The sequence below is a fragment of the Hordeum vulgare genome, chromosome 7H (genome assembly GCF_904849725.1).
Source record: "Hordeum vulgare subsp. vulgare chromosome 7H, MorexV3_pseudomolecules_assembly, whole genome shotgun sequence".
NCBI lineage: Eukaryota > Viridiplantae > Streptophyta > Magnoliopsida > Poales > Poaceae > Hordeum > Hordeum vulgare.
The window spans coordinates 405,103,930-405,248,108 of NC_058524.1; positions in this window are offsets into that span (position 1 = coordinate 405,103,930).

The window sequence follows — 144,179 nt, forward strand, 5'->3', positions numbered from 1 at the left end:
ATTATAGCTAATTATTGTACTAATCGGTGTTTTCACGTTTGATTGCAGACCTTCTAGAGGTGTGAGGATGGATATGAGGAGGAGGCGGCCAAGGTTCTCGAGGCAGAATGTAGGCGGTTACGACAGAACTTACGCCACGAGGCTCGGCCGCAGGCTATTCGAGACTACTAAGCCACTCGTGGTATTCAGAAGCTGAAGAAGGATTGCCGCGGAAAGTTTCTGAAGAAGGAGCAATACATGAAGGTAATTACCTATTCTTAAGTCCTTCTACGTAGTTTTCTTGATTTCATTCATAGTCGTAGCGCTCAAAATTATTTCTAATAACTTACAGGTGCCCCCGAGATGGTGTGCGGATAAGATGGATTGTTGGGAGGCGATGGTTGATGAGTGGTGCACAGGAAGCTGGCGAGCCGTCCACGAGAATGCGAAGGATCGGTGTAGCCAAATGGTTGGTGTGCCACACCATCAACGCAGCGCCAACTTACTTCAATTCGGACAAAACGGGGTATGTGATTTGCTTCATGATTCATGCAATTCATGTTGGAAATATGCCCTAGAGGCAATAATAAAATGGTTATTATCATATTTTCTTGTTCATGATCATCGTCTATTGTTCATGCTATAATTGTATTACCAGGAAACAGTAAGACATGTGTGAATAAATAGATCACAATGTGTCCCTAGCAAGCCTCTAGTTGGCTAGCTCCTTAGTCAATAGATGATCATGGTTTCCTAGTCATGGGCATTAGATGTCATTGATAACGGGATCACATCATTGGGAGAATGATGTGATGGACAAGACCCAATCCTAAGCGTAGCACTAGATCGTATTGTTCGTATGCTAAAGCTTTTCTAATGTCAAGTGTCTTTTCCTTCCACCGTGAGATTGTGCAACTCCCGGATACCGTAGGAGTGCTTTGGGTGTATCAGACATCACAACGTAACTGGGTGACTATAAAGGTGCACTACGGGTACCTCTGAAAGTGTATGTTGGGTTAGTACGAATCGAGATCGGGATTTGTCACTCCGCGTGGCGGAGAGGTATCTCTGGGCCCACTCAGTAGAACATCATCATAAGCTCAATGTGACTAAGGAGTTAGTCACACGATGACGTGCTACAGAACGAGTAAAGAGACTTACCGGTAACGGGATTGAACAAGGTATAGGTATACCGACGATCGAATCTTGGGCAAGTTCTATACCGACAGACAAAGGGAATTGTATACGGGATTGATTGAATCCTTGACATCGTGGTTCATCCGATGAGATCATCGTGGAGCAAGTGGGAGCCAGCATGGGTATCCAGACCCCGCTGATGGTTATTGGCTGGAGAGGTGTCTCGGTCATGTCTTCCTGTCTCCCTAACCCGTAGGGTCTACACACTTAAGGTTCGATGACGCTAGGGTTATAGGGAATTGTTATACGAGGTTATCGAAAGTTTTTTGGATTCCCGGATGAGATCCCGGATGTCACGAGGAGATCCGGAATCGTCCGGAGGTAAAGATTGATATATAGGACGGATGGTTTCGGACACCGGAAGTGTTTCGGGCATCACCGGTAGCGTACCGGGACCACCGGAAAGGGTTTCGGAGGTCCACCGGGAGGGGCACCAGCCCCAAAAGGTGACATGGGCCAAAAGGTGGAAGGGAACCATCCCAGAGTGGTTGGAGCGCCTCCCACCAGGGGCCCAAGGCGCAGGGGAGAGGGAAGGGGGGGGGCAAACCCTAAGCCAGGTGGGCCTAAGGCCCACCAGGGGTGCGCCACACCCCTCCTCCCCTCCTGGCCGCCACCTCCTGGCGCAGATGGGGGCTGCCGCACCCCTTGGGGGTGGGAACCCTAAGGGTTGTGCCCCCTCCCTCTCCCCCTATATATAGTTGAGTTTTGGGGCTGTTTTGAGACACGGCTTTCCCTCTCCCTCGGCGGAGCGCTGCTCTTCTTTCTCCTCCTCTCTGCCGGTGCTTGGCGAAGCCCTGCCGCGAGACCTCGTCTCTCCATCGACACCACGCCGTCGTGCTGCTGGAGATCTTCCCCAATCTCACCCTCCTCCTTGCTGGATCAAGGTGCGGGAGACGTCACCGGGCTGCACGTGAGTTGAACGCGGAGGTGTCGTAGTTCGGCACTAGATCGGAATCACACCGCTATCTGAATCGCCGCGAGTACGACTCCATCAACCGCGTTCTAGCAACACTTCCGCTTAGCGATCTTCAAAGGTATGAAGATGCACTCACCCCTCTCTCGTTGCTGGTCTCTCCATAGGAAGATCTGAATATGGCGTAGGAAAATTTTGAATTTATGCTACGTTACCCAACAGTGGCATCCGAGCCAGGTTTTCTATGCGTAGATTCTATGCACGTGTAGAACACAAAAGGATGTGGGCGATGATTTGTCAATTGCTTGCCGCTACTAGACTTATTTTTCTCCGGCGATATTGTGGGATGAAGCGGCCCGGACCGACCTTACACGTACGCTTACGTGAGAGTGGTTCCACCGACAGAAATGCACACCGTGCATAAAGGTGGCTAGTGGGTGTCTATCTCTCCCACTCTAGTGGGATTGGATTTCATGAAAAGGGTCCTTACGAAGGGTAAATAGCTTTGGCATATCATCGTTGTGGTTGTCACGTAGGTAAGAAGGCGTTCTTGCTAGAAACCCCAATCAGCCACGTAAAACTTCCAACAACAATTAGAGGACGTCTAACTTGTTTTTGCAGGTTTTGACATGTGATGTGATATGGCCAAAGTTGTGATGTTGCATGTATGATGTATGAGATGATCATGTTATTGTAATAGGTTTCACGACTTGCATGTCGATGAGTATGACGACCGGCAGGAGCCATAGGAGTTGTCTTAATTTATTGTATGAGATGCAACGCCATGTGCTTACTACTTTTACTTCATTGCTAACGGTTAGCTATAGTAGTAGTGATAGTAGTAGTTTGCCTGACGACTTCACGGAGACACGATGATGGAGATCATGGTGTTACGCCGGTGACAATGGTGATCATGCGATGCCTGAAGATGGAGATCGAAAGAGCAAAGATGATAATGGCCATATGATGTCACTATATGATTGCATTGTGATGTTTATCATGTTTTTCATCTTATTTCTTAGAACGACGGTAGCATAATAAGATGATTCCTCTTCAAATTTTGAGAACGTATTCCCCTAAGTGTGCGCCGTTGCGAAGGATCGTTGTCTCGAAGCACCACGTGATGATCGGGTGTGATAGATTCTAACGTTCGCATACAACGGGTGTAAGCCAGATTTACACACGCGAAACACCTAGGTTGACTCGACGAGCTTAGCATGTACAGACATGACCTCGAATACAAGAGACCCAAAGGTCGAACATGAGTCGTATGGTTGAATACGATCAGCATGAAGTTGCTCACCATGGTGACTAGTCCGTCTCACGTGATGATCGGACACGGGTTAGTCAACATGGATCATGTATCACTTAGATGACTAGAGGGATGTCGATTTAAGTGGGAGTTCATACTTAATTTGATTAAATGAACTTAATTGTCATGAACTTAGTCTAAAAGTTGTCTTTATTAATATTGTAGATGGCCAACGTCAACCTCAATTTCAACGCATTCCTAGAGAAAAACAAGCTGAAAGATGATGGTAGAAACTATGCGGACTGGGTTCGCAACTTGAAGCTCATCCTTGAAGCAGCTAAAAAGGCCTATGTCCTTGATGCGCCGCTAGGTGACCCTCCCACTCCCGCAGCAGCCCAGGACATTCTAAACTTGTGGCAAACACGGAGTGATGACTACACTCTGGTTAGGTGTGGCATGCTATACAATTTAGAAACGGGGCTCCAAAGGCGTTTTGAGCAACACGGTGCATATGAGATGATCCAAGAGCTAAAGCTAGTTTTTCAAGCACATGCCCGTGTCGAGAGATATGAAGTCTCCGACAAGTTCTTTAGCTATAAGATGGAGGAGAACAGTTCTGTCAGTGAGCACATACTCAAAATGTCTTGGTTACACGGTCGTCTGACTTCACTTGGAGTCGAACTTCCGGATGATGCTATAATTGATAGAATCCTCCAGTCTCTCCCACCAAGCTACAAAGGTTTTGTGCTGAACCACAACATGCAAGGGATGGAGAAGACCATTCTCGAGTTGTACTCGATGCTCAAGTCTGCAGAAGTAGAAATCAAGAAAGAGCATCAAGTGTTGATGGTCAACAAGACCACTAGTTTCAAGAAGGGCAAGGGTAAGAAGAACTTCAAAAAAGATGGCAAAGCCGTTGCACCACGCCCGGTAAGCCAGATGCCGGGAAGAAGAAAAAGAATGGACCCAAGGCTGAGACTGAGTGCTTCTATTGCAAGGGAAAGGGTCACTGGAAGTGGAACTGCCCCAAATACTTAGCGGACAAGAAGGCCGGCAGCGTTAAAGGTATATGTGATATACATGTTATTGATGTGTACCTTACCAGCGCTCGTAGTAGCTCCTAGGTATTTGATACCGGTGTTGTTGCTCACATTGGCAACTCAAAGAAGGAAATACGGAATAAGCGAAGACTGGCCAAGGACGAGGTGACGATGCGCGTCGGGAATGGCTCCAAGGTCGATGAGATCGCCGTCGACACGCTACCTCTACATCTACCGTCGGGATTAGTTTTAAACCCTAATAATTGTTATTTAGTACCAGCTTTGAGCATGAATATTGTATCAGGGTCTTGCTTAATGCGAGATGGCTACTCATTTAAGTCAGAGAATAATGGTTGTTCTATTTATACTAGAACATTGATGGCGTGTGTTGCAGCGCCCATGCATTTTTTCAGTTGGATGATAGGAAAATATTGTAATGCATGGGCTTGTGAAAATAAAGTTAAGTTTGTGTACATAAAGAATATATGTTTGACAGTAAATGAAACAGTCGATAATCTACATCAATATTGTCTTAGAAAACATGTTCACACATCAACTATTTGCCAACACGGGAGAAGAATTATGAACCACCATAGCTAAAAGCTGCAACCTGCACGAATACAACACCTTCAACGGGTAATATTTCACTAGAAGGGGAACAAAAGTCTGCCATCATCTCCCTCACCTACAAGCCGCACCCTCGGGTGACATCCCATAGAAGTCCACTTGGACGCCGCTGTAGGGGCAGAGCAAACAATATGTTGTCGCCATCAGGTTCATGTTGTAGAGACTTATTTGTAACACAATCCACTACAAATAAAATATATAAATATGAAGTTTAGTTTGCATTGCTAAGCCTCACGCTGAACTATCCATGTATACCTACAAATATAATAAACCTAGTCAACATGTCTCATCATAAAAAGGAAAATATTAGCAAATAATTTTTTAGGAAGTATTAATAAGTGAAAATCCAGATAAGAGCAGACTTTGAGAAAAATATTAGAGTAAGGATATGGTGCATCTTGAATTTTAATACAACAGATAGAGCATAAGTGGCACTGGCAAGAAGCATCTAATTTTTGACGGTATACTTAAATGTTCATTGAGTTATGTGCAGAGTAGTTACAACAAGTAGCAGACAGAGAATCAGCGAGGGAAGCTGATATTTACCTCTGTAATAGCGGATAAGGATCCTTCAGAAGTTTAAGTTTCCCATCGATCCAAAGTGAATACCATAAATTAGGAAAGAGTATATGAGGTCATCGTTTTGGAACCTGTTTGAGGAAAATATCAAAATGGATTCAGTTAAAAAATCATGACAAGGGAAATAAACAATTACAAAATAAATAAATCACTGGTGCTGATTCACATTAAGCACACCATCCTCCTCTCACCTTTCTACTTTACAATAGAAAAATCCTTGTGGAGACAATAAACAAATATGGATATTGTGCAATCCAAATTTTTACATACTCACACAATGCAGATTACAATGTAACCGTGTCTGTCTCAGATGGAACAGTAATCTAAATAAGAATGCATGTTGTTTTAAGCAGATTGTGTATAATCATCTTTGCATGTAACTTTTAGTTTACATTGCCCGCTAAGCTGAACTTTAACTTGTGCACGATCTCCATGCCACAAGTAATTAACACTAATTAGAGATGGAATAGGAAGAAAATATACTGATCGATTGGCCTTTAGGTAGAACATATGCAAAGATTGCTATCCTGCAACAAGAATAAAGTGAGTAAAAGAACATATGCAAAGATTTGTAGCATAGATCAACATTCAACAAAAAGTAAGGACTTCACGGTAGAAAGCAGTACAAAAGCAAAGTTGAGTGACGAGCATCCATGCATAGATTAACATGGATAATTTTGAGTAAAAGGGCACTGACGGTGGCCACTTCCGGATTGTCGTGGGATACTACTCGGCATGTGGAAAGTAGACAAATCTGAAGATTAGAACATCCAAGATAAAGAGAAGTGATATTTGCATAGACATGGGGATGTAGGTCCGGACCCTTTCCCCTTGCCAAGACGGCCTCTGCAGCAAAGTTCCTCCCTGTTGTACCGATCTAAAAGAAAAACCCTTCGTCGCCAGCGATTTGAGAGTGAAGCCCATACCTACTGCATGCACCTTCAGAACAAAGATTGTAGAAGGATAGCACAGCTGGCCACCGTCTCTCACGCCCGCTCGATCCCCTCGTCTGCTGGGTCCATTTCCCTCAAGTGCATCGGCTAAAGCGTGTCCCACTGGATCCCCTCGATCGCCTCCCCTCGCGCCGGTTTTTGCTCCCCATGCGCTGGATCGGCTTGCTTCTCTCGCGCTCGATACCCTCGCAAGTGTGGGTGCGGATCCAAGGGGATCCGATGCCCAATGGCATGCCCAATGGCGTCCCCACCAGGGAAGGCTCCGAGGAGCTTGGGAAGCTGTTGCGCCGCCATCGCTCAGTTGGAGACGAGCGAGACAAGGCAAGTCACGAGGAGGTGGGATGGGGCTAGGCCAGCCATAAGCGTATCAAGACCGTTCGTTCGTGATCGGACGTTAACTCGTATAGGCGAATGAGAGGGCTTCAAACTATCTTCGGGAGTAGCAGCCCCCAGGACAATCGGCCCGTTAGTAGCCCACGCGTGAGTAGAGGCGCATGAGACAGCCCAGTTCGCGACCTGATCATTGATTTGATGGTGATCTACATCCCACACGCGAAATCAACGGCTCACGAGCAAGGATGCGTGAGAGAGCTCGTAATAGGTCCGGTTTTACTGTTCTTAATACCCTCGCAAGTGTGGCTGCGGCTCCAAGGGGATCCGATGCCCAATGGCATGCCCAATGGCGTCCCCACCAGGGAAGGCTCCGAGGAGCTTGGGAAGCTGCTGCGTCGCCATCGCTCAGATGGAGACGAGCGAGACAAGGCAAGTCACGAGGAGGTGGGATGGGGTTAGGCCAACCATAAGCGTATCACGACCGTTCGTTTATGATCGGACGTTAACTCTTATAGGCGAATGAGAGGGCTTCAAACTGGCTTCGGGAGTAGCAGCCCCTAGGACAATCGGCCCGTTAGTAGCCCACGCGTGAGTAGAGGCGCATGAGACAGCCTAGTTCGCGACCTGCACATTGATTTGATGGTGATCTAAATCCCACACGCGAAATCAACGGCTCACGAGCAAGGATGCATGAGAGAGCTTGGAATAGGTCCGGTTTTACTGTCCTGAATACCGTCGCAAGTGTGGCTGTGGCTCCAAGGGGATCCGATGCCCAATGGCATGCCCAATGGCGTCCCCACCAGTGAAGGCTCCGAGGAGCTTGGAAAGCTGCTGCGCCGCCATCGCTCGGATGGAGAGGAGCGAGACAAGGCAAGTCGCGAGGAGATGGGATGGAGTTAGGCCAGCCATAAGCGTATCACGACCGTTCATTTGTGACCGGACATTAACTCGTATAGGCAAATGAGAGGGCTTCAAACTGGCTTCGGGAGTAGCAACCCCCAGGACAATCGGCCCGTTAGTAGCCCACGCGTGAGTAGAGGCGCATCAGAAAGCCTAGTTGCGACCTGATCATTGATTTGATAGTGATCTACATCCCACACGCGAAATCAACGGCTCACGAGCAAGGATGCGTGAGAATGCTCAGAATAGGTCCGGTTTTACTGTCCTTAATACCCTCGCAAGTGTGCCTGCGGCTCCAAGGGGATCCGATGCCCAATGTCATGCCCAATGGCGTCCCCACCAGGGAAGGCTCCGAGTAGCTTGGGAAGCTGCTGCACCGCCATCGCTCAGATGGAGACGAGCGAGACAAGGCAAGTCGTGAGGAGGTGGGATGGGGTTAGGCCAGCCATAAGCGTATCACGACCGTTCTTTCGTGATCGGACGTTAACTCGTATAGACGAATGAGAGGGCTTCAAACTGGCTTCGGGAGTAGCAGCCCCCAGGACAATCGGCCCGTTAGTAGCCCACGCGTCAGTAGAGGCGCATCAGACAGCCCAGTTCACGACCTGAACACTGATTTGATGGTGATCTACATCCCACACGCGAAATCAACGGCTCACGAGCAAGGATGCGTGAGAGATCTTGGAATAGGTCCGGTTTTACTGTCCTTAATCAGTGATATGTTTTATGGTCATGCTCCGCTGGTGAATGTTTTATTCTTGATGAATCTCGATCGTGATGTTACACATATTCATGGTGTGAATACCAAAAGATGTAAAGTTGATAATGATAGTCCCACATACTTGTGGCACTGCCGCCATGGTCATATCGGCGTTAATTGCATGAAGAAGCTCCATACTGATGGACTATTAGAGTCTCTTGACTTTGAATCATTTGACACATGCGAACCGTGCCTCATTGGCAAGATGACTAAGACTCCATTCTCAGGAATAATGGAGAGAGCAACCGACTTATTGCAAATCGTACATAATGATGTGTGTGGTCCAATGAACGTTGAAGCTCGCGGTGGCTATCGTTATGTTCTCACTCTCACCGATGATTTGAGTAGGTATGGGTATATCTACTTGATGAAGCACAAATTTGAGTTGTTTGAAAAGTTCAAGGAATTTCAGAGTGAGGTCAAGAATCAACATGACAGAAAAATTAAGTGTCTACGATCTGATCGTGGAGGAGAATATTTGAGTCACGAGTTTGGCACACACCTAAGGAAGTGTGGAATCGTTTCACAACTGACGCCGCCTGGCAGAACGCAATGCAACGGAGTGTCTGAACGTCGTAATCGCACTCTATTAGATATGGTACGATCTATGAGGTCTCTTACCGACTTGCCACAATCATTTTGGGGATACGCATTAGAAACTGCAGCATTCACTTTAAATAGGGCACCGTCTAAATCCGTTGAGACGACACCGTATGAACTATGGTTTGGCAAGAAACCTAAGTTGTCATTTCTTAAAGTTTGGGTCTGCGACTCTTATGTGAAGAAACTTCAACCAGAAAAGCTCGAACCCAAAGCGGAGAAATGTGTATTCGTAGGATACCCTAAGGAAACTATTGGGTATACCTTCTATTTTAGATCCGAAGGTAAAACCTTTGTTGCCAAGAACGGATCCTTTCTGGAGAAAGAGTTTCTCTCGAAAGAAGTAAGTGGGAGGAAGGTAGAACTTGATGAGGTAATTACACCCCCTCTCGAACAGGATAGTAGCGCAGCGCGGGAAGTTGTTCCTGTGGCGCCTACACCAACTGAAGAGGAAGTTAATGATAATGATCATGAAGCTTCGGATCAAGTTACTACTGAACCTCGAAGGTCCACAAGGGTACGCTCCGCACCAGAGTGGTACGGCAACCCTGTAATGGAAATCATGTTGTTAGACAACGGTGAACCTTCGAACTATGAAGAAGCGATGGCGGGCCCGGATTCCAACAAATGGCTTGAAGCTATGAAATCCGAGATAGGATCCATGTATGAGAACAAAGTATGGACTTTGGTGGACTTGCCCGATGTCCGGCGAGCCATAGAAAATAAATGGATCTTCAAGAATAAGACTGATGCAAATGGTAATGTAACCGTTTATAAAGCTCGACTTGTCGCAAAGGGTTTTCGACAAATTCAAGGGATTGACTACGAAGAGACTTTCTCTCCCGTAGCGAAGCTGAAATCAGTCCGAATCATGTTAGCAATTGCCGCCTTTTATGATTATGAAATTTGGCAAATGGACGTCAAAACAGCGTTCCTTAACGGGAAGCTTAAGGAAGAGTTGTATATGATGCAACCAGAAGGTTTTGTCGACCATAAGGGTGCTAACAAAGTGTGCAAGCTCCAGCGCTCCATCTATGGGCTGGTGCAACCATCTCGGAGTTGGAACATTCGCTTTAATGAGGTGATTAAAGCTTTTGGGTTCATGTAGGTTTTCGGAGAAGCCTGTCTATACAAGAAAGTGAGTGGGAGCTCTGTAGCTTTCCTCATACTATATGTGGATGACATATTATTGATGGGGAACAATACAGAAATGTTGGAGAGCATAAAGGCCTATTTGAACAAGAGTTTTTCAATGAAGGACTTTGGAGAAGCTGCATACATATTAGGCATCAAGATCTATAGAGATAGATCGAGACGCCTCATAGGTCTTTCACAAAGTACATACCTTGACAAGATATTGAAGAAGTTCAATATGGAAAACTCAAAGAAAGGGTTCTTGCCAGTTTTGCAAGGTATGAGATTGAGTAAGACTCAGTCGCCGACCATGGCAGCAGATAGAGAGAAGATGAGTTATGTCCCCTATGCTTCAGCCGTAGGTTCTCTTATGTATGCCATGCTGTGTACCAGACCTGATATAAACCTTGCCATAAGTTTGGTAGGGAGGTACCAAAGTGATCCCAGTATGGAACACTGGACAGTGGTCAAGAATATCCTTAAGTACCTAAAAAGGACTAAGGAAATGTTTCTCGTTTATGGAGGTGACGAAGAGCTCGTCGTAAAGGGTTACGTTGACGCTAGCTTCGACACAGATCCGGATCACTCTAAGTCACAGACCGGATACGTATATGTTTCGAATGGTGGGGCAGTGAGCTGGTGCAACAATAAGCAAGAAGTTGTGGCAGCATCTACATGTGAAGCAGAGTACATAGCTGCGTCAGAAGTGGCTCATGAAGGAATTTGGATGAAGGAGCTCATCACCGACCTTGGAGTGGTTCCAAGCGCGTCGGGTCCAATGACACTCTTCTGTGATAACACTAGGGCCATTGCCATAGCCAAGGAGCCCAGGTTTCACCGGAAGACGAAGCACATCAAACGCCGCTACAATTCCATCCAGGACCATGTCCAGAGTGGAGTGATAGAGATTTGTAAAGTACATACGGATCTGAATGTTGCAGACCCGTTGACTAAACCTCTTCCACGAGCAAAACATGATCAACACCATAATGCTATGGGTGTTTGATACATCACAATGTAACTGGATTATTGACTCTAGTGCAAGTGGGAGACTGTTGGAAATATGCCCTAGAGGCAATAATAAAATGGTTATTATCATATTTCCTTGTTCATGATAATCGTCTATTGTTCATGCTATAATTGTATTAACAGGAAACAATAATACATGTGTGAATAAATAGATCACAATGTGTCCCTAACAAGCCTCTAGTTGGCTAGCTCGTTAGTCAATAGATGATCATGGTTTCCTGGTCATGGCCATTAGATGTCATTGATAACGGGATCACATCATTGGGAGAATGATGTGATGGACAAGACCCAATCCTAAGCGTAGCACTAGATCCTATTGTTCGTATGCTAAAGCTTTTCTAATGTCAAGTGTCTTTTACTTCGACCGTGAGATTGTGCAACTCCCGGATACCGTAGGAGTGCTTTGGGTGTATCAAATGTCACAACGTAACTGGATGACTATAAAGGTGCACTACGGGTACCTCTGAAAGTGTCTGTTGGGTTGGTACGAATCGAGATCGGGATTTGTCACTCCGCGTGACGGAGAGGTATCTCTGGGCCCACTCGGTAGAACATCATCATGAGCTCAATGTGACTAAGGAGTTAGTCACACGATGACGTGCTACGGAACGAGTAAAGAGACTTACCGGTAACGAGATTGAACAAGGTATAGGTATACCGACGATCGAATCTCGGGCAAGTTCTATACCGACAGACAAAGGGAATTGTATACGGGATTGATTGAATCCTTGACATCGTGGTTCATCCGATGAGATCATCGTGGAGCAAGTGGGAGCCACCATGGGTATCCAGACCCCGCTGATGGTTATTGGCCGGAGAGGTGTCTGAGTCATGTCTGCCTGTCTCCCGAACCCGTAGGGTCTACACACTTAAGGTTCGATGACGCTGGGGTTATAGGGAATTGTTATACGAGTTTATCGAAAGTTGTTCGGATTCCCGGATGAGATCCCGGACATCACGAGGAGCTCCGGAATGGTCCGGAGGTAAAGATTGATATATAGGACGGATGGTTTCGGACACCGGAAGTGTTTCGAGCGTCACCGGTAGCATACCGGGACCACCGGAAAGGGTTCCGGAGGTCCACCGGTAGGGGCCACCAGCCCCAAAAGGTGACATGGGCCAAAAGGTGGAAGGGAACCAGCCCAAAGTGGGCTGGTGCGCCTCCCACCAGGGGCCCAAGGCGCGGGGGAGAGGGAAGGGGGGCAAACCCTACGCCAGGTGGGCCTAAGGCCCACCAGGGGTGCTCCACACCCCTCCTCCCTTCCTGGCCGCCACTTCCTTGCGCAAATGGGGGCTGCCGCACCCCTTGGGGGTGGGAACCCTAAGGGCTTCGCCCCCTCTCTCTCCCCCTATATATAGTTGAGGTTTGGGGCTGTTTTGAGACACGGTTTTCCCTCTCCCTCGGCGCAGTCGTGCTCTTCTTTCTCCTCCTCTCTTCAGGTGCTTGGCAAAGCCCTGCTGGGAGACCTCGTCTCTCCATCGACACCACGCTGTCGTGCTGCTGGAGTTCTTCCCCAATCTCTCCGTCCTCCTTGCTAGATCAACGTGCGGGAGATGTCACCGGGCTGCACTTGTGTTGAACGCGGAGGTGCCGTAGTTTGGCACTAGATTGGAATCACACCGCGATCTGAATCGCCGCGAGTACGACTCCATCAACCGCGTTCTAGCAACGCTTCCGCTTAGCGATCTTCAAAGGTATGAAGATGCACTCACCCCTCTCTTGTTGCTGGTCTCTCCATAGGAAGATCTGAATATGGCGTAGCAAAATTTTGAATTTATGCTACATTACCCAACAATTCATTCTTCATGCTAATATTTTGTTCCTCTCTTTTAGGCGCATCACAATAAGACGGAGATGCCACACTTGTACGACCTTTATGGCATGGCCCATAGTGCCTCGTACAAGAAGGCGAAGGCATTCTCTGAGTCTGACCTGGATGATCCAAATAACTTCACCAACATATCATCCCACCACAAGCTTGTGACATACAGGGACACGGGGAAGGCTATGAAAGGGGATGACTTTAACCCTAGCCAGGAACCTTTGGATCCAGAGCTGGTGATGATATCTGGTGGCGGGAGGCCCCATGGCTCGATAGCCATTGGAGATGGGATAATACATTGTCCACTCACTCTCCCGGAGATCAAGGCGCGCCAGTCAAGCAGCTGTCCTGAGATAACGCGTCGTCCATGGCCAGTCGATCTTGCCATTGAGGTTAGTTGTACGGACTAACAAAACTTTCATCCATTTCATTATGTGTGTCACCATAGATCAATACTGTGGTAACGAGGAATGGTGTTTCAGGCTGCTCTTCAGAAAGAGAGATTGGCAAACCAGGCTGCTCTTGAGAAAGAGAGATTGGCAAACCAGGCTGCTCTTGAGAAAGATAGATTGGCAAGCCAGGCTGCTCTTCAGGCTACTCTTGATGGGAGGGACCAGACCATGTCACGATTGATTGAGGAGGAGAGGGCCCGGAATGAGGCAGGTCAACGGGCCCTGTACGAGCTTTTTATGGTAAGCTTTTTTTCACATTAGCCAAATCCTGTGTATAATGTCTATTTCATTACTAACTAATACGACCCACTATTCAGGGTTTGTGCGAGAAGAGCGGTCAAGTCCCTACGCCGATGTCCGTCTTCTCTTCGATTGACACGGTGAGTTTCATTATAAACTAGTATTAATAATTGAGTGTCATCATGCTAACTGAGACATTGCAAAATATCTATTCTGCAGAATAACTCTCGAGCGGCATCGCACGACCCTTCTCCAGGTGTTTCTCCTCCTTGATGACCACTACGGTAAGTTTCTCTTCTCCTCTTTCATATTCTCCTTGCCTTAATTTCCCCAACAATGACATAATTAGCCCATTTAGCTCCAAAATGCCATAATAACCTCAAAATGGCATAAGAACCTTGGTTAGCTCATTAATATTATATACTTAGTTTGTTTTCCTCTAAAATGGGATAATTAGCCCATATAGCTCCAAAAAGACATAGTTAGCTAATTGAGCTCCAAGAAGAGGAGAAGAGGAGAAGAGGAGAAAAAATAGGAAAAATGAAAAGAAAGAAAGAAGAAGAAGAAGAAGAAGAGAAGAAGGAGGAGGAGGAGGAGGAGGAGGAGGAGAAAGAGGAGAAGGCCACGGACCTTCTAGTCCTTCTCCTCCTCCTCCTCCTCCTTCTCCTCCTTCTTCTTTATTTGTTCTTCTTCTTCTCCACCTCCTATTTCTTCTCCTCTTTCATATTCTTCTTGCCTTATTTCCCCAACAATGACATAATTAGCCCATTTAGCTCCAAAAAGACATTATAAGCTCAAAACGGCATAAGAACCTTGGTTAGCTCATTAATATTATATACTTTGCTTGTTTTCCTCTAAAATGGGATGATTATCCCATTTAGCTCCAAAAAGATAAAGTTAGCTAATTTAGCTCCAAGAAGAGGAGAAGAGGAGAAATGAAAAGGAAAAACAGAAAGAAGAGAAAGAGAAGATAAGGAGAACGAGAAGAAGGAGCAGGAGAAGAAGAAGAGAAGAAAGAGAAGGGGAAGGAGGAGAAGGCCAAGGACCTTCTAGTCCTTCTCCTCCTCCTCCTCCTTCTCCTCCTTCTTTATTTCTTCTTCTTCTCCTCCTCCTCCCCTTTCTTCTCCTATTTAATATTCTCCTTGCCTTAATTTCCCCAACAAAGACATTATTAGCCAATTTAGCTCCAAAATGCCATAATAACCAAAAATGGCATAAGAACCTTGGTTAGCTCATTAATATTATATACTTAGCTTGTTTTCCTCTAAAATGGGATAATTAGCCCATTTAGCTCCAAAAAGACATAGTTAGTGAATTTAGCTCCAAAAAGAGGAGAAGAGGAGAAGAAATAGGAAAATTGAAAAGAAAGAAGAAGAAGAAGAAGAGAAGAAGGAGAAGGAGGAGGAGGAGGAGGAGGAGGAGGAGAAGGTCAAGGACCTTCTAGTCCTTCTCCTCCTCCTCATCCTTCTCCTCGTTCTTTATTTCTTCTTCTTCTCCTCGTCCTCCTCTTTCTTCTCCTCTTTCATATTCTCCTTGCCTTAATTTCCCCAACAATGACATAATTAGCCCATTTAGCTCCAAAATCCCATAATAACCTCAAAACGGCATAAGAACTTTGGTTAGCTCATTAATATTATATACTTAGCTTGTTTTCCTCTAAAATGGGATAATTAGCCCATTTAGCTCCAAAAAGACATAGTTAGTTAATTTAGCTCCAAGAAGAGGAGAAGAGGAGAAGAAATAGGAAAAATGAAAAGAAAGAAGAAGAAGAAGAAGAGAAGAAGGAGAAGGAGGAGGAGGAGGAGGAGAAGGAGGAGAAGGCCAAGGACCTTCTAGTCCTTCTCCTCCTCCTCCTCCTTCTCCTCCTTCTTCTTTATTTCTTCTTCTTCTCCTCCTCCTCCTGTTTCTTCTCCTATTTCATATTCTCCTTGCCTTAATTTCCCCAACAATGAAATAATTAGCCAATTTAGCTCCAAAAAGACATTATATGCTCAAAATGGCATAAGAACCTTGGTTAGCTCATTAATATTATATACTTAGCTTGTTTTCCTCTATAATGACATAATGAGCCCATTTAGCTCCAAAAAGACATAGTTAGCTAATTTATCTCCATGAAGAGGAGAAGAGGAGAAATGAAAAGGAAGAACAAAAAGAAGAAGAGAAAGAGAAGAGAAGGAGAAGGAGAAGAAGGAGGAGGAGAAGAAGAAGAGAAGAAGGAGAAGGAGGAGAAGGATCCCTCCTTATTCTCCTTCTTCTTCCCTCCTTCTTCTCCTCTTCTTATTCAATTTAGCTTATTTTCCCCAACAAAGACATACTTAGCTAATTATCATCCAAAATGACATAATTAGCTTAGTTAGGTAAAAACATCATAACAACCTTGGTTAGCTCAATAAAATGACTAATTAAACTCCTAAAAGACATAATAAGCTCAAAATGGCAGAAGAACCTTGGTTAGCTCATTAATATTATATACTTAGCTTGTTTTCCTCTAGAATGACATAGTTAGCCCATTTAGCTGCAAAAAGACATAGTTAGCTAATTTAGCTCCAAGAAGAGGAGAAGAGGAGAAATGAAAAGAAGGAAGAAGAAGAAGAAGAAGAGAAGAAGAAGAGAAGGAGAAGGAGAAGGAGAAAAACAAGAAGGAGGAGGAGAAGAAGAGAAAAAGAAGGAGAAGGAGGAGAAGAAGGAGAAGGAGCCCTCCTTCTTCTCCTTCTTCTCTCCTCCTTCCTATCCTCCTTCTTCTCCTTCTTCTTCTCTTCTTCTTTTTTGTTCTTCTCCTCCTCCTTCTCCTTCTCCTTCCCCTCCTCCTCCTCCTCCTTCTTGTTTTTCTTCTCCTTGTTCTCTTCTTGCTTCTTCTCTTCCTTCTTCAATTTAGCTTATTTGTCATATATATGTTGTTGTTGTTCTTTTTCTGACTTTCTTATTCCCATTTTGCAGATTGGATGTACTACATGCATGGAAGCTGGCATTGATGGAGTGCTTTAGTTCTAGTTTTCATTTGAGTTGATGAACAATGTGGAATTATAAGTATATGTATATATATATGGATGAACAGTATATGTGGAACTATATGTATATGTGTTGTGACCTATATATGTGTTATGAATATGGATGAAGCTTTGTGCTATGAATATGTGTTGTGACCTGTATATGTGCTATGAATTATATGTGCTATGTATATGTATACCCACACCGCCCTCTAACCCATAACGGTCCACCTCTTTGCCGTCAGCCCGTTACCCCTTTGCCGTCGGGGGCAGACGGCAAAGCGCCCCCTAGACCTAACGTCGTCAACCCCCACCCCACCCCCTCTCTCCCCTCGTAACGGCTAACCACAGCCCCTGACTCTCTCCCTGCACCACCGCCGGAGCTCGTCCTCCCTCCTCCCTCCTGCCCGCGAACCGCCGCCGGAGCTCGCCCCTCCTCCTCCCTGCGACCCCCTCCTCCACCATCGTGCCCCTACTCCACCACCGCCCCATCCTCTCCATTCCCCTGTTCCACCATCTCCCCCGACTCTCTCCCTGCACCGCCGCCGAAGCTCGTCCTCCCTCCTCCCTCCTCCCTCCTCCCCGCGACCCGCAACCGGAGCTCGCCCCTCCTCCTCCCCGAGACCCCCTCCTCCACCATCGTGTCCTGCTCCACCACCGCCCCCTCCTCTCCGTTCCCCTGCTCCACCAGCGCCCCCTCTTCCCTGCGACCCCCTGCTCCACCGCCGCCGCCTCCTCTCCATGCCCCTGGTCCACCTTTCCGCTGACATTTCCCCCGAGCTCCACCTCGTCAATGACGTCTCCCCTAGCCCCTTGTAAGTCCTCCAGCCCTCCTTTCCTCTCTTTGCCTCTTTGCTAAGGGTAATTTAGTTAAGTTAAGTTACTTAGGTTAATTTAGTTAGGTTATTTTTATTAGGTTCTTACATTAAGTTGTTTAGGTTAATTTAGTTAATTTACTTAGGTTAATTTTTATTAGGTTCTTAGGTTAAATTACTTAGGTTAATTTTTATTAGGTTGCAAATTTTTCTTCAAGTTTCATATGGGCTATTTAAATAAAAAATACAGAATTGATTAACACTAGTTCAAAATATTTCGAAGAAAAAAGACTCTTGCATTTTGCTTCAAGTTCTATATTGTTCTTCCTATTATATGAGAATTTGAAGTGGACATGTCATATGTGGACATGTGATTTGGACACGTGATATTTGGAATTGGGACATGTCATGCCGAAATTTCCCGTGAAAGAAGAAGAAGAGGAGAGGAGGAGGAGAAAAGGAGAGGAGGAGGAGGAGGAGAAGAGGAGAGGAGGAGGAGGACGAGGAGAAGAAGAAGAAGAACAAGAACAAGAAAAATACCTTCTTCTTCTCCTCCTCCTCCTCCTTTTTCTTGATTTCTTCTTCTTCTTCCCCTCATCCTCTTTCTTCTCCTCTTTCTTCTCCTCTTTAATATTCTCCTTACCTTATTTTACCAAACAATGAGATACTTATCCCATTTAGCTATAAAATGACATAATTAGAATGTTTGTGTTGATCGGGTGGATTTACATGTGATAGTTGTCTCGTCGCTGTGAGGTCTGGTGTGCGAAGACCTGCCCGTGCGTTGTACGAGCTCTGCCCCTGCATTCGTGGGTCACTACAAATTTCATCTCCTCCTCGCCCCTTCATTTACTGTGGCTCGGTTTCCGGATGAAACTTTCAAGATTTAGGTAATTCAATTAATTTATCAGTATGCGTGACTAGTATGCGTCTCCCATTCGAAAGGGCGACATCTATAAATATGCATGTCTTTGCATATTTATAACCGCCATCCTTTCGAATTGTCCAACATTATCCATGGACAGCCCGAGTATGTGTAGATTGGGTTCGTTTTCCCATATGCTGTGCTCTGGATCCAATGCGGAATTTCGTCAGTGCCTCCCTGTTGTTCTCCGGATGCACATCCTCTCTGTTTATTGCGGAGAGGTGTATCAGGAGAACAACGGGGAGGTGCTGCCGAAATTTTGCGTTGGATCCGGAGCAGAGCATGGGAAAACGAACCCAATCTACACATACTCGGGTGGGATTAGGACCTATCTTTACCTATTAGCGTGTAGGTTGCCTGGACGTAATAAAAATGGCGAACCTGATTAACCGATGAATATAAATGCTAAATTATATATAAATATATTTCTTCTGTCTTTAGTAGCTACGCAAGATGAGTGATCGTGCGTGGATGTGTACTGGTCACCCTAGTTAGAAAGAGATGACGAAAGAATGGTTTGTAAAAACAAAGGAATTTGTGAAAGCCGCATTCGCAAATGGCCAGGAAAGAAACTATTGCCCCTGTCCTGGACGCGACAACTATAAAAAGACGACACAGGCTGTAATGATTAAACACCTGCAGAGGAGGGGTTTTAAGCCTAATTATATGGTGTGGACATTTCATGGTGAGTCTATACAACGCAAAAGAGCTGAGGTGGTCCATCATCGCACGGACGAGCATGGTACCGGGATCGAAGACATGGTGCAAGACTTTGATGATGCTCGGGATTCGGAAGATGAGATGGAGGAATCTGCAAAGGCCTTTTATGAAATGTGGGAGTCTTCAAAACGTCCTCTCCATGAGCACACTGAGCTCTGTCAGCTGGATGCAATTGCAGAAGTAATGGCTCTGAAGGCTCAGTTCAACTTGGGAAGAGAATGCTACGACGCGATGATGACACTATTTGGACGTTTCCTACCCAAAGGCCATGTCATGCCTGCAAACCTGTACCAGTCGGACAAAATACTTCGTGTACTTAAGATGCCCTATGAGAAGATATATGCATGTGAGAAAGGATGTTTCTTATTTAGGAAGGAGTATGCACACTTGGACTATTGTCCCAATTGCGAGTCTTGCAGGTATCTTGTGGTAGACAACGGTATGGGTGAGAAGAGGCAGACCAAAATCGCAGTTAGTGTTCTTCGGTATATGCCAATCGTACCAAGACTTCAACCTCTTTTCATGGTCGAAGAGACAGCCAGACAGATGACATGGCACAAATTGGGCAAAAGAACCGAACTAGATGCGGATGGGAATAAGATGATGGTACACACATCAGATGGGGAAGCGTGGAAACATTTCGATGGATTGCATCAGGATAAAGCGGCAGATCCAAGGAATCCTCGAGTCTGCGCCGCCATGGATGGTTTTAATCCCTTCGGCATGACGGCAACCCAATACAATTTTTGGCCTGTATTTGTCATTCCACTCAATCTCCCCCCCCCCCGGGCAGATTATGCAAAGAAAGAACATATTTCTGATGTTGATAATTCCCGGGCCTAATTATCCGGGGAAGAATATGAATGTGTACCTGCAACCGCTTAAGGATGAAATGGAAGAAGCTTGGGATAATGGGGTCAAGACATACGATGCCGCTAGAAAAGAAAACTTCAAAATGCATGTGTGGTACATGTACTCTATGCATGACTTGCTAGCATATGCGCTATTCTCTGGATGGTGTGTGCATGGAAGGTTCCCGTGCCCCCAATGCAAGGCAGCTCTTCAGTTTCATTGGTTGCAGGAGGGTCGGAAGTATTCTTGCTTTCACTTGCATAGACAGTTCGTGGACCCTGACCATCAGTTCAAAAAAGACAAGAAGAACTTTACGAAAGGTAAAGTTGTCAAAAACTTGGCACCACCTGTGTTCACAGGTCAACAGATCCTAGATCAGTTAAATGCCCTCGAGCCTGATCAAGAGCGTCCAGGGTATTTCAAGGGGTATAATTCAAAACACGCCTGGACTCACAAGCCATGCTTCTGGGATCTGCCTTACTTCAAAGACCTCCTTGTTCCACACAATATCGACATGATGCACACTGAAAAGAATATCGGAGAGGTTATTTTTGGTACGTCGTTCAACATAGATGGGAAGACAAAGGATAATATTAAGGCTAGAGTCGATGAAGAGACAGTATGTCAAAGACCTTTACAAAACATGCGAGAAGGCAAAGGAAAGCAGAAGTGGTCGAAGCCAAAGGCCTGGTTCAATCTTGGAAGGCCAGCTATGAGGGAAATTATCTTGTGGGTCAAAATGCACTTGATGTTCCCCGATGGGTATGCAGCGAATCTAAAGAGGGGAGCGAGTCTTGAATTAAAAATCTTTGGTCTCAAGAGTCATGATTGGCACATATGGATAGAGAGGGTAATGTCGGTGATGTTACGTGGATTTATTCCTGAGGATGAATGGCTAGTACTAGCGGAGCTGAGCTATTTCTTCTGTGTTCTTTGTGCGAAAGAATTGACGCCTGGCGTGGTAGAAGACATGGAGGAGTTTGCACCGGAGTTGTTGTGCAAGTTAGAGAAGATCTTTCCACCGGGCTTCTTTAATCCAATGCAGCATTTGATTTTACATCTACCGACCGAGGCAAGATTGGGTGGGCCCGTGTAAGATCGTTGGTGCTATGCAACTGAGAGGATGCAGAAGACCCTTCGAGCTCAATGTAAAAATAAGCGTAGAATTGAAGCATCGATGGCTGAGGCATTCATTACTAAGGAGGTGGCAAACTTTGTGACAGCACACTACGAAGCCAAAAACCATCTTTTGCATAATCCGAAGCCTCGGCACAATGATGCAGACCCTAAAAAAGGTGGGTCCAACGTCAGCCTATTCAAAGGGAAGCTCGCACCAGCCGGTGCTTCGAAACCAATAACGTTGGATGTAGAAGAATGGCGGAACATTTCGTTGTATATCTTCAACAACCTAACAGAAGTGCGGTCGTATATCGAGTGAGTTCTCGGCACATTTTCCCATAACTTCTAATTCATTTGAACTGCTCTTATTCCCGGATATTTCAAACAGTCATTACGTCGTCAAATTCTCGGATGGAGCGGTGATCGAAAATGATTCTGTCGAAGAGTATGAGCTTCTGTCAAAGACAGGAGGCGGCTATCCCGGTTTCATCTCTTGGTTCAAACAAACGGTAATTATCAATAATGGACCATTTCATTCGTGGTCTAACTTGCGGCTAATGCAACAACCGTTTCGTATTAAACTTGGAGGCTAATTCAGAGTCTATGGACGCCGAATTGAGACAAGTCGCTAATGGTTTTGGCTATAAGGTCCGTTCATTTGAGAAATACAACATCAACGTGTATCTCTTTCGTACCTTTGGCAAAGAGCTATCTATGCCCGACCAGAAATCTAGAAATTGTGGTGTCTCTGCTATCGGCGAAGGTGTTATCGAGTATTATGGAAGAGTTGAAGCAATGTATGAACTTCAATTCTATGGCGAAAACCCACCGAACGTCATAGTCTTCAAATGTTATTGGTTCCAACCGAAAAAGACTAGAAGGACTCATGAATATATAGGACTAGTCGAAATCAATCCAAACACCCATTTAGATGTTCCCGATGTCTATATTACGGCTCAATAGGCGACCCCAGTTTTCTATCTACCGTGGACATGCCAAACGGATAAGAATCTGGAAGGTTGGTATGTTGTTTATGAAGTGCCGCCACATGTCAGACCACCTGTCCCAAATGAATAGGATTATGAACCTCACATTAACCCAGACACATATGATGGAGAATTCTTCCAAGAAACACGTCTTTCCAAGAAACGTTTCGAGAACCGCCGAGCTTCACCCAAGAACATGGAAGTAGACAGCGATAATGAATCCGACTCCAGCCCTGAGCCGGAACCAGAAGACCTGGAACTCGTAGAGGTTACTGATGCGGATGACCTGTCAATGCTTCAACGATTAAAGGAAGGCCTTTCACAACTTCACGCCGTTGAACCCGACGAGCACGTCATTCATGAAGACATGCGTGATAGTGATGATGATGATGCATTTATTGATGATGATTATTAGTTTGTAAGATTCACAACTTAAATTATATATATTTTAATCTTTATTATTCATGTACATATTATTATTCATGTCAGTTATTCAATTTTTTTTATGTTGTACTAATTTCTTTTAATCTTTATCATGGCAGGTCACCAGGTGTGGAAAGATGGTGGGTGCTGGTCAAGATCGCTCGACGGGTTCTTCCCAGGCGCCCCGCACGAGGGGTGGTACTTCCCTTCCACCCCTATCTCTCCGTAGAGCCTTGGCAGACAGTCTGTCGACACCACCCGTGGGTTCTTCTTCGTCAGCGGCATTGGTTACTAGGAGAGGTGCTGGTCGGGTTGGGAAGAAGGGGAAGGGTACAGGGAGAGGTGGTGGCCGCGGAAGATCCAGGAGGACTGTTGAGCCGTCCTCGCCACCACCACCATCTCATTCACGCGAGCATAGGACTAGTCTGGTCGACCCGTTTGCGGAGGAGGCTACGGGGACGCCGTTCCAGGAGCCTGTTGTTGACGGGCATTCATCCCATGAGACTCCGGTCCAGTAGCAGCCTCGGGTCGAGGTGCATTCGGCCCAGGAGCTGCCGGAGGAGACTACGGTTCCGGAGGCTTCACCCGACGTGGAGAGGCCCGGATGGGAGACCTGATCGGATCGTACCGAGTTGCCGGATTGGACCGAGGGTCCATGTTGGAATTATGCCCTAGAGGCAATAATAAATATAGTTATTATTATAATTCCTGTATTAAGATAATCGTTTATTATCCATGCTATAATTGTATTGAATGAAGACTCATTTACATGTGTGGATACGTAGACAAAACACTGTCCCTAGCAAGACTCTAGTTGGCTAGCCAGTTGATCAAAGATTCTCAGTGTCTTTTGATTATGAACAAGGTGTTGTTGCTTGATAACTGGATCACGTCATTAGGAGAATCACGTGATGGACTAGACCCAAACTAATAGACGTAGCATGTTGATCGTGTCATTTTGTTGCTACTGTTTTCTGCGTGTCAAGTATTTGTTCCTATGACCATGAGATCATATAACTCACTAACACCGGAGGAATGCTTTGTGTGTATCAAACGTCGCAACGTAACTGGGTGACTATAAAGATGCTCTACAGGTATCTCCGAAGGTGTTCGTTGAGTTAGTATGGATCAAGGCTGGGATTTGTCACTCCGTGTGACGGAGAGGTATTTCGGGGCCCACTCGGTAATACAACATCACACACAAGCCTTGCAAGCAATGTGACTTAGTGTAAGTTGCGGGATCTTGTATTACGGAACGAGTAAAGAGACTTGCCGGTAAACGAGATTGAAATAGGTATGCGGATACTGACGATCGAATCTCGGGCAAGTAACATACCGAAGGACAAAGGGAATGACATACGGGATTATATGAATCCTTGACACTGAGGTTCAAATGATAAGTTCTTCGTATAATATGTAGGATCCAATATGGGCATCTAGGTCCCGCTATTGTATATTGCCCGAGGAGTCTCTCGGGTCATGTCTACATAGTTCTCGAACCCGCAGGGTCTGCACACTTAAGGTTCGACGTTGTTTTATGCGTATTTGAGTTATATGGTTGGTTACCGAATGTTGTTCGGAGTCCAGGATGAGATCATGGACGTCACGAGGGTCTCCGGAATGGTCCGGAAACGAAGATTGATATATAGGATGACCTCATTTGATTACCGGAAGGTTTTCGGAGTTACCGGGAATGTACCGGGAATGACGAATGGGTTCCGGAGTTCACCGGGGGGGCCACCCACCCCGGGGAAGCCCATAGGTGTTTGGGGTGCCGCACCAGCCCTTAGTGGGCTGGTGGGACAGCCCAAGAAAGGCCTATGCGCATTGGTAATAAAATCAAAGAGGAAAGGAAAAAAAAGGAGGAGGTGGGAAAGGGAAGAAGGACTCCACCTTCCAAACCAAGTAGGACTCGGTTTGGGAGGGGAATCCTTCCCCCCTTGGCTCGGCCGACCCCTTGGCGGTTCTTGGACCCCCAAGGCAAGGCTCCCCCTCCCTCTCCTATATATAGTGGGGTTTTAGGGCTGATTTGAGACAACTTTGCCACGACAGCCCGACCACATATCTCCACGGTTTTACCTCTAGATCGCGTTTCTGCGGAGCTCGGGCGGAGCCCTGCTGAGACAAGATCATCACCAACCTCCGGAGCGTCGTCATGCTGCCGGAGAACTCCTCTACCTCTCCATCTCTCTTGCTGGATCAAGAAGGCCGAGATCATTGTCAAGCTGTACGTGTGCTGAACGCGGAGGTGCCTCCCGTTCGGCACTAGATCGTGGGACTGATCGCGGGACGGTTCGCGGCGCGGATCAAGGGACGTGAGGACGTTTCACTACATCAACCACGTTCACTAACGCTTCTGCTGTACGGTCTACAAGGGTACGTAAATCACACATCCCCTCTCGTAGATGGACATCACCATGATAGGTCTTCGTGCGCGTAGGAAATTTTTTTGTTTCCCATGCGACGTTCCCCAACAGTGGCATCATGAGCTAGGTTCATGCGTAGATGTCTTCTCGAGTAGAACACAAAAGTTTTTGTGGGCGGTGATGTGCGTTTTGCTGCCCTCCTTAGTCTTTTCTTGATTCCGCGGTATTGTTGGATCGAAGCGGCTCGGACCGACATTACTCGTACGCTTACGAGAGACTGGTTTCATCGCTACGAGTAACTCCGTTGCTCAAAGATGACTGGCGGGTGTCAGTTTCTCCAACTTTAGTTGAATCGGATTTGACCGAGGAGTTCCTTGGATGAGGTTAATTAGCAACTCATATATCTCCGTTGTGGTGTTTGCGTAAGTAAGATGCGATCCTACTAGATACCCATGGTCACCACGTAAAACATGCAACAACAAAATTAGAGGACGTCTAACTTGTTTTTGCAGGGTATGCTTGTGATGTGATATGGCCAACGATGTGATGTGATATATTGGATGTATGAGATGATCATGTTGTAATAGAAAATATCGACTTGCACGTCGATGGTACGGCAACCGGCAGGAGCCATAGGGTTGTCTTTATAACTAACGTTTGTGCTTGCAGATGCGTTTCCTATTTTGCTAGGATGTAGCTTTAGTAGTAATAGCATGAGTAGCACGACAACCCCGATGGCGACACGTTGATGGAGATCATGGTGTGGCACCGATGACAAGAAGATCGTGCCGGTGCTTTGGTGATGGAGATCAAGGAGCACGTGATGATGGCCATATCATGTCACTTATGAATTGCATGTGATGTTAATCCTTTTATGCACCTTATTTTGCTTAGAACGACGGTAGCATTATGAGGTGATCTCTCACTAAAATTTCAAGACGAAATTGTGTTCTCCCCAACTGTGCACCGTTGCTACAGTTCGTCGTTTCGAGACACCACGTGATGATCGGGTGTGATAGACTCAACGTTCACATACAACGGGTGCAAAACAGTTGCGCACGCGGAACACTCGGGTTAAGCTTGACGAGCCTAGCATGTGCAGACATGGCCTCGGAACACATGAGACCGAAAGGTCGATCATGAATCATATAGATGATATGATTAGCATAGGGATGCTTACCACTGAAACTATACTCAACTCACGTGACGATCAGACTTGAGCTAGTGTAAGTGGATCATGAACCACTCAAATGACTAGAGAGATGTTCTTTTTGAGTGGGAGTTTAGTGAATAATTTGATTAAGTTAAACTCTAATTGTCTTGAACATAGTCTAAGTCCACTTTGAATATATTTGTGTTGTAGATCATGGCTCACGCGACAGTCATCCTGAATTTTAATACGTTCCTAGAGAAAGCTAAGTTGAAAGATGATGGAAGCAACTTTGTAGACTGGGCTCGTAATCTTAAGCTAATCTTACAAGTTGGGAAAAAGGATTATGTCCTTAATGCTGCGCTAGGAGATGAACCACCCGGTACGGCTGATCAGGATGTTAAGAACGCTTGGTTAGCACGTAAGGAGGACTACTCGGTAGTTCAATGTGCAGTCTTGTATGGCTTACAACCGGGACTTCAACGTCGCTTTGAGCGTCATGGAGCATTTGAGATGTTCCAGGAGTTGAAGTTTATCTTTCAGAAGAACGCCCGGATCGAGAGGTATGAGACCTCCGATAAATTCTATGCTTGCAAGATGGAGGAAAACTCGTCTGTCGGTGAACATGTGCTCAAAATGTCTGGTACTCAAACCGTCTAGCTGAGGTGGGGATTGAACTCCCGCAAGAAGCTATCACCGACAGAATCCTTCAATCACTGCCGCCAAGATATAAAGGCTTTGTGTTGAACTACAACATGCAAGGGATGAACAAGTCTCCCGGCGAGTTGTTTGCGATGCTGAAAGTCGCAGAGTCTGAACTCCGTAAAGAGCATCAAGTGTTGATGGTGAATAAGACCACTAGTTTCAAGAGAAACGGCAAAGGCAAGAAGGGCAATTCGAAGAAGAGCGGCAAGCCTGTTGCCAATCCGACGAAGAAACCCAAAGCTGGACCTAAGCCTGAAACAGAGTGTTACTATTTCAAGGGTATGGGTCACTGTAAGCGCAATTGCCCCAAGTATCTGGCTGATAAGAAGGCGGCCAAAGAAAAATCAGGTATATTTGATATACATGTTATTGATGTGTACTTAACTGGCTCTCGTAGTAGTGCCTGGGTATTCGATACCGGTTCTGTTGCTTATATTTGCAACTCGAAACAGGAACTGCGGAATAGACGAAGGCCGACGAAAGATGAAGTGACGATGCGCGTAGGAAATGGTTCCAAGGTTCATGCAATCGCCGTCGGCACAATTTCACTTCAGTTACCATCAGGATTAGTTATGAACTTAAATCATTGTCATTTAGTGCCTGCGTTGAGCATGAACATTATATCTGGATCTTGTTTATTGCGAGACGGTTACTCTTTTAAGTCAGAGAATAATGGTTGTTCTATTTCTATGAGTAACATCTTTGATGGTCATGCACCCAATGTGAGAGGATTGTTCATATTGAATCTTGATAGCGATACACACATACATAACATTGAGACCAAAAGAGTTAGAGTTAACAATTGTAGCGCCATATTTTTGTGGCACTGCCGCTTAGGTCATATTGGTGTAAAGCGCATGAAGAAACTCCATGCCGATGGACTTTTGGAGTCACTTGACTTTGATTCACTTGACACGTGCGAACCATGCCTCATGGGCAAGATGACTAAGACTCCGTTCTCCGGAACAATGGAGCGTGCAAGTGACTTGTTGGAAATCATACATACCAATGTGTGTGGTCCGATGAGCGTAGAGGCACGCGGCGGATATCGTTATTTTCTCACCTTCACTGACGATTTGAGTAGATATGGTTATGTCTACTTAATGAAGCACAAGTCTGAAACATTTGAAAAGTTAAAGCAATTTCAGAGTGAAGTTGAAAATCATCACAACAAGAAGATCAAGTTCCTACGGTCTGATCGTGGGGGTGAATATCTGAGTTTCGAGTTTGGTGCTCACGTAAGACAATGTGGAATTGTTTCACAGTTGACACTGCCTGGAACACCACAGCATAGTGGTGTGTCCGAACGTCGTAATCGTACTTTATTAGAGATGGTGCGATCTATGATGTCTCTTACCGATTTGCCGTTATCGTTTTGGGGTTATGCATTAGAAACAGCTGCATTCACTTTAAATAGGGCACCATCAAAATCCATTGAGACGACACCATATGAATTGTGGTATGGCAAAAGGCCAAAGTTGTCGTTTCTTAAAGTTTGGGGATGTGATGCTTATGTCAAAAAGCTTCAGCCTGAAAAGCTGGAACCCAAAGCGGAAAAGTGCATCTTCATAGGTTACCCAAAAGAGACAGTTGGGTACACCTTCTATCTCAAATCCGAGGGCAAAGTGTTTGTTGCTAAAAATGGAGCTTTTCTTGAGAAGGAGTTTCTCTCGAGAGAATTGAGTGGGAGGAATATAGAACTTGACGAGGTTGTCGAATCTCTCATCCCTCTGGATGGTGGCGCAGGGCAAACCTCTGTCGTTGCGACGCCGGTTGAGGAGGAAGTTAATGATGATGATCATGAAACTCCGGTTCAAGTTTCTGTCAAACCACGCAGGTCGATGAGACCACGTGCTGCTCCAGAGTGGTACGGTAATCCTGTCTTATCAATCATGTTGTTGGACAACAATTAACCTGCAAATTATGAAGAAGCAATGGTGGGCCCAGATTCCAACAAATGGCTAGAAGCCATGAAGTCCGAGATATGATCCATGTATGAGAACAATGTGTGGACTTTGGAGGTACTACCTGAGGGCCGCAAAGCTATTCAGAACAAATGGATATTTAAGAGGAAGACGGACCCTGACGGCAATGTGACCGTTTATAAAGCTTGACTTGTGGCAAAGGGTTTTCACAAGTTCAAGGAGTTGACTACGATGAGACATTCTCACCCGTAGCGATGCTTAAGTCCGTCAAAATCATGTTAGCAATAGCTGCATTTTTCGATTATGAAATCTGGCAGATGGATGTCAAAACGGCGTTCCTTAACGGTTTCCTTAAGGAAGAATTGTATATGATGCAACCCGAAGGTTTTGTCGATCCTAAGAATGCTAACAAGGTGTGCAAGCTCCAGCGATCCATTTATGGACTGGTGCAAGCATCTCGGAGTTGGAACAAACGCTTTGATGAGGCGATCAAAGCATTTGGGTTTATACAAGTGGTTGGAGAATCTTGTATTTACAAGAAAGTGAGTGGGAGCTCTGTGGCGTTTCTAATATTATATGTGGATGACATATTGCTGATTGGAAACAACGTAGAGTTTTTGGAGAGCATAAAGGATTACTTGAATAAAAGTTTCTCTATGAAGGACCTAGGAGAAGCTGCTTACATTCTAGGCATTAAGATCTATAGGGATAGATCAAAACGCCTGATAGGACTTTCACAAAGCACATACCTTGATAAAGTTTTGAAGAGGTTCAAAATGGAACAGTCCAAGAAAGGGTTCTTGCCAGTTTTACAAGGTACGAGATTGAGTAAGACTCAGTGCCCAGCAACTGATGAAGATAGAGAGCATATGCGCTCCGTCCCCTATGCTTCAGCCATAGGTTCTATCATGTATGCAATGTTGTGCACTAGACCGGATGTTAGCCTGGCCATAAGTATGACAGGTAGATTCCAGAGTAATCCAGGAGTGGATCACTTGACGGCGGTCAAGAATATCCTGAAGTACCTGAAAAGGACAAAGGAGATGTTTCTCATATATGGAGGTGACGAAAAGCTCGCCGTAAAAGGTTACGTCGATGCAAGCTTTGACACAGATTCGGACGACTCTAAGTCACAAACCGGATACGTATTTATTCTTAATGGGGGTGCGGTAAGATGGTGCAGTTCCAAGCAAAGCGTCGTAGCAGATTCTACATGTGAAGTGGAGTACATGGCTGCCTCGGAGGCGGCTAAGGAGGGTGTCTAGATGAAGCAGTTCATGGTGGATCTTGGAGTGGTGCCAAGCGCACTAAATCCAATAACCTCGTTCTGTGACAACACGGGTGCCATTGCCTTAGCAAAGGAACCACGGTTTCAGAAGAAGTCCAGACACATCAAACGACGCTTCAACCTCATGCGCGACTACGTCGAAGGAGAGGACATAAATATATGCAAAGTGCACACGGATCTGAATGTAGCAGACCAGCTGACTAAACCTCTTCCACGGCCAAAGCATGATCAACACCAGAACTGTATGGGTGTTAGATTTATTACAATGTAATTCGCATGATGATGTGAGGGCTAGATTATTGACTCTAGTGCAAGTGGGAGACTGTTGGAATTATTCCCTAGAGGCAATAATAAATATAGTTATTATTATAATTCCTGTATCAAGATAATCGTTTATTATCCATGCTATAATTGTATTGAATGAAGACTCATTTACATGTGTGGATACGTAGACAAAACACTGTCCCTAGCAAGCCTCTAGTTGGCTAGCCAGTTAATCAAAGATACTCAGTGTCTTCTGATTATGAACAAGGTGTTGTTGCTTGATAACTGGATCACGTCATTAGGAGAATCACGTGATGGACTAGACCCAAACTAATAGACGTAGCATGTTGATAGTGTCATTTTGTTGCTACTGTTTTCTGCGTGTCAAGTATTTGTTCCTATGACCATGAGATCATATAACTCACTAACACCGGAGGAATGCTTTGTGTGTATCAAACGTCGCAACGTAACTGGGTGACTATAAAGATGCTCTACAGGTATCTCCGAAGGTGTTCGTTGAGTTAGTAAGGGTCAAGACTGGGATCTGTCACTCCGTGTGACGGAGAGGTATCTCGGGGCCCACTCGGTAATACAACATCACACACAAGCCTTGCAAGCAATGTGACTTAGTGTAAGTTGCGGGATCTTGTATTACGGAACGAGTAAAGAGACTTGCCGGTAAACGAGATTGAAATAGGTATGCGGATACTAACGACCGAATCTCGGGCAAGTAACATACCGAAGGACAAAGGGAATGACATACGGGATTATATGAATCCTTGACACTGAGGTTCAAACGATAAGTTCTTCGTAGAATATGTAGGATCCAATATGGGCATCCAGGTCCCGCTATTGTATATTGACCGAGGAGTCTCTCGGGTCATGTCTACATAGTTCTCGAACCCGCAGGGTCTGCACACTTAAGGTTCGACGTTGTTTTATGCGTATTTGAGTTATATGGTTGGTTACCGAATGTTGTTCGGAGTCCCGGGTGAGATCACGGACGTCACGAGGGTTTCCGGAATGGTCCGGAAACGAAGATTGATATATAGGATGACCTCATTTGATTACCGGAAGGTTTTCAGAGTTACCGGGAATGTACCGGGAATGACGAATGGGTTCCGGGAGTTCACCGGGGGGGCCACCCACCCCGGGGAAGCCCATAGGTGTTTGGGGTGCGGCACCAGCCCTTAGTGGGCTGGTGGGACAGCCCAAGAAAGGCCTATGCGCATTGGGAAGAAAATCAAAGAGGAAAGGGAAAAAAAGGAGGGGGTGGGAAAGGGAAGAAGGACGCCACCTTCCAAACCAAGTAGGACTCGGTTTGGGAGGGGAATCCTTCCCCCCTTGGCTCGGCCGACCCCTTGGGGGTTCTTGGACCCCAAGGCAAGGTTCCCCCTCCCTCTCCTATATATAGTGGGGTTTTAGGGCTGATTTGAGACAACTTTGCCACGGCAGCCCGACCACATATCTCCACGGTTTTACCTCTAGATCACGTTTCTGCGGAGCTCGGGCGGAGCCCTGCTGAGACAAGATCATCACCAACCTCCGGAGCGCCGTCATGCTGCCGGAGAACTCTTCTACCTCTCCGTCTCTCTTGCTGGATCAAGAAGGCCGAGATCATCGTCGAGCTGTACGTGTGCTGAACGCGGAGGTGCCGTCCGTTCGGCACTAGATCGTGGGACTGATCGCGGGACGGTAAACTGCGCGGATCAAGGGACGTGAGGACGTTCCACTACATCAACCGCGTTCACTAACGCTTCTGCTGTACGGTCTACAAGGGTACGTAGATCACACATCCCCTCTCGTAGATGGACATCACCATGATAGGTCTTCGTGCGCGTAGGAATTTTTTTGTTTCCCATGCGATGTTCCCCAACATCCAGGTGGCTCAGGGGGCGGGGATGGTGGGGATGAGCTTACGGATAGTGAGGGCGATGTGCAGGTGGACGGGGCCACCGTGTACAAGCGTGGTAGTACACGTCTCTCGGTCGCGTCGGCTACCCGCGAGCAGAGGCCGGTGATTAAACCTGAAGGAGATAGGTAAGTACATTTACTCTTTTTTTAGCTTTTGCCTTCAAGTTTGTTCAAATATCTAATGCGTTGACCTTATCATACTAAAGGGGATGGGTACACCCTCTTGGAGTCCGCAGGCCGAACACCGTCCTTGGTGTGCTTTGCCGGACAAATTTCCCGGGGTTTTTCACGTTGCCTGGTGAGGGTCAGGTTCCTACACTAGGATTTTCCCGGGAGCACTACCAGCTTGCGCAGGCCCCGCCGGAGGAGATTATAGATGGTGTCTTGTGCCACACGAGGGCCGAGATGGTGATCAAGAGCTTTTGGGTAAATTATCCTTTTACATAATCTAAAATTAACAATATAGCTAATTATTGTACTAATCGGTGTTTTCACGTTTGATTGTAGACCTTCTATAGGTGTGAGGATGGATATGAGGAGGAGGCGGCCAGGGTTCTCGAGGCTGAGTGTAGGCGGTTAGTACAGAACTTGCGCCACGAGGCTCGGTCACAGGCTATTCGAGATTACTACGCCACGCGTGGTATTAAGAAGCAGAAGAAGGATTGCCGCAGAAAGTTTCTGAAGAAGGATCAATACATGAAGGTAATTACCTATTCTTAAGTCCTTCTACGTAGTTTTCTTGATTTCATTCATAGGCATAGCGCTGAAAATTCTTTCTAATAACTTATAGGTGCCCCCGAGATGGTGTGCGGATAAGATGGATTCTTGGGAGGCGTTGGTTGATGAGTGGTGCATAGGCAGCTGGCGAGCCGTCCACGAGAATGCGAAGGATCGGCGTAGCCAAATGGTTGGTGTGCCACATCATCAAGGCATCGCCAACTTACTTCAGTTTGGACGAAACTGGGTATGTGATTTGCTTCATGATTCATGCAATTCATTCTTCATGCTAATATTTTGTTCCTCTCTTTTAGGCGCATCACAATAAGACGGAGATGCCACACTTGTACGACCTTTATGGAATGGCCCATAGTGCCTCGTACAAGAAGGCGAAGGCATTCTCTGAGTCTGACCTGGATGATCCAAATAACTTCACCAACATATCATCCCACCACAAGCTTGTGACATACAGGGACACGGGGAAGGCTATGAAAGGGGATGACTTTAACCCTAGCCAGGAACCTTTGGATCCAGAGCTGGTGATGATATCTGGTGGCGGGAGGCCCCATGGCTCGATAGCCATTGGAGATGGGATAATACATTGTCCACTCACTCTCCCGGAGATCAAGGCGCGCCAGTCGAGCAGCTGTCCTGAGATAATGCGTCGTCCATGGCCAGTCGATCTTGCCATTGAGGTTAGTTGTACGGACTAACAAAACATTCATCCATTTCATTATGTGTGTCACCATAGATCAATACTGTGGTAACGAGGAATGGTGTTTCAGGCTGCTCTTCAGAAAGAGAGATTGGCAAACCAGGCTGCTCTTGAGAAAGAGAGATTGGCAAACGAGGCTGCTCTTGAGAAAGATAGTTTGGCAAGCCAGGCTGCTCTTCAGGCTGCTCTTGATGGGAGGGACCAGACCATGTCACGATTGATTGAGGAGGAGAGGGCCCGGAATGAGGCAGGTCAACGGGCCCTGTACGAGCTTTTTATGGTAAGCTTTTTTTCACATTAGCCAAATCCTGTGTATAATGTCTATTTCATTACTAACTAATACGACCCACTATTCAGGGTTTGTGCGAGAAGAGCGGTCAAGTCCCTACGCCGATGTCCGTCTTCTCTTCGATTGACATGGTGAGTTTCATTATAAACTAGTATCAATAATTGAGTGTCATCATGCTAACTGAGACATTGCAAAATATCTATTCTGCAGAATAACTCTCGAGCGGCATCGCACGACCCTTCTCCAGGTGTTTCTCCTCCTTGATGACCACTACGGTAAGTTTCTCTTCTCCTCTTTCATATTCTCCTTGCCTTAATTTCCCCAACAATGACATAATTAGCCCATTTAGCTCCAAAATGCCATAATAACCTCAAAATGGCATAAGAACCTTGGTTAGCTCATGAATATTATATACTTAGCTTGTTTTCCTCTAAAATGAGATAATTAGCCCATTTAGCTCCAAAAAGACATAATTAGGTAATTTAGCTCCAAGAAGAGGAGAAGAGGAGAATAAATAGGAAAAATGAAAAGAAAGGAGAAGAAGAAGAAGAAGAGAAGAAGGAGAAGGAGGAGGAGGAGGAGGAGGAGGAGGAGAAGGAGGAGAAGGCCAAGGACCTTCTAGTCCTTCTCCTCCTCCTCCTTCTCCTCCTTCTCCTCTTTCTTCTTGATTTCTTGTTCTTCTCCTCCTCTTCTCCTCTTTCATATTATCCTTGATTTAATTTCCCCAAAAAGACATAATTAGCCCATTTAGATCCAAAATGCCATAATGACCTCAAAATGGCATAAGAACCTTGGTTAGCTCATGAATATTATATACTTAGCTTGTTTTCCTCTAAAATGAGATAATTAGCCCATTTAGCTCCAAAAAGACATAATTAGGTAATTTAGCTCCAAGAAGAGGAGAAGAAATAGGAAAAATGAAAAGAAATAAGAAGAAGAAGAAGAAGAAGAGAAGAAGGAGAAGGAGGAGAAGGAGGAGGAGGAGGAGGAGGACAAGGAGGACAAGGCCAAGGACCTTCTAGTCCTTCTCCTCCTCCTCCTTCTGCTCCTTCTCCTCCTTCTCGATTTCTTCTTATTCTCCTACTCCTCCTCTTTCTTCTCCTCTTTCATATAATCCTTGCTTTAATTTCCCCAAAAATGACATAATTATCCCATTTAGCTCCAAAATGCCATAATAAGCTCAAAATGGCATAAGAACCTTGGTTAGCTCATGAATATTATATACTTAGCTTGTTTTCCTCTAAAATGGGATAATTAGCCCATTTAGCTCCAAAAAGACATGGTTAGGTAATTTAGCTCCAACAAGAGGAGAAGAGGAGAAGAAATAGGAAAAATGAAAAGAAAGTAGTACAGGAAGAAGAAGAAGAAGAGAAGAAGGAGAAGGAGAAGGAGGAGGAGGAGAAGGACAAGGACCTTCTAGTCCTTCTCCTCCTCCTTCTTCTCCTCATTCTCCTCCTTCCTGATTTCTTCTTATTATCCTCCTCCTCCTCTTTCTTCTCCTCTTTCACATTATCCTTGCTTTAATTTCCCCAACAATGACATAATTAGCCCATTTAGCTCCAAAATACCATAATAAGCTCAAAATGGCATAAGAACCTTGGTTAGCTCATGAATATTATATACTTAGCTTGTTTTCCTCTAAAATGGGATAATTAGCCCATTTAGCTCCAAAAAGACATAATTAGGTAATTTAGCTCCAACAAGAGGAGAAGAAATAGGAAAAATGAAAAGAAAGAACAAGAAGAAGAAGAAGGAGAAGAGAAGAAGGAGAAGGAGGAGGAGGAGGAGGAGAAGGAGAAGGCCAAGGACCTTCTAGTCCTTCTCCTCCTTCTTCTTGATTTCTTCTTCTTCTCCTCCTTCTCCTCTTTCTTCTCCTCTTTCATATTATCGTTGCTTTAATTTCCCCAACAATGACATAATTATCCCATTTAGCTCCTAAATACCATAATAAGCTCAAAATGTCATAAGAACCTTAGTTAGCTCATGAATATTATATACTTAGCTTATTTTCCTCTAAAATGAGATAATTAGCCCATTTAGCTCCAAAAAGACATAATTAGGTCATTTAGCTCCAAGAAGAGGACAAGAAATAGGAAAAATGAAAAGAAAGAAGAAGAAGAAGAAGAAGAAGAGAAGAAGGAGAAGGAGGAGAAGGAGGAGGAGGAGGAGGAGGACAAGGAGGACAAGGCCAAGGACCTTCTAGTCCTTCTCCTCCTCCTCCTTCTCCTCCATCTCCTCCTTCTTCTTGATTTCTTCTTCTTACCTACTCCTCCTCTTTCTTCTCCTCTTTCATATTATCCTTGCTTTAATTTCCCCAACAATGACATAATTATCCCATTTAGCTCCAAAATGCCATAATAAGCTCAAAATGGCATAAGAACCTTGGTTAGCTCATGAATATTATATACTTAGCTTGTTTTCCTCTAAAATGGGATAATTAGCCCATTTAGCTCCAAAAAGACATAGTTAGGTAATTTAGCTCCAACAAGAGGAGAAGAGGAGAAGAAATAGGAAAAATGAAAAGAAATAATAATAAGAAGAAGAAGAAGAAGAAGAAGGAGAAGGAGAAGGAGGAGGAGGAGGATAAGGCCAAGGACCTTCTAGTCCTTCTCCTCCTCCTCCTTCTCCTCATTCTCCTCCTTCTTGATTTCTTCTTCTTCTCCTCCTCCTCCTCTTTCTTCTCCTCTTTCATATTATCCTTGCTTTAATTTCCCCAACAATGACATAATTAGCCCATTTAGCTCCAAAATACCATAATAAGCTCAAAATGGCATAAGAACCTTGGTTAGCTCATGAATATTATATACTTAGCTTGTTTTCCTCTAAAATGGGATAATTAGACCATTTATATCCAAAAAGACATAATTAGGTAAATTAGCTCCAACAAGAGGAGAAGAGGAGAAGAAATAGGAAAATGAAAAGAAAGAAGAATAAGAAGAAGAAGAAGAAGAGAAGGAGAAGGAGGAGGAGGAGGAGGAGAAGGAGAAGGCCAAGGACCTTCTAGTCCTTCTCGTCCTCCTCCTTCTCCTCCTTCTTCTTGATTTCTTCTTCTTCTCCTCCTCATCCTTTTTCTTCTCCTCTTTCATATTATCCTTGCTTTAATTTCCCCAACAATGACATAATTAGCCCATTTAGCTCCAAAATACCATAATAAGCTCAAAATGGCATAATAAACTTGGTTAGCTCATGAATATTATATACTTAGCTTGTTTTCCTCTAAAATGGGCTAATTAGCCCATTTAGCTCCAAAAAGACATAATTAGGTAATTTAGCTCCAACAAGAGGAGAAGAAATAGGAAAAATTAAAAGAAGAAGAAGAAGAAGAAGAAGAAGGAGAAGAGAAGAAGGAGAAGGAGGAGGAGGAGGAGGAGAAGGAGAAGGCCAAGGACCTTCTAGTCCTTCTCCTCCTCCTCCTTCTCCTCCTTCTCCTCCTTCTTCTTGATTTCTTCTTCTTATCCTCCTTCTCCTCTTTCTTCTCCTCTTTCATATTATCATTGCTTTAATTTCCCCAACAATGACGTAATTAGCCCATTTACCTCCAAAATACCATAATAAGCTCAAAATGGCATAAGAACCTTGGTTAGCTCATGAATATTATATACTTAGCTTGTTTTCCTCTAAAACGGGATAATTAACCCATTTAGCTCCAAAATGACATAATTAGGGAATTTAGCTCCAACAAGAGGAGAAGAGGAGAAGAAATAGGCAAAATGAAAAGAAAGAATAAGAAGAAGAAGAAGAAGAAGGAGGAGGAGAAGGAGGAGGAGAAGGAGAAGGCCAAGGACCTTCTAGTCCTTCTCCTCCTCCTCCTTCTCCTCCTCCTCCTTCTCCTCCTTGTCCTTCTTCTTGATTTCTTCTTCTTCTCCTCCTCCTCCTCTTTCTTCTCCTCTTTCACATTATCCTTGCTTTAATTTCCCCAACAATGACATAATGAGCCCATTTAGCTCCAAATTACCATAATAAGCTCAAAATGGCATAAGGACCTTGGTTAGCTCATGAATATTATATACTTAGCTTGTTTTCCTCTAAAATGGGATAATTAACCCATTTAGCTCCAAAAAGACATAATTAGGTAATTTAGCTCCAACAAGAGGAGAAGAGGAGAAGATATAGGCAAAATGAAAAGAAAGAAGAAGAAGTAGAAGAAGAGGAGAAGGAGAAGGAGGAGGAAGAGGAGGAGGAGAAGGCCAAGGACCTTCTAGTCCTTCTCCTCATTCTCCTCCTTCTTCTTGATTTCTTCTTCTTCTCCTCCTCCTCCTCTTTCTTCTCCTCTTTCATATTATCGTTGCTTTAATTAACCCATTTAGCTCCAAAATGCCATAATAAGCTAAAAATGGCATAAGAACCTTGGTTAGCTCATGAATATTATATTCTTAGTTTGTTTTCCGCTAAAAATGACATAATTAGCTGAAAAACATCATATTTTGTTCTTCTTCTGACTTTCTTATTCACATTTTTGCAGATTGGATATACTATATGCATGGAAGCTGGCATTCATGGAGTTGAACAATGTCGATGGATGAACTTTATATGTATATCATCTAGTTTTCATTTGAGTTGATGAACAATGTCGAACTATATGTATATGTATATATGGATAAACAGTGCAATACCTTGTATGTTGGTTCTTTCGATATATGGGGATGTACATTGATTTATATGTATATCATATATGTGTGGTGAATTATATATATGTGTTGGCAAGTATATGTGTGGTGAACTATATATCATATATGTGTGGTGAATGTGATGTCAAATATATATATATATGTGTGTGTGCTGTGAAATAATATAAAACAAAAAAAACAGGTGCTATATGGGCTATTTGCCGTCTACCAGCGGATGGCAAAGACTTGTGCCATCAGCTGGCAGATCGCAAAGGTGCCACATGGCACCCAGCTGTGCATCCTGGGGTGTCTATATAGGCTCTTTGCCTTCTGCCTCCAGGGTGGGCAGACGACAAAGAAGAGGGCACAGAGGAGGGGGGAGGAGGAGGCAGATGGCAAAGAGTGGAGGGGGGGGAGGAGGCAGAGGGCAAAGAATAAGGGGGAGGCAGACGGCAAAGAGTGGAGGGGGGGAGGAGGAGGCAGACGACAAAGAATAAGGGTGAGGCAGACGGCAAAGAATAAGGGGGAGGCAGACGGCAAAGCCTCCGTTAACCCCTAACGGAGGCAACGCCTGTCGGCTGCGGTCTCGAGCACTTTGCCGACTGCTCCTAAGGAAAGCTGACGGCAAAGAGCTTTGCCGTCCGCTTTGGGGGGACAGACAACAAATAATGTCCTATGCCGTCGTAGGCTGACACAGAAATTTTTTCGGCCGTGAGATTCTTTGCCGTCTATTGTTTTGTCTTTGCCATCCGGGATTTATTCTTTGCCGTCTGTGATGGCAGACGACAAAGAAGCTGATTCCTGTAGTGACCCTAGTTTATGCATTGCTTCGTAAGGGGCTGATTTGGATCCACTAGTTTAATGCTATGGTTAGACTTTGTCTTACTTCTTCTTTCGTAGTTTTGGATGCTTGCAAGAGGGGCTAATTATAAGTGGGATCCTTGTCCAAGTAAGGGCAGTACCCAAGCGCCGGTCCACCCACATATCAAACTATCAAATTAACGAACGGGAATCATATGAACATGATGAAACTAGCATGACAGAAATTCCCGTGTGTCCTCGGGAGCGTTTTTCCTCCTATAAGACTTTGTCCAGGCTTGTCCCTTGCTACAAAAGGGCTTAGGCCACTTTGCTGCACTGCTTCTACTTTTGTTACTTGTTTCTTGCTATGAATCATCTCACCACACAATCACTTGTTACCAACAATTTCAGTGCCTCCAGATTTTACCTTGCTGAAAACCACTTGTCAGATCCTTCTGCTCCTCGTTGGGTTCGACACACTTACTTATTGAAAGGACTACATTTTATCCCCTATACTTGTGGGTCATCATCGAGCCATGTCATGGTTCTACTCTTTACCCATGGCGGACATGGCCGCAGAAGCAATGGCGCGAGCTAAGCTGTTGATAAACTTCCCACCAGCAGCTGACAACATGGACGAGTGGAGAGCCACCATCCAAAGTTTGATGAGATTTTCTGAAGCCGGTAAATCACAGCAGGAAGGGCCATCCCGTCATCGACGAACGGCAACGGCGACCCGAATAAATGATCGTGTTGGGCAGGCCACGATCACTGTGCAGTCTCGTCCTCGATAGCAAGCTCAAGGACAGCCGCGACGAGCTCCACGAACTGACGAGCCTGACGAGGCATCTATGGCCTCGACCGGCCCGCACGACCAGCGGCGTGTCCTGGAAGACTGGGGGAAGGAGGACGCGTGCACCACCATCGAGCAACACCGGGAAGCACATCATCAACCCGACAAACGCACGCTGGAAACCCCGCGCCCAGTGCTGGCGGAAACCTACCTTACAAGGTCGGGTGTCTCGTCTTAACTCGCGAGGTGCGACAGGTCCTCTCGCCATCGAGCTGGGCTTTCAAACCCGAGTTGACGGAAAGATCAACCGGACAGAGTTCTTGGGCATCTACACGATTGCTATCCAAGCCGCTGGAGGAAGAGTTGAGAAGATGCTCGCCAACTATTTCCCTTTGGCACTCAAGCCAAATGTGAGATCGTGGCTGATGCACCTGCCACATAATTCCATTGCATCATGGGCTGACGTGTGCAACAAGTTTATTGGTGCCTTCATGGGTGGCCACCAAGAACCAGGACAGCCTAGCGAGTTGCAGGTCCTCCCGCAGAAAGAGGGTGAAACCCTGCAGAAATACATTGAGAGATTCAACAGAGTGCACGGCAATATTTTGGGGATACACCCCACAGCCGTGATTGCCGCTTTCCACTCGAACATGCGCAACAGGAGAATGCGGGCCAAGATGAACGTCAAACTCCCAAAGAACGTCAACGATCTGTACATGTTGGCGAACAAGCGTGCTCACGCTAAAGAAGGAAGGCAACCCCCCGGAGAGGAAGCGGGCATTGAAGTCGACTCTAATGAGGACGACGATGCCCCTGGATCAAAGGGGAGGAACCATAAGCATAGTAAGAAGCGCAAGGGCAAGGTAGTCTTGGCCGTCGAAGGCTCTTGCAGCCTCAGTGCTGGCAACAAGCCGAAAGCCGAGACCCCCGACAAGGGAGCTGCTTCATGCACTGTTTGCCAGGAGGACGATGTGGCAGAGGAAGCCGGAAAGTATGACAGGCCATGCTGCAAGATCCATCGCACCAAGGGCCACGATCTCCATGAATGCTACCAAGTTGAGCAGCTTGCTGAGAAGCAGAAGGCTGAATACGACAATCGCGATAAGGAGAAGGGCCAAAATAATACTGTCGGGAAGGGTCGCGGTGGCAGATCAGGCCGTCGCGGTAAGGCCCCGCAACAAAAGGAAAAGCCTGCCAGAGGCCACGATAGGAAAGAAGATGACGACGCAAGTGACGACAAAGACGATGGAGAGGACTCCAGCATTGGGGAGTTCCAGAAGGCAACCAATGCCATGTGCGTTGATAGGGGTGCGTCCTGTCACTCCTTTCGCCGCCAGCTCAAATAGTGTGTGCGCGAGGTTAACGGCATGGAGCCAGCAGCAGAGTCTCGAAGACCTCTCGAATGGTCCCCCACTCCTATCATCTTCAATAGAGAGGATCACCCTAACAACGGTACCATGGTCGAGTGTTTGCCGCTGTTGGTTTCCCTGATAGTTCGCAACCTCAAGGTTAGCAACATGTTAGTTGACGGCAGGACAGGGATGAATATGATTTCTCCCGAGGTGGTCAAGAGATTGTAGATCCCCGACAGCGAGCTCAAGCCAACGAGTTCATTCCAAGGGATCAACCCCGACAGAGGACAGCCAAAGGGAAAGATAACCTTGCTGGTTACATTCGGTGGAGAGCTCAACTACGGGACCGAAAAGGTTGTATTTGATGCAGTAGAGCTCTCCCTGCCGTATAATGGAATGCTTAGGTGCTTGGCCTTGGCAAAGTTCATGGCAACATCCCACTATGCTTGCAATGTTCTGAAGATGCCAGGTCCCATGGGAGTAATCTCCATCCCGTCCGACAAGAAGGATGCCGTCATTTGCGTAGATCAGATGTACTGAGATGCGATGGAAGTTGAAGCCACAGGAGAGTCCGCTCCTGCCAGAAGCTATAAGAAGGAGAAGAAGTCCAGCGGAAGCACTGGCAAGGACACCAGGAAGCGCACCTCCACAGAGTGCATTGCACCCGTCGATGAACATCCGAAGAGTTCCGTTGGCAGGAAGTCCAAGGTCCCCTACCCTGTGACGAAGAAGGTCCTGGCAAGGGAGGATGGCTCTGATGGTACGTTCACCATCAGCACCACCCTTAGTGAAAAATAGGAAAGCACACTCATTGCCTTTCTGTGTGCGAATGTCAATGTGTTTGCCTGGGAAGCTTCTGACATCCTCGGTGTTCCCAGAGAGGTAATTGAGAACCACCTTGCGGTTTGCTGTCACGCGAGACCCGTCAAGCAGGAAGTTAGAAAGCAGGCCTTGGAGAGGCAACATTTTATCACCGAGGAAATCAAGATGGAAGCGACTTGTTTGGTCCGAGGAGCACTGCAATCGACATGGTTAGCTAACCCAGTAGTGGTACGCAAGGCGAATGGTAAATAGAGGCTTTGTATTGATTTCACAGACCTAAACAAAGCATGCCCAAAGGATCCATTTCCCTTACTATGTATCGATCAAATAGTTGACGCCACTTTCGGGTGCCACCGGATTTCCTTCCTGGACGCGTATTCCGGATATCACCAGATTTTCATGGCCAAAGAGGATGAGGAAAAGACATCGTTCATAACCCCACGCGGGACGTACTGTTTCCTACGAATGCCCGTTGCGTTAAAGGGCGCTAGTTCTACCTTTGCCAGGGCCGTGCAAATTGGATTTTGACCCCAGCTGCACAAAAATGTGGAAGCGTACATGGATGACACATTGGTCAAGCCCAGGGACGAAGATACCCTTGTGCAAGACCTAGAAGAGACTTTGTGAACCCGTGAAAGATCAACCTAAAGCTCAACCATGAGAAGTGTGTGTTTGGTGTCCCGTCCAACAAGCTACTTGGGTTCTTTCTGTCTCATCGAGGGATTGAAGACAACCCTGACAAGATCAAAGCCATCGAGTAGATACAAGCCCCCAAGAAAGTCAAGGACGTGAGACGCCTGCCAGTTGCGTTGCCGCGTTGAGTAGATTCATCTCCAAATCCGCCGAATGGGCCTTACCATATTTCAAGATCCTGAAGAAGGCCGTCCCGATGAAGTGGACTCCGGAAGTAGACGTGGCATTGCAGGATCTGAAAACACACCACTCTTTCTCTCCCACTTTGATCGCTCCCAAACCGTGAGATCCATTGCTTCTATACCTGGCGGCAACTAATCAAGTGGTTAGCGCGGCCTTGGTGGCGCAGCAGGAGATAGATGAGGATGCTGCCACCGCGGCAAATGCTACTGGGGATAAAGCCAAAATATCCATGGCAACACACAACACAGGCTTAGAAGAAACCCCACAGGCTAGCAATGAGGACTCCAAGGAATTGGCGAAGAAGAAGGTGGTGCAGTGGCCAGTCTACTTTGTCAGCTCCTTGTTACAGGGGGTTAGATCAAGGTACTTTGGAGTGCAAAAGCTAATCTTCGGCCTCATCATGGCCTCGAGGAAGCTGCGCCACTACCTCCAAGCCCAGGAGATCACGGTTGTCACCCATTTCCCACTATAACGCATCTTGAGGAACCCCGAAGCCACAGGCAGGATAGTCGAGTGGGCGATGGAGCTGTCAAGTTTTGGGCTGAAGTACGAAGGCACTTCCACCATCGAGAGCAAAGCACTAGCAGTTTTCATTGCCGAATGGATGCCCACGCTAGACGAAGTGGTCTAGGAAACCGTTCTACCCGACAGGGAAACACCTAAGGAATGGATCATGTACTTTGATGGTGCCTTCTTGCTCCAGGGTGCCGGGGCAGGTGTGCTCCTCATCGCCCCCACCGGAGAGCACCTCATGTACGTGGTCCAAATGCAACACCGGTGAGTATGAAGGGTCCTCGCGGGACTCACAATCGCGATAGAGTTGGGGATCAAGAAGCTGATCATTAGAGGGAACTCCCGACTTGTGGTGAAGCACGTCAATAAGGATTATCAAAGCCCGTTGATGGAGGCATACGTAGAGGTAGTGAGGAAGTTGGAGGAGCACTTCGACGGGCTACAGGCAGGACATGTGCCACGTGCAGAAAACAACATAGCCGATCACGTGTCGAAGTGTGTCGCGCAGAAGCTTCCTGTGGAACCAGGGGTTTTTGTCCTTCAACTCACTCAACCCTCCGTGCCCCCCTAGATGGTGATAAAGAAGAGAAGGAAACTGAACTCCAGCAAGCATTACCTGGCAGAGCTTCCTGAAGCCCCCGGTAGAGAGGCTGCCGGAGGCAGCTCCGTTTCGCCTGGTGAGCTACTCCCCGCGGAACCCCAGATTCTTGCGGTAAAGGTAAGCACTCCCGCGAACGCGGAAATGCCTTTAGTCCTTGTCGTCGAGCCACAGGCTCTGGCTTGGGCGGAGCACATCGTCCAATTCCTTCAGACATGAGAACTTCCCAAGAACTAGAACAGGCCGAAAGAGTAGCCCGACGGTCTAGTATGTACCCGTTTGTCGACGACACTCTGTACAGAAGAAGACCCAGCCGTGTGAAATTGAGGTGCATATGCCGGGAAGAAGGACTAAAGCTGTTGGCAGAGATTCATGGAGGCATGTGTGGGTCACACATAGGATCAAGGGCCCTTGTTGGGAAAGCTTTCCGCTAGGGTTTCTATTGGCCCACATCCCTCCAAGATGCGACTGAGCTGGTCACCAAGTGTGAAGCCTGACAGTTCCATGCGAAGAACATCCATCAGCCAACGCAAGCCCTCCAGACGATCCCTCTATCCTGGCCCTTCTTGGTCTAGGGGATCGATATCTTGGTCCCCTTCCCCAGCGCTACTAGGGATTTCGAGTTCTTGTACATAGCAATCGATAATTTCACGAAATGGCCCTAGGTAGAGCCAGTGAGAAAGGTGATTGTGCATTCAGCTATCAAGTTCATGAAGGGATTGGTGTGCCGCTTTGGAGTCCCCGATAGAATAATCACTGACAACGACACCCAATTCACGAGACAAGCATTCATGCAGTACATCCAAAGCCTTGGAAACAAGGTCTCCTTCGCCTCTATTGCACACCCAAGGAGCAACGGGCAAGTCGAGAGAATGAATGCGGAAGTGCTGCAAGGGCTTAGAAATAGAACTTTGATAGACTGCACAGATGCGGCAAGCACTGAATTGATGAGCTACCGGTGGTTCTTTGGTCCCTCACAACGACACCAAATCGAGCTACCAGCAAGACACCTTTCTCCCTAGTATATGTGGCACAAGAAGTTATCCCCACGGAACTCATATAAGGGTCACCTCGAGTGCTTGCCTACGATGAAGTGGAGCAACCGCAGGTGCGGCCTGACAATGCCATGCTCCTTGAGGAAGATCGTCTTCGGGTTGTTACGCGTGTTGCACGCTACCAGCAGGCCCTACGCCGCTACCATAACCATAGGGCCCACGCCCGTAGCTTTGAGGAAGGCGACCTGGTGCTTCAGCGTGCTCAGTTCGCAAAGGGTTCCAACAAGTTGACGCCGAAGTGGGAAGACCCTTACCAGGTAGTACGAGTCACCAGGCCTCGCGTAGTCCGTTTGGAGATCGAAGATGGCATCAAGGTGCTTAACTCATGGAATATTCAGCATCTTTGTAAGTTCTACCCGTAAGGCGTGGTTGCCGGGCCCAGTCCCCGGCAACCACCTTTTGTAGAAGCCTTGCCGAAGTTGCATGTAACCCTTTGCACAAAGCCAGGCGCAGAGCCCATGCATAAATCAAGCTAGGAATTGCATCATATCATCATCTGCAAACGCATAATGCATTACGCATTTACTTGTGTTATGATGTCACTAATGCCCTAGTTTACCAATTATTAAGAGTGCCTGATGGACTTGTGGTCCTTGTTACCGTGTCTCACCTCTTATCAAGAGGATGGAGCCCCTCCTTTGCCCTGTATGTTTTGCCTCTAGGTAAACGGGAGACAATGTAAAGACGAGGACGAAGAACCATTGCACCTTCAAGGGGGCTTCCCCCAAGGAGATAAGCAAAGTTGTCAGAATCGAGATTCTAAATCTGTTTGGAGCTCCGTTAGTAGGATCATGAATCAAAGAATCATAACTACCAGAATCGTAGGATCTTAGATTCTATGAGGAAAATCATAGAATCAGAGGGGCTAGTTTGGATCGTAAGGTCGTAAGAGTCTAAGACTTGAGTCGCGATTCTGACAACTTTGGAGATAAGTTTAAACTACCTTATCTCAAGTGTGGTTTCTTTCTTTCCTTCGAGGAATCCCTTGCCGCTCCTTTTTCGATTGTGTGCGATGGAACTATCTGTATGATAGGGACCCTTGTCGGGGTAGGCCGTCCTTTCGCCTCTCTTGCTCATTAGCCTCAAAGGAGGGGGAGGACCGCGCCGACATAGATGAGGGGCCCTGCCGGGGGATGATGTCGTCTGTCATCGGGGGCTCTCTCCCCCTTCGATACTTGTGCCTTGAGCCAACCTGGCAAGGAACCCCATGCGGTGGAAACATACAACACAATAGAAGGACGCAAGGGTAGTACTCAAGGAAAAAAGAAAGACGATCATTTTATTCATTTCTTCAGTACATAATGGATAAAATATATTACAATTACACTAGTAAAAGTTTAGCAAAAGTCTACAACCTTTTGCTTTATAAAAAGATAAGTGCTCCATAATGCCTTTCTTGTCCCTTTCCCCTTAGGGATTAGATGGGTGGGAAGAGGAAGGCATGGAGGGGCCCGAACAGAAGCCCAACTTGATCCCGCCAGGACTAGATGGACGAGGTTCGACGCACCTACCGATGGTGAAGACGAAGCCGAAGTCCACAAGGTCTGCCGGGGACGAGCTGGAATATGAGGCAGCGTCCGGGCCACAGAGCCCTCGTAAGACCATATCGCCAGGTGGGGGAGGGGCGTGAGCTGACGTTGATAGTGTGACCGATGGGCACCAGTGAGCTAGAGCCCAAGCCGTCGTACTACAAGTTGATGGCCGGAGACTCGTTATCGCCGTCCCCATCGACATTGTTCTCCTTGTCACTGTCACTCAAGGAGGAGCTTTCGGCATCACTCGAGCTTTCTTCGCAATAACCAAGACGAGCTCCCGAGTGCCCATAGATCTTGACGGAAACCATGTCTACCTCCACCAGCTTGAAGCGGAGAACATGCCCCGCCATGAAGTTATGGGCACGCGCGAAGGTCTTGCGCCCGCGCCTCAAGAGCATGACACGGGCAGCTGGATATTCAGCATCGATGTACATGACACTATTGCGGCAACCATGTACACGGAGCCACACTCCCTGCAGCTTGTCAACCTCCATCACCTTAGCAAAAGGGCGAGGGAGACGCAGATGGCCACGAGGAGGGCCATGCAACCCGACGATGAACTCCAGCACCGTGCCTTCGGTGTGCCCCGGCAGCGGCAGCACCGACATCGCCAAGGAAGGATCAGGCATAACGCCCCATCCCCGCCCGGCGTGAGCTCCTCGGTGGCCCCGGGCCCTTCTAGCACCCCCGCATCGAGCACTGGTGCCGTCCTCCGGCACTACGACTGAAGCGGCTATATGATTCGAATGGGAAGCCCTCGAGCTCCTCACGGAGGATGGGGGACGCCCTCGCTTCCTCCCCATGGCCAGAAACCGAAGCCACCTCGAAGAACCATAAGAGAAGAGCAAACCAGGAAACCCTAGGTTGGAGAGGAGGAGCATGGATGAGAATCGTCTACCACACCACTCCCGCTTTTATAGCGGGGCGAGGGGGGCTGGCTCTCCTACACTCCAAGGGTCACCAACCACCTCCACCTATGTCGTTGCCCACCATCATGGGCGAACATGTAACCTCTCCATCAATCCCATCCACAACGCAGCGGCTCCTGCCATGACCAGGCCATTAAGGCACGCGCACCCGCCACGATATTCGTGCAAGGCATGCGGTGCGTGTGGCGGAAAGGCCTGGGGAGGTGGGACGGTGTGGAACAGTGGGATGGCGGTTACCTATTTGCGAATTCCACGCCCGCGCATGAACTTTGGGCCTGGCCCAACAACGCTAGGCGAGCGAGTATGGGCCAGGCCCGGGGGCTCCTCTTGGTGCAGTAATGAAGGGGTCCCTAGTGCCCTGACTTGTGCACGGGCGTTGGGAGCATCACCTCTCAAGACCAACACCAACAACCCAAGACGCATCAAGATCCACTGGCGCCTGTCGGGGGCATAGGCGCAATCATCTTCACCAAGACCCGGCAAGGCGTGAGCCAGCCTACCACAACTCCACCTCATCTCTACACTAGTCACTTGTCGATGAGGTGTCAAGCCCCTAGATGGCTAGGTGGCTCTCGCTAGCTATGTGGCGCCACATCGGAAGACCTCAAGCCACGACCATCTCATAGTTGGCAGAGACATGCTGGGAACGCACCCCCGCTCGCCACCTAGGGCCGCATTTATGGCACTCTATCTTAAGTGCCAGACTTAGGTATGATAGCACCGTTAACTATCTGATCATGTGAGTTTCCACTCTAGACGCTGATACGTCTTCAACATATCTATAATTTTTTATGGTTCCATGCTATTATCTTGTCAACTCTGGATGTTTTATATGCATGAATATGCTATTTTATATCTTTTTTGGGACTAACCTATTAACTTAGTGCCAAGTGCCAGTTTCTATTTTTTTCGTGTTTTGACCCTTTTTCAGGCGGAGTCCAAATGCAATAAATCTTTCGCGATGATTTTTTACTGAAAATATCAAAAATACCGGAAGAAAAAGATACCGGAGAAGAGTCCCGAGGAAGCCACAAGCCTGGGGGCGCCCCCACCCCCCCTGGCCGCACCACAAGGGCTTGTGACTTCCTCGTGGGTCCCCCTGACTTGTTCTCGACGCCATCTGGTCTTATAAATACGAAAACCTCTAGAAAGAAACCTAGATCGGGAGTTCCACGGCCGCAAGCCTCTGTAGCCACCAAAAACCAATCTGGAGCCCGTTTCAGCACCCTGCCGGAGGGGGAATTCATCTCCGGTGGCCATCTTCGTCATCTCGGCGATCTCCATGACGAGGAGGGAGTAGTTCTCCCTCGGGGCTGAGAGTAGGTACCAGTAGCTATGTGTTTGATCTCTCTCTCTCTCTCGTGTTGTTGAGATGTCTTGATCTCGATGTACCGTGGGCTTTGCTACTATAGTTGGATCTTATGATGTTCTCCCCCTTTCCCTTCTTGTAGTGAATTGAGTTTCCCCTTTGAAGTTATCTTATCGGATTGAGTCTTTGAGAACACTTGATGTATGTCTTGCACGTGTCTATCTACTTTGATCAACTTGCGGGTTTGTGACAATTGGGAACCTATGCATATGGGTTGGCACACGTGGATTCATGTGAGTACTCCATGTATGTTTTGGTGATCAACTTGCGGGTTCGTGACATTGGGAACCTATGCATAGGGGTTGGCACACGTTTTGACTCTCCAGTAGAAACTTTGGGGCACTCTTTGAAGTTTTACGTGTTGGTTGAATAGATGATTCTGAGATTGTGTGATGCATATCGTATAATCATGCCCACAGATACTTTAGGTGACAATGGAGTATCTAGGTGACATTAGGGTCTTGGTTGATATGTATCTTAAGGTGTTATTCTAGTATGAACTCTTGAATAGATCAATCAGAAAGAATAACTTTGTGGTGGTTTCGTACCCGACAATAATCTCTTTGTTTGTTCTCCACTATTAGTGACTTTGGAGTGACTCTTTGTTGCATGTTGAGCGCTAGTTATATGATCCAATTATGTTATCATTGTTGAGAGAACTTCACTAGTGAAAGTATGAACCCTAGGCCTTGTTTCCACGCATTACAATACCATTCGTGCTCACTTTTGTTACTAGTTACCTTGCTGTTTTTGTAATTTCAGATTACAAAAACCTACATCTACCATCCATTTTGCACTTGTTTCACCATCTCTTCACTGAACTAGTGCACCTATACAACTTAACATTGTATTGGGTGTTGGGAACACAAGAGACTCTTTGTTATTTGGTTGCAGGGTTGCTTGAGAGAGACCATCTTCATCCTACGCCTCCTGCGGATTGATAAACCTTAGGTCACCCACTTGAGGGAAAATTGCTACTGTCCTACAAACCTCTGCACTTGAAGGCCCAACAATGTCTACAAGGAGAAGGTTGTGTAGTAGACATCAGACACCCCTTGAGCTATAAAAGGAGGCCCGAGGTAACCAAGCGAAGGATTCGGATCTTTGGGCATTTGAACGCTTAGAGATTCAACACTTGGTAGATACGTCGCCGTGTGATTAGAGCCAAGTGTAAGCGTGCGCACGTGCTAGCTTTCCTCGGCAATCTTTGCCGGGGTATAGCTCCGTGCAAACTTCGTGTGAATCCACCAAATGAATCCACCAAATGAATCCACCCAATGAATCCACCAAATGAATCCACCAAAGCACAAGTAGGGTTTTACGCTTCACCAGCGGCCCGAACCTGGGTAAAACCCCCGAATCTCATCACCATGCTATTTTGTAGTCTATCTCTTTGTGTGATACAACCTCCCCGTCGAACCACAATGGGCCCGAATGTCCCATAGGTGACCGTGAGCACACATGCACTAATGCATTTTTCAACAAGAACACTTCAATAACTATGCCAAGAATCAATTGAATAAGAATGCCATAATAAAACACTGTTTAAGTGACTTGGTTTTTAAAATTGCTAATGATGTGAATGGTCTAGGTAAACATTCCTCTATGATTCATACTCAACTACATCAAGTAGCTAAGTCACAAAATGATTTGCTTGTTGAGATGAATAATATTAGTGATCATGTTGTTAGAGTGATGACTAGAGGAGGTAGAATTACTCAGGGACCTCTCTATTCCGAAGGTCATCCTAAAATAATAGACCTGGATTCTCAGAGAGTTAATGATGATTATCCTAGTCCTACTAAGAATAAAAAGAAAAAGAAGAATGATAGGACTTTGCATGCCCCTAGTGAACCTGATATTGAAAAACCTGTTCAGAATCATAATGATGTTTCTATCTCTAATGCTGATACACAATCTGGTAGTGAACGTGAACATAATGATAACGGTAATGATAATGATGATTTTCATGTAGAAAATCCAACGGATAGTAAAAAGCTACCTGATAATAATGTTGAGATAGAACCTCATGAGGGTCTTGATAACCCACCTCCTAAAAATAAATGTTATGATATGAGAGACTTTGTTCCTAGAAAACATGGAAGGGAAAGAGAGCCATGGGTTTAAAAACCCATGCCATTCCCTCAAAAGTCTTCTAAAAGTAGGGACGATGAAGATTTTTAATGCTTTCTTGAAATGATAAGACCTGTCTTTTTGCGCGCTCGCTTGACTAATATATTAAAAATGTCTCCATATGCTAACTACATGAAGGATATTATTACCAATAAAAGAAAGATACCTGAAACTGAAATTGCTACTATGCTTGCTAATTTCTCTTTTGATGGCGGAATACCTAAGAAGTTGGGAGACATTGGTATACCCACAATACCTTGCTCTACTAAAAGAAATTATGTTAAAACTGCTTTATGTGATTTAGGAGCTAACGTTATTGTTATGCCTTTCTCCCTTTATAAAATACTTGAATTGGATAAGCTTACACCACTCAAATATCTTTGCAAATGGATGATAAATCAACTCCTTTATCTATTGGAATTTGCGAGGATGTCCACATTGTGTTTGCAAATGTTACTATCTTGACAGACTTTGTTATTCTTGATATCCTCGAGGATGACAATATGCCAATTATCCTTGGTAGACCTTTTCTAAATACTGCAGGGGCTATTATAAATTGCAACAAAAGCAAGGTTACTTTTCATGTTAATGGCAAGCAATATACGGTGCATTTTCCAAAGAAGCAAACTCGCGTTAACAATATTAATGTCATTGAGCCTATTCCCACGGTCATCATTGGAGATTTTACCATCCCTCTACCTACTACCAAGAAAAAGAAATACTATAATCTTATTGTGGGGGATATGCAAATCCCCATTGAGGTAACCTAGTGATATACAAAAAAATCGGTTTCATGTTTACCGAAAACGATTGTTAATAAGACTTGATCAACCTTATTAATGGATCCTTGTTGTAAGACATGTGATTGATGAATTGAGTATTCACAACTCTATGTATCTCAAGTTTATCCTCTGTTCTGTTACCTATAGAAAAATAAAATGCCATGATTACCCTATTTTTTGAGTTTCCCGTACCATGAAAAAATGACACAAAAATAAAAAGTCTCCGAATGCTGTAAAAATTTAACATGATCTTTTTCGGAAGAAATGAGAATTTTTGGCATAATTATAACATCGAGGAGACACATGTGTGGGCCATGACACATCTCCTTCGTATCTATAATTTTTGATTGTTTCATGCCAATATTCTACAACTTTCATATACTTTTGGCAACTTTTTATACTATTTTTGGGACTAACATATTGCTCCAGTGCCCAGTGTCAGTTCCTGTTTGTTGCATGTTTTTGTTTGTCAAATTATCCATACCAAACGAAGTCCAAATGCAATAAAAACCTATGGGGATTTTTTTGGAATATTTATGATTTTTGGGAAGAAGAATCAACGCGAAACGATGCCCGAGGGGGTCACAATGCCTGGGGTAGGGCCGCGCCTGGCAGGCTTGTGACCAATCCCTAAGGTGGTTGGGGCCCTTCCTTCGCTGCAATAGAATAATATCCGGAATAAAATCGTGTTAAAATTTCAGCCCAATCGAAGTTATGGATCTCCGGGAATTTAAGAAACGGTGAATGGCAAAATCTGGGAGCGCAGAAACAGAAGGACACAGAGAGAAAGATCCAATCTCGGAGGGGCTCCCGCCCCTCCGCCGCCATGGAGACCATGGACCAGAGGGGAAACCCTTCTCCCATCTAGGGAGGAGGTCAAGGAAGAAGAAGAAGAAGTGGGGCTCTCTCCGCCTCTATCCCGGCGGCGCCGGAACACCGCCCGGGACATCATCGTGTGACTGCGATCTACACCAACACCTCCGTCATCTTCACCAACACCTCCATCACCTTCCCCCATCTATATTCAGCAGTCCACTCTCCCGCAACCCGGTGTACCCTCTACTTGAACATGGTGCTTTATGCTTCATATTATTATCCAATGATGTGTTGCCATCCTATGATGTCTGAGTAGATTTTCGTTGTCCTATCGGTGATTGATGAATTGCTATGATTGGTTTAATTTGCTTGTGGTTATGTTGCTGTCCTTTCGTGCCCATCATATGAGCGCGCGCATGGATCACACCATAGGGTTAGTAGTATGTTTATAGGACTATGTATTGGAGGGCAAGGGTGACAGAAGCTTCAGCCTAGCTTAGAAATTGATGCATACGGGATTGAAAGGGGACCAATATATCTTATTGTTATGGTTGGGTTTTACCTTAATGAACGTTAGTAGTTGCGGATGCCTGCTAATAGTTCCAATCATAAGTTCATAGAATTCCATGTAAGGGATGACATGCTAGCAGTGGCCTCTCCCACATAAAACTTGTTATAGGTCTAGTAACGTAGTCAATTGCTTAGGGACAATTCCGCAACTCCTACCACCACTTTTCCACACTCGTTATACTAATGTAATTGTTTCTTTATCTAACCAGCCCCTAGTTTTATTCACGTGTTCTTTCTCTTCTTGCAAACCTATCCTATCACTCCTACAAATTACTTCTGGTTTCATACTTGTTCTAGGTAAAGCGAACGTAAAGTGTGCGTAGAGTTGTATCGGTGGTCGATATAACTTGAGGGAATATTTGTCCTACCTTTAGCTCCTCGTTGGGTTCGACACTCTTACTTATCGAGAAAGGCTACAATTGATCCCCTATACTGGGTTATCAGGCCACAGGCTAATAGGGCACGCCCCCTTGCTGTGCACTGGTAGCTTGCGGGACCCACAGGCCCACCTGCCTTATCCCTTTAGCTCACACCATCTCCTACCTCCAGAATTTTTTCCTAGATCTCTCTCTCCTGCGTTCTTCCAACAGAAACTAAATTTTTTGATCTCTTTGATCGGAAACCCTTTTCCGAAACTATTTGGAGGAAATTTCTCCTTGGTATGTGATTCCTCCATCTCTCCAATTAGTTTTTGCCTTAGTGTTTTATATTTGGCATAAATTGCTGCACTTGCAGCTATAGAAAATGAGCTTGCATGTTAAAATATTAAAGTTCCAAGTAGCCAGAATGCTTAATATAGCTTTTAAGTACCCATATGAGTAGTTTCTATCTTTCTCATAAAGTTTTATCCACATATTTTTGTGACTTGAAAATTTCAGAAATTATGCGTAGGAAAATGAACTCCTTATGGAGATGTTCCTCAAGGAAGGTTTCTTTGAGCCGGAGTCCCAAATGAGTTGCAGGGGGGACTTAGGATAGCGACATCAAAATCTCTCGCAACACTGAGGTTAGTCCTTGTGAATGGCCACATACACCCTTCATGAGTGAAGCCGTTTTTATGAAGAATTCATGCAATTTTTTGCAAATGCCGGGCTGACCAACTTCCTCACAGATAAGTGTGATCGGTATTATCTCCTTACTAATTCCTTTGTTCAACACTTTTATTTCATAAGAACTCCCGATGCTCCCACAATACGTTTTGACTTGTATGCCATAACCTATGAATTGCCTCTCGATACATTTTGTGGAATATGCTTGCTTCCCTCTGATGGGGAGATACGCGAGCCTAAGCGTGATGATTTTGAGGGTTTCCTCCTCACCTTAACCGCAGGGAAAACTAGGGGCGTATCAAACTCCAGAGCTACTAGTTTGCATTTTCCTTGTGTGCATTATTTCACTATCTTTATAGAAAAATGCATAACTCCAATGAAGGTGGGTGGTGGTCTCAGTGCCCCAGCTCTGGCTATTATGCGACGCACACTTTATGGTGATAACACCTACAACCTAGGAGCTATTGTCGCACGTCATTTGCATGTTAATCAATGAAAAGGCATGATCCATGGTGGTATTTACGCCACACGCCTGGCTAAGTATTTTGAAGTGACTATACACCCCTTTGATTATTTGTTGCCCTAGGTCTATCTCGACCACCAGTCTATGATAGAACATCATTTCACTCATGCAACTAATATACCCAAGGCATTAATTATAACTTAGTATACAACAAGATTACTCACGATATTATTGTGTTGCCTGCACCCTCTTTGTTCAACTTCCACGCGAGGAAAGGGTACACAATCATGCCAGAGGACATAATTGCATATCGTAATGAGTTAGATGTTGTGGAGGCTGAGGCTCAGGATTAGGACGCTCAGGTGCCACCGAAGGAGCACTTTTCTAGACCTGATGGTTACTACTAGTGGTGATTACCAAGCTAGGCAAAAGCCTAAGCCTAGGGGAGTACATATTTCCCACCGACATTACATTCATGCTCACACACTTCATATAAATTGTCGGTATTCATCCTCTTTCATTGTATATTCATGATTAGCTTAATTTTTCCGCTTTCTTCTTGTGTGTTTTAAAAACTTTAGAAAATCCAAAAATATCTGGCACTTCTTTTCGGTTTTTCTTTCCCGTTCAATTGGTCGTAGCATTAAAATTAAACCCAAAAAGATTTCCTTTTGCTTGTCGGGAGCTTTCCTATGTAAATAGTTTTTCTCGTTCTTGTTTTCCCTTAGTTTATTTTGCTTTCTTAAGGAAAACAAAAACTCCAAAAATATTTCAATGTGTTTTCTGAATTTTTTTCCTTTTGTTGAGTCATAAAAAGGGAATACCACGATTAAAATGATGAGTGGATCTCATATGCTTTGTTGTTGATCAAACAAAGAACCAACATTACCATGTATCCCCCTTTGTTTACAACTGCCCTGCAGATTCCAGCTTAGTCCATGACAGCACTGCACTTTTATCATTATCACATCATTCGGTCGTGCAAGTGAAAGGCAATAATGACGATATTTGATGAAGTGATCGTGGCAAAGGAAACGGGTATGAACTCTTCTTGTTTTTCGTTTTTGTAAATATGTTGGCTCATTCGATCTTGATTCAGTATATCATGAGTAAACATGTTTGTGATGACAATTAGAGATCATAGCTTTTCATGCCATGCTTAAATAGCTTGGAGTTGAAAATGATTTACCTTGTGTGCCAACATGCATTAAAATGATTATGATGTGATATAGTAGTATGGTATTTCCTCTGAGTAATTCGAGTGGTTCGATTTGGCCCATGTGCAAACATGTAGTTGATACACAACCAATGCAGCCTTCATGGTATCTAAATTTAGATTGTATATATCCTACTCATACTTTGTCCAAAGTTGATTATTTTCAATGCATGAACGTGATTGTTGTTTCTCTCTAGCTTGTCGCTTCCCAATCTTTTGCTAGCCTTCACCTGTACTAAGCGGGAATGCTGCGTGTGCATCCAATATCCTTAAAACAAAGTTATTCCACATGAGTCCAACATACCTACCTATATGTGGAATTACCCTGCCATTCCAAGTAAATTTTCATGTGCCATCTCTAAATAATAAAACAAGCATATGTTTTGTGCACTCGTACCACTCATGAAGTGACGGGGCAATCGATATCTTCCATGCTAAGTAAGTTACTCTCACGACGGGCGTTTATTCACCATCATTGCATGAGAGAAGTTGGTAACAAGGATGTCTAGTCCCACTTAATCAAAATTAAATATAAAAAACTCGTTTGTAAAGTTGACATGTTGGAGGGCACCGGTGAATTCGGATAGCGATGGTTGTGTATGGATGGTAAATGGGAGTAAAACTTTACAATTTTGTTTGGGAACCACCAATAATGAGTTTGGCATGGGAGATACTGAAAACCTTTGTCGTAACGTTGACAGTAAAGAACACCTCTCAAAATTACGTTTTCAATCCTACTTTAAAAAACTTGAGCTCTCGCACCTCTTTAAATCAATGCTTCCTTTATGTTGAGTCACCACACTCTTACTTAGAGCACCAGACTGGAGAGCCCTATTGTCCTTTTTACGCATTGAGTCTAGACAATGTAGGTTATGAGTATGACTAGGATCTTTTCTATTCTGAATTAGAATATTTATCCATTGCTTGAAACTCAAAGGTGATGTGCATTTATGTTTTGTGGTCTTAGAAAGGGCTAGCGAGATACCATGTCACCATATTATATCGTGATTGCATTGATAAACTGTTGGCATGTGAGATATCTTATTATTGCTTGCTAGTTGGTTATATATTGCCATGATTGGATATGACGCTTAAATTATTATCATGGACGTGTTTATTTATGATTTATGCTGAAAACCTAAACACTATCTAAGCATATGTGACGAGAATAAAAGAGTTTGTAAAAGTTTTGTTTATCACTTTCAGTTTATCAACTAAATTGCTTGAGGACAAGCAATGAGTTAATCTTGGGGATTTGACACGTCTCCAACATATCTACTTTTCCAAACACTTTTGCTCTAGTTTTGACCTCTAATTTACATGATTTGAATGAGACTAACCCGAAGTGGCGCTCTTTTCAAGAGAACTACCTTAGTATTATTTCTGTGCAGAAATAAAAGTTCTTGGAATCGTACGAAACTTTTTGTGAATTATTTTTCGCATTTATAAGGATTTATGGAGTGAAGACCTGCTGAAGAAGTGCTATCAGGGGGCCATAACCTAACAGGGCACGCCGGGTAGCGCCGTGATAGCTTGTGGGGACAAAGTGGCTCCTCCGACACTAATTCTAGTCCTATAAAATCACATCTTTGGAGAAAAAACAGAGAGAAGTTTTCATCGCGTTTCACAAGATGGAGCCACCGCCACCTCCTATTCTTCCTCCGGAAGGCTGATGTGGAGCCCATTTGGGGCTCCGGAGAGGGGTATTTGTTGTCGTCTTCATCACCAACCCTTCTTCATCAACACCGCCATGATGCTCACCATTAGGAGTGAGTAATTCCTTTCTAGGCTTGCTGGACATCACTAGGATTGGATGAGATTGACCATGTAATCAAGTTAAGTTTGATAGGGCTTGATCCCTAGTGTCCACTATGTTTTGAGATTGAAGTTATTATGACTTTGCTATGCTTAATGCTTGTCACTAGGGCCCAAGTGCCATGATTTAAGATCTGAACATATTATGTTTTCATGAATATGAGAGTTATTTGGATCCTATCTTGCAAGTTGTAGTTACCTATTACGTGTCTTGATCCGCATACTCCAAGGTGACAATAACTGGGATACTTTACGGTGATTGTCGTAGTTTGAGGAGTTCATGTATTCACCATGTTATAATGCTTTGTTCCGTCTCTACTAAAAGGAGGGCTTAATATCCCCTAGTTTCCAATAGGACCCCGCTGCCACGGGTGGGTAGGACAAAAGATGTCATGCAAGTTCTTATCGCAAGCACGTATGACTATATACGAAATACATCCCTGCGTTATATTGATGAATTGGAGCTGGTTCTGTGTCGCCCTAGTTTGTAACTGTTACATGATCAATGTCATCTAAATCATTATCCATCACTGATCCATGTGCCTAAGGTTTACATATATTGAATCTTGTTATGTTACTACTGTTGCAGCTACTGTCACACTTGCTACTCAATTGCTACTGTTACTACCGTTACTAGTGTTGCCAAAATTACTGTTGTCACTACTACTATTACTACTATCATTTGTTGTGCTATTAAATCCTTGCTGTAGAGAGATATATCCCAAGTGTGGTTGAATTGACAACTCAACTGTTACAACCAATAAATATTCTTTGGCTCCCCTTGTGTCGTATCAATAAATTGGGTGAAATACTACCCGTGAAGACCGTCGTGATCCCCTATACTTGTGGGTTATGAGTGAGCTAATAATGGATTGCAATAAGGAAATACATTCTACTAAAGAGCAATCATCATAATTTAAGTCCTTGTAATCCAAGATAGTGGGCACATCACTAGTTAAAGTTTTGACCTCTCCGAACCCACTTTTTCAATTTTAGCATCAAAATCGTCACCCACCAAGCAAATGGGATGCATCTTAACTAGAGTTGACTCATCTCTAGTCACTTTATCATTATTATTCAGAGAAGTAAACAAATATTCAATAGGATAAGTACCAATTGTTTTAAGGTCTTCATCATGATTCGTAATGGGGAGATTCCGGTTTAGCGACCGTCCTATTTACTAGAGTGGTTTGATTATCGAATATTTCTCCTAATAATTCTTCAGTGCGAGCAAATTGTGATTGGAGGTTAGCCACTTCTTTATTAACTTCGTCAAGTACTTTACTAATATCATCTAGCAACTTTATTTCAGTAGCAAATAATTTATTCTGCTAATATTGCAAAATCATGAAGGTTTTCGTAGAACCATCTATTTCTGACATTATTTGGTAGTGACAGGTAGCGCAGAATCTATCTTGAGAGATGGTGACTGAGCAAGCAAAGTAACAAGCATGACAAGTAAACTAGAGAGTAAAGCAAGCAGATAAGTAAGCTAGTGACAAGCAAATATAAATATTTTTGTATTTTTTTGCAAAAAACTATATATACCAGCAAACAAAAAGAGGAACAAGTGAATGAAAATTTGTATGAAGTTACTTGGTAGTTGGTGATGATATTCCCCGGCATTGGCGCCAGAAATTCTTCCCGATACTTGTGATCTGCGATGGGTTTTATGTTAAGAGGAACGGGTTATCACAACACAATGTGGGTAAGTATTTCCTTTAGTTATGTAACCAATGTTTATCGAACCAATAGGAATATCAACAAAAGCTGTCTTCAGCAGTTGCACACAAAGGAACAAACAACTTGCGCCCAACGCAGGCAAGAGGGTTGTCAATCCCCTTGGTCTCGTTATTTGCAAGCAAGTGAGATGTGTAGATAATTTTAAATTGCAAAATAAAATGAAAACAAGTAAATAGCAGCATGGTATTGATGGTTTTGTACTATGGTGAATAGACCCGGGGGCTATAGTTTTCCCTAGTGACAACTCTCAGGAAAAACAACATATAGTGGGTAAACAAATTACTATTGGGCAACTGATAGAAAACTGGATAGTTATGCGATATTCAAGGCAATGATCATGTATATATAGGCATCATGTCCGTAAGAAAATAGGACGACTCCTGCATTCACCTATTACTATTACTCCACTCATCGACCGCTATCCAGCATGCATCTAGAGTATTAAGTCAAACAGAGTAATGCATGTAGAACGATGACATGATGTAGACAAAGTGAACTCAAGCAAGATGAATAAACCCAAGTGTGTTATACCTAGTAGAAGCAAAACAAATATGCATCTTGTCCCCTTCTCTCATTGGGATATAGAAACTCGGTAGGTTGAACGTACCACAATGCACCTCTCTAAGTGAAGAAATATCAGTCTAGTTGGCCAAACTATTTCAATAAAAGTAAGAGAATTACAAAGCTATCATAATCATGCACATACGAATCATATTATAATTCAAATAAGACTCAAATATTTATCATGAATAATATGAGCATAAAACCACAATTCATCGGATCCTAACAAACGCACCACACAAAAGAATTACATCATAAGGATCAAAGTGAAGATCCGATGGTCCTTGTATTGAATTTCAAGAGAGAGAGAGAGAGAGAGAGATTGCCATCTAGGTACTAGCCATGGACCCGTAGTTCTGTGGTGAACTACTCACACATCATCATGAGCCGAACAAAGTTGATGAAGAGGCCCTCTGTGATCGCCCCCCCCCTCCGTCAGGGTGCCGTAATGGAGCTCCGGATGGCCTCCCATTGGAACAAAGACTTGGTGCGGTGTAAAAAGTGTTTCGGGACTGCCTCTAGGGTTTTGGGGATTTATGCTAATTTATATGCCAGAGAACGGAGTTGGAAGAGCCTCGAGGGGCCACAAGCCATCAGGGCGCCCCGAGGTCGCGTCGTGTTGGCTTGTGGGTCCCTTGAGTGGCCCCCAGCCTTCTTCCGATACTCATTGGTCTTCTTTTCGTTTAGAAAAAATCTACGAAAAGTTTCAGGTCAATTGTACTTTGTTTGGTATTGAAAACCTGAAAAGTGATGAACATGCAGAAAACAACAATTGGCACTGTGAAATGGGTCAATAGGTTAGTGCTCAGAAATAATATAAATTGGTAAATAAATACCCATAGGTATCCTAGAATGATAATATATCAACATGGAACAATAAAAAATTATAGATACGTTGGAGAAGTATCATGTACGAGGATGTGCAATGATCTAGCATAACATGTAAACAATGATAAATGGTGGATTTGCCACAAATACTATGTCAGCTACATGATTATGCAAAGCAATATGACAATGTGAGCACAAGTAATATAATGTAACGGTGGAAGTTGCATGGAAATATATCTCAGAATGGCTATGAAAATGCCATGATAGGTAGGTATGGTGGATGTGTTGAGGTGGATATAAGGAGGCTTATCTACAATAGAGTATATCATGTCGCGGGGTTTGTATGCACACACAAAGTTTGCATTTATCCTTGAGTGAGAATGGGCAATGCATGGTACCGAAGAGGCTTGCAAATATGGGGAGGTGACTGTGCGTACATCCATGGATTCACATTAGTCATTAATAACTCACATGCTTATTGCAAAACTTTATTATCTCTCTTGAACCAAAGTACTACTCACATGCCGCTAGGAAGGAGGTTGGTAGGAGTTGCCCATCATGTGCCCCCGGCCTAAACAACGCTAGGATTTCAACAAGGAATAAGAATGCTCACACATCATCACCAAGACATAACCAATATTTAGATGAACAACAAGTTAACACACTTTAACTATCGTTATTTATACTAACCAACAACCATGCACAAGCCCTTTCATATTACCACATCAATACCATTAACCCACAATTTCTCTTTTATGTGCTACATGAAGGTTTTGATTATGCACTCCTTGAATACCTATTGTTTTTGAACTAGTCATATATCCCATGCAATTAACTGTCACTATTTATTAAACTATCAAACAAATTAAGTGAAGAAAGATAGTGCAATTATTTCTATAAAATCTATACACCACTGTGCTCTAAAAGATATAGGTGAAGAACTAGAGCAACTACTTAGCTCAAAAGATATAAGTGAAGCACATAGATTATTCTTACAAATCATGGTGAACATGTCTCTCTCGAGTAGGTGTGTACAACAAACAATGATTGTGTAAAACTAAAACAAAAGCAAACTATGACACGCGATGCTCCAAGGAAAACACATATCATGTGCTGAATAAAAATGTAGCTCCAAATGACATACCGATGGATTGAGACCAAGGAAAACACATATCATGTGCTTAGACGTTGAGTATTCCCAGAATTTACCTTCTTCCCAAAATTTACCTTGGGTGCCTTGGGCATCCCAAGCTTATTATCTTTGCTGCTCCTTATTCTTTCCATCATGATAGCACCCAATACTTGAAAACTTCAGCACACAAAACTCAACAGAAAACTTGTGAGATTTGTTCGTACGATGGAAGAACTATAAACTTTAGGTACTCTTATAAATTGATCCATATTTTATTATTTCATAAGTAGTATATTCTAACTTATCCATAACTTATACCCACGGTATAATTTATAGCATCATCAAAACAAGCAAACTATGCAAGCAAAAAAACAGAATCTGTCTAAAATAGAACAATTTGCAGTGATGTGCAAAAAACACCATACTTCTATAACTCCAGAAATTCTAAAAAATAGGAAAACCTATGGAATTTATGTAGTAGAAGTTTGTTAAAAATTCAAAAAATTATCACCATCCAGTAGAGAACCAAAAATCCTGCACTCGACGCTCAAGTTTCTCGGTTTTCCATAGCATCAATTCTACTATCATCCAAATTAATCCCAAAGGCTTTACCTGGCAAAAACACTAATTAAAAGTTTAAAACATAAAAACACAATCATTACAGAAGACATAACCGTGTTATCACATCAATAAAGAAAGTAAAATAATATAACTATTGGGTTGCCTCCCAACAAGTGCTATAGTTTTACGCCCCTAGCTAGGCATAATGCATAGTTTCAAGTGTTGTAGTAGTCATGAGGAACATCCATCTTGCTATAATCATATTCCCTTCTTTCAGAAGCAAGTTTTCCAATGGGTAAGCAAAAATAATTGAAGGGACTAAATTTCACATCACAAGGGTCCGTAAGATCTATTTCAGGAGGAAGGGAGGCTACCTTTTAGGCTTTTCATAAGTAATAGCCAACTCTTCATCCTATAAGTTCCTATAAAGGTACTTCCTTTATTCTCTCTCAAGAACATGAACCATTTAAAGATTTGGTATGCCAAATTAATCAGTGTGTTCAGAAATTTTATCAACTAAGACATTAGGTGGGACTCTCCTTCTAAGATTTTCATTATAAGCAACATAATTCGTTGATCTTAATTTTATTATTTCTGCCAAATCATAAAGATTTCCCTCTATTGGAGGGCACTAACCATTCACCCTATAATGAGAAAATATTTCTCCAGTCTCTTGAATGATGTGATCAAATTCATGAATGAGAAATATTGTAGCTAGACATTTAGTAGAGGCATCCTCAATATTAGAGAACTCTATCAACAACCATTGTATAAAAGGGTCCATATGCACGAATCGTCTCTCCAATTGAACTATAAGCAAAGATATAACATCTGCATAACTAGTAGTCCTAGTAAGAAGATACTCCTATGAAGGGTAATGAGTCAACACACGTGAAAAAGTCTTGAATTGTACTTTTCCCAATAATATTACCACTGCCTATGCGGAATTTCTTAGTTTCCATAATAGGTTCTTCTCTAGAAGGATCATGGTCTGCAATATTATTGAGTTTTTATTTGGCAAGTTCATCAAAATTTCTTTTAGCATTCTCATTTATAATCAAAAGCTTCCACACTAGCGGTAGAAGCACCACTAATTTCAAACTCAGACATGATAGCAGTTTCAAGCAAGCAACTAACAAACGAAACAAGTAAACTAGCAAAGTTTTTTTTGTATTTTTGATTTTTATAGCAAGAAAAATATTACCACAAATAAAAAGTGGAACAAGTGAATGATAATTTGTGGAGAAAGTACTTGATACGAATTTGGTGATACTTCTCGGCAATGGCGCCAGAAACCCTTCAAAGGACGTGGATGTCGCCTAGAGGGGGGTGGTGGTGAATATGCACTTTAAAATAATTATGGTTTAGCCTTGAACGAATGCGGAATAAAACTAATGTTTAGTTAGTCAAGCGCAAAACCTAAAACAACTAGGCTCACCTATGTGCACCAACAACTTATGCTAAGCAAGATAAACAACTAACTGATAGCAAAATATATAACATGAAACAATATGGCTATCCCAAAGTAAAGTGCATAAGTAAAGGGCTCACGTAAGAGATAACCGAGACACACAAAGACGATGATGGATCTCGAAGTTCACACCATTGCGGATGATAATCTCCGTTTGGAGCGGTGTGGAGGCACAATGCTCCCCAAGAAGCCACTAAGGTCACCGTAATCTCCTCACGCCCTCACACAATGCAAGATGTCGTGATTCCATGAAGGGACCCTTGAGGGTGGTCACCAAACCCGTAAAAACAAGGTTGGGGCAATCTCCACAACTTAATTGGAGGCTCCCAACAACACCACGAAGCTTCACTACAATGAATTATGGCTCCGGAATGACTTAAATGCTCGGGGCAATCTCCACAACTTAATTGGAGACCCTGACGCTTGGCCGGAGCTTTACACCATAATGATTGAGCTCCTAGGCACCACCAAGCTTCTAGGATGCCAAAGCACCCAAGAAGAACAAGCTCTAGGGTACCAAGAACCCAAGAGTAATAAGTTTCTCAACTTTTCACTTCCACATATCACCGTGGAGAATTCAAACCGATGCAACTAATGCAATGGCAAGAACACACGAAGTGGTCAAGTCCCTCACACTCAAATACCTCCACAACAACAAAAGCTATGGAGGAATATGAGAGGAAGAACAAGGAGCTCAGAAAGAACTCCAAGATCAAGATCCAAGAGGTTCCCCTCACATAGAGGACAAAGTGTTTGGTGGAAATGTGGATCTAGATCTCCTCTCTCTTTTCCCGCAAGAACTAGAAATAATAATTGGAGGGACTAGGAGTTAGCAAGCTCGAAGAAGGTCAACAATGGGGGAAGAACATGAGCTCAATTTATGGTGAGGGAGTCCGGGACTAGGGGGATTTCGGCCGCTTACCTATCTGTATGGTCTGGGATTTTCTCAGTAGTTCGACCCTTAATAAAAGTGTTGTATTCTAGATGGACTCTTTCGAAGATTTGGCATGCACTCCTAGGAGATATACGCATCAGCATATTCCTTCTCCGTTGTAACCGACCATGTGTAAATCTTGATGCCCATGGCTTCTATATAAGCCAGGGGTCATAGCTCATAGGGAAGATCAAGCTCATCACAATTAGGGTTTAGACCACAACATGGATCTTGCAATAGAGCAACCTTGTACTCTCTACTATCTCATCACTACCAATAAGAGCAATACATAGGGTTTTACCTCCATAAAGAGGGCCCGAACCTCGGTAAAACACCGTCCCCGTCGTTTCTTGTTACCCATCGACCCTAGACCCATAGTTCGGAACCCCTACTGGAGATCCTCCGGTTTTGACACCGACATTGATGATTTCATTGAGAGCTCCGTTGCAGGATCACGAGAAAGGAGCAATGGTTCGTCTGGTCACAAATGATGGCAGTGTGTCTGGAAATATCTTTGTCTCCGGCGAAAACTCTGCTTTCAGAAACACCTTGCACATCAAGGCGACTCATCATCATATCAATGGGATCACTTCGGGGAAGGAATTTAAGTTCGCCAACGCTCGGGGCGGTCTGATCTTTTTCGAGGATTCGGCTGCGTCCGAAAACCCCACAGACTCCGAAGCTTTAACTTTGGACCCTACTCTAGACTTCAAGTCCGAAATATGTTTTAAGCTTGATTCGGCTCGAGCCAAGATCCAGATATGGAAGTCAAACGCATGAGGTTCATCCCGACCGAATACACTTCATATGCCGGAGCTTCGGAATGCAGTCCCATTAGTGTTGCCAGTCCGACAGATCTCTCATGGTCAAATGAGACTAAGACCCAAGCACAAACCGATGACTGTTCGGACGAGCGGTCTCCTACTTAGGACCTTTCCGGCCTTGGAACTAGGTGAAGGGAACTTTATTTCCCGCCCACCACCCACTTTGTCATTACCATTGAAGACCTAACTGATTTGTTGGACTTCTCCCTGGAAGAAGCCAAAGATATGGACATGGATATTCAATCACAAGACCCTCCCATCACGGGATGATGGACTGCCACGTCAACTTACGATGTCTACATGGTGAAAACTCCAAGGGATGAAGGTGATATGGTAAAAAGCGATGATGACACCCCAGCCAAAAACAGTGGTGACAAGCCTGTTAAACACCACCGCCAGCGCAACAAGCCTAAAACTCGTAAGGGAAAGGAAGGAAAAATGTCATTGAATCCCCAAAACCCTTAGACCCTACATATAATCCTGATTTACCAAGCTACATGGACACGCACCAGCCTGAGGATCTTGACGACTCTGAAAACAATAAATATGTTCCTCCGATCGAGGAGCACGAAAGGCTCGGAGCCGAAGATTTTATTGTTCTCGAAGAACCGTTGGATTAGGAAGTGTTCAGGCAACAGGTCAACGCCACTGCTCGGAGCATTAAGCTAAAGCAGAGACAAATCAAAGGCAAACAAGACTCCATTAAAGAAATATGGACCAAAGTCTTGACTAGGGAAGAAGGGTACGGTGAGGAGCGACAGGATCCAAACAAGTGCTACCTACGTCGTCGCCTGTTACTAGAATTTGAAGACAAGGCCTTGGAGCCCGCACCACCCTGTTTTGCACAAGATGATTAATCAGACCATCCTCCTCGAGGATGGGACAAGCAAAAAGAACCGGTCTATACCAAGGACCGATATGACCCGCGGCACAAAATTAATTCAAAAGGAGATCAAAACAGATCTATTTATGGATCCCGAAGTCGCACTCTCGCAAGACCAAATAGATACCAAGCTCGTCCCAACCAGAACGATGGTATTCGGGACGCTTAGTAAGGTAGGACCTCGACCGATCTCCAGCTCGACACAACTCGGATAAGGGTAGCCGCTCACTCAATGTGCTTCACGGACGAGGTAATCCGGCATTAGTTCCCCGAAGAGTTTAAACCCGTTAATATCAAACAATACGATGGTATGAGAGATCTGACTGTATGGACCGAGGATTTCCTCCTACATATCCATATGGCCCATGGAGATGATCTCCACGCCATCAAGTACTTACCTCCTAAAATCAAAAGGCACGACAAGGCGCTGGCTGAACAACCTCCCCGAAAACTCTATCGGGAGTTAGGAGGACCTCAAAGATGCCTTTCAAGACAACTTTCAAGGCACTTACGTTTGGCCACCTGCGTCCGATGACTTAAGCCACATAATCCAACACCCGAATGAGTCCTCCCAACAATTCTGGAACAGATTCCTCATGAAGAAAAACCATATTGTTAATTGTTCAGACGCCAAAACACTGTCTTCCTTGTGCAACAATATACGGGATGAGCGGCTCGCCCGGACACTGGGACTGGAACGACCGAGGTCAATGGCCTCCCTCACATCCCTCATGACCCGTCATTGTACGGGTGAGGATACTTGGCTGGCTCGATGGAATAATCCTCCCTGAAACCCGGGCACTTCCATAGTCCGGTATAACAATGGAAAACCACGGCGCAACAAAAACAAGCGTCGACGTAGCATCGATGAAGCCGGTGACACGATAGTTAATGCTGGATTTAACAATTCTAGCCCTAGACCCAAGAAGAAACCCTTGAAGGGAAATCGGGACAGGCCAACCACGCTAGACAAAATACTCGAGAGTCCCTGTCAGATACATGGCACTCAAAATAAACCGGCTACGCACACCAATCGTAATTGTTGGGTGTTCAAAGCGACAGGTAAAAGCATGGACGAAGACTCGGCCAAAAGCCCATGCAACGATGATGATGAAGAGCCCCGTCGCCTGAATAATGGGGGCCAAAAGCATTTCCCCCTAAAGTAAATATAGTGAACATGATGTACATCACCCATCTACCCAAAAAGGAGAGAAAAGGCGACCTTCGGGATGTATATGCCATAGAGCCAGTAGCCCCGAAGTACAATCCATGGTCGGCTTGTATGATCACCTATGATCGCACATACCACCCTACGAGTATTCGGCACGGGGGGTCAGTGGCCTTGGTACTTCATCCCATCATTGATGGGCATCACCTCACACGAGTCCTCATGGACGGGGGAAGCAACCTCAACTTTATTTACATGGACACAATGTGGAAAATGGGTATTGATCCATCACGAATTAAAGCCAGAAGACCACCTTCAAAGGAGTAATTCAGACCAAGTGGTAACAGGTTTTTTAACACCAGGTATAAGCCAAAAATCACAAATTTTAAAAAGGTTCTACTTACCACCCATGATCATGTTCTTATGGTCAAATGAAAGTGTTAAAGCCCACTGGTCCAATTGCCTGGTTTTCTCCCACATGACCGCCTTGATGGTGCCAAGACTTTGGCTAAGGGTAACTATGCAGAAGTTCAAAACACTCTTGCTATATTGTCGCAGGGGGCTCAAGCCAGCAACCGGAAACTTTCAGTACTAAAATAACCAAAATAAGAGTTGCAATTCAAAAGCATGAATCTACCATGGACAAACTGAAAGGCATTGTATCATACAAGCACTTTTACACGATAGCATCCTCTACTCAAGCATTGTGTCTTTCGTGCATAGTGCCTCTATAGCTCGGTCACCCTCCATAGCAAGAGCGAAATAACGTTTGGGGCGCGTGTGCTCCTTTCTAGGCGGCAGAGGTGTAGTGGCCATCTTTGTGGGCTCCTACTTCGTTAAACGCATCATTGTTTTTGCGAAAGCCATGCGACCTCCTTCGATACAGACCAAGCGCTTCACGACGTCTAATTGAGGCGACACAACAATTAGCTTCTGAACCAAGCCGAAGTAGCTGTTGGGCAATGGTTCGGCTAGGCACAGCCTGATGCACAAGTCCTTCATGGCCGGATCAGTCATCTTGTGCAGCTCCATAAACTGCTTCAATTGGTCGGATGCCAGTTGAGGATGCTCCGGATTCAGGAACTGTGCCTAGAAAAGCCTTTCCAGCGACACATCCTCTTGAGAAGCATAGTACTTCTCAGCCTCGACCGCACTCTTTGATAGATTGGCCATCACACCTGAAGATCTCCATACTCGGTTAAGGGATACAAATCTTCGCCTGCCTGTTATGGCAATAAATACCGCATAAGAGTTGCGATTTGTTTGATCTAATGAACCTCCTTCCAAAGGTCATGCGCCTATTTCCGTGGTTCTTGGAGGGCAACAGTGACTGATGTCAGTTCGGCCAATATTTATCGGAGGTGGTCATAGCTCGCAAGGCAGATCAAGCTCACCATGATTAGGGTTTAGACCATAACATCGATCTTGCAGTAGATCAACCTTGTACTCTGCACTATCTCATCAATAACAGCAAGAGCAGGACGTAGGGTTTTATCTCATCAAGAGGGCCCAAACCTGGGTAAAACACCGTCCCCATCATATCTTGTTACCCATCGGCCCTAGATCCATAGTTCGGACCCCCTACTCGAGATCGGCCGGTTTGGACACCAACAAAAGGAAAACCATTTGGGGAAGAAGACCCCATTAAATAGGTCTACCCAAATCCAACCGTTATGTGCACAGATCGTGCACGAGCGGTACTACCGCTTGGCTGAGTGGTACTACCGATCCGCTGCCAGTGGTACTTCCGCTCAAAACGATCAAAAGCACCGAAGGCACCAGAGAGAAAAACTAAGCGGAAGAGAGGCCAGAAGGGGAGGGAAGTAGTACCGCGAGAGCGGTGATAACCAACAAGTATAGGGGATCGGTTGTAGCCTTTTTCGATAAGTAAGAGCGTCGAACCCAACGAGGAGCTAAAGGTAGAACCAATACTCCCTCAAGTTCTATCGACCAGCGATACAACTCTACACACACTTAACGTTTTCTTACCTAAAATAAGAATAAAACGCGAAGTAATTCGCGAGAAAATGAAGAGTAGGTAAATAAAAGTTTGGGGTTGTTTAGTAGAATGCTTTTTGTGTAACGCAAGAGAAAGATTGTCCATAGGCAATTGAATATAACATGATACGTACTTATCATGTGCAATGAGGGAGAGGCATACGTTAACACACTTTCCATACTTGGATCATATGCACTTATGATTGGACATCTAGAAAGCATCCACAACTACTATAAATCATTAAGGTAACCCCAACCATAGTATTAAACATCAAGTCCCCTTTACTCCCATAGGTGCAGAACTCCCTTACTCGGGTGTAAGTTTCTGTCACTCTCGCCACCCACTATAAGCGAATCATGAACATATTGAAAACCCTCGAGCGTGTATCGTTCACGTGTGTGCCTCACGGAAGGCACCTTAAGACAACACCATATCAATACACAACTCATATTAATACATCATATCACAATTAACTAGTAGAACAAAACAAATCTACTCAAACATCATAGGACAACCACATATCATTGAGAAATTGTCACACCGAATGTTTATGCCACCTTGTAACATTATGTTTTTAATAAAAGTTGGAAATAACTAAAACTTTATGGGTGCTTATGATGACTGATTTAATTGCAACTTGCATGTGTGCTTGATTGTGTCTTAATTCACAAAAAACTATCTTCTCTTTAAAAACTCATCTCTTTAACCCCAAACCCTTGCCCAATGATCATGTGATGTGTATAGGACCAGAAACTATTTTTATAAATATTTATTCAGTAAAAAGGCATTTATTTATTTTTGGGTTTCAAAACCCCCTGAGTTGGGAGTTGTACTACAAGTCCTTATTCATGGAGGAAAACCTCTCCCCAATGATTTTATTTGTTTTCTAATATTCAAAAGACTTCCCAAAACCACTAAATAATTATTTTAAATGCTATTTTATTATTTTGTTTAAACACCTTCTTTTGAAGTCAAAAATGGAATTTCCCTAGGGAAAATTATGTTTCTTCTTCAGAAAAACTTAAGAAGATGTAGGGAGACTCAGTGGACATATATTTTACATATATAAGAGTCTCAACACATGGTCATGTTCAAAATATTGGACAAAACGCCTCTAAACCCCTTCTGGCTATTTCAGGCTTTTGAAATATTTCCACTGGGAATATTCTCAATAAATGCTAGGAAAATGTGAGCATGTCCCACATGTTATATGTGGTGATCATACAAAGTTTCATCTTCATCCAAGTTGGTTTGGCCCACCTATTAATTCCAAAACCCCTTATATCAAGAACCATGTTTGAACAACTCTACATTGCCAAGTTTATCCAATTGATCCAAAACTTTGCAGGAGAGATCAAAACCCCAAATGAGGATGGTATGCCAAGTTTTATATTTCTGGGCGTCGATTTGATCACAATTGTCCATAGGATTGTACTTCTGCCCATTTCCAGTGTTTTAAAGTCTTAATTGTCAACCTTGCTAAATTGAACTCATATTTGGTAAATCCTTCTATTTTTGCCCAACATCCAATCCTTTTAACTCTCACTCCTTTTGGAGAAGGTTAACTTCCCCAAACCAGCAACAAACACCTTGCGCTAATTTTGAAAACCAACAACTATCACTCCTTTCTCTCCATCCCTTCACTCCTAATTGATCTCACAAGTTTCCTATCTAGACCCACACCTGAAGCCGAGAGACCCAACTCTAGTTCAATGGGAGGAGGACAAAATCCTCGATTTCTTTCCTGGTTTCACTCTGGTAGCAATTATTTTCCTCTCCCCCTTTGACCACCACTGTTTCCTCGGCTCCAATGCAGCCAGGGAGCATCTCCACAACTCCGACGTACTACTAGACAGGTCGTGCACATGCCAGAGTGCGCCAGCATGTCATGGCATGCCAAAAAAATGACGTGCCATAGAGCGTGCGTGCATCAAGGGACGCCTGCCCCGGCCAAGTCTCGCCCCCACAAGCTGTCCCACTTTGACCGCATCGACGACCAGCACCAGTGTTGCGCAGGGGTCCTACTCTCTCCTCTTTCTTGTGCTCTGGTGACGCATGCCCGCGCACGCCCGAAGCCGTCAGGTGAAGCTTGCCACCGCGTCGCGTGAGGGGATAGCTCCATCACCCTCGACCCTTCCTGCATGCGTGGACTGCACCCACGAAGGCCATAGAATCGCCCCCGGTACTTCTCTCCTTCGCCAGCCGTTGCCGTGTCCTCGTCGGCACACCACCTCTCAGTGGACCGCGTCCCCCCTATAAAGAGGCCACCCCAACTCATCTCCGCCCCTCAGAAACCTCTCTCACACCTCCAATGAACCACCCCAATGCCCCCTTTGAGCTATTCAAGCACCAGTTCTTGAGATCGACCGAGGAGCCACCGCGTTGGGGCTCCATCGATCTCGGGACATAGGCCCACTCGAGCGCTCGTTTCACTTCCATCGTGGCCGCAAGTGATCCTTTCTCTGTATCCACCTCTTCCCCGCTCTTCTCCCCTCGCTGAACGTCGACACCAGCCACATCCCGAAGAGCACCGCCACGGCCTCCTCATCGCCGACAACTCTAGCCACCTCAGCCACCCCTCGACCTTCATCCGAAAGACAGAAGTGCAAGGAACCCATTCCTGCACTCGCCCTTCCTCGTCATCACCGGAGCTGCCGCCGGTGAGCTTCCCTCCCTTACGTCCCAAGGTAGAAGATGACCCCGACAGGGGGACTCCACCTGTCGGTGCCTAACTCTCTCTCCATCTCCAAGTCGCTGGCCGTAGGGCCCCGCGTGTTAGGTTCAAACGTGATGGCGCGTGCGCACCTCGGCAGGCTCTCTGGGTGGCTAGCTCGGTCGGCCCAGATGCTGGCAGGCTCTGGCCTGGGCACAGTGCCCATTTTTATTTTCTTTTTCTATCTTCTTTTCAAATAATACCGTAGGATTAGATATTCATCGAAATGCAATTATTTTTCCACCATAAATCTTGTAAAATATATGGTATTTAATAGAAGTGCTTGTGTAATTTTTATAAAGACTTTTATACACAATTTTATTTTAAAACCTAGTTTAAGTATTTTTAACCTCTGTTAAAAATAGATTTCAAAACCTTTTTCACTCCAAAAAGAGTGGTGACTCCGTGACAGCAGACCTTCCCCTGCAACGGCACCAGAAGAATGCTGCTAGCACTCTCCGGCAATCGAAAGTAGAAGAATGTTGTTGACGGCCCACCGGCGCGTGGGATCGCAACAGTTTTTGAGGGTAGAGTATTCGACCCAAATTTGTTGATATGCCTATGGAAGGTGAGAGGATACTCTCAAGCATTAGCAGCTGAATCTGTCAGATTCAACCACACCTGAAAGATTAGTATCTGCAAGCAAAGTAGTATGATAGCAACGGTGTCAGAAACGATCTGTTGACACGGCAGACTATTTCTAACGATTGTATCAATGGCACCAAGTTTCCTCGTTGACGGAAATTGTCAGTTCCCCGTCAACGACCAGCGTACCAAAATTGTAGCAGGTAACAGCAGTGTAACGCGTAATAGCAGCGGCAAGGAACAACAGTAGTGACAGCAGTAGCAAGTAGCAACAGTAGCAAGCGACAGTAGTAGCAACAGTAGCAGCAGAGCAAGACAAGTAACAACAGCAGAGCAAGACAAGTAACAGCAGTAGTAGGACAAACTCGTAGGCAATGGGTCGGTGATTTGTTTGGATGATATTCATCATGCAACAGCTATAACACGGAGAGACATGTGGCTAGCTCTCGTTCGTCAATGTGATGTAGGCATGCATTCCATGTGTCGTCATATGTGCTTAGGGAAAAGAACTTGCATGACATCTATTGTCCATCCCTCCCGTGGCAGCAGGGTCCAAAAGGAAACTACCGGATATTAAGGTTCTCCTTTTAATAAAGAACCGGACCAACGCATTAGCACTTGGTCAACACATGAACTCCTCAAACTATGGTCATCACCGGGAGTGGTTCCGGTTATTGTCACTCCGGGGTTGCCGGATCATAACACATAAGGTAACTACAACTTGCAAGATCGGATCTAAAACACACATATATTGGTGACAACATAATAATTTCAGATCTGAAATCATGGCACTCGGGCCAAAGTGACAAGCATTATGCATGACAAAGTAGTAGCAACTGTTGGAATTATGCCCTAGAGGCAATAATAAATATAGTTATTATTATAATTCCTGTATCAAGATAATTGTTTATTATCCATGCTATAATTGTATTGAATGAAGACTTATATACATGTGTGGATACATAGACAAAACACTGTCCCTAGCAAGCCTCTAGTTGGCTAGCCAGTTGATCAAAGATAGTCAGGGTCTTCTGATTATATACAAGGTGTTGTTGCTTGATAACTGGATCACGTCATTAGAAGAATCACGTGATGGACTAGACCCAAACTAATAGACGTAGCATGTTGATCGTGTCATTTTGTTGCTACTGGTTTCTGTGTATCAAGTATTTGTTCCTATGACCATGAGATCATATAACTCACTGACACCGGAGGAATGCTTTGTGTGTATCAAACGTCGCAACGTAACTGGGTGACTATAAAGATGCTCTACAGGTATCTCCGAAGGTGTTCGTTGAGTTAGTATGGATCGAGACTGGGATTTGTCACTCCGTGTGACGGAGAGGTATCTCGGGGCCCACTCGGTAATACAACATCACACACAAGCCTTACAAGCAATGTGACTTAGTGTAAGTTGCGGGATCTTGTATTACGGAATGAGTAAAGAGACTTGCCGGTAAACGAGATTGAAATAGGTATGCGGATACTGACGATCCAATCTCGGGCAAGTAACATACCGAAGGACAAAGGGAATGACATACGGAATTATATGAATCCTTGGCACTGAGGTTCAAACGACAAGATCTTCGTAGAATATGTGGGATCCAATATGGGCATCCAGGTCCCGCTATTGGATATTGACCGAGGAGTCACTCGGGTCATGTCTACATAGTTCTCGAACCCGCAGGGTCTGCACACTTAAGGTTCGACGTTGTTTTATGCGTATTTGAGTTATATGGTTGGTTACCGAATGTTGTTCGGAGTCCCGGATGAGATCACGGACATCACGAGGGTTTCCGGAATAGTCCGGAAATGAAGATTGATATATAGGATGACCTCATTTGATTACCGGAAGGTTTTCGGAGTTACCGGGAATGTACCGGCAATGACGAATGGGTTCCGGCTGTTCACCGGGGGGGCAATCCACCCCGGGGAAGCCCATAGGCCTTGGGGGTGGCGCACCGGCCCTTGGTGGGCTGGTGGGACAGCCCAAGAGGGCCCTATGTGCCAAGGATAAAAAATCAAAGAGAAAAGAAAAAAAAAGAGGTGGGAAAGGAGAGAAGGACTCCACTTTTCAATCCTAGTTGGACTAGGATTGGAGGAGGACTCCTCCTCCCCTTGGTGCGCAGCCCTTGGGGCTCCTTGAGCCTCAAGGCAAGCCTCCCCTCCCTCTCCTATATATATGGAGCAATTAGGGCTGATTTGAGGCAACTTTTCAAAGGCAGCCCGACCACATACCTCCACGGTTTTACCTCTAGATCGCGTTTCTGCGGAGCTCGGGCGGAGCCCTGCGGAGATCAGATCACCACCAACCTCCGGAGCACCGTCACGCTGCCGGAGAACTTATCTACCTCTCCGTCTCTCTTGCTGGATCAAGAAGGCCGAGATCATCGTCGAGCTGTACGTGTGCTGAACGCGGAGGTGTCGTCCGTTCGGCACTAGATCGTGGGACTGATCGCGGGATGGTTCGTGGGACGGTTCGCGGGGCGGATCGAGGGACGTGAGGACGTTCCACTACATCAACCGCGTTCACTAACGCTTCTGCTGTGCGATCTACAAGGGTACGTAGATCGGAAATCCCCTCTCGTAGATGAACATCACCATGATAGGTATTCGTGCGCGTAGGAAATTTTTTCTTTCCCATGCGACGTTGCCCAACAGCAACATCAATCTCTGAACATAGTGGATACTAGGGATCAATCCCCATCAAAACTAACTCGATTACATGACAGATCTCATCCTACTCATCACCGCCCAGCGAGCCTACGAATAGATTACTCACGAACGATGAAGAGCTTCATGGAATTGGAGAGGGAAGAAGGTTGATGATGACGATGGCGACGATTTCCCCTCTCCGAAGCCCAAAATGGACTCCAGATCTGCCCTCCAGATGAAGAACAGGATGTGGCGGCGCCTCCGTGTCGCAAACGCGACGAAATCTTCTCTCTTGATTTTTTCTGGGATGAAAGTGAACTTATAGAGCTGAGCTTGGGGGCGGCAGAGCCACGTGGGCCCCACAAGCTTGCCCACTGCCACCAGGGGGTGTGGCGGCTTCTGGGCTTGTGGCCCACTGGCCCACCCCCTCAGGTGGATCTTTGCGCAGGTATTTTTCATATTTTCCAAAAATAATCTCCATAAATTTTCAGGACGTTTGGAGAACTTTGATTTCTGCACAAAAACAACACCAAGGCAATTCTGCTAAAAACAACGTCAGTCCAGGTTAGTTCCATTCAAATCATGCCAATTAGAGTCCAAAACAAGGGCAAAAGAGTTTGGAAAAGTAGATACGATGGAGACGTATCAACTCCCCCAAGCTTAAAACCTTGCTTGTCCTGAAGCAACTCAGTTGACAAACTGCGAGAGAAAGAAAAACTTTGACAAACTCTGTTTGATCTTGTTGTTGCAACTATGTCTAACTCATAACCAGAATTTCAGCAAGATCACAAGTTAACCACATAAGCAAGTGACACAAAGGTCTCACCGTAAACTAATATCAATGGCATAATCAGCTAACGAGCAAATAATAATTTGTTTCGAATACCAACACTTCAATCAAAACAAGCATGAAGCAATATGAATAGGTGGTATCTCGCTAGCTCTTTCTGAGACCGCAAAACATAAATGTAGAGCACTTTCAAAGATCAAGGGCTGACTAAACATTGTAATTCATAGCAACAAAGATCCAGTCATAGTCATACTCAATATCAATCAAAAGCAAAGAATAAAAATGATAGAGGTGCTCTCTAATTGGTGCTTATATAAGAAGAGGATGAATCAACAGGAAAATAAATAGGCAGGCCCTTTGCAGAGGGAGGCATTGAATTGCAGAGGTGCCAGAGCTCAAGCTTTGAAAAAGAGATAATAATTTTGGGTGGCATGCTTTCATTGTCAACGCAATGACCAAGAGTTCTCAATATCTTCCATGATACTCATGCTATAGGCAGTTCCCAAACAAAAAAGTAATGTTTTAACTCCCCCACCACCAATCAATCACACTCCACGGCTAGCCGAATCCTCGGGTACCGTCCATGCTAACATCAATCCAGGGGGAGTCTTGTTTTATAGTTATGTTTTCGATTTAAGCATGGAACTGGGCATTCCAATTACCGGCCCCTTTCTCGTGAATGACAGTGAATAAACACATGTCGAGGATAACACTCCTAGCATGGAAGATATCAATATCCCCATATCACCATATGAGCGGTTCGGGCATGCAAAACAGATTATTTATTGAAGGTTTAGAGAGTGGCACATGCAAATTTACTTGGAACGGCAGGTATATACCGCAAATAGGTAGGTATGGTGGACTCTCATGGAAAAACTTTTGGGTTTATGGAAGTGGATGCACAAGCAATATTCCGCTTAGTACAAGTGAAGGCTAGCAAAAGACTAGGAAGCGACCAACTAGAGAGCGACAACAATCATCAAGATGCAATGAGTTTGACTAACATTGAATGCAAGCATGAACAAGATATAAATCACCATGAACACGAACATCATAGAGGCTATGTTGATTTTGTTTCAACTACATGCATGAACATGCGCCAAGTCAAGCCACTTGAATCATTCAAAGGAGAATACCATCCTATCATACTACATCATAGTCATCTCGAAATCTATGTTGGCAATCAAGACAAACCAGTATAAACTCTCAGCTAGTTAAGCATTGCATCAGAAACTATGATCTCTAAGTTGTCATTGCAAACATGTTTCTCTCACAACAAAGCTGAATCTGGGTCAACAAGCTAGTCATATTTACAAAAACAAAATAGATAGAGTTCATACCCGCTTTTCAGTCTCATTCACTTCATCATATATCATCATTATTTCCTTTCACTTGCACGATTGAACGATGTGAACAATAATAAGAGTGCTCGTGCAATGGACTAAGCTGAATCTGCAGGCAAACACAAAGGAGAAGACAAAGTAATATGGCTCTTTGAAAGCTAAACAGGTATGCATGCAAGAACCACTAAACATTGTAACCAATATCTTCTACCTTGACCCAAAGAAAAAAAAGAAAACTATTTACACGGGAAAACTCCCAACAAGCAAAAGAAGAAAGGACAATCTTTTTGGGTTTTCTCAAAAGGACACAAAACAAGAAACACAAAAAAACGAAAATAAACTAGCATTGGATGATACAGTGGCAAAGTGTAAACACCGGCTAAAAAGTGAAAGCATAAGCATGAATGTAATGTCGGTGAGAACACATACGCCCCCAAGCTTAGGCTTTTGGCCTAGCTTGGTCTACTCCCATGGTAGGAAATAACCACCTCCGGGATACTCGGGAGCAGACTGTGGATGCCACTGCTGTGTGAGCTCCTCTGGCTCCCACTGATAAACTGGCGTCTGGTACTCGACTGGCGGCTCGGGCACGGGCACCTGTGGTTGGGCCAAGCCCCAATATACGTAGATGTCCGAGGGCATAATAGTGTACCTGCCTGCATGAAGATCGAACAAAGAAGGAGCAGGCAAAGTAATAGTCTCTCGAGTACCCTGACTAAATACCAGGTTATAAATCATCCGTCTACTAGCATCTCTATCCAGAAAATCAGGGCGAACCATGCTGTCATAATCCAGATATCTCTCAGGGAGAAGTATCTCTCCTTCCTCTCCCAGTCTAATGGGTATCTCAAAGTGTCTGGCAAGACGGGTAGCATAGATACCTCCATAGACGACACCCTTGGAACGGTTGGTGTTCTACCGCTGGGCTACTATAGCACCTAGGCTATAAGTCTTATCGTTATAAAGGCGTTCGCACAAAACTGCAAGGTCTGGAGAACTAAGTGATCCAGCCTCCCCACGGCCAATCAAACATTTTCCCACAAATAGTGAGAAGTACCGAAGCCCAGGAAAATGTATACTAGTAATTCTAGCGCGAGACACTCCTCTCTCCTCTCCAACAGCAATAGTACCAATGAAATCCTCCAAGTCCCGTGGACGAGGGTCACGGATATCCCCAACATAAGGTAATTTGCATACATTGCAAAAATCCTGTAGCGTCATGCACTGGGGGACATCGTATATCATGAACTCAACCATGGGAGGATTCTTCCTCGGATAAAAGTTGAAGCTTTGAACGAAAATATTGGTGAGGAGGAGGTATTGCGAGCACTTATCTTTAACGAACGCAGTAAGACCTACGTTTTCCACCAAGTAATAAAAGTCTTCATAAAGTCGAGCGGCGCGCAAAAATTCATAACTTGGCCACTCGCACGTTTGAAATTCTGTGACTCGAGGGACTACGTACTTGGGGTGGTTCTTCTCATCCTCCTTGGGGTTACGGCTTGAAGAGCCTCTCAAGAACCTCCTCATCTTTTCCTTTTTCTAGCTCTGAAAAATTCTGAAATTTTTAGAGACTTCGAAAGAAAAGTGAATAAAGATTAACCCAAATTGTAGCAACTACTCCTACTAGTGCTTAGAGACTGTATCACGCGCTAAAACTACTTGGGACCAGCTAAATCAACATCTCTAGCTCAAGAACAGGGTCACCAAGGTAGCAAGAATACGCGAAGGATAAAGCATTAGAGCAAAAAATAATTGCAGCAATGGAGGAGTCACTTACCAAGGAGTAATTTCCCCAAAACGGTTCAGAGAATGGTGCTTGGAGCAAGGAGATCGAAAATCACAGCCAAATGAGCAAGAACACGGGTTTGAGCTGCGAAACAATTTTTTTTGGAGGTGGAAGAAGAGTATGGGAGCTGGAATGAGAGGAGGGGGGTCCCTGTGGGCCCCACAAGCTTGCTAGCCGCCACCAGGGGGCGGCGTCTGCAAGGCTTGTGGCCCACTGGTCAGGCCCCCAGGCCAGCTCTCAGGCCCAATATTTTTCAAATATTCCAGAAAAAATCATACTAAATTTTCAGGACCATCTGAGAACTTTTATTTTCGAGGTATTTTTCTCCGGGACGCTAAAATAGAAAATAGGAAAAGCTAAACTAAATCTATCATTTTTCTTCTAAGCAACAGAAAATGAAAGCTCAAAACAGAGGCATGTGACTCACTGATTCATCCATTTCATGGTCATCGAAAGAAATCCGTCAATGGGGTTGATCAAGTCCTCATGACAAAACCTTCTCGAATCGCAAGAGAGAACGGAGAATTTTCAAATAGACACTAAGTCACCTCAATGGGGATATGTATCTCCCGAACAAGCAAATCATACTTCATCTTGACACGAGGAATAGGGCATTCAAAGCTCCCAATAAGAATCGATGAAGTCTTTTCGATAGCATTGATGCAATGTACTTGATATCGTTTCTTCGGAAAGTACACTGTGTGCTCATTACCGTTGACATGGAAAGTGACATTGCCTTTGTTGCAATCTATAACAGCCCCTGCAGTGTTTAAAAAGGGTCTTCCGAGGATGACAGCCATGGCATCATCCTCAGAAATATCCAAGATAACAAAGTCCGTTAAGATAGTGGTGTTAGCAACCACAACAGGCACATCCTCGCAAATGCTGATAGGGAAAGCAGTTGATTTGTCGGCCATTTGCAGAGAAATTTCAGTGAGTGTCAACTTATCCAATTCAAGTCTACGATAAAGAGAGAGCGGCATAATACTAACACCGGCTCCAAGGTCACATAAGGAAGTTCTTATGTAGTTTCCTTTAATGGAGCAAGGTATAGTGGGCACTCCGGGATCACCAAGTTTCTTAGGAGTTCCACCTTTGAAAGTGTAATTGGCAAGCATGGTGGAGATCTCAGGATCGGGTATCTTCCATTTATTAGTCACGATATCTTTCATGTACTTGGCATACGGAGACATCTTGAGCATATTACTTAACCGCATCTGCAGAAAGATGGGTCTTATCATCTCAACGAAGCGCTCAAAATCCTCATCGTCCTTTTCCTTGGATGGCTTAGGAGGAAAGGGCATAGGTCTCTGAACCCATGGCTCCCTTTCTTTACCATGCTTCCTAGCAGTGAAGTCATTCTTATCGTATTTCTTAGGTTGTGGGTTATCAGGATTAACCGAAGGTTCAATCTCCATATCCTCATCATTGCTAGGTTGAGCATTATTATAAACATCAATGTCCATATTGTCACGAGGGTCATGTTCATCACCAGATTGTGTTTCTGCATCAGACGCAGAAATATCATTAGGTTCTTCAGGTGTGACAGTATTTGGTGAACTGGCATGTAGGTTTCTATCATCCTTCTTCTTCTCCTTAGGATGACTGGGTGTATGAGCATTAATTCCTTGAGAATCTTGATCAATTCTCTTAGGATGACCTTCAGGATACAAAGGTTCCTGAGTCATTTTGCCTCCTCTAGTAATGACTCTGACAGAGTTGTCATTTAATTCATTGAGCAAGTCATTCTGAGCTTTAAGTACTTGTCCTACCTGAGCAGTAATCATAGAGGCATGTTTACTAAAAAGCTTCAGATCATTGACATTTCTGTCTACACAAGCACTTAAATGGCTAAGCATACGAGTACTTTGTTCCAAATGTCTGCTAACATAATCATTGAAACTCTGTTGTTTGGCAACAAAGTTGTCAAATTCATCAAAGCATAGGCTAGCAGGTTTGTCAAAAGGAATATCACTCTCATCAAACCTACGCAGAGAATTCACTTCTACTACTTATATCGGGTTACCGAGACCATGGATCTCTTCGATAGGTGGTAGATTTTTGACATCTTCAGATCTAATGCCTTTATCTTGCATAGATTTCTTGGCTTCTTGCATATCTTCGGGACTGAGGAATAGAATACCTCTTTTCTTAGGAGTTGGCTTAGGAGGTGGTTCGGGAATAGTCCAAGCATTATCGTTGATCAAGATGTTATTCAGTAGGGTCTCAGCTTGTTCTATAGTTTGTTCCCTAAAAACACAACCGGCACAACTATCTAGGTGGTCTCTAGAGGCATCGGTAAGTCCGTTATAGAAGATATCAAGTATCTCGTTCTTCTCAAGAGGGTGATCAGGCAAAGCATTCTGTAGCTGGACGAGCCTCCCCCAAGCTTGTCGGAGACTCTCTTCTTGGAGTTGAGCCAAGTTGTATATTTCCTGCAAGGCAGCTTGCTTCTTATGGGCAGGGAAATATTTCTCACAGAAGTAATAGACCATATCCTGGGGAGTACTCACACATCCAGGAGCAAGAGAGGTGAACAAGGCTTTAGCGTCATCCTTTAGAGATAAAGGAAACAACTTAAGGATATAGTAGTGGCGGATCTTCTCCTCACTAGTGAAAAGGGTGGCTATATCATGCAGTTTGGTAAGATGGGCTACGACCATCTCAGACTCATACTCGTGAAAAGGATCAGATTCGACTAGAGAGATTATCTCAGGGTCGGCAGAGAATTCATAATCCTTATCGGTGATAAAGATAGGTGAAGTGGCAAACTTCGGGTCGTATTTCATCCTAGCTTTCAGAGATTTTTCCTTCCACTTGAGAAGTAATTTCTCAGCGTCATAGGCATCCTTACACGCAAGAAAATCCTCAGCTATCTCTCCCTCCATAACGTAACCCTTAGGTATATCAGGAAACTCATATCTAGGAGAGCTAGATCTAGTAGGAGCAAAAGCAGGTTCTATCTCAATAGTATCGGCAGTTTCAGAAGCATCACGAGCAGTGGTAGTAACTCTAGCAATATGAGCATCTAGGAACACCCCTAGTGGTACATCAGGCAAAGTAGTATCTCTAGCAGTATCAAGCATAGCATCATCAGGCAAAATAGCATCTCTAGCATCATCAGGCAAAGCAGTATCAAGCATAGCATCTCTAGGAGTAGCATCATAAGCATCATCAAGCATAGTATCAAGCATAGCATCTCTAGCAGTAGCATCATAAGCATCATCAAGCACAAGCGACATATCAAGATTTCTAGCAGGAGGTGATGTCGCAAACTTACTCATAACTGAAGGTGAATCAAGTGCAGATCTAGATGGCAATTCCTTACCTCCCCTCGTAGTTGAGGGCAAGACTTTGGTTTTTGGATCCTTCAGATTCTTCATAGTGATCAGCAGATATAAATCCCAAGTAACTCAGAGAATATAGCAATACCTCCCCGGCAACGGCGCCAGAAAAATGCTGACTCCGTGACAGCAGACCTTCCCCTGCAACGGCACCAGAACAATGCTGCTAGCACTCTCCGGCAATTGAAACTAGAAGAATGTTGTTGGCGGCCCACGAGCGCGTGGGATCGCAGCAGTTTTTGAGGGTAGAGTATTCAACCCAAATTTGTTGATATGCCTATAGAAGGTGAGAGGATACTCTCAAGTATTAGGAGCTGAATGTATCATATTCAACCACACCTGAAAGATTAGTATCTGCAAGCAAAGTAGTAACAGGAAAGTAGTATGATAGCAACGGTGTCAGAAACGATGTGTTGACACGGCAGACTATTTGTAATGATTGTAACAATGGCGCCAAGTTGCCTCGTTGACGGAAATTGTTAGTTCCCGTCAACGACCAGCGTACCAAAATTGTAGCAGGTAACAGTAGTGTAACGAGTAATAGCAACGGCAAGGAACAGCAGTAGTGACAGCAGTAGCAAGTAGCAACAGTAGCAAACGACATTAGTAGCAACAATAGCAGCAGAGCAAGACAAGTAACAGCAGCAGAGCAAGACAAGTAACAGCAGTAGTAGGACAAACTCGTAGGCTATGGGTCGGTGATTTGTTTGGATGATATTCATCATGCAACAGCTATAACATGGAGAGACATGTGGCTAGCTCCCGTTCGTCAATCTAATGTACGCATGCATTCCGTGTGTCGTCATACGTGCTTAGGAAAAAGAACTTGCATGACATCTAGTGTTCATCCCTCCCGTGGCAGTGGAGTCCAAAAGGAAACTACGAGATATTAAGGTTCTCCTTTTAATAAAGAACCGGACCAACGCATTAGCACTTGGTGAACACATGAACTCCTCAAACTATGGTCATCACCGGGAGTGTTTCCGGTTATTGTCACTCCGGGGTTGCCGAATCATAACACATAGTAGGTAACTACAACTTGCAAGATCGGATCTAAAACACACATATATTGGTGACAACATAATAATTTCAGATCTGAAATCATGGCACTCGGGCCCTAGTGACAAGCATTAAGCATGGCAAAGTAGTAGCAACATCAATCTGAGAACATAGTGGATACTAGGGATCAATCCCCGTCAAAACTAACTCGATTACATGATAGATCTCATCCTACTCATCACCGCCCAGCGAGCCTACGAATAGATTACTCACGAACGACGAAGAGCTTCATGGAATTAGAGAGGGAAGAAGGTTGATGATGACGATGGCGATGATTTCCCCTCCCCGGAGCCCAAAACGGACTCCAGATCTGCCCTCCAGATGAAGAACAGGATGTGGCGGCCCCTCCGTGTTGCAAATGCGACGACATCTTCTCCCTTGATTTTTTCTGGGACGGAAGTGAACTTATAGAGCTGAGATTGGGGGCGACAGAGCCACGTGGGCCCCACAAGCTTGCCCACCGCCACCAGGGGGTGGCGGCTTCAGGGCTTGTGGCCCACTGGCCCACCCCCTTAGGTGGATCTTTGCGCATGTATTTTTCATATTTTCCAAAAATAATCTCTGTAAATTTTCAGGACGTTTGGAGCACTTTGATTTCTGCACAAAAACAACACCAAGGCAACTCTGCTGAAAACAGCATCAGTCCAGGTTAGTTCCATTCAAATTATGCAAATTAGAGTCCAAAACAAGGGCAAAAGAGTTTTGAAAAGTAGATACGATGGAGACGTATCATGTGGCAAATATTTTTAGGTGTGAAGTTATTATTTTACAGAATAGGGTAACATTTTAGAAGTGAGTTTGTGTTCTATTTTTAGTTGTGATTCTTATTATTGCTATTACTATCATGACGATAGATCATGTGGTTGACGAAGAACTTGGACTGGGAGACTTCGAAGACATCGGAGACTCTGTTAAACAAGGCAAGCAACCCTTTGACCATGTTTGAGAAAAAAAATCATGTATGCCATGTTTATTCATTCTGATGCATATGATCATGATTGAATTGGTAAACCCCTGGGTAGGGTATTCCCAATGGTTCCTCGATAACAGTTTCATTTGAGCATGACCTTACCACCTATGAGGGTCATGCATATGGTAGTAGTTAGGATGCTAGTAATGCTACACATAGGATGAGCATATGCATGGTGATGGTAATACAAAGGTGATTTCAATGGTTCTATGAAAACCCCGTCGGGTGCCACTAGTGCCTGCGGGAGATGATATTGAGCTAGGTAGCCACTTGAGAATGAAGTGGTGCACCGAGGCTACTGAGTGTGTCATTTTCAAAAACGGATTGGTTTAAGTTGCGACCATTACTCCAACCTTACATGTGCAACCATGATACCCTTTATGGGATGGGGCTTTGTTGATTACCTTGGTTGGTCCTATTAGAGAGCCCGCATTACTAGTGGCGGGAGTGGCGTGGTCACTCTCAAGAGGGGGTCGTGCAAAGAAAGGCGGCCATGATCTGTTTTTACAGGCACCGGGCACACCTTTGCGTGCCCGCATGGATGGTACCATCTATAGCCAGGCTCGTAAGATGTACCTCATGGGGGATGGAACCATCGAGTGGACTTTCTATTTAGTGTCATTGGGATGAAGGCATTTTTCGGGTACTTACCTCGGGTATGTTATATACCGCGAGTCGTGGATGACACAGAAGTTTCCCGAAGCTCGTGGGTACAGCGTGCAACCTCTCTAGAGTGTAAAACTATTCGAATAGTCGTGTCCATGGTCAAGGATAGTTGGATGACCGCTCTTTGGCTACGTCCATGTTTACAAAGGTGTGTGTGTGTGTGTTGAAGATAGTACGTGAGAATGAAGGTACATGAGTAAGATGATACCTGACTCAAGTTAGATAGCTTGGCATGATGGGTGAACATGGCATGTTCTACCCTCAGTTGATATTTATATCTATAACCTATTCACATGGTTACCACTTACTTTATGATGCATGCCCATACACGTATTTGATCATGTCATTGCATTTAGAGAAAACTTGCTTTCAGCAAAACGTATCATTGGTACTATGTCATGTTTCATTATTACCTTGTTCCACATCATGGTTTGCTTGCAAGTACATACAAAGTACTCATTGGCTTGCCTCTGGTTATTTAACTGGCCAGGCATGGAAAAGTACGACTTCGGAGAAGAGTTCGTCAGTGACGAATATGCGAACTAGGATGCTTCCCAGTTAGAATGCTTGTAGGTTAAGGCAGATGACATCGGTTCATGCTTTCAACTAATATCTCCGCTATTAGTCGAGTTTGGTGTGTAGGCCTTCGAGGCCCTATCTATGTAAGTCTTGACAATCATGGTCATTATTTGTATTAGACATTATGTATGGATGTAAGACTTAATATTCCGTATCCGTGTGTTCGGTGAGCATTGATCTCTGGGATCACTGAGCACGTACATTCGGCGATTCTGACTTGTAAGTCGGAGTCCCCACATAAATAATATGTAGTGTTGAGAACCATGTTTAATTATAGAGTTAGAATGGGGAAAGTGGTCTTATAGTGCTGCATAGAGGGGGAGAGTGTTGGTGTTTACGGCGGCAAGATTGTTGATATAGATCGTTGTTACGCTCCTTGCCCCGACGACACTCCGGCGTCACCGGGAGAGAGGGGGAGAAAGCCCCCTCCTTCTTCTTTCATGGCCTCCCTCTAGATGGGAGGAGATTTCCCCCTCTCCTCCATGGCCTCCATGGTGGCGGAGGGGCAAGAACCCCTCCGAGATTGGATCTCCCTCTCTATTCTATTCTGTTTCGCATTCCTGTTTTTGCGCCCTTCACCATTTCTTAAATTCTTAGCGATCGTAATTCGTAGCGGGCTGAAAATTTTACATGATTTTCCCCATAAATTAGCTTTCTTGCACGTGAAGAAGGGACCCAACCGACTTACAGGGTAGCCACTAACAGCCATCGTGCGCCAGGTATGGGCCTCACCCTGGTGGGTAGTGGTGGTCATGGGCCTCCATTTGCATTTATTCCACCTCCCAAAAATCACAAAATTCCAAAATAAGTGTGTGTAAATTTTTATCGTGTTTGGATTTTGTTTGATATGGATATTTTGCAAAACAAAAAACATGCAACAAACAAGAACTAACGCTTGGCACTGGATCAATATGTTAGTCAAATAAATCATATAAAATATTTCCAAAAATATGTGAAAGTTGTATAATAGTGGCATGGAACAATAAAAAATCATAGTATGATGGAGATGTATCAAGCGGTAGTACCGCTCAGCCCCTAATGGTACTTTCGCTCAAAATGGGCAAAGGCGATGAAGATGCGAGAGAGAAAAACTAAGCAGAAGAGGGACGGAAGGGGAGGGTGGTAGTACTGCCACAGAGGTACTATCGCTCTACCCCCAGGGGTACTTCTGCTTGAGAAAGAAAACTTGTCCTGGCACTAAAACTATCATAACTTTCGCATACGAGCTTCGAATTGTGCAAACTCAAGCTTGCTTATCTTAAGAACATGCAGTTATGAAAATGCCAATGATATAGAGATGTGAAACCTCTATGAATGAAGAACCGACAAAAACTCCAATATCGAAAACATGATAGAAGATGCACATGAACTCCGTTTTTAATGAACTCGAGCTTGTCATGAAGATGACCATAAGATCAAGAAAACACAAAGAGAAAAGCCAACGAAGAACCACGAAAGATGATGATGCCAAGAATCCAATGGTTTGAGCTCTCAACCAACAGTATGATCAAGATACTCACTTGAGAGCCCCCCCTTGATAGTATGGCAATCTATCCAATAACCTAGTGTCCCAACTAACACACTGAGACCAGTAAAATAGAAACCTATGAAGGACAAACCTTTGCCTTGCGCATAGTCCACTTGAGCTAGATGATGACGATGTTGTCCTACACAAGATGGACCACCTTTATCGATTGTGGTGGATTGATGAAGACTAGTAGATTTCTCCCCCATACTCCACTATGGGTGAGCCACACATGAGCACATCTTAATAGGTCCATTGCCACATGATCTCTTCATGATGCTCCACTCAAACTTGCACACCGCAATCTTGATGACGGTTGCCACTTGATGCCATCCTCAATGGGTCATATTAGATCGTCCTCTTGACACAAGCCCATGCAAATATACCTAACCCCACATAGAACTATCACATAGAAACGTAATGGACAATGCTTACCATACCATGAGATCACTTGATCCCCCTTGGTACATCTTGTACGCTTTGTGTGTTGGTCAACTTGATTCACTCTTTGACTTAGTCTTGATCAACCTCGAGTCTTTATGACCAATCTTTGGATAAAACCTTGAATACCATCTTCGTCATCATATAAACTCGTTGAAACCAATAGATGGACTTCAAGAAATACCTCCGGACAAATCCTTCGAATATAACTCAAGGCAACCATTAGTCCATGGGGATTGTCATCAATTACCAAAATCACATATGGAGAAATATGCTCTAACAATCCTTCCTAATACTTGTGAACTGTGTTGGGACTTCCCCAAAGAGAGTATTTCTCTTAGTGATAACCAAGGTTATAGAACCAATAGGAGGACCACACAATTTCCCGTCTTGAGTGCCTACACACAAAAGAGCACACACTTGCACCCAGCGCGGGCAATAGGGTTGTCAATCCCCTTGAACTCGTTACTTGGAACCAATAAGTGGTGATAGATAGATAGTGTGATAAATATAAATTGAAAATAAATGGAAAGTAAATAATGGCAACAAGGTATTTACCGTTTTTGTAAATATATTTGTGAGGAGACCCGGGGTCATAGTTTTTGCTAGAAGCTTCTCTCTCGAAGAAAGCATACGGTGGGTAGAAAATTACTATTGCTTAGTTGATATAAAAGAGCATAGTTATGCAATGTTTATTCACGACAATGATCCTGTATATAGACATCATGTCCATAAACAAGTAGACCGACTCCTACGAGCATCTACTATTAATCCACCTATCAACCGATATCCCGCATGCATCTAGAGTATTAAGTAAAAATAGGGTAATGCTTGGAGGAGGATGCCATGATGTAGACAAAGCAAATTCAATTAATAAGAATAAACCCATGATTTTAGGAATATGCTATTCCTAAGTCACCCCCTCCATTTAATGGAAGATGTTATGCCTAAGTAACGCCCTCCTATTAGTAAGTCCAAGCCTGCCCCCAAAGCCAAAGGAAAGACAACCACAACAATTGTTGATACAAAGAAGAACACTGACAGAGTGAGAGGAAGAAGATGAAGTTCATGCCATTTCTGCCAGCACATGATGATGTACATAATGAATCATCAGACATGAAGAAGAGGTAGGATAAAACTCTCATAAATGGAGATCCATTGACCCATATACTACTGGATCCAGGAAGACTCATATGGACAATAGGTTTCTGATGACCCACAAGTACAGGGGATCAATCGTAGTCCTTTTAATAAGTAAGAGTTTAGAACCCAACGAGGAGCGGAAGGAAATGATAAGCAGTTTTCAGCAAGGTATTCTCTGCAAGTGCTCTATGTAACATTGATAGATATTTTTGTAGCAAGATAATTCATAACAAGTGACAAGTAAAAATAGTATCAAAGGTGCAAGAAGATAGGCCAACCATTTTATGTAAAAAGATAGGCCTCAAAGTAATCTTATATAAGGCAAGCACTCCCAAGGACACATGGGAATTTACGTCTAGTCATGTTCATCATATTGAGTTCATTCGTGTTCGCTACTTCGAGGATTTCATATGTGGGTGGACCGGTGCTAAGGTGTTATTCTTACTTGAACTAACAACCTAATTATGATTACCCCCTCTATCAGTCATCCACGACTACGAAAGAAGAATTAAATATAAATCTAACCATAACATGAAACATGTGGATCCAAATCAGGCCCTCATGAAGCAACACATAAACTGGGGTTTAAGCTTCTCTCACTCTCGCAACCCATCATCTACTTGTTACTCCACAATGACTTCATTTAGCCCCATAGCATGGTGAAGTGCCATGTAGTCGACATTCACATGAAACCACTAAAAGATAACTTATGATTTTTCTAGGGTAAAACACATCATATAGGAGAAGAGGGGCATCCAAAGTCCAGCTGGGGCCCCACAAGCCATTAGGGTGCGACCGGGGCGGTGGGGGGGCTGTTGGCTTGTGCCTAGCCGATGGCCCCTCTATGGTATATTTTTGGCTCATAAATTCTTATATATTCCAGAAAAATTCTCCGTTAAGTTTCAGGTCATTTGGAGCAACTTGATTTGTCTGAATTTTTCTCGGATTCTCGGTTTTTAGATATTTCCTCTTTGTGATGTGTCGTGGGAATGAACCTGATAGTAGAGGTGTAGGGTACGAAAGGAGACGGAAGAGTCCTAGTTACAACAAGCTTGTACGCAAGATGTATGAGTTTAGGCCCCTCTCATAGACGTAACATCTCTACGTCTCAGTGCTCGGGAGCTCTTGCAGTGTGGAATGCGTGTTACAGGGGGTGCGAACCCTTGTGCCAGAGGGGAGTGGTGGATTATAAAGAGTGTGCTACCCCTCATCAAGGCCCGCCATCTAGGGGTTCGATCAACGGAGTTTAAAGGTGCATGTTACTGATAACATACGTAATTAATGTTATTTATGATGACCAGCCGAACGGTCACCTGTTGGAGTCCCTAGAGTGCCTTCTGGTATTCTGCGTCGACTAGCTTCTTCCGAGTGGAAGTTGGTTGTCGAGTGAAGGGGAAAATACTCTAAGTGATTTCTTACCGAGTGACTTAGACACTATGGCTATCGAGTCGGAATCTTCCTTGTGGACTTCAAGTCTTTAATGATTTACCCTTAGGTAGGACATCTAGGTCAGGCCTATGACCCTACCCTAGGTACATAACCCCATCATGAGCCCCCGAATGGATCGGGTTCGAGTGAGGAAGGGGTCGATGCAGATTCTGTCGAGGCATACCGATGTTGAACGTACTTCCGAGCTTAATAGAACTATGCGTCGACTGAAGTCTTCATCATTCACCCTGATCGATTCTATTGTGAAGCACGTCCGTGTGTATTTAAGCATTGAGGTTGATCCAAGTGGCTAACGAGATCTTGAGATGTGACGGATCACTTCATCAGGTCCGGATTTCACGGAATTTGTAATTTCAGTTACCGTGTGCTGCGAGAGATGACGCAACAACCAGGGCAAGTGAGGCAGCGACGCCTCGATTATCGCGCCGCCCTTATCGGCACGTATCGTGCCTCCTCTGTTATCGGGATAGGCAGAGATCCGGCGGGTCCACCAGTCAGTGACTCACTCGGGCGGTTATAAATCTAGCCGACGTTAGGGTTGGAGCGGCGCTTTTCTCTGTTTCAGCTCTTCTTCCTTTCAACCTCCACCTTGCAGGTGCTGCTTTGACCTTCCTCCACCGCTGCTGCAATGACGAAAGGCAAGACGAGCCAGCTCGAGCGTGCCAAAAAGGGCAGAATGTCGAAGAAGCGAGGTGGCCGATCTGCGATGCTGCCAGGGTGGATCCAGGGAGATTTTTTTCCCGTCAACTGTCCGGAAGGAGGATGTTCTGGCGCTTGTTGAACATGGGATGATAGCTGAGAAGTCGTGGAGGCTCCATGAAGGGGATCTCGAGACAGAGCCACGCGAAGGGGAGCGAGTCCTCCTCCTTACTCACATTGAGCGAGGTTTCTCTCTGCCCCCTCATCCTTTCATCCACGGTTTTTTGCATTACTTTGGTGCACAACTTAATCTTCTTCCTCCCAATTCCATCGCATATCTCGCTGCATTCGTCATGCTGTGTGAATACTTTTTGGGTTGTCCTCCTCAGTGGGGACTGCTTGAACACATCTTCTCTGTGCGCTTCCAAGCGGTGAAGAAAGCAAATCCAAGTGATAGTAGGACTCATGTCATTCAATGGTGAGGTGGTCTGGGGATTCAAAAGAGGAGTAGGAGTACGTATCCTTAGATGACCCTTCCTGAGTCAGTCCGGAATGACATTGGTTTTACTTTAATGACATTGCATCTCCAACCATGTCGACTGGCCTTCCCCCATTCACCTTGGAGCGACCGACTGCTCCTTGGATGATAACATGTTGGATGAGGAGAACACTCATGTAGGAATGTTGGTAAATGAGGTGGTTAACTTAGTTCGTGGCGGAGTCACGGGGATGGAATTGCTTGAAACATTCCTTGGTTGGTGCATTCAGCCTCTTTAGGCGAGGGATCATGCTATGTGGCACTACTAGGGCCCTGAGGATTCCACTCGGTCATACCCGGAGGAGGTTTCTGAAGAAACCGTGGCTCAGTGGGTTAAAAGCATCACCGGATCATGCGACAATCCATTAGGAGCCAAGCGGGTCTTGCCTTACTCTGCTGAAAACAAGCCACGGAACCTGGTGCGTTATTTCTTTGTTGATTACTTTCATATCTTTGTCGAGTGACTGAATCTTCGGCCGACTGACTTTGCTGCTTTCACATCTTTGTAGGAGTGGGAAAACATGCATTCACCCGTGACCAACGGGGTTTAGGTGGCAGCATTGACGCCGGCGGGGAAAGTGAAGGTGGCAGCATTGACAGCGACTATGCTGAAGACAGCGAGGGGAGTCAAGACGACTCGGGTGAGAGTGAGGACAAAAAACCGGTCTCCTCTGCGTCACGAGTCTCGATACAAGCATCGCCATGATCCAGTGGTTACCCCAAGAAAGACCTTAGTGTCTAGCACTAGGAACGTGAAGCATGACAGAGCTGCCGCAACTGAATCTGCAGAAAAAGCCGCCAAACAACCCAAGCCTGATGCTCCTAAGCCTTGGAAGGCTATGCCGCGAAGGAGGATTGCCATGCCAGTCCCTTCAACGTGAGTGTCTATCTCTTTCTTTCTATTGCCATTGTCAATTTTCATGCCTTTGACGACCAAGTGGAATTTACCTGCGAGAATTGCTACCTCGGTGACGTCGCCTGCTGGAGATGAAGAAGATCCCATGGACTTGGATGCCATGGACATGCCCACCTCCCAAATGAGGTATGACAAGTCTTCATTCCTCTCTGTTTTGTAGATGAAATCCGTGGATTGAACTAACTGATATTGTCAATTGGCAGCTACGGACGTCATCCTCTTAGATGACGATGAAGAACTGCGGCGCTCGACTGCCGAATTAGCCAAGACCATGCTTGAAACACCGGTGTCGAGTGCTCCTCCACCTAGTTCAATTTCTGTGACTACATCTCCTCCACCTCGTTTGATAGTTGTGACTATAGTGCCGACTGCGCCTCTTCCGGTAACTCCTGTTACCTCTGCTGCAACGCCGACTCCTTCAATGCTTGCATATACTCTGCACCGTCTCCCGGAACACCAAACTGGAGCTGCTAAAGAGGCCATGATTCAGGCCGAATAGATGATGTCACGGACCAGAGAGGCATATGAGGCTAGCAAGTTGGCGTACGATGCCAGTTCGGCGCTTCAAGCTAACGTCCGAGTAAGTGCAATTGTAAGTTTGTTTCCGACTGAATCTTCTCCATCTTTACTTTGCACCCACTGGGTGTTTTCTTGAGTTGTATGGTTGTTTGTTTCTGATCCAGTGGGGGCACGCTGAGTGAACCCACTAGGTGTAGTCCCGGAGACCGCTGTTGAGTGCTTGCATCGGTAGGGGTCTCATTGGAAGACAATCTCTTCTTATTTTTAACTCGGCAAGGCCGAACCTGGTCGGGTGGTTTTCGATCCAGTGGGGGCATGCTAAGTGCACTGTAACACCCTGCGTTTAGCTTTCCTCACTAATTAACTTTTTTCAAAAATTACGACCAATTAATCTTTTTGTGAATGTTTGTGATGCTTGAAGTGACTATTGCTTGCTTGTTTGTATGCATGTGTTTTATTCTCAATGACTCCTGCTACTCTCGAGACTCACCACCTTGACCCAAACCCTTACCTAATGATCATGCCATGTGTATAGGACTAGAAACTATTTTACCAAATATTATTTTCACCAAAAAGCATTTCTTTAAATTAAGATTTCAAAACCCTTGAGATGGGATTTGTACTACAAGTCCTCAAATTAGGGAAGTTATTTTGCACCAATTATTTTATTTAAAACCCATTATCAAAATGGCTTCCCAAAACCACAATATTATTATTTTAGTAGTTATTTTACTATTTTATTTAAATGCCTTGTTGTGAGGCCAGAAATAGTCTCTTATGAAGAATAATTAATTTTCTTGCTTTAAAAATATTTAAGAAAATTTAGGAAAACTCAGTGGACATATGTATTCCATATATATGAGTTTCAACACATGGTTATGTTCAAAATATTCGGCAAACCCCTTCAAAACCCTTCCTGCCTATTTCAAACTTTTAGAATATTTCTACATGAAGTATTCTCAATAAATTCCTGTAAAATTTAAGCATGTGACATATGATATATGTGATGATCTTGCCAAGTTTCATCTCAATCCAAGTTGATTTGAGTCTCCTAATTATTCTAAAACCTTATCTGTCCAGATCCAAATTTGAGCAACTCTACATTGTCAAGTGTCTCCAATTGTGCTCCAATTTGGTGGAGATGTTCTGATACTCCAATAATGCATCCGCACCAAGTGGTGCATCAAGGAGAATAGAAGAAGTTGTCCCAAGCCCCTCAAAACCCTCTCTATTGATTTCTGACTTTGGGAAACTTTACATTATAAAGTTTCTCCAATTGACCACAAACTTTTTGGGCATGCTTTAATGCTCAAATAATGCCCCGGCACCAAATATTGGATTTCTGGGAATTGATTTGAATAGCTTTGTAAGTAAAAAGCCATTTCTGCCCATTTCATGGGGTTTCCAAGTCTACATTGGAAACCTTCTCCACAAAATCCCAAATTTGGTGTCCAGGCTTATTTTCATCTATTATTTGATCCTGTCAAGTTTCATATCCATTGAACTTCATCTGGTTGCCCTGACACTCATCAAACACCTTGTGTGCACTCACGAAATTGGCTTCTTTGACCCCTTCCACTTTTACCCTTGATCTCAAATTTCTACCACAACTCTATATAGTTGCATTTTACCTCCAGTAGCATTGCCATAACCTCTAGTCAATTATTGGAGAGAGGCTCCATGTAGCTACCTCTCATTTTTTCCCTTCGATCACCATTTTTACCCCTCTTGCCCACTTCTACTTAAGCCTAAGCCCCCATATCTTTCTAGAGGGTCCCTAGCATGCCAAAGCATCATTACAAACCAAGATATGGCATGCTCATGTGGGGAAAATGAGCAGCACATCTACAAGTTGATTTCTGGTTGAAAAGTAGCTTTGTAGAGCAAGTACTAGCTAACATCCTCTGCTTGAGCACAAAGCTGGCAGTGTTGTAGTCCTTGCATAGACAAGCATGCTAGACAAAGTCCCATCCTGAGATCACTACATTAAGCACCCTCATTTCCAGCCTTACGTTTCTGCTACAAACTTAATGGCAGCCAAACCCCAGTCTAAACTAGTCCTCTTGGGTTCAAACTCCACCAGTGCTTCGTGGCACGCATGCCTTACATGCTTGACACCTTGGCTTGTCCAAGGGGTGGCCCAGGACACCAAGTGGGGTGGTGACCACCTCCCTGTCATGCAGAAATGGTGCTCTGCACCTTGTCATCATCTTCCAGGCGGTTTCTAACCATTGCAACTTGTCTAAGCATGCCATGGGACTCCCCTTGACCAGTCAAGCCACTTCCCTGCATTAGCTTGCCTCCAAGCTCCGTCTAGGGTGCATGGCATCCATGCACAGGAAGCTCCATAGAGCTCCCGAGCTGTCTCTCTCTCTTCCCATCCCTTAACTCTTCTCCCTCGAGCCACAGCTGCCCTCCACCTCTCCCCCTCTCCCTGAGCATCTACAGAGCTCTCCCTTGAGCTCCCCTCTCCTCTCAAGCTTCCTCCTCCCTCCCATGGCTGTCGTAGAGCCGCTTCGGCCTCCGTGCAACCGGGCTTGCAAGCCCTCCTCCGGCTGCGTAGGGATGCCTTGGAGGCCCTGCAGGCTCTCCGAAACTTCCTCGTGCCCCATTTCTTCCTCCAATGGCCGAGATGCCGCCCCACCGTTGAGGTTGCCGTCGGCACCTGCCATGGCTGAAGGCCCCTCGCCCCAGAGGCTCCCTGTGTGGTAGGCTCCTGCTCAGGCACGGGACACGCCCCACCCCGAGCCCCAGCTAGCCGGAGCACCATCGGGGAGCGGCTGGAGCCGTCGGAGCCAGCCCCCGTGTCGGCTGGCCCTGCTTCCTCGTGCATGCCTCAGATCGAGCGAGGTGGAAGAAGACCTTGGCGAGCGGCGCCCCCTTGTCCTCCTCCCCCGGTCGGGCCCAGGCGTTAAGTGGTCGCGCCCTAGGCCGAAGACCGTCTCCCCCGCGTGAAGGCGCATTCCAGTGAATGCGCCTTCGACGTGACCTGCCTGCCCGCGTGGCTGAGCAACCGGGCTGGCCCACCTCCCTCTCCAGCGCCCTGGGCGCAAGGTAGCCCCTGTGGCTGAGCTCCTTTCACTCATTTTTCCTTTTTACAGAACTTCAAAAATCTTTAGTTGAATCATTCTAACTCCAAAAATGTTGATTCAAAATTCTGCAGGTCCCTAAAATCAAGACCTATCCAAAGACGTGCTTTGCACATTTTCCCAAGAAACTTCCCTGTTATGTCATTATTCAAAAACATATTTGAATATATTTATCCCCACCTTTCAAAAATCCCATAGGGTTCAAATCCACTCCAAATGGAGTAGTTCCAAATTCTAGAGCCTTCTAATATCATACCCTATTTTTAGAGCCTTAGCCAACATTTTTATATGGCATATTTTGTTGCAACTAATAAATAGCTCCCTTTTGCTATTTATCCAGTTTTGAAAAATCCCTAGTATATTCATATCAACTCCAAATCGAGTGAAACAACTTCCTAAATATTTAAAAAATTATGCTCTATCAAAAGAGTCCCTGCACTCATTTTTATCATGATACTTGTGTACACTTCCCTTAAGATCACCTATTCCTCTTTTCATCCGTTCAAAATTCTCTAATGATCCAAATCTGGTATGGCAAGCTTCAGGTATTTTTCTTATGACCATAGAGGTCCAAGAAAAATATAACTCCTATTTATGTAGCACTTTAATTTCTGATTGTTGTGTGTCTTAATGTGTTGTTTCCGACTTTAGTTGATGGAGTAGACGGAGTACTTGGAGTTGGACCGGAAGACCTCGAAGACCCCGAGAACTTATGTGAGCAAAGGCAAGCAGCCCTTTGACAATGTTTGAGCAAAATATTATTTGCATGCTAAGTAGAGCATTATTCCCGTTGCATGTGATCATAAGTATTTCATAAATCATCGATATGGTGTTACCGGTGGCTCCTCCGGAGCACTTGCATTTTGAGCATGATCCTACCACCTATGAGGATCACGCTAATATCATGTTGATAAGTAATGCTAAGCATAGTAGAAGCATGAGCATGATGATGGTAAAAATTAGAGGTTTATGAAAACCCTGTCGGGTGCCACTAATGCCCAAGGGTGATGATGAGTTAGGTGGCCACTTTTGGAGAAGTGGTGCACCGGGTGTATTTTGCTGTGAGTGGTTTCGGAAATGGGATTAGGTTTATGATGTGTCGACCGTCCCAACCTTACATGTGCGACCACATTACCCCTTTATGGGATGGGGCTTTGTTGATTACTCTGGTCGGTGCTAGCAAAGAGCCACATTACTAGTGGCGGGAGTGATGTGTGGTCACTCTCGTGATGGGGGCTTGCCAGGTAGGGCGACTATGCCGTTTTTACGTGTTCCAGGCACACCGCTGGTCCCCGCAAGGAAGATACTTCCCAGGGTTGGTGCTCGTAAGACGTACATCATGTGGGCTGGGTACCAATCAAGCGGATCTCTTTCTCTAGTATCGTGTGGGGAAAGACATCGATCGTGTACTTACCTTGGGTATGTTATATACCGCGAGTCGTGGATGAAACGGAAGTTCCTCGGATCTCGTGGGTACATCATACAACCTCTATAGAGTGTAAAACTATTCGAATAGCCGTGTCCACGGTCAAGGACAGTTGGGTATCCTGCTTAAACTATGTCCAGTCGTTTCCGCATAAACCAAGTGTGTGTGTTTGTGTGTGTGTGTGTGTGCTCAAGGAGTTATATTAAAGAGTTGGTATGACCAAGTTTGATGACTTGGCATATCGGGTGAACCCGGAGTGTTCAGACCTTAAAAGATATGTTGATATATGTAACCTGTTCTTCTAAATATCATCTAGCTTATGTTGCACATCCATCTACGATCTTGTTTATTTACTGTGAAGCTGTTATCCACCAATACTGCATACTACTTGTTATCATACCAACTGCATTATCGATATGATGGGCTGTTTGCGAGTACATTCAAAGTACTCATTGGCTTGCCACTGGTTATTTCATTGACCCAGGTATGGTAGAACATGATATGGTGAAGAGCACCTTGGTGACGTTCCTGTGAACTAGAACGCTTCTCAGTCAGAATGCTTGTAGGTTAAGGCTGATGGCATGGGTTCACGCTTTCAACAAATATTTCCGCTATTGGTCAAGTTCGTTGTGTTGGCGCTCAAGGCCCTATATATGTAATACTTGACCCCAATGGTCATTTATTGTATCAAACGGTATGTATGGATGGAAGATTCTTGTTATGCAGTTTTTGTGTGTTCGGTGAGCATTGATCTCTGGGATCACTGAGCACATTAATTCGGCGATCTCGACCTATAAGTCGGGGTCCCCACATAGCTCGTATCAGAGCCATCCTCACTATAGGAAGCCCTTAGTTAGCACGGACATTAGTAGGACCAAACTGCTTTTCAGACCCTTCAAAAGTATTTACAAACCTGCATCTTTCCCACCTTTCCTAAATTTTCAAAGGAAGCAAGGTTTTTGCCTTAGCACTCCCAATCTTAATTTTCTTGACTCTCCTCATCTACTTTTTCAAAACCTACAAACGGTCACTAACACCCTTATGCCTGACCACGTGATTACTTAAAATCCTCGTGGGGAACTTGGAAGGAAGCAACCTTTCTAAGCGACCACCCATGTACTGAAGAACAAGGATGACAACGCTATGACCAGATGATACCAACGGAAGTACTTCCATGAGGAACAAGGACACCCTTGGCACTGCTCCGGAGTGATGCCATCTTCACCTATGATGATTGGGACATAATTGTGCAAGGCCATGATCTGCATCGCTAATAGAGTGACCCTGTCAACATTAAGGTTGTGTCGACCACCACCGGTGGATGAGAACCTCGCCATTTGGTCCGCCTCACTTTAGTGAGAAGGAAAATGGTTCTCTTCATCCCCCGCCCTAGGTGTCGATATCGTGATCAACATGACTGACGGGTCGGAACTCTATCATGCCTTGCTGATATCATTGCATAAAGGTTGTCCACTCGGAACTCTCGACGCCTTGGAAGGCAAGAAGACAATGGTAAGATTATAAAGACAACAGAAGACCCTGTCGACGACAGCCGTGAAGAACCACCTTTGTCAGAAACTCTCCAAAGAGGAAGTCATCAAGAATTCTTTCAACTCAACCCGAGTCGTTTCGGCAAACAACAACAAGACGCACGAAAACACCGTGAGAAGACCTAGAAGACTTAGCGGACCCCTCTTCGGAGTACAAAGCAAGCATGACTGTCAGGCCTGAGAACCCTATGGTAGGATGAGTCATAAATCCCTTATGCGAAGTCGAGTCCGTGAAATGGTTCGGATGGTACCATGTTGTGTGTTGCTTGTTTATGTTGCTTGTGCTTTGATATAAGTCGCACTTTTGCTCTAGGCAACAAGCATGCGGTTATATCACCTGCCTCATCTTGGTGTTTGAGTTGACTTTTCCAACACTTGTTTGGTTACACTTGCACTATAGCACACCTTATCCACTCTCCCCTGTGCTGCTACTCTCTCTCTCTCTCTCTCTCTCACCCTTCTTGACAGCTGGAGACCAACAAGACAAGATGCACCGGGAATCCACTTCGACGGACAACCGACACTGAAGACACTGACTATACCATGCTTAACCAAACGCAACCGTAGGAGTTATGCTTTCCCTCAAGATGGAAACCCTCACTAGCTCAAACTAACCCTCACAAGCTTTCCGGCTCAAATTTCGGGTTACGTGTCTAAACACGACTTTGCCAGAACGCCCGTCGATCCCCGATGAACCCCGCTTAGCACCGGGTTCTTTATGGAACAAGTGATCACAATGAACGAGTATCATTCATTCTTAGGCCAGCACAAAAACCATGATGCCATAAGAAGGACCGTTCTCGGATATGAGAGTATTATACTAAGGTTGTTGTGATGTTGATAGTTCTCTTGAGGATATATCTAGACTATCCTGGTGGATCGTAAGAGCGTTATGAAGGTAGGTAAATTTGGTAGAACAAATTGATATAGTAGCATAACCTACATATTCCTAGAGTAAGTTGGATTCAGTAGGACGATTATGATCGCGTAAAATAATTCTTGGTGGTATAATTGACTTTAACAAGTAGTTGACGTGGTTTGGTGCTTTTACCATAATGACTTGGAGTATCGAGTAAGAGTTCTTATTGGACTTGAGTTTTGTATTTGAATAATTAATCCCAATAGAGTATTAATGATGTATGAGGCCAGATGGTTCGGAGTAAATTGGATTTAGCCCGATGATCTCGATCATGATACCATGTTTCTGGGTGGATAACGAGTAGAAGTAATTGGAGTTGTAGAAATGAGTCACGAACCTGTATAACCATGGCTTTGGAGATTAGTTGGCCATGATATTGCAAGTTGGTGGATATACTCTGACGTAGTTCTGGCAATAATATGTGGATCATGAGGACTCTAAGTGATCATGTAGAACCCCCAGCAATATTGGATTTGTAGGAGTGATGGGTCCTGTGATGATCGACCGGATTGGTGGACCACTTGATCGGATTCATAGAAAGGAAACATGATCTTGGATCGAAATACTACGTGTTTCCTTAATATAGAAATCCAGGACTAGGTCATGTTGGAATATGGCCAATACTCCGCCCGACCACCACCCATCGTGTCTATGACGAACATGGGCATGAAGGACGAGGTCATGTTGGACTACAAACCTCTCGGCTAGTGACCACCTATATCAAGTCCCCGCTCTCCTCACCAATCTCATAAGCACTATGCTCATGTGATGCTTGGGAAAATATGTTGTTATCCTCGCGGATGACATACTTATTCGCCCAATATGAGGATGAACACCTTAGTCCTGTTTGGACGAGCCCCAAGGACGCCGACCGCCATGCCCCTCGAGAGTGAGTTGTTATCCCGAGAAGGTGGCTTCTTGAAGCAATCTCAAGACAGCGGAAGTCTATCCTACCCAAGACAAGACGAAGAACCGCCATGGTTGGGAAACCACGGCGATGAAGAAGAAGCAATAGAAGTCGATCACCGATCCGGCGCCGACTTTGTCAACAATGTCAAGAAGCCTCGATGATTCAAGACGATGAAGACTTTGGACAGCGAGAGAAATCAGACGGCCTATTCTTGGTCCAAACCAAGGACGAGAGTCCTAATTGGATCATGGTGAAAACCCGCTAAAGGTGATTCCCCTGCTTGCCAAGCCGCAGACCTTGGGAGTGGATGACCGGTCTATACTCTTGGGTAGCTAGCGCATCCAGAACCCCTCGCGAACCCTCCAAGATGGTAGGACTTGTTCTGTACTCTGAGTCTCCGACCTTAGACTCATGAGCGAGACCATAGAGGTCCAAATCTCCTATGGCAATATTAAAGTATTTTTATTATGACCATAGAGGTCCAAGAAAAATATAACTCCTATTTATGTATCACTTTTATTTCTGCTTGTTGTGTGGCTTACTATGTTGTTTCCAATGTTAGTTGATGGAGTAGACAGAGTACTCAGAGTTGGACCAGAAGACCTCGAAGACCTCGAGGATGTATGTGAGCAAAGGCAAGCAGCCCTTTGACCATGTGTGAGCAAAATATTATTTGCAAGCGAAGTAGAGCATTATTCTTGTTGCATGTGATCATAAGTATTCGGTAAATCATCGATGTGGTGTTACCGATGGCTCCTCTGGAGCACTTGCATTTTTAGCATGATCCTACCACCTATGAGGATCACGCTAATATCCTGTTGACAAGTAAAGCTAAGCATATTAGAAGCATGAGCATGATGACGATAAAAATCAGAGGTTTATGAAAACCCGTCGGGTGCCACTAATGCCCAAGGGTGATGATGAGTTATGTGGCCACTTCTGGAGCAGTGGTGCACCGGGTGTATTTTGGTGTGAGTGGTTTTGGAAATGGGATTATATTTATGATGTCTCGACCGCCCCAACCTTACATGTGCGGCCACATTACCCCTTTATGGGACGGGGCTTTGTTGATTACTCTGGTCAGTGCGAGCAAAGAGCCACATTACTAGTGGCGGGAGGGATGTGTGGTCACTCTCGTGACGGGGTCGTGCTAGGTAGGGCGACTATGTCGTTTTACGTGTTCCGGGCACACCGTTGGTCCCTGCATGGATGATACTGTCTAGAGTTGGTGCTCGTAAGACATACATCATGTGGGCTGGGTACCAATCGAGTGGACCTCTTTGTCTAGTATCGTGAGGGGAATGGCATCGATAGGGTACTTACCTTGGGTACGTTATATACCGCGAGTCGTGGATGACACGGAAGTTTCCCGGATCTCGTGGGTACATCATACAACATCTGAAGAGTGTAAAACTTTTCAAATAGTCGTGTCCACGGTCAAGGACAGTTGGGTAATCCTGCTTAAACTACGTCTAGTCGTTTCCGCATAAACCAAGTGCATGTGTGTGTGTTCAAGGAGTTATGTGAAAGAGTTGATATGACCAAGTTTGGTGGCTTGGCATATCGGGAGAACCCAGAGTGTTCAGCCCTTAACAGATATGTTGATATCTCTAACATGTTCTTCTAAATATCATCTAGCTTATGTTGCACATCCATCTACAATCATCTTTATTTACTGTTAAGCTGCTATCCACCAATACTGCATACTACTTGTTATCATACCAACTGCATTATCCATATCATGGGCTATTTGCGAGTACATTCAAAGTACTCATTGGCTTGCCAGTAGTTATTTCATTGACCATGTATGAGAGAACATGATATGGTCAAGAGCACCTTGGTGACGTTCCTGCAAACTAGGATGCTTCCCAGTTAGAATGCGTGTAGGTTAAGGCTGATGGCATGGTTCACGCTTTCGACCAATATTTACGCTATTGGTCAAGTTTGGTGTGTTGGCTCTCAAGGCCCTGTATATGTAACACTTGACCGAAATGGTCATTTATTGTATCAAACGGTATGTATGGATGTAAGACTCTTGTAATGCAGTTTATGTGTGTTCGGTTAGCATTTATATTTGGGATCACTGAACACGTTCGTTCGGCGATCTCAACCTGTAAGTCGGCGCCCCACATGCACCCACTGGGTGTAGTCCTCGAGACTGCTGTCGAGTGCTTGCATCGGCAGGGGTCTGATTGGAAGACACATTCTTCTTCCTTTTTTTGAATCGGCCAGGCCGGACCTGGTCGAGTGCTTTTGTATCCAGTGGGGGCACGCTAAGTGCACCCACTGGGTGTAGTCCCCGAGACTATTACCGATCGTTTATGAAGGGCATTAGTCTTAAGAACTTGGACGCAAGATCCTTTTTCGTACTTAGAGTACTTGCACCACTCTATCTGTCGAGTGAATATGTTTCGTTAGTATCTCCACTAGTGTGGGTGGGTACGGCTGAACTGTACTTCTCCACTCGGCAGTGGAAAAATATTAGTGTGGACTAAACTATTTCCTTGATGTTTTCAGAAAATGTGTGAGATTGGAGTCAAGTATGCCAATTTGGAATTAGAGAAGAGCCATGTCACACCCTGTTTTTACCTCACCTCAACTGTAGCTTTTTCAAAATCTGAGTTTATTAAAACTTTTTAAGCAAGTGTTATGAGTGCATATGATTGCCATTGTTTGTGTGTATGTATGAATGAGTGGATCCAAAACAGCTTTTTATAACATGATATTTTCATAAAAACCTTTTTCTCATTTTTGAGTATTCCAAAACCTTGCTTTCAGTTTGCACTACAAGTCCCTGATGTCAAGGGAGTGCCTTCACCCAAATATCGTAGTTTGGTTTTAGCACTATTTTAAATCTCCAAAATCATAAAATAATTATTTTATAAAATATTTTTCTATTTTATTTGCATGTCCTTTTCTGAGGCCAGAAATGTTATTTCTTGATGAAAAATTACTTTGCTGCCTTAGTAAAATCTGAGAAAATTTGGAGATACTCAAACGACATATATTTTCCATTCATAAGATTTTCAACCCCTATTTATGTTCAAAATATTTGAGAAAATCCTTGAAAACCTATTCTGTCTGTTTTGACCTTTTGAATTTTCCAATAAATTCCCAAAACATTCTAGCATGCTTCCCAAGCTATATTTGGTGGTCATGCCAAGTTTCACCTCATTCCAAGGTGATTTGGTTCACCAAATAATCCTAAAACCCTCTTTGTCCAGAATCAAGTTTAAGCAACTCTACATAGCAAAGTTTGTCAAAATGGCTTGAAACTTTGCAGCAGTGCTCAGCACCCCAAATGAGGAAACTCTCCCAAAACAAGTATTTGTGGGGATTAATTTACCCACATTCCCGTTGGAAGGGAGAGAACCGCACATTTGTGGGTGATTTCAAGTTTGCACTGCCAAACCTGTCCAATGAAGCTCAAATTTGGTGGAGCGTCCTATTTTTTGCATCAAACCCAATTCTATTAACTTTCATCACTAGTGGTTGAGTATAGCTACCCAAACACCTATCGAATACCTTTTGCCAGCTTAGTAAATCAGCTCCTAACCCACTCTAAACCCACACCCTTTCCACCAAACTTTTAGTCCAAGCAGCCAGCATCACTCCTCAACTTCAGATGAGTGGCCCCTCTCTGGTTCCAAGCAGAAAAGCCAAAATCTCCATTTTAATTTCTGGCTCAAGTCTGGCATCACCTCTTTAATCACTCCATTTGACCAATAGTGAGTCCCTCGGCTCTCAAACAGCTAGGGATCATCTAACCCAACCCAGGACACGCCAGACATAGCCAAAGCACCCCAGAGCGCGCCAGCATGCCGTGGCATGCCAAAACATGCTACAAGGCGCACCCGAGGCAAAGGTGGCGAGCTCTGACCGGTTCAAGCCTCCCCTCGAGGCCTCTCCATCTCCCTAACAACCCTCCTGCATCAGGACAACCTCAGGGCCCCTCCTCCCCCTCTCCATTGACCAGGGCGACGTGTGCCCGCGTGCGCTAGTGCCAGAAGAACGCGGCCACGCAACACCCGCGCTCCTCACTCCCTCTCCCTCTCAGTGAGTCACTGGGGTCCTGAACTACGTCTGCAATACCGTGGTTTTGACCCCGAGCTCTCTCTGCCTCTCCCGCGAGCCACAATGAAACCACCAGCGCTTCCCGCTCGGTGCATCGTCGCTGGCCTATAAATAGGCCTTCCCCCTCGCTCCAGTACCCTCACGCCACTTCTCCAGAGCCCCAATCGAGCCCCTAGCCACCCCATTCGTGCACAGCGAGCTCGAGTGCTCGAGATCGACCAGGCCCCTCCACTTCAGAGCTCCGTCGATCTCGGGCTACAGTCCAGCTCTCGTGCTCCTCTCACCTCCTCCCCGACCGTAGTAAGCTCAGGGAGCTTCTCCACCTCTCCCCCGAGCTAATCCTTGCCCGTAGCACCCATTTCCTCCACCTCCGGAATCGTCTCCATCGCTGCCACCTCATCGTCGGTAACCCAGGGCCTCCCCATCGTCCCTTCGACCACCAATAGGTAGGCAGCGACATGTTGGTTCTATTCCTGCCGTCGTTGAGGCATGAGGGTGTCAGTGTCGCCGCCGACGTGCCTCTCCTCACCTCTGTCCAGAGGAAGATGACGACCCGACACGCGTGCCCCACTAGTCGATGGCTCATCTCTCCCCCTCTCTCCTTTCTGAGACGCTGACTGCAGGGGCCCGCCCGTCAGGATTGAACCTGACGGCGCGCGCGCCTGGGCTGGCTAGCTGGTTAGCCAGTTGGCCAGTTGGGTCGGCGCAGTCACTGGCCGGGCCAGGCCAGGGCTGAGCCCCTTTTTCATTTTTTATTTTAATCTGTTCTAAAAGATTTTTGTAGAGTTTGTTATCTAACTAAATTTAATTATTTTTCCATCACAATTCTTCTAAAATGAGTAGAATTTAATAGAGTTGTTGTACAAATTTTTGTGACAACTTTTCTCTATAGTTATAATTAAAAGGCTTATTTTGAATACTTTAGCTCCTGTTAAATTGATTTTAAGAATAACCTTTTCACCAAAACCGGAGAAAAATAATTATTAAAACTATAATATAGATTTATAAAAATATGATAACATTTTTAAAGTGAGTTTTTGCTCTGTTTTTAGTGAGCTACTTATATTATTACTATGATTACAATGATAGATGTCACGTTTGACGAAGGAGTTTGAATCGAAGACCCCGGATACCTAGCTGACCAAGGCAATCAACCCTTTGACCATGTTTGAGAAAAATATTATTTGCATGCTAAGTAGAGCAATTATTCCCGGTGCATATGATCATGAGTATTCCGTAAATCATTGATGTGGTGTTACCGATGGCTCCTCCGGAGCCCTTGCATTTGAGCATCATCCTACCACCTATGAAGGTCATGCTAATATTATGTTTACAAGTAGTCAATACAGCAAAGCATAGTAGAAGCATATGCATGATGATGGTAAATATCAAAGGTTTTATGAAAACCCCGTCTGGTGCCACTAATGCCCGAGGGTGATGATGAGTTAGGTGGACACTTGTGAAGAAGTAGTTGACGTGAGTTGTGCTTACCTGGCAATGGCTCCAGAAAAGGGCTGATCCTACAATCTCTAGTGTTAGCTAGATGAATTCTTATAAACTACTAACCTTCTCCTGCAACGACACCAGAAGAATGTTGATAGCACTCCCCGGCAATGAAACTGGAAGAATGTTGTTGATGGCCCACCAGCATGTGGGTTCGCAGCAATTTTCGAGGGTAGATTATTCGACCCAATTTGTAGGTACGCCAGACAGGAGGTGAGAGTATACTCTCAAGTATTAGCAGATGAATTTGTCAGATTCAACCACACCTGAAATATTAGTATCTGCAAGCACAATACTAACAGCGAAGTAGTAACAACGAAGTGGCGGGTATCGGCAGTGTAACGAGCAATAACAGTGGCAAGGAACAACAGTAGTGACAGCAGTAGCAAGTGGCAACAGTAGCAAGCGACAATAGTAGCAACAGTAGCAGCAGCAGCAGAGCAAGACAAGTAACAACAGTAGTAGCAGCAGTGCAAGACAAGTAACGGCAGTAGCAACAGCAGCAGCAGAGCAAGACAAGTAACGGCAGTGGTAATAGTAGCAGCAGAGCAAGACAAGTAACGACAGTAGCAATAGTAGTAGCAGCAGAGCAAGACAAGTAACGACAGTAGCAACAGTAGGACAAACTCGTAGGCATTAGATCGGTGATTTGTTTGGATGATATTCATCATGCAACAGCTAGAACACGGAGAGATATGTGGCCAGCTCCCGTTCGTCAATGTGATGTAGGCATGCATTCCGTGGGTCTTCATACGTGCTTAGGGGAAAGAACTTGCATGACATCTATTGTCCATCCCTCCCGTGGCAGCGGGGTCCAAAAGGAAACTACGGGATATTAAGGTTCTCCTTTTAATAAAGAACCGGACCAACGCATTAGTATGTGGTGAACACATGAACTCCTCAAACTATGGTCATCACCGAGAGTGGTTCCGGTTATTGTCACTCCGTGGTTGCCGGATCATAACACATAGTAGGTAACTACAACTTGCAAGATCGGATCTAAAACACACATATATTGGTGACAACATAATAATTTCAGATCTGAAATCATGGCACTCGGGCCCTAGTGACAAGCATTAAGCGTGGCAAAGTTGTAGCAACATCAAATCTCAGAACATAGTGGATACTAGAGATCAATCCCCGTCAAAACTAACTCGATTACAAGATAGATCTCATCCTACTCATCACCGTCCAGCGAGCATACAAATAGATTACTCACAAACAGCGAAGAGCTTCATGGAATTGGAGAGGGAAGAAGGTTGATGATGACGATGGCGACGATTTCCCCTCTCCGGAGCCCAAGACGGACTCCAGATCTGCCCTCCAGATGAAGAATAGGTGGTGGCGGCGCCTCCATATCGAAAATGCGACGAAAACTTCTCTTTTTATTTTTTCTGGGACGAAAGACAACTTATAGAGCTGGAGTTGGGGCGGCAGAGGCCTGTGGGCCCCACAAGCCTGCCCACCGCCAGCAGGGGAGTAGTGGCGGAGCAAGGGCTTCTGGCCCACTGGCCCACCCCCTCAGGTGGATTCTGGCGCAGGTATTTTTGATATTTTCCAAAACTGCTCCCCGTAAATTTTCAGGACGTTTGGAGAACTTTGATTTCTGCACAAAAATAACACCAAGGCAATTCTCCTGAAAACAGTGTCAATCCAGGTTAGTTCCATTCAAATCATGCAAATTATAGTCCAAAACAAGGGCAAAAGAGTTTGGAAAAGTAGATACGTTGGAGACGTATCAGTAGTGCACCGGGTATATTTTGGTGTGAGTGGTTTCGGAAACATGATTAGATTTATGATGTGTCGGCCATCCCAACCTTACATGTGCGACCATGTTACCCCTTTATGGGATGGGGCTTTGTTTATTACTTTGCTCGGTGCTAGCAAAGAGGCCACATTACTAATGGCAGGAGTGATCTATGGTCACTCTCGTGACGGGGTCGTACCAGGTAGGTCGACTATGCCGTTTTTACGTATTCCAGGCACACCATTGGTCCCCGCATGGATGATACTGTCCAGAGTTGGTGCTCGTAAGACGTACATCATGTGGGTTGGGTACCAATCGAGTGGAACTATTTCTCTAGTATCGTCAGGGGAAAGGCATTGATTGGGTACTTACCTCGGGTATGTTATATACCGCGAGTAGTGGATGACACAGAAGTTTCCCGTATCTCGTGGGTATAACGTGCAACCTCTACAGAGTGTAAAACTATTCGAATAGATGTGTCCACGGTCAACGACAGTTGGGTGGCGCTGCTTAAACTACGTCTAGTAGTTTCCGCATAAACCAAGTGTGTGTGTGTGTGTTCAAGGAGTTATGAGAAAAAGTTGATATGACCAAGTTTGGTGACTTGGCATATCGGGTGAACCCGAGGTGTTCAGCCCCCAACAGATATGTTGAATCTGTAACATGTTCTTCTAAATACCATCTAGCTTACGATGCATATCTATGACCATGTTTCTTTACATTCAAAGCTTGCTTTCCACCAATGCTGCATATTACTTGTTATCATACCAACTGCATTATCCATATCATGGGCTGTTTTCGAGTACATTGAAAGTACTTGCCACAGGTTATGTTATTGACCAGACATGGAAGGACCAGAGTTTGGAGAAGAATTCTTCATCGGAGACGGACACGCAAACTAGGACGCTCCCGAGTCAGAATGCCTGTTGGTGAAGGCTGATGGCATGGGCTCCCGTTATCCCCAAGATTTCTGCTAGTAGTTGTACCTATGTGATTGGCCTTATAGGGCCTACCTATGTGAGACTTGACCTTGATGGTCATTTGTTGTATTAAACGGTATGTTGGATGTAATACTCTTATTATTCAGTATCTGTGTGTTCGGTGAGCATTGATCTCTGGGATCACTGAGCATGTTCATTCGGCGACCTCGGCTCAAAAGTCGGGGTCCCCACAAGCCAGCTTCAGCTGGATCTGGAAGTGATGACCAATGACTTGAATGCCTTGAAGAAAGCACTCGAGGACAAGGACAAGGTCCTTGCAGAAGCTAAGTAAAGATCTGAGGTTGTTGACAAGAAGCTCTTGGAAATCGGCTAGGTGGAAGAAGAGAACACAGGCTGAAGAAAGAACGACTTGAATGGGGGAAAAGCTTGAGCAGATGGCGAAAAGGGGAAACGCCATGGAAAAGTATCTGAAGGACTTCTTGGGCAAAATGCTCGGGACACTTACTGGTATGCTTTTTTCACCGAGTGAATTTTTTGGAACGGTACCGAATAAATTGTGGTTGACTTTTCATTTTTCCTTCACACAGAATTATGCCTAGACTTTGATGAGGAGACTGAAGAGGTGGAGCCATATCTGGACCCTATCAAGTCGCCTGTTGCAGATGACGTGTCTATGGATATGTTTTGCCTCAACGCTCATATCTTGAAGGTCCAAGGGTACGTCACCCGACTGCGAGACGCGTTGGGGAAGATCGACAAGGAGTTGTGGCATGAAGACACCCTCCAGACTGACCTAGAGTCAATAATGAGCCGCTTGGACCAGATTCCCAACAGGGTGCAGGCGTGGAAGAAGTCTACCGCACATTGCGGAACCAACGTGACCCTTTCAGTTGTCCAATTCCATTGCAAAGAAGCTAGAGAAGATAAGTTGAAGGCGCTCCAAGTGGCTAATACGAAGAAGCTCCATTTTGAGGACTTCATGGAGACCTTCATCGATGCGGCGACTCGCATTGCTGATGGGATCGACATTGACACCTTCGTTGAGCCTACGAGTCCTGGTGAGCCTTGAGAATGAACTTTGATTAACGTCCAAACTTTAATTCGCCTCGGTATGCCGAGTGTTAATGTATCTGTTAAACTACGTTTAGGTGTTGAACCCGATTACTTTCGTGTGCATGAATGACTTTAATCCGTGCTGGATTTCTTTGAATTTATTCGCATTTGGCTGACTTTGTTTGGTTTTTGAATGTTCTCGACAATCTGGGAAACTCCTTACTTAAGAGAAGTTGGTTTCACAATTAAGTGTCGAGTGGAATTTAACTTAGGTGAAGACTGATTCGCTACTAAGTTCACAAGTGAATAGGTTGATATTCACTCGGAGAGTTTTTAACTTAGGCGAAAACTGGTTCGCAGCTAAGCCCCCGAGTGAGAGGATTGCTCTTCACTCGGAGTATACTTTAAACTTAGGTGAAAGCTAGTTCGCGGCTAAGCACCAGAGTGAATAGGTTGCTATTCACTTCAAAGGGTTATTAACTTAGGTGAAAACATGTTCGTCGCTAAGCCCCCCCCCCCCCGAGTGAGAGGATTTCTCTTCACTCGGAGTATATTTTAAACTTAGGCGAAGGATGGTTCGCGCCTAAGCACCTGAGTGAATAAGTTGATATTCACTCAGAAGTGTTTTTAACTTAGCCGAAAATATATTCGCAGCTAAGATCCCGAGTGAGAGGATTGCTCTTCACTCGAAGTAGTTTTTATACTTAGTCGAAGACTGGTTCGTAGCTAAGCCCCCGAGTTAGAGGTTTCCTCTTTACTCGGAGTATATTTTAAACTTAGGCAAAAGTTGGTTCGCGGCTAAGCACCTGAGTGAATAGGTTGCTATTCACTCGAAAGGGTTTTTAACTTAGGCAAAATCATGTTCGCAACTAAGCCCTCGAGTGAGAGGATTGCTCATCACTCGGAATATATTTTGAGTGTGAAATTACTCGATCATAATCGACAAAAACTGTAGGAATCATGACTTTGACAAGCAACATTGTTTAGAAGAACTCTCTTATTACATCGAACCAATCGGTTGTCAAACATACAAACGTCGGAGTAGGTCTGCATTCCAAGATTGGGGTTCAATGGCTCTCTTCTTGAGGTTGTAAAGGTGGTAAGCTCCATTATTCAGTACCTTGGTGACGATGAATGGTCCTTTCCACGTAGGGGAAAGCTTGTGAGGTCGCTGTTGATCCACTCGGAGCACCAGATCACCTTCGTGGAACGCGTGACTCCTGACATGCCTCGCATGGAAGTGACGTAGATCCTGTTGGTATACAATCAACCGAATCAAGGCCAGTTAACACTCTTCTTCCAGGAGATCTACTCCGTCCTGTCGCACCTGTTCATCCTCGGCCTCTGAATATATATCCACATGGGGAGAATTGTGAAGGATATCACTCGGCACGACGGCTTCAGCTCCATACACCAAGAAGAAGGGTGTGCGTCCAGTTGACCGGTTGGGAGTTGTTCTTAAGCCCCACAGAACAGATGGTAGTTCAGTTACCCAAGCTCCAGCTACATGTTTCAAATCTCACATGAGCCGAGGATTCAGTCCTTGAAGGATAAGGCCATTTTCCCGCTCATCTTGTCCATTTGTTTGGGGGTGTGCGACAGAAGCATAATCCTCTCGGGTGCCTTGAGCAGAGCAAAAGCGTATGAACTCTTCCGAGTCGAAGTTAGAACCTTTGTCTGTTATGATGTTGTGAGGAACTCCATACCGAAATGTTATTTCCTTCATGAACTTGATGGCGCTGCGCGAGTCCAACTTCTTTATTGGCTTGGCTTCGATCCATTTAGTGCACTTGTCGATTGCAACAAGCAGGTGCGTGAATCCACTCTGGCCCGTTCGGAATGGGCCGACCATATCCAAACCCCAAACAACAAATGCCCAGACGAGTGGGATGGTCTTGAAGGCAGACACATGCTTGTGAGAAAAGTTAGAATAGAATTGGCAGCCTTCGCAGTGATCAACGATATCTTTGGTCGTCTCATTAGCGCGCGGCCAAAAGAACCCAGCTCGGTATGCTTTGGCAACAATGGTCCGAGAGGACGCATGATGACCACAGGTCCCCGAGTGGATTTCCTCTAGGATCAGTCAGCCTTCCTCAGGGGAGATGCACCTTGAGCTACGCCAGTAACACTTTCTCTGTAAAGTTGATCGCCCATCACAGTAAAAGTGTTTGATCTGCGGACAATCGGCTTAGCTTCAGCTTCGTCTTCCGGGAGTTCTCGCCTTAGGATGTATGCAATGTATGGTACTGTCCACTCGGGCATGATCACCAAAATTTTCATAACCAAATCAACGACTGTTGCAACATCAATCTCAGTCGGATTGGAGGTGCTTATCGATTGTGGGCGCTCTTCATTGAAAGGATTCTCTTGCACCGAAGTAATATGTAAGTGTTCAAGGAACACATTGCTAGGGACAAGTTTCCGAGAGGACCCAATCTTGGTCAGTTCGTCAGCTGCTTGATTTTTCAATCGGGGAACATGGTGGAGTTCCAGACCTTCAAACTTATTTTCAAGCTTCCTTACTGCGTGACAATATCCAATGGCGGGGTTTCTGACATCCCATTCCTTCATCACTTTATTGACCACCAGATCTGAGTCGCCGTAAACCATCAAGCGTCGGACGCCGAGTGAGATGGCCATACGCAACTTGTCGAGGAGAGCTTCATATTCAGCCTCATTGTTGGAGGAATCAAAATGATTTTAGAGAACATACTTGAGATTGTCACCTATTGGGGATACTAGTACCACACCAGCACTGGACCCATTCAATATTTTGGAGCCATCAAAGAGCATAGTCCAGTGTGTCGTGTGAATTTGAGTTGGCTGCTGTTGTTCCACCCACTCGGCCATGATATAAGCATGCGCTTGAGATTTGATAGCTTTCTTTGCCTCGAACTTGATGTCAAAATATAACAACTCGATGGCCCATTTAGCCACACGACCAGATGCATCCCAATTGTTAAGAATCTCGGACAGTGGGGCATCGCTGACGACTGATACCGAATGATCTTGAAAGTAATGTGCCACATTCTTTGCTGATAAATATATTCCATAAATGAGTTTCTGGTAATGAGGATTCCTTTGCTTCGAAGGGGCCAATACTTCAGAAATATAGTAGACTAGGTGCTGGACTTTGTAAGCTTTGCCTTCCTCCTCTCGCTCGACAGTCAGAATTGTGCTAACGACTTGATTAGTAGCTGTGATGTATAGGAGCAGGGGTTCTTTGCTGTACGGAGCTGCAAGCACCGGCTGGGTAGAAAGCAGGGCTTTTAGCTCGACAAATGCTGCTTCTGCCTCGTCATTCCATTCGAACACATCCGAGTTTTTCATGACTCGGTACAAAGGCAATGCCTTTTCACCGAGATGGGAGATGAACCGACTCAACGCCACCAGGCAGCCTGTGAGCCTGTGGACATCGTGCACATGCATAGGGCTTTTCATTCGGACGATGGTGCCGATCTTCTCGGGGTTGACATCGATCCCAAGTTCGGAAACGAGGAAACCGAGTAACTTGCCGCCAGGGAGTCCAAAAGTGCACTTAGCTGGATTCAGTTTGATATTGTACTTTCTCAGGTTGGCGAATGTCTTTGCCAGGTCATTCAGTAGGTCAGAACCTTTGCGAGACTTGACCACAATATCATCCATGTATACTTCGACATTCCGACTGATTTGATCAAGCAGGCACTTCTGGATCATACGCATGAAGGTGGCGCCAACATTCTTCAAACCAAAAGGCATGGTGATATAGCAGAAACACCCGAAAGGTGTGATGACGACCGTTTTTATTTCATCTGGACTAAACAGACGAAGCTGATGGTAGCCATAATAAGCATCAAGAAAGGATAAACGCTCACACCCCACAGTCGAATCGACAATTTGATCAATGTGGGGGAGCGGAAAGTGATCTTTCGGGCAGACCTTATTGATGTTCTTGAAATCGATACACATACGAAGGGACTTGTCCTTCTTAGGGACCATGAAGACATTTGCGAGCCACTCGGAGTGGTAGACCTCGCGTATGAACTTCGCCTCCAAGAGTCGAGCCACCTCCTCGACGATTGCTTTCTTCTTCTCCGCTGCAGACCGATGCAAATGCTCTTTAATAGGCTTTACCTTTGGATCCACTCTTAGTCGATGCTCTGCCAGTTCCCTAGGCACACTTGGCATGTCAGTAGGCTTCCATGCGAATATGTCCCAGTTCTCACGCAGGAACTGGATGAGCTCGGCTTCCTATTTGTTGTCGAGTTTCGTTGAGATGTCGGTCGGGGCAGCGTTAGGATCCGTCGGGTGGATGTTCACTGGTTTAAATTCGCCAGCCGACTGAAAAGCAGACTCAGAAGCGGGCTTGTTGGAGCGCATCAGTTCAGTAGGGTCAGTGTTCTTCCTGTATTCCTCTAGTTCAACCAAAGCCATCTATTGATCAGCGATCTTAGGGCCTTGTTGCAAGCACTCTTCGGCTCTTTGTCAGTTGCCTCTGACTATAATGACTCCCTAGGGCCCTGTCATCTTCATCTTGAGGTACACGTAGCATGGGCGTGTCATGAAACGCGCATAAGCGGGGCGACCAAGGATGGCATGATAAGCACTCTGAAATTCTACAACTTCAAAACTCAATTTATCCTTGCGAAAGTTCTTGTCCGTGCCGAATACCACATCCAACACAATCTGGCCGAGTGACTTGGCCTTCTTCCCAGGGATGACCCCATGGAACCGTGTACTGCTTTCACTCAACCGAGACATCGGAATGCCCATTCCTTTGAGGGTTTATACATACAAGATGTTCAACCCACTCCCACCATCCATCAAGACCTTGCAAAGATGAACTCCTCCCACAACTGGGTCGACCACCAAAGCTTGTCGACCAGGAGTAGTGGCGTGAGCAGGGTGATCTCACTGATCGAACGTGATGGGAGTCTGAGACCACTTGAGGTATGAGGGGGTGGTCAGAACTACCATGTCGACCTCTCTGTTAATGAGCTTCACTCCACTTCTGCTCTCTACATAAGAAAAATTCATCAAGGTGGCATTGATACTCGGAAAATCTTCCTTATCCTCTTCATCTTCCTTCTCAGGAGTCTTCTCACTCGATGTTGTATCTTTGAACTGTTGGATCAACAGCTTACACTGACAAATGGTGTACTTGGGCAATATCAAATTGACATCCTCATCTTTCTTCGTGTGGATTGCACACGGTAGATCGAGAATATCTGACTGATTCTTAGACTTCTTTGGGGGGAATTTCCCTTTGGGTTTTCCCTTGAATTTTCCTTGTGCCGCCAGGGTGGCTGCTTCTGCGGGAGTGGAACCATCAGCCTTGCGCTTCTGTTTCCGATTGGAATTGCCAGCAGCATCGTTGTCGACTGCTTTTCCTTTACCGCTACAGATGCGGTCTTCTTCTTCACCATTGGCGTATCGGGCTGCAATCTCCATCATCTTGCTCATGGACATGTCGCCTGTATGACCAAACTTCAAATATAACTCTCTGTACCTGACACCAGCTTTGAAAGCGCAGACTTCCTGGTGCTCGGAAACGTTCTCCACCATGTGATGAAAGGTGGTCCAACGCTGGATAAAATCTCTCAAAGATTCATTTGACTTCTGCACGCAAAGCTACAACTTGGACAAACCAGCAGGACACTTGCACGTACCCTCAAATGTTTTGATAAACACTCGGGCGAGATCCTCCCAGGAGTAGGTGCTAGAAGGAGCCAAATGATTCAGCCATGCCCTGGCCGAACCATCCAACATTAGAGGCAAATGCTGCATGGCGACGATGTGGTTGCCTCCAGCAATCTGCACAGCCACTCAGTAGTCATCAAGCCATGTTTCAGGCGTAGGTTCTCCTATGAACTTACTTATTCCAGCCGCCAACGTGAAGTTGGGGGATTATGAGCTGAACAGATTGCTCTACTGAAGCACTCGGGGCCAAAAACTGCAGTGCCTCTCCCACTCGGACGATCTCTGTCAAAATCATATCTGTGAGCTCTCCCCGTGTGAATCCTCCTCTGCGCGAGTACATTTCTCGCATCAAATCCAGGACTCCGCTCGTCATCGAATGGGCACCTGTCGTCATAGTGTTGGGACACATACGTACCACTCCTCGGAGGAGAATGCACCCGATGCAGTCATCACGGTGGTACCGGGGAGGGAACTCATTCCGCCCCTGATCTCTGCGTTGATTCTCTCGGTAACCTCCGTCTCTGCGACGCTGAGGTGACCCTGGACTGAAAACTGAACCAAATGTATCTGTTGTGGGTGAATTACTATGCAACCTATTGAGCGACTGTGACACAACTGAGTTTTGTTGCTATGCTCCTTGAAGCAAAGTACGAATCTGTTTTAAACCTCTACCAGCCTGTGAGTCTAACGTCTGAATGGAATCTGCTATCTTAGCGGCAGCTGCAACATTAAGTACCGGAATACAAAATACCTAGATGTTGTTCTGAGGTCCACTCGAAAAGAGCAGTCGCTGATGCCGACTGGAAACTGGAGGAAGATGGCGGGCGTGTCCAATCGACGGTTCTCCAACTTCGTGTTCTCCGCGACTGAACCTAGGCGGGCTCTCCATAAAACCCGCCATGAAGACCTCCACCGCTGGATTGCAGCTCTCGCACTCGGAAGGTACACTAGACTGATCTGACGCCGATTGGATTGTGCCCTGAAGAGGTTCAGCAGGCTCGATTGCAGCAATCTACGGAGATGACGGAGGTAACGCCTGGTGAGACACTGCGTGTTTCACCGATCGCTGAAGTTGTGAGCGACCGTATCGCTTGGGACGACGAGTAGCGGAGTGAACGGTCGACATCGGAGTCGACGGCTGCCGAAGGAGTACGCCACAAGAGCTTGCACGGAAGTGCGTCACCCCGTGGATCAGGAGCGCCTTGATGTCGATATGCGCCTCCTGAAGCCATGTCGAGTCATCGGCAATGAAGACGAGCGCGCCAAAATGGATCTCGCCTCTCAAGAATGAATCGCAGCCGGAAGACATGACGGAGAATGAAAATCGGAAACTTGCCGGAAATCGCTTAGATGCCTGCCCCACGGTGGGCGCCAACTATCGTGGGAATGAACCAGATAGTAGAGGTGTAGGGTACGAAAGGAGAGGGCAGAGTCCTAGCTATGGCAAGCTTGTAAGCAAGATGTATGAGTTCAGGCCCCTCTTGTAGAGGTACCATCCCTATGTCTGAGTGCTCGGGAGCTCTTGCAGTGTGGAATGCGTGTTACAGGTGATGTGAACCCTTGTTCCAGAGGGGAGGGGTGGCTCATATAAGTGCACTACCCCTCATCAAGGCCCAACATCTAAGGGTTCGATCAATGGAGTTTAAAGGTGTACATTACTGATAACTTTCATAATTAATGTTATTTATGACAACCAGCCGAACGCTCGCCTGTTGGCCTCCCTGGACTGGCTCTAGTCTTCTGCTTGGACTGGCTTCTTCAGAGTGGAAGTTGGTTGTCGAGTGAAGGGGAAATTACTCCGAGCGATTTTTTACCAAGTGACTTAGACGCTATTGCTATCCAGTCGGAATCTTCCTTGTGGCCTTCAAGTGTCTAATGAGGTATCCTTAGGTACTCATATCCTTGGTACATATCCCCATCTAGGTCAGGCCTGTGACCCAACCCTAGGTACATATCCCCGTCATGATGTACCTTGAATATTCAGAGAGAAAAGGAATAATAATTACATAATAACAGGGAATAATGGACAAGAATAATACAAATATCAATAAAGAATCATGATGCAAAATGGACGTATCAACTCCCCCGAGCTTAGATCTTGCTTGTCCTCAAGCGAAAGCCAAACTCGAGAATAATGGCCTCATGATTTGAGAGGCAGGAATCGATAAAATACGAACATGAGAGAGTCATGAATAATAACATAGCAACAAATATTTTAGCATATAACTTCTCATAAACAAGTAATAATCCATTCACAACTATTAGAGTATAAAGTATAAACCTTATTGACAATCAACAAACTATGTTGTCAGACATTGGGGCAATCAAAATTTATCATAATTCAGATGAGAGTCTATGTAAGAGCTTTATTGTTGGCAAGTTCACATACTCAACTATTATTTAATCTTCTATGATTCTCATGCTCAAAGCATATTTTTGGAACTCATGTTTCCATAGGACACATAGGAAGATAGGGGCTTAAATGATTTGTCACCGAACTCATTTACCTCAAGGATAATGTCAACAATAATAAATCATGATCATCTACATACACTTGGATATATAAATATGAATATTTCCACAAAACATGATGCTTGGCACTATAGAATATAGAGTCGGAATAATAATAAAAATTATTGACTCAACTCCAGGACTGAACTCCTGAAGATAGAAAATAGGCCCATCCCAGAGGGAAGCACTGGTTATCATGAGCTTCTAATTTGTTGGATGTGTGAACTCTTAATGCAAAAGAGTATCACTTTATATTGCCCCTTATGATAGCAAACTTTATTATGCACTCTCTCGCTTTTATTTCTTTGTCATCACAAGATTGTACAAAGCTTATTTTCCCTTGTAATAAAAGATCATACATATTTAGGACCAATTTTTATTGCTTGATGCACGAGTGACAACTTACTTTAAGGATCTTACTCAATCCATAAGTAGCTATTGTGGACTCTCATGGCCAAAAACTAGGTTTCCAGGTTATGGATGCACTAGTAGTATCTCTACATAGTGCGAAATTTTTGGGCTAGCAAAAGATCTAGAGCAAGCATCACATGTTGAAGGATTCAAGACCATATAACTTCCTTGTGAATATAAACTACCATGATCATTACATTGTCTTCCATGTCCAACATCCACACTTGATCATTATATAATATTTTATGAAGGCTCACAATCATAAAAGATGTCCAGGATAGTGTATTTATATGTGAGTCTCCTCTCCTCTATCACAATCTTGCTTAGATTGCAACAATGACTAATACTATGTTCGTTTACTACCAACAACTTTTATCACTTATACCCTTTTTGTGTGAAGTCACTACTTCCCATGAGATGAGCATATGATCTTTATCGTTCTTTTTATTGCCATGCTATGATGATGGGTGCCCATGGGTAAACCACAAAAACTCAAATAATCTTCATTATATAACTTGCATACTTGATTACAAGGGTAGATGGAACTCAAAGCGAAAATTCTAAGCAAAGCAAATCTGAAATTTATTTCTCTAAATCATGAAACAACTAAGGACCGAACTAAGTTAGATATTAATGATGGAAGTGATGGTGATATGATATCGGGGCACCTCCCCTAATCTTGGAACAAGTAAAGGGTGGTACCCATACCCATGTACTTAAGTGTCCACTTTAGGTGATGGTGGTGGTGATGTAGCAGCATTCTTCTTCTCCACCTTGCATCGTAGGATAAAATTCTCCTCCCTCAAATTATCATTATCTTTCTCAAGCTTCAATATCTTCTTGCATAATGTCATCTTGCTTTCCTGCAGAAAACATGACAGGATAAATTGATTCTATGATTTCTTTACCCTACTTGGGAGACTGGACTTTTTGAATTCGACATGCATATCTTTGGGTTCAGGTAGTGGAACTTCTTCTTCATCTGAGCTGGCTTCCTTTGTTACCTCCAAATCATTGTCCTCCTCCTCATCCATGGACCAAAGGTAGGGATAGATACCCCCAAAGATGTTTGGGTCCGAAATATAGTGGGAGTTATAACTCTCTCTATTTGAATCTTGAGACGACAAATTCTCAAGTCTACGAGAAAAACAACTCGAAACAAGCAGAGATGATAAACTCGTGATGCGGTGATAAAAACACAAAGTAGTATATATATAGTTAATTTTTTCATGTAAGAATACATGCTCGGGAAGAATTCAGAGTCCAGGAGGCGCACGTGGGCCCCACAAGGCATCATGGCGCGATGAGGGGGGTCGCGTCCTGTTGGCTTGTTCCTCCCTCGTGGGTCCCGTGGACTCCTCTTTAGTTTTCTATTTTTCCAAAAATACCAAAAACTAGTAAAAATATATATTTTTGGAATTTTTGTAGTCGGTTCACTTATTGTACCATGTACCTATCCCTTTTTCAGGTTGCTAGAGTGTTCCAGAAGACTTCCTTTATGTGCTCCTCCGGTGTTATGACTTGGATGATGCTAGTTTCCTCATTAATGGGTGTACCTGAAATGTAATGCTTCATTCTTTGCCCATTCACCACTCTCGGTTTTTTCCTTCAAAGTTATTAATTTTTATAGCACCAGAGCGATAAACCTCCTCTACAACATTAGGTCCTTCCCATTTGGAGAGGTGTTTCCCTGCGAAAAAACTAAAACGAGAATTGTATAAAAGCACCAGGTCCCCTACATTGAATTCTCGTTGTTGAATTCTCTTGTCATGCCATCTTTTAACCTTTTCCTTAAATAACTTAGCATGTTCATAAGCTTGTGTCCTTCATTCATCAAGTGAGCTAATATCAAATAACCTCTTATCACCTGCCAGTTTAAAATCATAATTAAATTCTTTAATTTCCCAATAATCCTTATGTTCTAACACAAGAGGTAAATGACAAGCTTTTCCATAGAGAATTTTATATGGGGACATCCCCGTGGGATTCTTATAAGCAGTCATATAAGCCCACAAATCATCATCAACTTTCTTACACCAATTCTTTCTCGACCTATTGACAGTCTTCTACAAGATTAATTTTCTTTCTTGATTGCTCAGATCAACTTGACCACTAGATTGAGGATGATAAGGTGATTCAATTCTATTGTTGACATCATATTTTGCTAGCAGTTTATGGAAAGCACCATGAATAAAATGTGAAGCACCATGAATCATTAAGTATCTTGGGACACCAAACCTTGGAAAGATAATGTCTTTAAGAATTTTAATAGAAGTGTTATGATCAGCACTACTATTTGGAACAACTTCTACCCACTTAGTAACATAATTACCATCAACTATAATATGAGTATATCCATTCGAGGAAGGAAAAGGCCCCATAAAGTCAAATTCCCGGACATCAAATGGTTCAATAGCAAGTGAATAGTTCATAGGCATTTCGTGACGTTTAACAGTATTACCAACTCTTTGTCATTCATCAAAACAAAGGACATACATACGAGCATTGATAACCAACAAGTATAGGGGATCGTTTGTATCCCTTTTTGATAAAAAAGAGCGTCGAACCCAATGAGGAGCTAAAGGTAGAATAAATAATCCATCAAGTTCTATCGACCACAAATACAACTCTACACACACATAACGTTTGCTTTACCTAGTACAAGAATAAAACTAGAAGTACTTTGCGAGAAAAAAACTAGAAATAAATTGCAAGATAATAAATATAGTAGTGTAGTAGCAAGCTTTTTGTAACACAAGAGAAGAATGCGTCCCTAGGCAATTGACTATGTTACCAGATCGATAACAAGTTTTCATTTGGGAGAGGCCACTCCTAGCATGTTATCCCTTGTTTGGAATTCTATGCACTTATGATTGGAACTATTAGCAAGCATCCGTAACTAATAAGATTCATTGAGGGAAAACCCAACCATAGCATTAAGATATATATTTTCCCCCTTCAATCCCGCACTACTAGGAAAGGGCTATAGATGATATAGATACTAATGGCGCACCACACAAGCAGTGCGCCACTACTATATAGTAGTGGCGCACCATGTGAGGTGTGCCATTAGTGTGATGGACACTAATGGCGCACCACACACTCGGTGCGCCACTACTATATTTTTTTATTTTTATTTTTTTTGCAAAACAACTAACGGCGCACCAGCAGCTGGTGCGCCATTAGTACCCAGGGTTACTAATGGTGCATCTGTTAGTAGTGCGCCACTACTATAATTTTTTTTTTGGTTTTTATTTTTGCAAACTACTAATGGCGCACCACAGCTAGTGCGCCATTAGTAACCAGTGTTACTAATGGCGCATCTGTTGGTGGTGCGCCACTACTATTTTTTTGTGTGCAGAACTACTAATGGCGCACCAGAGGAGGTGCGCCATTAGTAACCATGGTTACTAATGGCGCATATGTAGGTGGTGCGCCACTACTATAATTTATTTTTTTGCAAAACTACTAATGACGCACCACCAGCTGGTGCGCCATTAGCCACTCACCCATCGCCTCCTCCCCTGCCCTGTCGCGCGGCACCGCGAGGAGCTGAGCCGACCGCTGACGCCCACGGATCTGAGCTCTCGCCCCCGCTCGACCTCGCTGCTTCGTCCTCTGCCAGGGCTCGACCTCCCACCCTGCCTCCCCACCAGCATCACCATCTTCCCCTTCTTCATCCTCCCCTTCTGCTCCTAGTTAGGGTTTTGCCTGCCGCCCGCCCACCCGCCCGACGTAGACAGCGCGATGGAGCCCACCTCGTCATCAGCGGTGGCGCGGCAGACGTGGGAGCTGGAGAACAACATCCCGGCGGCCACCTCCGACCTAGACGCCATGGACGCGATCTACCGCTACGACGAGGCGACTAACGCGCGGGCCCACCAGGAGAAGCCCTCGGCCACCGACCTGCACCACTTCCTCCGCGCCAGGATCTTCGCCATCACGCTCCTCAAGATGGTCGTCCACGCCCGCGCCAGCGGCACCATCGAGATCATGGGCCTCATGCAGGGCAGGTACAACGCTCGCCCCCAAATCCTTCCGCCACCACCGTCCCTATTTATCATTGGATCTCCCGATCTGACCAGATGTTGCAATGCTGCTCTAAATAGACTATCATTTCAAAAACAAAATTAGTGCATTTCTAATGGCACAAAGATTAGTTACATAGATGCAGTCAATCATGTGTTAATTAGTGGTGCACCTGGTACTACTCTGCTTTGGTGAAACTTCTTTTTTTGTAGATGTGCTTAGCTCAAACTTTTTTATTGGGTATACCTTTATTGTTTGTCACGCTGACAGAACCTATTTTGTATTCTTATTATGCTGCTGAGTGTTTGCAACTGTGCAGAATTTGGGTACCAGCAGCGTACCTAGAGACGAACAACTGGTTTGGAACATCTTATACTGCTTGTTAATAACTCTTTAGATTTATTTTTGATGATTGAATCTAATGTAATCATCCCTGCAGTCACCCACGCCAATGGAATTCGGCAGGAGATCCTTAATTGAGAGACACCAAGTACTTATTTGGGCCAATATTCCGTGATTAAAGCAGTTAGTCAAGTCATTAGAAAACAAATTAAATTATGGCTCCACCTTTTCCTTGCAGGAGAGTGTTGAAGCACTGATTAACTGGGTTAATGAAAACATTGGATTTAGCGACGGAAAACGAGTTGCTACAATAACCATATACAAATGTCTTCTTCATTGGAGAACTTTCGAGGCGGAAAAAACTAATATTTTTGACCGTCTTATGCACATATTTAGTTCAACCATGCAGGTATTGCTAGTGTTCAAGCGTTAAATAATTCTTGTGCTCGTTTTCATTCTACGATTTACTAGTTATGTACCATCACAACGTGATTATCTCAGTCGTATTCAATTTACATTGTTGCCCTTTTTAAATTTGCACAATTTGTATTACAGAAACAAGACAGCAATGCCGATCTTGCATACTTGCTATCAAATGCATCATCATTGTTGATTATACTACAAAAGAGTCTGAAACCTGCTGGCTCAGGTGTAACAACACCACTGAAAAGAACGACGACTCAGACGTCTTTCCTTGGGAGGATGGTACGTTATATGTATATATATCCTTTTCTTTTCTTGAACACGCATAAGGAGAACCAAAAAAGCCAAAAGAGAGAACGAGAAAAAAAAGGAAAGAGAATGAATAATCATCCTTTATTTTAACAAAGTGGTTGTCACTTTTGTTAACAAAATGATTAACAAGGGTTCTCTGAGTTCTAGCAATTGTATTTTGTCAAAATTGTATGATAGGCTAGATGAGGTTATCTTGACTCATTTCTTAATACCTTGGCGTTATATGATCCACAAGTATTCCGTGCTTCAAGCATTACTGTTGATATGGATCTTGTGCGCCAAGTTGAGGGCAAGTATCCCGCATTCCTTTTCAAGCAACAGCTTACAACCTTTGTGGAAGGTTTATATGGAATGATCCGTGACAATGTGAAGAGAGAAGTATCTCATATGTTATTCAGGTTACCCCATCTATCACGAGTCCTCAGGTTAATTATCATTTCATACTTTACAAGATTCTTGCTGGATTAATAGAAGTTTTAGAATAAGCATGAGACATCTCAGCAACCTCCCATGGGAATCCCAAGTTAACTTTGCCCCACACTTGCATGTTTTTGGCTAGTTCCTCTAAGTTGGTAACTCGGTACAACACTTGAACCCTTTTGCAAACTTGATGAGAGGAAATTAGACTATTATTTACTCAGGAGTACCTTTGTACCTTGATGAATTTCTATTGGTTGAAGATTAGGCTATAATATAATTTGTGTTAAGATTTCATGCTAGTTCTGCACCTGCATGGCAATAAGTTGTTGCTACTGGTCTCACGCTCATTCCTGTATACACATTGATACTCAAAGGTGCCAAGAAGTGCAAAGTCTGGTTTGATAACAGACCTAGATAGGTATTGGAAAGCGATAGTCAACCATTTGAACGATCTCTTGAAAATCTTGCAAGAAAATTGTGTAAGTTTAAACCTTCAAACCAGCATTGCATTTGGCTGCATCGTTTTCTGTTCTGACTTCTGGCCATAATGCTGAAATTTCAGGTCCCAACAATTTTTTCTCAGAAGATTTTTACACAGATTTTTGCATTCATCAATGCTCAACTCTTCAATAGGTAACTTCTATCGTGTCTGGACTTTCCTTGCGTGCCTTCAACTTGTCCAGTTCCTAGTTCTCCCTTTTCTGATGTTACTATGTCAGTCTTCTTGTACGGCGAGAGTGGTGTTCTTTTAGCAATGGAGAATATGTGAAACAAGGGCTAGAAGAACTAGAGGCATGGTGCACGCAATCCAAGCCAGTGGTAAATATATATGCAATTTTGCTATTCTTTCTGAAGATATGCACTTTATTCCATGATTACTAGATGCTTGCAACCAACATTCCAGTCTAATAACTTTATTCTCTGTAAGTGTTTTTTTAACTAGAAAATTCTACATTCTATCAGAATCACACCATGGCCCAAACTGCATAGTTTGTATTGTTTTGCTTAATAAAATAACTCAATATTAACTATAATGTAACACCAGTACTAATATCTTCACTTTATTTACCTTGTGCCTAACCATGAAATACAAACAGTATGCAGGATCTGCATGGGATGAACTTAAGCACATAAGCCAGGCTGTTGGTTTCCTGGTATGTAACTACAAACTTCAGCATGTACTGTGTGTGTATGTCGGCATGGATTCTCATCATTAGCTTAAAAACATTCATTACTTCTTTAAGTATAAAAACTAGTGGAGCATTTCAATCGATTTTGAATTGCACACCGGTAAAAGTTTAGTTGTGTTTATGTTTCTGTCGAAGACTTCCTCTGTGCTGTTTACTGATTTTTACGAAAATTTTGTCCCTTTTAGGTAGGTCTGACCATCTTTGTGTTGTGATGCAGGTCATTTTCAAAAAGTTCAGGGTATCATATGATGAAAGAATGAGTGATCTGTGCTAGTAAGACCCCCCACCCCCCAAACCCAACGCGGCATAGGGAGCCTGCAATGGATCATCCAGAAGAAGAGTAGCTGAACACCTATTTCTGTTTGCCGTTATGCAGGTGTTGAGTGTCCACCAACTTTACAGGATATGCACGTAGTACTGGGATGACAAATATAATACTGAAAGTGTATCCGAAGAGGTAAGCACCAAATTTAACTTCTAACATGTAATACTGATTAGTTTGACATTAGCAGTATGAAGAACTGTGTATAAAATTTATTGGATGGTTAAAAGCCTATCTGTTTATCCATGAGGACACACTTTTTTTATAGGCTACTCTCAAGCAAGCGCTTGCACGTTTTTTTAATTAAGTGGATAAGGAAAATAGATACAAGAGTTGAGCCGCTAGTGCTGAGATCATAAACAAGTAACGCGAACACCCTAGCTACTCCTCGCAGCGCTGGATGGCCAATAGTTGGAAGCCTGCACTATCACTCTGCTTCATCATTGATTTCTCCACCGCGGCATCGAGGGCATGATTGAATAGAATAACGTATAACCTGTGTTGCTTTGAAGACATTGTCGAGCATTACCTCTCATTTGTATAAAAAATACCTTGTATAATGTGTACCATTGCTTTGGTGCCCTTCATCTGGTTGTTGTAATTGCCATGGCCAAACAGCAAACCTTCTATCTTTTAAGTTGTTCAAGTTACACTATATTGTTTTGATTTTTTTTCCATGGGAAAATTTGTTGAAGAAAAATAAGTTGCTAGAGGTTTAAGTAGTGCAAAATATAGGTGCTGACAATGCTCCAAGAGAGATATTAGAACTTGCCTCTTAGCAACAAATTTAATTCTTATTTGTTAGATTGCACCAATAAGCAAATCCTTGGGAGTCAGAAGGTAAAAATTGGTGTGTTGATAGCTCCTGGCAACAACAAAAAATGCGGCGGTTCAATCCACGTTCCCGTGAATTGCTACTAATTCATGTTGTAATATTAAACTTTAATGAGCTTGTATGTCTCTTTGGTTTGGGCAGTCGTTCAACTTATATGTAATCGATGCTATTTATTAGTAGGACCATGAATCGTGTTGTTATAGTTGTAATATTAAACTTTAATGAACTTGTATGTCTCTATGAATTGGTACTAACGTTTTGTTTGGCTAGTGCATAGAGATGCCGTCGCATGTCATGTACAAGGGTAAGGTTCCCGGAGTCTACGACGACTGGGAGGAGTGTCGGAGACAGGTTCATCGTTTCAGCGGTAAGAATTACAAAGGGTACACCACAAGGGCGGAGGCAGAGGTTAGATATGCGCGCCATCTAGCGGGAGAGAGGAGGGAGCGTTGGAGGAACCGGATGAAGACCAGTTTCATCGCGATTATGCTCATCGTGATGACCGCAGCTCTCTTCTATGTGATGGTAGTCTAGATGGTCGATATCGACTTGTAATGTGAAGACAAACTCGCTACTCGCGGTCTCCAGACTTGTAATGTTCTAACTTTGTTCGGTATTTTAAATCCGGAGACTAATATCATGAATTGTATTCGGAGACTAATCTTCTATTGTATTCGATAAATCTGTTGTTTATATGTTGTGCTATCTATATTCTGTGCAATAATATATTTTGTAATCTGTGCAAATATCAGAAAAAATAAAATAAATACCTAATATTCATACTAGTGGCGCATCACTCAGCACACTAGTGACGCATCACTCAACACACTAGTGCGCCATTAGTAAGCCAGAGCATATGGGTAAATATGGCCCTAGGAGGCATACTAATGGTGCACCATAAGCTATACTAATGGCGCACCAGGATCTATACTAATGGCGCACCAGGATCTATACTAATGGCGCACCGGGATCTATACTAATGGCGCACTACTTGGTGCGCCATTAGTATACCAGATACTAATGGCGCACCGTGAGCAATACTAATGGCGCACTGCCTGGTGCGCCATTAGTATACCAGATACTAATGGCACACTTGTGGTGCGCCATTAGTAAAAAAATCTAATGGCGTGATGCTAGTGGCGCACATATAGCGCGCCATTAGTAGCGAAAATAGGTGTGCCATTAGCAAGCCTTTTCCTAGTAGTGCCGTATGCATCAATTTGTATGTTAGGAGGAAGTATTCAGTCACTCTTGCCCTCCAATGCACAATCCTATCAACATACAACTAACCTTATGATGTGATCCACACGCGCGCTCATATGATGGTCACCAAAGGATAACAACATATCCACAAGAAAATTAAACCAATCATAGGAATTTCACCAATTAGCCCATAGGACAAAACAGATCTACTCAAACATCATAGGATAGCCACATATCATTGGGAAATAATATTTAGTGTTGAGCACCATGCTTAAGTAGAGAGTTACAGCGGGAAAAGACGTGTTACACCGCTCCATAGAGGGGAGAGAGTTTGTGTTGACGGCGGCAAGATTGTTGATGTAGATCGTGGTCAAGCTCCTTGCCCTAGTGACACTCTGGCGTTATACGGAGAGAGGGGGAGAGAGACCCCTCCTTCTTCTTCTTCCTTGGCCTCCGCCCTAGATGGGAGGATAGTTCCCCTTCTGGTCCATGGCCTCCATGGCGGTGGAGGGGCAGGAGCCCCTCCAAAATTGGATCTTCCTCTCTTTTCTCTTTTGTTACACGTTTCTATCTTCTGGCCCTTCACCGTTTCTTAAATTCCCAGAGATCCGTAACTCTGATCGGGCTGGGATTTTACATGAATTTTTCCATAAATTACATTTGTTTCGCCCAAGTAGAGCCATAACCGACTTATGGAGTGGCCGCTAACCACCACCGTGCGCCAGGGGTATGGGTTGCACCCTGGTATCTAGTGGAGGTCGTGGGCCTCCGTCGACGTTGATTCCAACTCGCAAAAATCACATATATTCCAAAATAATTCTTTGTAAATTTTTATCGCGTTTGGACTTCATTTGCTATGGATATTCCGTGAAACAAACACGAACTAACACTAGGCACTAGATAAGTAAGTTAGTCCCAATATTAATATAAAATGTTGCCAAAAGTATATGAAAGTTGTGGAACATTGGCATGAAACAATAAAAAATTATAGATACACAGGAGATGTATCAGCATCCCCAAGCTTAATTCATGCTCGTCTTGAAGTAGGTAAATGATAAAAAGATAATTCTTGAGGTGAAATGCTACCTAACATAGCCTTGAACAAATGTCTAATCATGGCATGAATATTAAGATACACGTGATTCAAGGAAATAGTCTATCATTTGACAGAAAGACATCCATACTCAGGTTTACTAGCAAACAATCATGTCCTTTCAAAATAACAATGCTTGAAGAATGCTATCCCTACAAAATCATATAGCTTGGCATGCTTCATCTTCCTAGCATAAGGTATAAATCATGAGCACCCCGATGTCAAATCAAGCAACTGGATCTTACTTTTTTAACGCGATTTAGCTTTTTATTACTCACTCAATAAATGAGCATGAACCATGGATATCATAAAGGAAGAACAGAATATGGTGGTATGTTTCAAAGGGGTAAAAGTGAAGAAGATAGTCTCGCCTCAACTCAGCGTATCAACGGGCTATGGAGATGCCCATCAATAGATATCAATGCGAGGAGTAGGGATTTCCATGCAACGCATGCACTAAGAGCTATAAATGTACGAAAGCTCAATATGAAAACTAAGTGGGTGTGCATGAAAATATATAATGAAAAATTCCCACTAATATATGAAAGTGACAATATAGGACACTCTCCATATGAAAAAACGGTGCTACTTTGAAGCACAAGTGTGGAATCAGCATACCCTTCTATCTTTTCTCTCCTTTTTTTCTTTTTTTATTTCTCCTTTTTTCTCTTTCCTTTTTTTATTTCTATTTTTTATTTTTGTCCAGAGTCTCATCCTGACTTTTGGGGGAACCATACTCGCCATCATCCTTTCCTCACTAGGACAATGCTCTAATAATGAATAATGATAATCATCACACTTCTACTTACTTACAACTCGATACCTAGAACAAAGTATGACTCCATATGAATGCCTCTGGGAGTGTAACAGGGTGTGGAATGATCTAGCGTAGCATGGGCATCAAAATACGGACAAGCCATGGAAATATCATGCTAGCTATCTTACGATCATTCAAAGCAATATGACAATGAATGCTCAAGTCATCAAAATGGAATAGATGGAAGTTGTACGACAATATGTCTCGGAGTGGCTTTGGAAATGCCATAATATGTAGGTATTGTGGCTGTTTTGAGGAAGCTATAATAAGGGGTATGTGCAACAGAGCGTATCATGTCACGGGGTTTGGATGCACCAGCGAAAGTTGCCCCGATCCTCGAGGTGAGAATGGGTAATGCACAGTATGGACGAGCCTAGCTAATATGTGGAGGTTAGAGTGCGTATATACATGGATTAACATTAGTCATAAAGAACTCACATACTTATTGGAAGATTTTATTAGCTCGCTCGAAGCAAAGCACTACCTGCCGGCGTCAAAACCGGCAGATCTCGGGTAGGGGGTCCCGAACTGTGGACCTTAGATCGATGGGTCGCCAGAAAGAGGGGATACAAAGTTTACCCAGGTTTGGGTCGTCTTGAGGAGTTAAAACTCTACGTCACGCTTGATTATATTGATGGGGAATGATGGTTACAGAGTTGGTCTACCTCGAGATCGTACGAGCAAAACCCTAGATGAGTTAACTTGCCTCTACGCATAAGAACCTCTGGTTTATATAGACACCAGGGCCCCTAGGGTTACATGTTACCGACTTTAATCGGGGATAGACGGGCCGAACTAGTCCTCCTAACTTGGCGTGCATGCCTAGTCTTCGGATCTTTCCATCTTGATTACACAGTTGTCAGATAATCCAGTATTCAATGACGCAACCCATATGATGGGCCAATAAGGGACAACCCGACCGCCCGAGGACCCCTTAATACGAAGCTCCCTCAGTAGCCCCCGAACTGGCCTTCAACACCGACGTGTATGGTCTTCGGTAGTTGGACACGTAGACAAATCGGCTTGCACATCGAGTTCCCCCCATATTCGGCCGCTATCGGTTTAGTCGCTCCGATGACGTCGCATTCTCAAAAACGAGTGTCATTAAATCTAAATGCTTTTAAAGGCGCAGAGGTGCATAGTCATCTATGTGACAATTCTTCTGATGAAAAGTTGCGATAAAAAATAATGAGAAAAACTCAAACGACGGCTCGAGGCCACTTTTCCCGGGGCACGTTCTACCAACAAAAGATATCGTGTCCAATATTTAAGGGGATTCGAATTAATGACCCGGGCCAACCCACACACGTTTCATTGGTGTGGTCGTTTCGGGAAGTGGCAGAGCTTGTGGCACAGTAAGCAAAAACCCTTGGCTTTGTGACCTCCCTTAAAAGGGTAAAAGATCCAAATCCCACCACAGGCATTCCAAACCCTTGCTCCTTCTGCTTCCAAGCTTGAGCGTCCAGATCCATTCCATCTCCCACCCTTTCTAGTCGCCCTTTGTTCCAAGCTCTGCAATGGTCGGCTCGGGCTCTCAAGTAAAATGGGACATCTCTTGTGACTCCAAAGGGGGCATCAAGGAGCTGAACTGTTGTGGCTATATTGCGGCCAACGTCGCCCACCGAGCACCGGAAAAGGGCCAGGTGGTACCTACGCCAAAGCCCGATGAGCGGGTGGTGTTCGTCCCCCACTACCTCCGGGGACTAGGCTTCCCGCTTCACCCCTTCGCTAGGGATCTGATGTTTTACTATGTGTTAAACTTCCATGACCTTCCCCCGAATTGAATTATGAACATCGCCATCTTCATCACCATTTGCAAGGCCTTCCTGTGGGTTCATCCGCACTTTGGCCCTTGGCTCAAAGTTTTCAATGTCAAGCCAAAGTCGGTCAGCAGCCAGCACGCCGACTGTGGCAGGGCTGTGATAAGCAAGATCTATCGCGTGCCATGGCCGGAGGGCACACTGATTGAGACCATCAAGGGCTGGCCAAAGGAGTGGTTTTACATCACAGAGCCTCGAGAAGGAAACTGGGTGATGCCCGCCGATTTCAGGTCCGGACTGGAGCTCGACATCAGATGTGAAGCTGCTACAAAAACGCATCAAACGGATGATGGCGTCCAACATCCAGCTGACCGACGTAGTCTAGGTCACGCTCCATCGCCACATCCTTCCCTGCCAGCACCGGGGCAACCCAATGTGATCTCACAAGCCCAGCAACTCCTGGACGGGGCTGCACGGGACTAAGGAACTTGAGGAAGTGGAGTTGTCAATGGTGAGTTGGGACGTGCCTCTTCCAAGTAGTCGTCATTGATCACTGGTATTGTGCTCCCAACGTCCACTTCTTCATCTTATTCTTCATCTCCAACAATTTGGTTCTGCTGTGGCTGAGGAGATGAGTCTTGAGGAATTGAAGGATTTGGATGATCTTTAATTTATTCATCAATTGGTGTGGAAGCAAAAGATCGAGTGTCTTCCATTTCTTCATCCCCTTCTTGGATGACATGCTTAACACCAAATGGCACCATTACATAGGAGGTTTCCATGTCGATAGGGGTGGCGTCAATTGGTGAAGTGAAGGAATTTGTCAAAGTCCTCAAGCATTTTGCTTCTGAGAACTCTGAGCTTGTTGAAGCATTTCTTTTCTTTGTTTCTTCCTTTTTAGCCGCCTTTGTTTTCTTCAGTTCTGATGCAGAAGGAAGCCTCACTTTCTTCACTTGTGAAGATTTGGAGCTAGAGTAGTTTCTTCACGCATGGCTGATGGTGTCATCCTAGAAGTAATTGGTTCTTCAGGTGCAGCCATTTCTTCAGCTCCCTGGCAGGTTCGTCAGTTCGAGGAATTTCATCATCAGAGTTGTGAGGCATCTCAACGATGTAGCTAGCTTGAGGAATTTGAGGTTCCATTCAGGATGCAACCTGTTTGTTGTGGTCAATGATAACTTTGTTTGCAATGTTGACAAATCTAACTTTTGCGCCCTCCGAATCCGCATGAAAGTGACTCCATTCTTCACTGAGCTTCTTGATGTCAGTTTGAACGATGAGGAGCTGATCAGGGGTCATAGTCAAAATATTTTTCTTCAGAAAGCTCTATTTCTGAGTCTAAGCTTTTCTAGCTTGTTTCGCTTTGTTAGCCTTCCATTTTCCCCCATTGATGAAGGTGTCAACATGTGACTTGGTCTAGGTGGAAGCTTCAACTCGCCAATCGGTGTTTGAGGATTTTCATACCAAAGATCTATGAAGTCTAGTATCACCTTTGGATCCATCATGAGGGAAATGGTGGTGCCTTTCGCCTGTGAGATCCTTTCTTGCTTGTTTCTCATGATAGCAGCAAGTACTTCATCATCAGCTTCTTATTCTTCTTCTAATAAAGAAGGAACATTGAGGACTTTGTTAGGGCTGGGCCTTCTTCCTCGCCCAACGGTCATCTTATTCTTCACGTTAGAACTTGAATAGGTATGTGCAGAGCCTAAAGAAGAAGGCCCTGAGGGAATTGAAGTCCCTATTGGATTCTGACTTGTAGTTAGCTTCATTAATGGTCAGGACTCTATGGCAGTAGCTGAGGACATTGTTGTCACCTTAGGAGCTAACTAAGGAATTTTTTGTGAAGTATTTGCTGGTGAGGACTTTGTCTTGACAACATACTTTAACAGAGCTCGCTTTGGAGCAGTTTCAGTACCAGAAGCCTCAACAGTGGAGGAGGAGGCAGCAACAGCTGCAACAACATATTCCTCATTGAATCTCTTGACGACCTGGTGTGCAACTTTCTACTATTTGTCCTATTGCTTTGCCCATTCTTCAGGATAGTCTTCAATGGTGGCAAGGCTTGTTGGATCAGCAACTTGTTGATTGCCTAGAGGAGGCCTTTTGCATGGAGGCTTCAGGGTAAATTTCTTCATGTATTTAGGAATCACCTACATGTACTCCCTCCATTCTTTGGCCCATCTCCTCTCAATTTTCTGCAAGCACGTTTTGTGCTTCTCCTTTGTTTCTTTTCCATAAACTGCTTCATCAGGTGTGTAATATTCATCATAGATGTCATCAGGAATCTCAAAAGCAGTGTTGGTATCCGCCTTCTTTCCTTCCTTCTGCTTCTTCTCATCAGCCATTTTCTTCACTTGAGGAAAATGAACTTTTGAGGAATCTGATGACGTATGCAAATTTTGTTCAAAAATGTTGCAAATGAGTTAAGTTGAGGAGAACCTAATGATTCGTCAGCAAACATTCTGTACCTGTGTACAGAGTATAGGTGCGAAGAATTTGAAGAGGTCATATGCGTTCTCAGAAGATTTTCAAAAATGACTCAAGTTGAGGAAATTGACCAATACTGGTTTTGAGGAATTTCACTAAGTGTTCTTGTCTTAGGTTCCAGAGTTGTGCAGATCTGAAAATTCACACAATTGAGGAATCTCCTGAAGAATTGAGTAGCTTAGTGAAATTTATCGAGTGTTCTATACATGGAAGTGTTCATCTGATGAATTTGCTGAGGAATAACACTTTGTGAAGATTTTATGGAAACACAAAGATCTACAAGAGCAGTAAAATTAGATTGTAAGTACCCTGGTTGAAGAACACGAAGAACACAACGAACTATAGACGGTGAAACAGTATCTCGCTGGTTCAGATCTTCAGCGCCCAATCTCGGCGGCTGAAGACAACTACGGCATGGCGAAGGAAGTAGATCTGCGGCCGGTGTGAGTATGGAGACAATGAGGTCGAGGCAGTAAAGCCTTTCCTCACCAGTGACGATGATTTCCAGTAGCGGCGCTCGGTCTGGCTTCAAGTGGTGAGAAGAAGAAACTAAAGGAAAAAGTGACTGAGGGGTGAGTGTGGGGTATTTATAGCCGAGGTGAAAACGGTCCGGCCTGAAATTTTTGAACTAGATTGCCCCTGGCCCTTCCTCTCCGCTCGACAGGTGGCACTCACATACTAAGTGGTGGAGTTAGTGGAGATCGTGCAGATCGTGCAGATCGTACTTATGAGGCCCCTTGCGGGTCTTGACGCTGTTCCTCCTCGCGATGCTCGGCCCCTCGCGAGGGCCTTGCCTTAAGTGGCGTCGGGCCTGTTATTTTTGCGGTCGATGAAGTGGGCCAGCCTGGGCTGCAGGAAGGCAGGTCTGGGTAACAACATTTCCAGAACACCACTAGTACCCCCGGGCCCAAGGCGCGCCTGGGCTGGCTTCTTGGCGAAGCCTTGAGAACGGTCTGAAGCATCGCGGGCCCTAATTGACTGCGGGACAGTCCCTATAAACGGCAAACTGAAGGCATGTCTTCCCGTCTTCTCTGCGCCAGTCTATGCTCAGCAAGGCTCGCTGAACCACTTGACCCGCATCAGTGAGCTGCGTTCGTCTCCCGTCGATTTCGCCGTCGGTTCTTCTTCTTGTGAGGTCTCGACTCCCTCCTCCGAGCCCCCCCCCCCCCCCGTGCCTCATCGATCTTCCCCTCATTCTCCTTGGCATGCCTCTGAAAGGGGGAAAAGCGGAGGCTTGCGGGGCCCGACCGTATCAATGGTGCCTCGTCTCTCGTTGGGCCGGTCAACGGCGGTGAACTTCGAGGGGTTGGAGAAGATCCGACTGGTAGTCGCGACCGGCTCCAATGAGTGGGGGGCTACAAAGATGTGGCCAGGTTCATGTCCTTGGGGCGAGATGGCGACCCCCGCGGTTCCCCTTCATATCCATGCTCTTCTTTCTGGTGTACCGCTGCCATTCTCAAGCTTCCTCATTGCAGTACTTTTGTATTACCAGATCCATGCCATCCACCATGATCCCAGTTCTTTGGTCCTCCTCTCGGCCTCCGCGTTCTTGTGCGAGGCTTTGTTGGCGTTACTCCTTCCGTGGCATTGCTTCTCCACTTTTCTCCCTTGAATTAGTCTCCGAGGAGCAGTGCTCTGGGTGCACGTCCTTGAAAACGGCCGACGCATCGGTCCCAGGGGCCCTCGATGCTGAGCTCCTCCCCGAAGCACAGGGGTTCCGTCGGCAGTTGGTGCAGGTCAAAACTACCGAGGCCAGAGCCCTGTTCCAGCCCCCGCCGACCGCCGCAACTACGAACTAGTGGTGGATGCGCGAGAAGCTTAATGACCCCCGGCTCATGTCGGTCCTGACCCGCCTGCAAAAGCTGAAGCGGGCGGGGGTGACGATGGCGATAGTGGTGCGGGAGTTTATTTGTCGGCGGATTGGTCCTCTCCAGCGCCACTCCCGTTCGATGTGGGCCTACAAGGGACCTCGTGACCCAATGAGGATCCAGGTCCTGCCTCTCTCCCCTGACGTGTTATGTGAGTTGCTCCGCCGGCTGATTGGTGGCGATCTTGACGAGCTTTCCCCGAATGGCCTCCCATTGTATAACTTCAAGGCCCCGGAAGCTCTCGTCGCGGGGATGCCGCTCTTCGACGAGTGGGGGTTTCTCCCTGGGGGGACATGCGGCCCCGGGGGGGCTCAAACCTTGGGGTTCAGGCCCACGTAAACTCTGGTGGTGCCGCCCCTCCCACAGCCGGAGCGGATGGTGTATCGCCGCTCGCTCCCCCGGCTCTTGCTCCTGGTCGAGCCGGGGTTGGTGGTGAAGACTCGTCGATGGTGGCAGTTGCCGCCCCCACCTGTAAGCTTCAGCGTAGGGCCTTCGGGTCTCCGTGCCAGGCCACCCATGTCGGTCGGAAGTGGAGGTCGCCTGAGGGAGGACGCCCCTCGACGCGGTGGGCCCCGTTGAAGAAGAAGTGGGTCGCCGTAGACAAGTAAGCGCCCGTACCCTCCTTCATCCTTTCTTTTTGTGCCTCCTCTCTGAGCCTTTGTTCCGCAGGCTCTCCACCGGCGACACAGGAGGCGGGTCGGTGCTGCCCGCCCCTGAGATGGTTGAGCATCTTGTGGTTTCTTCCCTCGCACCTTGCGGGGTTCAACCTCCCGGGTCCCTCGCGCATGAGCCTCCCGCGGTCTTCCTCACCCGCGGCCTCCGGCTTCCCAAAAGAGTTCCATTCCGCTAGCCCGCGGCCCCTCCTAGGATCTTGTTGCGCCTCCCTTTCGGACCCCTTCTGCTTGGTAACGTGGGGCCTCAGGGGGTGCTTCCTTCCAATGAAGCGCCTGCGTGTGAGCCCCCAGCCCTCGAGCATGGATTCGGGCTGAGAGACTCCTCGTGCACCTCTCCCGTTCGCATGTAGAAGGTGAGAGCTCTTGTTGGCCACTGGAGCTTGTTAAAGGTGTGCGTGCTGTGCCGTGGGGCTTGCTCCAGACCGTGGCGGACGCGCTTCAGCATCTAGGAGCGTGGCTTGCCAGCAACGAAGTCCGCCTGGAGGATGAGCGCTGGCACCTTGCGTCAGGGTGGCGCTAGCTTGAAGTGGTTGTGAACCTCGGCCGTCTGCAGCATGAGCGTGCTCGCGCGGAGGCAAACGGGTCCCTTGCCGCCATGGAGGAATCCCGTGAGCGTGCTCACTCCGAGGCTCAGGGGGCTGATTGTCGGCGCAGGGCCTCCGAGAATCACCATAGGGAGCTTTGCGCCCACAACAACGATCTTGAAGAGCATACTCAGTGGAGGGCCACCTAGGGGGTCCGCCTGCTGAGTTCTTCCCTGTCGGCGTGGGCCTCAGACTGTCCACCAATTTGCTGGCGCTTGTAGAGGTGGAATAGAGCATGGATAGGAGCACCTGGAGGTGAGGGAGCGCAAGGTGTCGCTTGCTGAGGAATCCCTTGCCTCTCGAGAGGCGAAGCTTCAAGAGGCCATCGACAGGGGGGTGGTGGAGGCTCGGTGTTCCCTTCTTGACTATCATGCGAAGCTGAGGTTCCATGAGTCTGCTTCCGCGAGCGTCGTGGCCACATGAAAAACAAGGTCGTTCCCCTCCAAAAAAGTTGGATCAGGAAGTGAAATGTCGGCAGGTCGCACTGGACGCCCAGGCTACTGCCGAAGATAAACCGTATCTTCCTTACAAACAGGTGAAAGGCACGGCTTCCCTGGTCGGAGAGGAATTTGAAGAGGCGATCCATGCTCGCGGTCTCGAGCTTGAACGCTCCCGGATGTTCCAATCCCTCGAGAGGAGAGCCTCCCGGGCTTCGAGTGACATCTGTGGCGAGGGTATCTCAAGCCCACTGGTCCCCGACGCCGCTGGGTAGATGGGCTTCTTCCTCCGTGTTGTGGAATGCCTTGAGACGGGTGCCGAGAAGGCCCACGCGCTCGTAGAGGAGAAGGGTTGTGACCTCTTGGGTCAAGCGGCTTCGGACGCCTTCATCCACCTCCTTCGCCTCACCCCAGACTTTGACTTCATCGCGGTGTTGGATCCAATGCCAGAGACGATCCGCGCCGCCCTCGCCGAATGGGTCGAGGTCCACGTGGAAGACCTGGTGACGACACTTGCTCCCGAGGGCTGCGGCACGAGCTCTGGCGATGATGCGTCCCCTTGATCCGCCGCCTTGTTCTCCTGATAGGGTTATGTACTAGGTTTAACTTTGATGTATCTAGAGGGTACCTTTCAATGCGTTCTCTGAAGACGACGTGTGCGCAGTGCTTTTCTCCTGACCATGGCCGCTGCCAGCCCCATGTTGTCGCGATGCTAACGGTCTATCCCGCGAGCATGGCTCCATTCGTGGCACCTTCTCCCTGCTTGTGGGGAGGTTTGACGACCCTTTTGGCACTCTGTGTCTGTAGGTCCCGGTCCCGCACATTTCCGTGCTGCCGTTAGGTGCAATCCGCTACCAAGGTTGTTCCTTACGGGGCAAACCCCCGATGCCGTGGGTGCCGACATGGGCGGCACCTGGGTGGCCGAGTGGCCTTGCGACCGGTAAGGCTCCTTAGGCATGTCGGTCAGGAGTCCCCTTGACACTCAAACCGCTCTACGTCGACAGGCCCCAGTCCCATACATTTCCCCACCACCATTAGGTATGGCCATGAAGGGCGCGTCTAAGGGGCGAGGCCCCGTCTCCCCTAATACCGATCACAATTCCAGGACGGCACCAAAGAGAGCAAGTGGCCTTATGACCGGTAAGGCTCCTCATGTGCGCCTTGAGGGTGAAAACTCGAAACGCAAGAAAGGAACGAGAAAACAGCCGCGTCCGGCATCTAAGCTATTCTCCGCCTCCATCTCCCCCGAGCGCGGAGCATAGGGCTTCCACTAGACGTGGGATGGACCCCTCCGCATCCTCGGGGGGGGGGGGGCTGGCCGTATACAGCCGCGGCTCGTTATTACATGAGAGTGTCACGGTGGGGGTGTATCTGGGAGATCGTGAGGACGCTTTGGCCTCGCGAGTGTCCCTACCCCTGAATCATAAGCGCCTGATTCCTTTTGGGTCGGGCATAGTCATTGGTGGACTGTGTTGATTGCCTCCATCTTCTCCCCAGTGCGGAGTCTAGGGTTGCCACTAGGTATGGAAGGGACCCCTCCTCGTCCTTGGGGGCCCTAGGCGTATACAGCCTCGGCTCGTTATTATGTGAGAGTGTCACGGGATAAAGTATGTTCCGCAAGGATTGAAGGACAATGCAAAGACGTCACGAGTTGATGTAGGTACTGGGGACACTTCCGGTGCCCCATGCCTCACAGGTGCGTGCTCACTCATGATCCCCGGGCTCGTAGCGGCGTGGCGTGGTCCGCCTTGAGCGAGCCCTCGAGCGTGGGAGGAGCCTGCAGCGCTCGCTCGCCGGAGAGCTCACCCAGGCAGTAGGTACTGAGTCCCCGGCGCGTTGCCCCAACGCAGCTCGCTGGGGCCCTCCGGGTTCCCACGCTGGTACCCTCGGCCATGCCCCCAGGCGGGGCTAGCCCAACTTGAGGGCAATGACTGGTACCCGAAAACCTAGCGGTGATTGACCAAAGCCCGGACTGATGACATGGGCGCGTGTTCCACCTTCAGTCCCAAGGCGGGCGTCGCGCACCCCGGAGGCAGTGGCGGATATACCACCCCGGCCTCCAGGTAAGGATCATCTAGACCTAGAACATGGGCGTGTGCTCCTGTTGGGGAACGTTGGATGGGAAACAAAAAATTTCCTACGCACATGAAGACCTATCATGGTAATGTACATCTACGAGAGGAGATTAGATCCACATACCCTTATATATCGCTAAGCGGGAAGTGTTAAGAAACGCGGTTGATATAGTGGTACAGCTTCGTGATTGAAATCACCGTCGTCCCACGATTCGTTCCACGATCCGTTCTAACCTAGCGCCGAATGGATGACACCTCCACGTTCAGCACACAGACAGTTTGATGACGATCTCGGCCTTCTTGATCTTGCAAGGGAGACGGAGAAGTAGATGAGTTCTCCGGCAGCGTGATGGCGATCCGGTGGTGGTGATGATCTACTCCTGCAGGGCTCCGCCCGAGCTCCGCAGAAATCCGATCTAAAGGAAGAACTACGTGGTATAGGTTTGAGTTGCTCGTGGCAAAGTTGTGTCTCAAAAAGCCCTAAACAACCAATATATATAGGAGGAGGGGAGGGGCCAGACTTGGGTCTCAAGGGAGCCCCAAGGGCGTCGTCCGAGTGGGAGGAGGTGGACTCCCACCCCAATTCAGTTTGTGGGAAGGAGTCCCCTCCTTCCTTCCCACCTCCCTCTTTCCTTGTTTTTATTTTTCTTTTGATACTTTCCACTTATGGCACCACCCTAGGGTCACTGGGCTCACTCCCGGGGGTGCCCCACCGGTGAATATCCGGAACCCATTGGTCACTCCCGGTACATTACCGGTAATGTCTGAAACTTTCTGATGACCAAATGAAACCATCCTATATATCAATCTTCGTTTCCGGACCATTTTGGACACCCTCGTGACATTCTGATCTCCTACAGGACTCCGAACAACCTTTGGTAACCACACATATAAATCAACTATATTAATACATCATCGAACCTTAAGTGTACATACCGTGCGGGTTCGAGAACTATGTATACATGACCCGAGATACTCCTCTGTCAATATCCAATAGCGGGAACTGGATGTCCATATTCGATTCTACAGATTCTACGAAGATCTTATCGGTTTAACCTCTGTGCCAAGGATTCATATAATCCCGTATGTGATTCACTTTGTCCTTCGGTATGTTACTTGCCCGAGATTCAATCGTCGGTATCCATATACCTATTTCAATCTCGTTACCGGCAAGTATCTTTACTCGTTCCGTAATACAAGATCCCACGACTTACACTTGAGTCACATTTCTTGCAAGGCTTGTTCGTGATGTTTTATTACCGAGTGGGCCCCAAGATACCTCTCCGTCACACGGAGTGATAAATCTCAGTCTTGATCCATACTAACTCAACGGACACCTTCGGAGATACCTGTAGAGAACCTTTATAGTCACCCAGTTACGTTGTGACGTTTGATACACACAAGGTATTCCTCCGGTGTCAATGAGTTATATGATCTCATGGTCATAGGAATGAATGCTTGACACACAGAAAACAATAGCAATGAAATGACCCGATCACATGCTACGTTCATAGTTTGGGTCTAGTCCATCACATGATTCTCCTAATGATGTGATCTAGTTATCAAGTGACAACACTTGCGTATGATCAGAAAACCTTAACCATCCTTGATCAACTGGCTAGCCAACTAGAGGCTTGCTAGGGACATTGTTTTGTCTATATATCCACACATGTATCTATGCTTTCATTCAACACAATTACAGCATGGATAATAAATGATTATCTTGAAACAGGAAATATAAAAATAACTATTTTATCATTGCCTCTAGGGCATATTTCCAACAGTCTCCCACTTGCACTAGAGTCAATAATTTAGTCCTCACAGGGCTATGCGATTTACATTGTAATGAAACTCACACCCATACAGTTCTGGTGTTGATCATGCTTCGCTCGTGGAAGAGGTTTAGTCAGCGGATCTGCTACATTCAGATCCGTGTGCACTTTGCAAATATTTGCGTCCTCTCCGTCGACGTAGTCGCGGATGAGGTTGAAGCGTCGTTTGATGTGTCTGGTCTTCTTGTGAAACTTTGGTTCCTTTGGTAAAGCAACGGCACCAGTGTTGTCACATAATAGAGTTATTAGATTTAGTGCGCTTGGCACAACACCAAGATCCGTCATGAACTGGTTCATCCAGACACCCTCCTTAGCTGCCTCTGAGGCAGACATGTACTCTCCTTCACATGTAGAATCTGCTATGACGCTTTGCTTGGAACTGCACCAGCTTACCGCACCCCCATTAAGAATAAATACATATCCGATTTGAGACTTAGAGTCATACGGATCAGTGACAAAGCTTGCATCGACGTAACCCTTTACGACAAGCTCTTCGTCACCTCCATAAACGAGAAACATTTCCTTAGTCCTTTTCGGGTACTTCAGAATATTCTTGACCGCCATCTAGTGATCCATTCCTGGATTACTTTGAAACTTGCCTTCCATACTTATGGCTAGGCTGACGTCCGGTCTAGCGCACAGCATTGCATACATGATAGACCCTATGGCTGAAGCATAGGGGACGGTACTCATCTTTTCTCTATCTTCCGCAGTTACTCGACACTGAGTCTTACTCAATTTTATACCTTGTAATACTGGCAAGAACCCCTTCTTGGACTGTTCCATTTTGAACTTGTTCAATACCTTATCAAGGTATGTGCTTTGTGAAAGTCCTAGCAAGCGTCTCGATCTATCCCTATAGATCTTAATGCCTAGAATGTAAGCAGCTTCTCCTAGGTCCTTCATAGAGAAACACTGGTTTAACTAATCCTTTACGCTCTCTAAAAACTCCACATTGTTTCCAATCAGTAATATGTCATCCACATATAATATTAGAAACGCCACCGAGCTCCCACTCACTTTCTTGTAAATACAAGATTCTCCAACAACTTGTAAAAACCCAAACGCTTTGATAACTTCATCAAAGCACTTATTCCAACTCCGAGATGCTTGCACCAGTCCATAAATGGATCGCTGGAGCTTCCATACTTTGTTAGCATTCTTTTGATCGACAAAACCTTCGGGTTGCATCATATACAACTCTTCCTTAAGAAAATCATTAAGGAACACCGTTTTGACATCCATCTGCCAGCTTTCATAATCGAAAAATGCAGCTATTACTAACATGATTTGGACGGACTTAAGCATCGCTACCGGTGCGACCGTCTCGTCGTAGTCAACTCCTTGAACTTGTGAAAACCCCTTTGCCACAAGTCGAGCTTTATAAACGGTTACATTACCATCCGCGTCCGTCTTCTTCTTAAAGATCCATTTTTTCTGAATAGCCTTGCGCCCTTTAGGTAATACTTCCAAAGTCCACACTTCCTTTTCATACATAGATCCTATCTCAGACTTCATGGCCTCCAGCCATTTGTTGGAATCCGGGCCCACCATTGCTTCTTCATAATTCGCAGGTTCATTGTTGTACAACAACATGATTGATAATATATGATTACCGTACCACTTAGGAGCACTACGTGATCATGTCGACCTGCGAGGCCCGATAGGAACTTGATCCGAAGTTTCATGATCATCATCATTAACTTCCTCCTCAACCGGCGTCGCTTCGACAGAGGTTTCCCCCTGCCATGCGCCACCATCTAGAGGGATTAGAGGTTCGACAACCTCATCAAGTTCTATCTTCCTCCCACACAATTCTTTTGAGAGAAACTCC